Source organism: Mauremys mutica, chromosome 25 (genome assembly GCF_020497125.1).
Source record: "Mauremys mutica isolate MM-2020 ecotype Southern chromosome 25, ASM2049712v1, whole genome shotgun sequence".
NCBI classification, from domain to species: Eukaryota; Metazoa; Chordata; order Testudines; family Geoemydidae; genus Mauremys; species Mauremys mutica.
This window is the reverse complement of record NC_059096.1, coordinates 11,672,559-11,799,617: the sequence shown is the minus strand read 5'-3', so window position 1 is coordinate 11,799,617 and position 127,059 is coordinate 11,672,559. Positions and strand designations below refer to the sequence as shown.

General features: G+C 53.4%; 1 protein-coding gene across 3 annotated transcripts; it reads right to left on the bottom strand.

The window, feature by feature from the left end:
• Window positions 1–8,399: 8,399 nt before the first annotated feature.
• LOC123356521 (alpha-2-macroglobulin-like protein 1) lies at window positions 8,400–64,645 on the bottom strand. Of its 3 annotated transcripts, none has more exons than XM_044999851.1 (36): window positions 64,383–64,645; window positions 63,689–63,878; window positions 63,103–63,265; window positions 62,577–62,629; window positions 61,561–61,581; window positions 60,563–60,734; window positions 58,368–58,452; window positions 57,967–58,096; window positions 49,500–49,614; window positions 48,322–48,431; window positions 35,694–35,858; window positions 34,346–34,576; window positions 33,865–33,928; window positions 33,576–33,721; window positions 33,035–33,184; window positions 32,257–32,436; window positions 27,711–27,834; window positions 25,207–25,363; window positions 23,026–23,251; window positions 22,654–22,780; window positions 21,996–22,117; window positions 20,522–20,573; window positions 20,010–20,084; window positions 19,424–19,600; window positions 18,978–19,059; window positions 17,625–17,781; window positions 16,302–16,376; window positions 15,404–15,560; window positions 12,097–12,308; window positions 11,626–11,841; window positions 11,351–11,475; window positions 10,851–10,941; window positions 10,353–10,421; window positions 9,840–9,942; window positions 9,120–9,161; window positions 8,400–8,777 (listed from the first exon to the last, which is right to left on the bottom strand). In XM_044999851.1, exons 1-36 carry the CDS (start codon window positions 64,445–64,447, stop codon window positions 8,743–8,745), a joined length of 4,464 nt encoding a protein of 1,487 aa, XP_044855786.1. In that variant the 5' UTR covers window positions 64,448–64,645; the 3' UTR covers window positions 8,400–8,742. The 3 variants fall into 3 exon arrangements, with proteins under 3 accessions (XP_044855786.1, XP_044855787.1, XP_044855788.1); XM_044999852.1 differs by having other exon boundaries at window positions 60,581–60,734; XM_044999853.1 differs by lacking the exons at window positions 57,967–58,096; window positions 58,368–58,452; window positions 60,563–60,734; ... (3 more) ...; window positions 63,689–63,878; window positions 64,383–64,645 and adding an exon at window positions 49,776–49,929.
• Between the last annotated feature and the right edge of the window lie 62,414 nt (window positions 64,646–127,059).

Sequence of the window (127,059 nt, the reverse complement as noted above, 5' to 3'; positions counted from 1 at the left end):
GTGTCAGGTCTCTGGCAGGACTGGGGGACACAGCCAGGACAATATTTACCCACCACCCCCAGCTGCATGATTCGAGGCTCTGACAGGTTCTTGCAGCTTGAGTCAGAGGATGCTGCCTGGCAAAGGCTCAGAGGAGCCAGGGGGCCCCTTGCATTGGTCACACGGCAGGGGGTGGGACCCCTCTTGGGGTCAGTGGTGGTGCAGTAGCCGAGATGCTGGGAAAGCCCTGGCAGGAGCAGGGGGGAGGAGCTTGCTGAGAAATGAGTTCATTAAAGTGGGTTCTGGCAGCGACCCCACTACTGCAATGCAAATGAGAAGAACATTGAAGTTGCTGAACATGTCTCATGAAAACCCATTCACGATTGCTTCTTACATTCCTGCACTGGGACAGCTGGGGATGAAATTTCCATGTTCAGGCTCTGCCTTGGGTTGAATGTTTTTTGTAAACTTTCAGCAAAAACGAGTTGAGGCATTTCTGAGAACACAGTTGGCAGTAGCACAGGTAACTTTTTCCAGGGCAATCCATTTTCCTGAACATTTTGTTGAGGAGTTCTAACGCCTTCATGCTTTGGAGCCTGGAATTGAAATCTGGCAGGGGGATTGTGCTAGGGGAAGAGAAGGGTTTTTCCTCTTGCCATGAAAATCCACGTCAATCTAGGCTCTGGCTAGGTTTTAAAGTACAGAACATTGCCATTTGCACATGGTCAGCAGAGTGTCTCAGACTTGTTTCTGAGTCACTGACAACTTTGGAGAAAATGATCTTGAATGGTTATGGATCACTGTCCTAACCGATACAGCACAAGATGGGGCGTTAGCTGGTGTCTGGGGCAGATCACCAAATCACACGAAGGAACGGGATGAGTGGCTCCTTATGCAGCTATTTATAGAATGTACGAAAATAAGCTGTGTGATCCTGGGGGATTTCAATGTGAGTGACACATGCTGGCGGTCGGGTGCTGTCAGTACTAAAATGTCTTTGGAATTTCTTATATATTTTCCTAAGTCAAAAGGTGTTCCATCCGCCAGGGGAGTGTTCTGTATGAGCCCTCGCCTTGAGAGATAAAGAGGAGCTGATCACAGAACTAACCATGAACGGTAGCCTAGGTACAGGTGATCCTGACTCCATCACATTTACAATGTGCCAACACATTAAAGTCCAGACCAGTAATATTTCCAGTCGGTGGTTTGAAAGGGCCCGTTTCACAAAGCTGAAAACAATTATGAGCCGAATCAGTTGGGAAAAAGAATTTAATCAGAAAAATGCGAATGAAAAGCAACTGTAAAATATTTTTTAAATGATGTCTAGCAAAGGGAAGAAAGGAGAAGTTGGTGGAAATGAATATAAATCAGGACTGTAGAAACTTGGTAAGGGAAGCAAAATGACACATGACCAGCTGAGTTAAGGACAATAAGAAGGAGCTTTTAAAGTATATTAGGAACAAAATGAATCCTAACAATGGAACTGGTCCATTATCAAATCAAATGGCAGAATTATTAACAATAATGGAGATGGGATGCCAGAATGGGAAGGGGGGGGGGACGGGCAGGGGGCCATGGTTCCATTATGTTTAGAAGTCTAAGGGGAACAGGTGGCATGGGGGGCAGGTCCTTGGGGGTGGGGCCTCGGATGGAATGGTGGTGTGAGGGTGGGGGCTTGGGGAGACAGGGCAGTGTGGGGTGGGACCTCAGGGGGAAGGGCAGTGTGGGGGCAGGGATTCAGGGAGAAGGTGTGGTGTGTGTGTGAGAGGCAATGGTTCGGTGCCGGTGGCCCCCCTAATTTTAGGGAGCATCTGTCACTCCTGAATACTGAAAAGGCAGAAAGGTTCAATAAATATTTCTGTTCTGCATTTCGGAAAAGCCAGATGAAGTTGTCATGTCACATGAAGGGGAGAACACTCGCTCCATTCCACTAGTATCTGGGGAGAATGGTAAACAGCAGCTACCAAAGTGAGACATTTTAAAATCAGCAGCTTCAGATAACTTATATCCAAGAGTTTTAAAAGAGCTGGCTGAGGAGCTCACTGGACCTTTAATGTTGATTCCCAGTAAGTCTTGAACACTGGGGAAATTCCAGAAGACTGGGAGAAAGCTAATGTTGTGTCAATATTTTAAAAAGGTAAATGGGATGAACTGGGTAATTAGAGGCATGTCAGTCTGACGTGGATCTCTGCCACAATAATGGAGTGGCTGATACGGGACTTGGTTAATAAAGAATTAGAAGAGACTCTCATGATTAATGCCAATTCACAATGGTTTATGGAACTCACATCCTGTCAAACTAATCTGATATCTTTTTTGATGAGATTATAAATTTAGTAGATAAAGGTAATAGTGTCAATGTAATTTACTGAGATTTCTGTAAGGCGTATGACTTGATACCACGACATTTTGATTAAAAATCTAGAAGAATATAAAATAACATGGCACAGATTAAATGGATTAAAAACAGTCTAACTGATAGATCTCAAAATGTAACTGTAAATGGGGAACCATCATTGATCGAGGGGATTGCATAGGGATCAGTTCTTGGCTCTGTGCTGCTTAACATTGTTATCAATGACCTGGAAGAAAACATAAACTCATCAGTGATAAAGACTGCAGACAACACAAACATTGGAAGAGTGGTAAATAACGAAGCTGACCGGTCACTGATACAGAGTTCTATGGATCACTTCGTACACTGGGCACAGGCAAACGATATGTGTTTCAGTGTAGCACAGTGTAGATGTTCACATCTAGACACAAAGCACGTAGGCCATACTTACAGGATGGGGGACTCTATTCTGGGAAGCGATGACCAAAAAAGTTTCGTTTGTGTGTGTGAATCGGCTGAACATGGCCTCCCAATGTGATGCTGTGGCCCAAAGGGTTAATGTGATCCTTGGATGCATAAACAGGGGAATCTGGAGTAGGAGCAGAGAGGTGATTTTATCTCCATACAGTATTTGGCACTGGTGCGACCACTGCTGGAATCCTGTGCCCAGTGCCCAGTGCCCATCATTCAAGAAGGATGTAGATAAATTGGAAAGGGTTCAGAGAAGAGCCACGAGAATGACTAAACACTTCAATCTCCCTAGACACAGAATAGCAGCTTTAAAAGTAGCCATCCTGCAGCAAAAAAACTTCAGGACCAGACTTCAAAGAGAAACTGCTGAGCTTCAGTTCATCTGCAAATTTGACACCATCAGCTCAGGATTAAATGAAGACTGTGAATGGCTACCCAACTTTACAAAAGCAGTTTCTCCTCCCTTGGTTTTCACACATCAACTGCTAGAAGAAGGCCTCACCCTCCCTGATTGAACTAACCTCGTTATCTCTAGCCTGCTTCTTGCTTGCATATATATACCTACCCCTGGAAATTTCCACTACATGCATCCGACGAAGTGGGTATTCACCCACGAAAGCTCATGCTCTAAAACGTCTGTTAGTCTGTAAGGTGCCACAGGACTCTCTGTCGCTTTTACAGATCCAGATTAACATGGCTACGCCTCTGATAAAGGATTAGAAACATGTGTTATAGTGATATCCTCAAGAGCTGAATTTATTAGCTTACCACAGAGATGGCTAAGGGGTGATATGGTTACAGCCTATACGTACCTACAAGGGGAACAAATATCGGCTAACAGGCTCTTTAATTTAGCAGAGGAAGGTCTAACACGATCCGATGGCTGGAAGTTGAAGCTAGACAAACTGAGACTGGAAATACGGTGAACATTTTTAACAGTGAGCTTAATTTTTAAATCAAGATTAGATGTTTTTTCTACAAGATCTGCTCTAGGAATTATATTTGGGAAATTCCCTGGCCTGGGTTATACGGAAGGTCAGACTAGATGATCACAATGTTCTCTTCTGGCCTTGGAATCGATCAAGCTATGAATATTTGTCTCTGTACATTGCATCTGTGCTGCGCACGCTCCAGCCCTGGTCTCTTCCACCCACACTGAATATAGGATCATTGGGACTGGCTGGGTCCTGCAGGGAGACTCACAAGGGAGCTCTGGGTTTGGGAAGAGGGGGAGGGGAGAGGGCTGGTCTGTCACACACACCCACACACAGACACCAGCACTGCAGACACCTGCACAGGGAGGCTGCAGCCTGCTGGCCCTGGCTCGCTGCCAGCTCCAGGGATGCAGAGATCTGGCCCCAGCTCACTGCCCCTTCCTGGTTTACCCTCTGTGACGAATTGGGACTGTTCTTAATGTTTCCTCTGAATACTATGTGGGTGCCTCAGTTTCCCCTCTGCATTTCTTAAGTCTCCAGTGTGATAAATGTCCGACACTCTGTATCCTGGCAACAAATGGCTGGGGCCCTTCCCCCTGCACGGGAATAGCTAAAGCTGAACAAAGAGATCAGGTGACCTCCTGGCAGAAAGGAGGGGCTGGAGGTGGTTTCAGTTGGGAGCTGGCTGGGACGGGAAATGAGCGCAGATGTGGGTGTCTGGCTCGCTGGGCCCCAGAGTGGACCCGGCTGAAGGGTCCCGTTCTCTGGACCTACAAGCTCTGTTTTAGACCATGTTCCCGTCATCGAATAAACCTCTGTGTTACTGGCTGGCTGAAAGTCACGTCTGACTGGGAAGTTGGGGTGTGTGCATGACCCTGTGGCTTCCCCAGGACTCTGCCTGGGTGGACTCGCTGTGGGAAGCGCACGGAGGGGCAGAGGATGCTGAATGCTCCAAGGTCAGACCCAGGAGGTGAAGCCGTGTGAGCTTCTTGCCCTGCAGACAGTCTGCTCCGAGGGAGAGGAGGCTCCCCAAAGTCCTGCCTGGCTTTGTGGGGAGCAGTTCCAGAGCATCGCCCGGGGACTCCGTGCCACCCTCAAATATTTATCTCTCCCTTAGGATGGTTCAAAGGTAACAGGGATTTCAGTCCTACAAGGCAAACAGCCTTTAGGAGTGATGAACCTGGGGGTGGGGTGGGAGGCCCCTGCCCGGAGGAGAGCGATTAGGAAGGGGGTGAGTGTCAGGCATCAGGCCTGGGGCCCGTATCCCTTAGATCGGCGTCCATGGAACGGCTCAGGTCTCTGTCACGGCCAATCCTGGCATCACAGAGCCCAATTCTGCCCTTGGTCACAGCTGGGCATCCCGAGACAGCCCCAGCCAACGACCCAAACAGGCTCCGCAGCCCCAGTGGGGTCTGGGCACAGCTGCGGGAGCGTTTCCCAGAGCAGCATTCGCCCCCGGAAATCAGAGCTGGGACCGAGCGACTGGGGACAGCGCGTCCTGCCCCTCCCGACCCGGCCCTGTCCCCGGTCCGTGCCGGGCTTTCCCAGGCCTGGATTGAAATGAGTCAGGGGACGGGTCTGCAGCGCCCCCTGCTGACCAGGCGAATGGCTCTCATGGTGAGGAAACGCCTGGCAGTGCCCAGCGGGAGCCCATCGCTGCTGGGGAGATGGCGGGAGCCACGTTCTCTGATGGCCGGTGAGGGCCCAAGCGAGTGGCAGGGGGAGCGGGGCACTCGGTGACTGTGGTCCCAGCGACACAGCGCTGGCCTGAGAGACAGAGCACACCATGGACTCTCCAGAGCAGCCCCACTGCTGCTCCCTGAGGGTTGGCAGGTTTAGCTCCTTCTCCTTCCTGCTTCCCGGGGTCCCTCTCCCAGAGGCTGTTCGCTTCCCGCCTTTCTGGCCAGAGCAAAGAGAGAGAAGGTCCCCCAGGCGGAAGTGTGGGGCAGGAGGCTGCTAACGGAGCTGACCCAGAATCGCTGGGTCGCTGTTAGCTGGGGCGGTGGGAGGGGGCTCGTCTGCACCCCAGGCCCCATCGTATGGACCAGTCTCCTCAGGGCGTGTTAGTGAAACGCAGCAATGACGCCAGCTAGGGAGGAGCTCCAGAGAGCAGGGGGGACAAGAAATTACCCGACAGGAGCTGGCCCGAGCCGGGAGATGGGCAGGAAATAAGAGAAACACGATTCAGCTCAGAAACTGACGCTAAGACGCCAGGGCCAAGAGAACCCGACCCAGCCGGGTCCAGCCAGGTTTGAACGCTGCCCCCTCCCGAGACATCTCCTGTCCGTCAGGGCTTTCTCCCCACAGACCCCACGTGCCCAGCTGTATCTCAGGCTTCACCACCTCCACTGTGGGCCTCTCCCGCCTCGTCCCCCCGGCCCTGGGAGCCTCCTAGCTAATGAGGGACCCCATAGGGCCTAGAGAACACGGCTCCATCCCCACATGCCTCCCGCGCTACACACAGACTGAAGAGACTCCAGGAACCTGGGGGGATCCACAATCGGAGCGGAGGGTCCCCGCAAAGGGAAAACAGCTGGTGGGACATGACCCCCGGGGGCTGCGCAGGGACCCACTGCTCTCTTGCGCTGTCTCCGTTTGATCTGCTCTGCGGTTTTCAGCTGCGTCTCCAAGGCTCAGGTCGTGCTGAGCCAGCCCTGGGTCTGACACATTCCGTCTGAATTCCGTCTCCAGGCTTCACACCACAGCGTCCAGTATGTGCTGAGCGTGCAACGTCCCTCTGTGTGTTTGAACCTTCAGCACAGGCTGCTACTCCTTGAGCCACAGCCACAGCATTACGTTAAGTGGCAGTAGGAGCAGGTTGTTGTCTTGAGGGGGTGATGGGCTATTTGGCTCAGTGGGCCGGGTGGGACGGAGGTCCTGCTCCATGTGATCGCCCAGAGGTGCCATGGGCTGCTGGAGCCATGGTCTGTGCCCAGGAAGGGAAGCCCACACCTCTTGCTAGAGCAGCTCCCACTTGTTCCCAGGACAGGAGCTGGCGCTGCTGCTTTGGGGGTGGCAGCAGGAGGAGGCACTGTGGGTGGTTCGAGCTCAGTGTGATTCGGGCAGGAACACAAGTGCCGGAGGGGAAATGGGGATTGTTCTGAACAGTTTATGTCAGTGGTTCTCCCTCCACCTGTGGCCCGAGGACAAACAGGGGCTGGCAAACTAGGTCTAAGGAGTCTGCGAACGGCCGTCGTTCCCACCGAACAGTGGTTTTCACCCTGTGGTCTGCAGTCCCCTGGGAGTCCAAGATTTCCAAGGGGGTCCGCATCTCCATTCAAAATGTTATAGGGGTCCCCAAATGGAAAAAAGTAGAAGCCCCGGGGCTCCTATCTAAGCAATATGTGAATGGAATCTGATGGAACAAAGAAAAGCCAATTCTCCAGCCTGAGGGCTGAATATCAAAGACCCGCTGCAAACAATGGCGGGTGAGAGCATCTCAGAGAAAAGACTGAGAGAGAATTTTATCATGGAAAGGGTCAGGCAGCGGAAATAGAGGGGCTGCTATTGGTTCCGCCTATAAACATCACTGGGAACAGGAATTAAATGCCACCAGCTCTGTTAGTGTAACGTTATGGCTACAGAAGCCAGGCCCGGGCAAAGAGGAAGAGAAATGCCTTTTTGTGACTGCCCCGGCTGTACACAGAACAATACCGTCTTTCAATACGGGAGCACTTCCTATTCCCCAAATACTAAAGTCCAGTTCTCCTGCCCCCTTAGACAGGTGCAGCCCTCTGGGACGTATTTCTTCCATCCTTTCCCACTGAGACTGAGCTTGTGGTCGTGACTCTTTGGTGAATCTTTCACACACTGGCCCTGGGGAAAGCCCCTGCACCTACAAACTGCATCAGGTGCCTTTAACATCTGCACAAAGGAAAAGGAGCTTCCTGCTTGTAAAGGGGACCTGCAAAGAGTTCTTGCTTCTTTACGATGGATAGGGAGGGTCTGAACGGTCTATGGATTTATTTTTCTTGCTTCCTATTTACCCGGGAAGCATCACAACTGTCGAGTCTGGTCTACTCTGGGGTCTCTGGAGGACTTGCTGGGCATCTCCCAGCATGTACACTAGGCTCTCACACCTTGGTTGAGTGGGGATAGACCTGTCACAGAGATCGCCTTTCCCCACAATGGTCATTGGTCCGTGGAATTAAACAGATAGTAACAAAACATACCAAAAAACCCCAAACCAAGCAAGAGTTGTAAGGAGTCGGACAAGCCATTCCTCCCTCTCTCAGGCCTTCGCTTTTAAAATCAATTTAGTCCAACCTATGCGAGCCGGTAGAGGTGCTCCTGTCAGGCTGAGAGAAGAGTTGATTCTGGTTTAGCTTCAATTCCTAATTCATTGGACCTAAACTAAAACAACCTCCGCCACACCACAATAAGTGCATCCACACTGGGGTTTTCACTGGGGTAAGTAAACTGGTTTCAAAACTAACTTCACTTGAACTGGTTCATTTTCATGTAGACGTGTGTAATGAGGGCAGCTCTGCCAGCTGGGGCTGGAACCCAGGGGGCTGCCGCTGCCCGACCCAAGGTTAAAGCCAAACCCAACAGCAATGACCGAAGGGCTGGGAAAGGGGACAGAGCCACGGTCCCAGGATCTGGCTGCACTAAGGATGCACAGGAGCCATGTGAGGAGCAGCAGCAGGGCAGGAACACAGCGACAAAACAGCCACACAAAGAGGTGGGTTTTTGTATTTTGTTTTACACTGAGGCTCCAGGCAGAAGGGGCAGCAAACCCCAGGGGTCCCCACTGCAGCAACTGGTCCCCGCGTGTGACAGACAGCTGGGATCACGCGGCCGGTCTGGGGGCTGAGAGATGGGAGAGCAGGTGGGATGTTTGCAGAGCAAACAGGGAGGCGTTGGCTGAAGAAGGTGCTAAGAGGGATAGCACAGCTGGTTCGGAGAAGAGAAGCAGCTGAGACAAGGCCTGTCCATGTCCCCCCGATCCTGGGGTGTCGGCTGCCGGCGTGGGGCTCTCGGGATGGGAGGGGAGGGGGCTGCCCAGCAGGGGTGGGGGCTTCAGCGGGAATTTTCCATCGTGTCGGCCTCAGGGGCTTTAAACAAACACAAACATCCTCTGAGACAGGATCAAAAACACCCCACAACACCCGGCAGACAGCTGTGGACATGGCCCCCTAGACTCTCTAACCCCCCAATAAGACTCTCCCCTCAGAGTCACCCCCTGCCCTCAAGACAGATTCTCTTGTGCCCCACATAGACCCTTTCCCCCAGATGTCTCCCCCCGTCCCACACACACACATGGTCCTGGTGGGTTCCGTGCTTCCATCTCCCCCCTTCTTTGCCATTTACAACACACACAGACCTCTCCGGCCCATGGACTCCCCCACCCATAAAGCTGTAGGGACTGGAGTTGTGTGTGGGTGCATCACACCTACCTGAGCCGCAGGGGGCGCTGTACTCAGCCTCTGTGTGTTCACCTGCAACAGCAAGGGATGTAAGGAATGGAGGAGAGACCCAGTGGGGGGATGGGAACCCCTCCCCCATCCCACAGAGCCAGAGTCTGTTCCCCCAGCCCCAGGGGATCCCTGCAGTAGGTCTGAGCCCTAGAAGGGAGAGGGAGGTCACCCTCAGCTGTCTGAGTGGGGCTGTGCGCGCTCTCCCATCCCCCATCTCCGAGTAAGTCAGACGGGCGGAGAAATCACCACTGAGTCACCCCTGAAAACACCCAGGGAAACCATCCTGCCACCTCCTGGCCCAGCACCAAGGATTCTGCGGGCGTCTGAGGAGCTGGATGGCAGGGGAACTGTGGGGGGTCCTAAAGGGGCGGGACTCGCCTGTTCCTGCTGGGACGGCCCCAGTTACACCAGCCGCACCCTCCCCACTAGCCTGACGAGCACACGGCTCCCGTGTCCCTCGTGGTGAGCGACCCCACAGCTCGAACCCGGGAAGGCTCTGACCTGAGTGGGATTTATGGAAATGGGGCACTTGGATCCTGGGGAGATTTCGGTGACCCCACGCCCTGAGTGTGACACAGAGCCCACGAGAACAGCTGTAATGGGGGTGGAGCAAGCGTAGGAAACGCCCACCCAGCCACTGACTGTGGCACAGAGCCTAGCGAGTAGCTGTAATGGGGGCGGAGCCAGGGCGGGACTCACCCGTCTCGTAGTAATCGTACAGTCTCACTGGGGCTGCTCTGAGATTCTTCACAGGGAAATCCTGCTCCAGGGAGAAGGTGAAACTCGCCGCCTCCTTCGTCAGCTACCGAGAGAGCGACAGAACGAGCGCCTGGGCTGAACGGCTGCACTGGTAGCTCGAACCCCCTCCTCCCCGAGGCTCAGCCTGGCCCAGCTGCTTCCCCCTGGCCCTGCAGCCTGGAGCAGTGAGAAAATGATCCCCCCGAATCCCTGTTCCACCCCCCTGCAAAATGTGACCCCCTTTCATCACACTCAGGGCTCAGCTCCAGCCTCCCCAACCCTGAGCTCCCCGTCACTCCATTCATGGCCCTCCCTGGGGTTTGGCTGGTCTGGTCCCATCTCCCCGTCCTTTATGGAAACGAGTCACTTGGAACCAGGGGAGATTTCAGTGACCCCTCACCGTGCGTGTGACATAGAGGACACGCCCTCCCTGTTCACACCAGGCCCCCGGAGCCCCGAGCCGTCCGCACTCACCTGGTCCAGATAGAGCGTCACCTGGTCCTTCTGCACCTCCAGCCTCTTCACCAAAGGCTGCTTCTCCAGCTAGGAGCAGAGGGAGGAAACGGCTGAGCCAGGAACGGAGAGGCTGGGGCTGGAGTCACTGCTCTGCTGGGGACTGGGACATGGGGTACCAAACGCCCCCGTGGCTGAGGGACCTGGCTGCCACCCCCCATGCCAGTCACATCTGAGCACTGGGTGTCCGCTGGGGGAGGGGCAGGAGTCTAGACATGGGCGTTGTGTTGTGTTGTAGGGGAGCTAAGCAGGGTCAGGACCTGCTCAGTGACTGGATGGGAGACCCAGGGCTGCCCAGTGCCCCATGGCAGGGGGCAGGGCTCTGCAGAGGGAGCTCCCCCTGGGGGTCAGAGCTGCAATCTGTGCTCTCCTGGGGGTCTGGGCTCTCCCCCATGGATCAGCCCCCTGGTTTCATGCTGTGTGACGGGCCCGGCCTGTTCTCCTCCCTGGGAAGCTCACCTGCCGCAGGGAGCTCTGGACGGGGATGTAGCCGGACGGCAGTTTGGCCTCGATGATGGCCATGTTGGTGGCTGGGCGCTCCCCGCTGTACCTGCAACGGGAACCGTGCGCTGAGGTCGGGGTTTGCCCTGGATACAGACCCCAGGGGGGTGGAGGCCTCCCGTCCTCTCGGCCCTGCAGGCGTTTCTAATGCCTCTGCCTGCTCTGGGCTGTGAGCCCCGCTAGCCCCCGGCCAGCCCTGAGCTCCCCAGCAAGGGGCCCGGCCCCAGGAGCTGCTTGGGAGCCGACTGTCCATTAGATCAGTCCCAGGACCAGCCCTTTAGCCCCTGGCACATTCCAAGGGGCCCCGCCTCTGCCCCGAGCCCTGTGGGGGGATGGCTCCCCCGGCGATCGATTCCTGCATTGGGGCGGCTCTGCCTCGGCCATTTCCCCACTGCCTGGGGCCTGCCCCTGCCCCCGGGCGCTCGGACCCAGCGGGGGTTGGGGGCTGGGGCTCGTACCGGGCGTGCAGCACGAGGCTGAAGCGGGATGTGGCGTTCTCGGTGCACTCCTTCGGCTCCGTCTCCACCCGCAGGTCAAAGGTCGCTGCGCTCTTTGGGGGCGGCACGTTGTAGCGCAGGATCAGCTGGGAGACAAGCAAGAGGGTTGGGGCAGAGCCTGCTGCCTCCGCCACAGCAGATCAGAGCCTGGGCCCAGAGCCAGGCGCCGTGGGGCAGGGCAAGGGCACAGCCAGTCACCGCTGGGCCGGCTGGGCCCCAGGGGCTCCTGCACTCACCTGCACAAAGACACAGCCCTTGCCGCTGGCCCGCACCGTGTACTGCCCGGGGATCTCCTGCAGGGCCGCTTGCTGCAGCACGAGCCGGTTGGCGTTGTCCACGTGGAATTGCTGCCGGGCCCCGGCCTGGGAGCTCACCGTCACCGACACAGCCCCGCTTGCAATGTACGTCAGGGCTGCGTATTTGGCCAGGGCCTGCAGGGCCACCACCGTGTCCTGGGGAGGAGAGTCACCGAGCTGCTGTCACGCTCTGGGGAGAGGAGCCCAGCTCAGACTCACTGCAGCACGATCGGGACCCGCCGGGGCGCTGACACCGGGACGCCGGCTCCCAGCCCCTGAGGACAGGGGGCTCTGCACCCAGGACTCCCTCTCCCAGGAAGGGCCTCGGCTCAGCTGCGGAGATGCAGCTCTCAGGGGCCCCTTCCTGCACCAGGGCCGCAGCGCTGGTTTGCCCGAGGGCAGGGGTGTTACCTGCGTGGAGGCGAAGCCCCCGTAGGGGTTCTGCTGCTTGCTGAGCCAGCGGACGATCTGGGCGGCGGTCGCCATGTCGGCAGCAGACACGTTGGGCAGGGAGAGATAGGCCAGGAGCACGTAAGCCGTCATCTCCACCTCCGCCGACGGGGCCTGGTTCCCATAGGGGCTGGGCAGGGCCTTCACCTTCCTCTGCCAGTGGAGCTGTCCCCCTAGGAGAGGGGTCGAGGGAAGGGCAGCCCCACGGCTGCAGTTACAACACAGTGGGTCACCTGGTTGCTTTCCAAAGGGGCCCCAGGGGCTTCCCAGGCTAGAGGGACTCCTGCCCCCCACTGAATGCAGCCACCTCTGGGGCAGGACACGGCAGCTGATTCACAGCGCACAGGAGGGCTACACAAGTGTAACACGACACCCCTGGGTGGGTCATCAGCAGGGACTGAACCCTGGATCTCTGACTCAAAACCCCTGAGCCTCTTCTGCCCGAGCTACAAGCTGAGCCCAGGGGGTTCACCGGCTCCAGGCACCCACTAAAGCTCTCTGGGGTGCAGCCACTAGAGGGGGGCAGAGATCCCCTGTGTTAGTTTGGCCCCTGCCCAGAAGCTGGCCCAGGCAAAGGGCAGGGGGCAGAGCTGATGCCGGGTTAACACCCCCCTCCTGAGTGATCCCTGGGGCCTTGAAGACGGGACCATCACCCGAGGGCTGTTTCAGTCCAGTGTCCAACGGGCCCTCAGTGCACCCCTATGTAACCCCTTTGGGGTCTAGAGAGCATGGCCCCTTTAAATCTTTTTCCCAAGGGGGAGGGGGAGAGTAAGAAAAAGGAGGGAAACTCCAGGGGGCAGGGCTGGAGCTGGAGGGAGAGAGAGGAGAGCAGCATGGCTGGCCCTGGAGAAGGAAGCAGAGAGAACCTGCCGGAGGCCTGAGAAGGACAGGCCCGATCGGGGACAGCCCAGGACAGGAGCCAGGAGGAGCCCTGTGCCGGGGGGAATCACCCGAGAAGGACAGGCCGGAGCTGGACCCAGGATCACGGCTGCCCGGAGCTGCCTGGGGCTGTGAGTACTGGGGCTGGTGACTCTGCACTGGAAATAAGGAGGGAGGCTGTTAGATAGTTAAGTGGGGAGGTGGCTGCTCTGTGTGGCTTTGCAGAGAGCGGCAGAAGAGGCACCGGAGGGGTTTGCTGGGGAGAGTTCACTGGCGCCAAAGACGACCAGGAGCACCCAAGACTCACCACCGGACTGGAACTAAGCTCAGGCCTCCTGAACTTTGTGTGCAGACACATTGCTTAGTGTCTGCCCCTCCAGACTGTGCTACCACTGGGTCCATGGGGCCTTGTTTTGAATGCAGCCCTGTTTTACTGCTCCCCCTATATTTCTCCTTGTTGTTTTTCTCCTCCCAGCCCTCTGTAAATAAATATCTCCCTTTGTTATATCCATTGTACTTTTCCTGTGGGTGTGTGTGTTCACTCTGGGGGGTTTGGAACAGGTGCCCCTGGGGTGGAAGGGATTTCTCCTGCTGCATTCCTGCGCGCGCTGTCTCTTGGCCAGAGCTGCCTGCAGAGCAGACTCCATCTTGGCCATGAGGGCGCTATAGTTACACCTAGGAGAACAGCTCAGTCTGAGCTCGAATGGGGCCGAGGAGAAGCCCTGATGGGGTGCATGGTGCAGACAGTGGCGCACCCACAGGCCTCCTCCCCTGCCCAATCCCCGCTCCCAGAGCCGGCAGGGCTGTGAGCTGCTTGGGCCCGAAGCAATTGCTTAGTCTGCTTATACCTAGTGGGGCCAAAGCTGGGGGGTGGGGGGCAGAGAGCCCCTGAGGGAGTGTGGGGCCCATGGGGGCTGGAGCGGGAGCTGGACCCAGCTGAAGGGCAGCGGTGGAGCTGACACTGGGTTATCACCGGACCCCACGGGGTCTTATGGACCTCACAGATGGGTCTTGTAACGTCACAGATGGGTCCTGTAACCCGAGGGCTGTTTTACCGCAGTGCCTGGTGGCCCCTCGGTGCCCCAGGAGCAGAGCCCCCACCTCTCCCCTCCCTGGGGCAGGAGCCACGTGCTGCTTCCAGCACTTCTTACCCACCTCGGGGCGGGGCAGGAAGTGACACACTCAACTCGCAGGCACAGACCAGCTGCAGCCCCTGCGCCGGGGCTCGGAGAGAAGGGACTTTTCACCTGAGCTAAGACACGACCAAGCCGCCCAGACCATGCAGGTGGCTCCTCTCTGTGGGGGGATGTCTCCCCAGGGCCCGAGCGCACCAGGCCTCAGCTCCCAGCACAGCTCAGTCAGAGCTCGAATGGGGCCGAGGAGATGCACAGAGATCACTGGGGCGTGTTCATGAGGAGTGTGAGGGGCCCAACCTGGGAATCCCAGCGCCCCCTGGCCTCATGCCGAGGGCTCCTTAAGCTCAGCACCAATGCGGGGCAGCGCCACCTCCTGCGTCCCCAGCCGAAACCCCCAGTGGGCCTCAGGCCTCCCATGGGACCTCCCACCCTATGGGGAGCTGGCCTCAGGCTGCATCGCTCACACCGGGGCTGGGCTGGGAATGGCACAAACCCAAGGGCATCTGTGCAGGGACAGGCTGGGGGAACTGGAGCTGGGGGACGGGCAGCCTCCCAGGGATCCATGGGGGGCACATGGTGCAGACCAGGGGGCACCCAGAGACCTGCTTCCCTGTACAACCCCTTCTCCCAGAGCCAGCAGGGCCTAGCCGGCCGCCAGCCCAGTGCAGCCTGTTCCCCTCCCAGCATTAGCCAGGCCAAGCCGAGAAGCCTTGGGCAGGGACTCCCCAGCTGGGATGTCCCCAACACAGGATGGGGGCTGGGATCCTGCGGCATCTCCTCAGGGCTCGGTTACGGCCCGTTCCCCTGGGAGCTGCCTACGCAAGGCCCTGCCCCAGGGCTCGGAGCCCACTGGACCCGTCACGCTCCTGGCCCCGGGCGCTTTAGAGGGCTGGGTTGGGACATGGGGCTGTGCCCCTCTAGGCTCTCAGCTCCGATCCCCCCAGGCTGGCAGCGACCCAGCCTCGCCCCCCTTCGCTCCGTGCGCTGGGCCCTGGGAAATGGCGGGACGATCTCACTCCAGCTCTGAGGGGAGAAGTGTCCCCACGACAGAGCCCGGCACGTCGGCCCCTTGCTGGCAGCCTCAGCAGAGACCACGGACTGACTGGGCCACGGAGACCCAGCTCCCCCGCCAGGCTGAGGAGGCCCCGGGGCAGGGGGCACCTGGGTGGGCAGGGCCGTGGGGGGCAGCTGGCCCTGCCCTGGGCCCAGAGGCCGGCAGCGAGAGGAGCACTAGAGCGAGGTGCTGCCGGTACCAGCGCTGACGCTGTGCTGGGCCAGGCGCTGCAGGAGGGCGTCCCGCAGCTCAGTGCTCCCTGCCAGCCCGAAGGCGTAGGCCAGCAGCGCCTGCGTGTAGAGGTCGCTGGTGCTCGACTCCCGGAGGCACTGGAGGGCCCTGGTCACCGTCGGGTCCTGGGACGGGGGAGACACCGAACAGACTCCCCGTCAGGCTGAGCCGGCCAGAGGAGCCGCGCCGCGCCTGGGTGTGTCCCCCGGCACCCACCCCATGGGGCCCTAATCCCCCCTCCTGCCAGCCTATCACCTCTCTGATCCATCCCCCCACCACCACCCGCACCCTGCGCCCCACAAGCCTCGCCAGACCCCCTCCCCCGAGCACTAAACACCGAACAGACTCCTCGTCAGGCTGAGCTGGCCAGAAGAGACCCCCCGCGCCCGGGTGTGTCTTCCGGTATCCACCCTATGGGGCCTCAAGAATGCACCAGCAGGCAGGCAGCTGTCACCTCCCCCGACCCGTCCCTCCCCACCACCGCCCGTGCCCTGGACCCATCTATAAATAGCCCGTCCAAGCCTCGCCCAGATCCGCCCCAGAGCCAGACCAAGAAACTGGCCGAGCTGCTGATTCTTCCTGATGCCCTGACCCACTGTCCCCATCCCAACCTCTCCCGGACCCACCTCCCAGTACCAACCCCTCTCCCCACTGCCCTCAACAGCACCCCAAATCCCTCCCTGGTACCAACCCCCCACAGCTCCCCCACCTCACCCCAAATCCCTCCCTGATGCCAACCCCCCACAACTCCCCTGTCTCACCCCAAACCCTTCCCTGGCACTAACTCCCCCCTCACTGTCACCAACAATCTCCAATTGCCTCCCGACTGCCGGCCCCTCCCCTGGGACAGTGGGGCTTGGCCTCACCGTGAGCGGCTGCCCCAGTTCCAGCAGCGCCGCCGTGATGTAAGCTGAGAGAGAGAGCTCGTCCACCACGCCACCCTGCGGGGGATGGAGACACCGGGAGCCGGCTCAGACAGAGCTGCAGGATACATTGCCTGGAGCAGGTGAGACGCTGCCCAGGACAGGCCCATTGGGACAGAGAAGAACCGGCTCCAGCGCTCTGAGTGGCTGGGTTTGGGTCCTGCCTCCTGCTGGGACCTGCCAGGACCATCTGGGTCCGGAGCAGCTGCCCCAGTTGTAGCAGTCAAGGAGGCCACACTGTGGCAGTGAGTTCCACAGCTTTGTTCTAGGGAGAGGCGGTAGCTGCTCCATTGTCAAGGTTGTATAAAATTTCAGCATAAAACCCTATCTGAGCCCCCCTGGAACCAGAGGCTGGGAAGTTAGTTGGAACTGACATTTGCCGGTTTTCCTGTGAAGACCAGGGGCCATTTCTGCAGAGGCTGAGGGATTTGCCCCTCACTGGGCAAGTTCCTGATCATTAAATAGTCCCTCTCCGTGCGGGAATCTGGACTTTGCCTAAGATTTGTCTCCTTCTCGCTCCCAAACGGCCGGGTACAGCCCCGGCCCCTCCCGTAGTGTCCCGGCTCCCTGCAAACTCCGGGGCAGTGGCAGGAATTGGGCTGTGACTCGAGCTGGGTGGGAATTTCCTGTTGAAACGATTTCTCAACAGACGATGCAGTTTCCACAAAACCGAAACTTTGAGGGAAAATGTTACTTTTGCTGAAACGTTTTGATTTCCGTTGGGAAAATAGAAATGCAACATTCTGCGGTGGGTTGGTGGGGCCCAAATCGCAGCCTCTCGGGTTGGCGACCTGAACTGAAACCTTCCACTGCGAACAAGTTCAACATTCAGCTGGACTGGCCTCGTGCCCCCGCCTCCCCGTGGACTCGGCTCCTTCGGACTACGTCTCCCATGATGCACCGCGACAGCCCTTCTGACTGAGCCGCATGGGGAGTTGTGGGAGACACATGACTTCAGGGCTGGGCTGGGCCCTGCCCCTCAGGCTCTCCATGCCAGGCAATGAGTGCGGGGTCTGCTCAGTGCCGCGGGGAGACCGGGCTGTGCAGGAGCCGGGGGGGGGGGGGCTGGCCCAGGGCTGCTCCCTCGTTCGGTGCAATAATCCGCTGCCCAGGCTGTTCCAGCCTTTCAGCCATTGCTAAAAACCCAGGGGAATCCCCCAACCCGAAACGGGTCACAACAACCAGCTGCCATGAGGGGCCCCCACCCCCTTCCCCAGCTTGTCCCCTCCTCCCCCATCCCATCAGCCCATCCCCCCAGCCTCCCACCTGCAGGGTGTTGTGGAACAGCTTCCCCACACTGCGGAAGCAGCCGCTCTCCAGCTGGTGACGTTGCAGCCACCTTAGGGCGTCCTCTAGGTGCTTCTCGTCGATGGAGATGTAGGGCCTGGCCTGGCCGAAGGACTTGAGAACGAAGGCCGTCAGCCTGGGTGGGGAGAGGGACACGCTGCAGGAGATGCTGTGGGCCAGGAGGGAGGTGCGTGGGGGACGGGGCTGGGGGTCAGCATTGTGGGGGTGAGCAGAGCTGTCAGGGGAGCCCAAGACGGGAACGGGGTGGGGGTTTGGAGTGAGTAAGTGGGGCAGAGCTGTGTGGGGAGCAGGACTGGAATAGCAGTGGGGCTGGGGGTCAGGCTGCAGCCTGGTAGACCTGTTAGGATATAGATATTCAAGCCTGTCTGTAAAGGCCTATATTTTAAGAATTTAGGTGTATTCTTATCACTTAGCAAGTTATAGAGGTATAAAAGAAAGAATCAAAATCACTCTCTGTATGTGTAAGGGACAATCTGAGGCCTGGTTCTTAGGCTAAGGTCTTCGGCTAAGCAGCAGAGGCAGCCATAAACTGGCAAGTGTGTGGTCACATCCTCACATTCCAAACTAGTCACATTGAAATAAGGGGCTATTGGGCTGTTAGGAATTCAACCCTGTCCTGATATTCCTGTCACCTCCAGAGAAAGGGAAGAGCCTAGAAGATGTAAAAGGAAACTTAGTTTGATAGCATCCTGTCTGGCAAGAACTCACTTATCAGTAGCTGGGGTGTGAAATCCTCGCTTCTGTATTGTTTTGTATTTTTATTTGCATGGTCTCTGTCTGGTTCTGTGATTGTTTCTGTCTGGTGTATAATTAATTTTGTTGGGTGTAAACCAATTAAGGTGGTGGGATACAATTGGTTAAATAACCATGTTACAGGATGTTAGGATTGGTTAGGTAAATTTCAGCAAAATGATTGGTTAAGGTATAGCTAAGCGGAACTCAGGGTTTACTATATAGTCTGCAGTCAATCAGGAAGTAAGGGGGGAATGGGAATAAGAACAGGAGGTGGGGGAATTGGGATCATGTTTTGCTAAGGGGGGGAATGGGAACAGGGAATGGGAACAGGGACACAGGCAAGGTTCTGTGGTGTCAGAGCTGGGAAGGGGGACACTAAGGAAGGAAACGAGAATAATTTCTTGCTGGAAGTTCACCCCAATAAACATCAAATTGTTTGTGCCTTTGGACTTCGGTTATTGTTGCTCTCTGTTCATGTGAGAAGGACCAGGGAAGTGAGAGAGTGAAGGAATAAGCCCCCTAAGAAGGCCCTGCCCACTCAGAGCCCTGACTCGCCCGTGCCGTGCGGCCCCTCACCAGGTGTTGCCCGTGGCGTCTCTCTCCCCAAAGGCGCTGTAAGAGCCGTCGTTGTGCTTATAGAGCAGCTCGCGCTGGTAGCCTGCGGAGACGGGAGAGAGACAGCGAGTCCTGGATCCGCTCACCCCCAGGGGTTAGAATCCACCCCCAGCCTGCACCCCGTGGGGCCCGCTAGCCCTCCTCTCCCCCACGATGCTGAGACTCAGAGATTCCAGGGGTTGGTTTGAATAGGGGGCTGGATCCCAACCAGCGCCCCCTAGAGGGGAAAGCTCCTCTCCCATTGCCTGAACCCTGAGTCAAACAGTCCTTATGTCCTGGGCCTCGGGACTGGTGCCCCAGAGAGGAAAGGCCAAGGATCTCATTCCCTGACCCCCAGAGGTGGCATGGACAGGGCCCTCGCATGGCCCCGCCATGCCCTGGGGGCGCAGGGGCAGGAGGACACTCACCGCTCTGGAGGAATCCCTTGGCCTTGTCTCTGATCTCCGGGCTCAGCTGCCCGCTCTTCTCCAGGTACTGCTGGATGTAGATGTTGGGAGCGAACCGGACCATGTTCTGCTCTCCGCAGCCGTAGGGCATGGCCAGCAAGCGGTCTATGTTCTGCAGAGCCGTGCCCATTATGTCTCCTGGCACCAAGGGAGTCAGGGGGAGCAGAGAATTACCAGGCTGCGCAACAGCTGCCCTATCCCTAACACCACGTCAGTGGAGCCCTGGCATGTGGGGGCCCAGAACCCCCAGTTCGATTCAGGCCTGGTGGGGTTACGTGGATACGTGGTGATGAATGCTCAAGATGCCAATGCCCTGGCACAGCTTCATGGCACCACCGCGGGAGTCTATTGCCCCTCGCTGGGGTCGAGGCCCTGGAGCACAGACTGCAGGGACCAGTCCTGCCCCGGCCCCAGACACCCACTAGACCTCATTGGTCTTTTCCATCCGTGATGCCCCGGCCTCTCTGATCAGAGCGCTGGGCCACAGACGGGCCGGCTGGCGAAGGGCACCGTGCTCTGGCAGGGATGGGGCAGGGGAATTCCTTACCCAGGACAGTCACATGGGCCCGCTCGGACCCCGCCAGGACGTTCGCAGGCAGCTGCAAGGAGATTTCTTCGGACGCTGCGTAACACGAAGGCAAAGACACACCGTTAAAGGCCTGTTAGGAACCTGCACCTGCCTCCAGCCAATCAGATCCCTCCATTCCTCGCCGTACGGGGCTCTCGTACACACGGGGACCAGGCTGCAGGGGAGAGGAGCTGGCGTAAAAGGGGCCCAGTCAGACTCGGGAGCAGGAGCCGGACGTGCTCGAGCCTTCGGCCCGTGGCAGACGGTTCCATAACTGCCCACTAGGGGGTGCATCTTCCCCGGGCAGCTGGGTCTGGACCCTGTCCCAGGCAGGACATTGGCCTGGATGCCCCCTGGTCCGGTCCAGCCTGTCAGCTCCTGTGCCCCTAGCTGGGCCATCCAGCAGCTCAGCCATCACTGACGTGCCGCAGCCAAGAGACTCCCCGTGTTAGTGACACCCACTGAGCCCCGCACAGGCGCTGGGAACCTACCTTCCTGGCAGAGCAGGGAGCTGTGCGCCTTCTCCTCCAGGATCCCCCCCGGCTGTGGGGAAGGAGCATCAGACAGAAGGTCAGGAGAAGGGACCGCGCACGTCACAGCCTGACAGGGCCTGCTGGGTCAGCCAGTGCCGCTAGCCAGGGCAGGATCATCCCCTACAGCCCGTGCTGTGGGGCTCAGGGTGTCATAAACAGATAGTTAAGGGTTAAGGTCTCTTTTACCTGTAAAGGGTTAACAAGGTCAGTAACCTGACGGACACCTGACCAGAGGACCAATCAAGGGACAAGATAATTTCAAATCTCTGTGGAGGGAAGTCTTTGTCTGTGTTCTTTGTCTGGGTTTTTTTTCTCTCTTTGGATCTAAGAGGGGCCAGACGTATATCCAGGCTCTCCAAGTTTCTTGAAGTATTTTCTTCTATTCAGTATAGTGAGTATTAGAAAGGCGGATTAGTCTTATAATTAATTTCTGTATTTGCAAATGTGTGTTACTGGAGAAATCTCTTTATTTCTGTTTGCTGTTACTTTGATTATTCTGAGAAAGGAGTGTGGGGGGGGGAGTCTCTCCAGATTTATAAGTTAGACCCTGTATTTTTTCATCCTGGTGTTACAGAGATAGTGTTCTTTCTTTCTGTCTTTTAATAAAATCTTTTCTTTTTAGAACCTGATTGATTTCTTCCCTTGTTTGGAATCTCAGGGAAGAGGAGGAGGGAGGGGGGAAAAGGGAATCCCTCTTTGTTTGATTCAAGGATTTTGAATCAAGGTGATCTCTCCCAACGACTAGGGGAGGGGGAAGAAGGTGGGGGAATGGTTGATTTCCCTTTCTGTTAAGATCCAAGGAGTTTGGATCTGTGTTCCCAGGGAAAGTTTTTGGGGAACAGAGAGTGTGCCAGACACTGAAACCGGGCTGGTGGCAGCAAGAACCAGATCTAAACTAGGAGTTAAGTTTAGAGGAGTCCATGCAGGTCCCCAGCTTGTGGACGCTAAAGTTCAAAGTGGGGAACAAACCTATGACACAGGCATATCCAGCTCTCAGCGCCCCAGCGATGGGGCTCCCGTCCCTTCCCCAGGGAGACTGTTCCCAGCCCAGCAGATCTCGCAGCTTCTTCCTCTTCAGTGCGGAACTTCCCTCTGCTAGTTCCCTCTGCCCCCTCGAGCCCTCCCGTGTGTCACACTCAGCCCCCTCGAGCCCTCCCGTGTGTCACACTCAGCCACCCCCCTTGGGGTAACCCCCGTCTCTGTCTGCCCCAGGACTCTCCCGCCAGCTCCCTGATCTCGCTGGGATGGGGCTGTGTGACGGGGCAGTGCAGGTCGGGGTCCAGGATGTGGACGGTGCGGTGCTGGGGCGTTATTTTCTGTGTCAGGACAAAGAACAATCACAAGTGCAGACTCGGCCCACGGCCACCAGGGGGTGAGACCCAGGCCCCGGATCTCCCTCCGCCCTGCCCAGAGGCCCCGACCAGACACTGACCTGGACCAGCAGGGGCTTTATCACGGTGTCCACTCGCCCCTGGGCCGGCACCACGGCCAGCTCGTTGCCGCACAGCTCCTCGGTGCGCAGAGCCTCGGTGCTGACGGTGAAGTTCACCTCCCCTGCAGAGCAAGGCGGGAGACGCCCCCGTTAGACAGACCAGCGCCCCTGCCCGAGGCAGAGAGGAGCCCGGGTCCGAGGGTGGGAGGATACTTGAAGGGAAGGGTGGTGAAGAAGGGAGAGAATAGTAAAAAAAGAAAGAAAATGAAGAGAGAGAGAGAGAGGGAATGGGGAGAAAAGAGAGGGAAGGCCAGAGGGGAAGGGAAGGACGGAGGGAAGTGACTGTGGGAAATGGTGATTAGGACGTAAGAGGTTTCACTGCTGGGGCATCCTCTCAGCCCCCTCCTCCGCAGCTCTTCTCATCCCCTCTGCTTGGTACCAAGCCCTGAGTGACCCCATCCTACGCCCTCCTCCTCACTCCCAACACAGAGCCTCCAATGCCCCTTACCCGTCTGTCCCCCACGCAGAGCCTCCAAAGGCCCCTATCTGCCTCCCTAGCGTGAAGGCTCCAGCCCCCCTTCTCTGCCCCCCCCACTGTACAGAGCCCTCCCACTTCCCTGCCCCTCCCCTCCGGCACAGAGCCCCCAGCGCCCCTTACCCAGGCTGCTCGCCGTCACCTCCCACTGGAAGGTTTTCCCTTCGTCTGCACAGAGGCAGCTGGTGTAGGCGCCGTCCTCGCCCGCCTGCACCTGGAACTGCGCAGACTCTGCCAGTGTCACCCGCACCTGTGGGGCCCAACACAAGAACCCCCTTAGGGCTGTGGGGGACGTGCTCACACGCGCCAGCTCCAGCCGAGACGTGTCCCCTTTGGGGCTCAGGCCCCCTCACCGCGATGTGCTGACCCCAGTGGTCACAGGGTCACAGCCAGTGACTGCCGGTGACACTCGCCGGCCTGCGCCGCTGCCCAGCCCCCCAGCCCCAGGTCACTGGCCCCAGCAGCCCCCGCAGCCCAGCCCCAGGCGGCGCTCACCTTGATGCACTGCTGCAGGTAGTTGAAGACGGTGGCCTTTAGGGCGAAGGCCTCTCCCCGGATCACGGAGTACGGCAAGGCCAGCTCCACAAAGAAGGGTTTGAAGGCCGTGAAGGTGGCCGTGGGCGAGAGCCCAAAGCCCAGCTCCGCCGTGCAGAACATCCCAGCTTTCCACTCCGTGATGGTGTCGGGCACCGAGACTGGGACGTCCTTGGAGCCCCCCTCGCTGGGCCGGGATAGACACAAAGCAATATTAGACAAACATGCAACTCAGGTTTTCTCTGTCATCCCACCTCAACCTCTGGATAGCAGCTGTATGTTGGACAGTAGTATAGAATCCCAGGGAATGTCCCTTGTGGACAATGGTGGCTCCACATTAAAAGAATTTACGCACAGGCGTCCTCCAGATTCATGTCCCCGTCCCAGAGAATTGTGACCTGGATGTGGTGGAGCGGCATGAGTGTTTCCATGATCCTGAGAGCGATGCTGTCAGGAGTCTCATCCTCCTGGCAGTCACCCAAGGCAGCAAGGTTGAAGGTGAGGTTCCAGACAAACATCAGTCTAATCCCCGTCCCCCCAAGTCCTTAACCGCAGAGCAGGCGGATGAGGGAGAATAACTGAACCCTGGGAGGAGGGCTGGGGATCACTTATTGGACCAACTGAGCTGCTGGGACTCATAGGGAACTCCCCGCTAGCGGGGGATAGAGGTTGCAACCAAGCCGAAGAGAAAGCAGGGAGGTCGGAAGCAGCCCAAATGTAACTGAGAGAAGACTGGTTAGGTATACTAGGAAGAGACAAGTGAGGCACTCCGTGCCTCTTTCCCTTGGGCGCTGGGCCAGGACCTGGAGAAAAGGGAGGGCCCAGTCCCCCTACTTTCCCCTCTGCCTATTCATTTGGGGAACAATATATTGCTTGGCACCATCAGAGAAGCCCATCCCAGGACTTTCAGGGTAGGAAAAACTGTTGAGCCATGACCTGTCCACTAGGCCTGCTGGCCTCCGAGTGAAAGCCACTACCAATGTCTATTGACATTAAATAATTACTGTCTGGCCTGCCCTGTTGTCTGATCTCCCATCGTTTTCTCCAAATGTGCTTAAAAATAAACATCGATATTCTCTGTCAAAATTATAATTATAAAAAATTAAAATTGAATTCTGCCAAGCCTGGACACAGGACTCAATTCGGCCCTTGATAAGGCCCCTTCGGGCTACTACGGGAGCACACAGGGGGCTTAAAGCAGCCGTAAGCCAACATGAAGCGTGCTTGCTGGCTGGCACAAAGGTCTCTCTCCTCTCAGCTGGGGGCTGAATCTACCTTCAGCTGCTCTAGGAATGTGGAGGCCAGAAAGGTGATGCAGTGCCATCGCTGTTCCCCTTCCTGAGGCGTGCCAAGTTCAGTCCCACTGCTCCTTCTCTGTCCCTGTTGTCTGGAGCCTTTATCTGGGGTTAGCTCAGGATATTTGGATTCAGCACAGAAGCAACAAGGGAAGTCTTTAGAGCAGAGGTCCCAAAACTGTGGGGTCCACCCCCGTAAGGGGGCATGGAGAAATGTTCAGGGGTGGGGCACGGCTGGCTCAGGCCAGCTCTCATGCAGGGGAGGGAGCGCCACCAGCCCTGCCCTACACCCAGCTCTGTTCCAGCCCCACCCCCAGCCATGGCCCCATCCCCAGCCTGGGCACGGCTCTGCACCTGGCTGGGGGCCTCGCTGCCAGCCCCCAGTGCGGCACGGCTGCGGCTCCACTCCTGACCCCAGCCCCGCCGTCACCCTTGGCCCCTGGCCATGGCTCCGTTCCCAGCCCGGGACAAAGAGTGGATGCAGGGGTGAGGCCAGGGGCAGAGTCGCACCCGGCTGCAGGCCTGGCATCCAGCCCCCACTGCAGCCTGGATGCGGCTCTGCTCCTGCCCCCGCCCCGAACCTCAACCCCTGGCCACAACTCTGTCCCCGGCCCTGCTTCTGTCCCCAGCCCCACCCTCAGCTGCAGCCTCAGCTCCCTTATCCCTGTTTGCTGCCCCCACCCCTTGGAGCCATGGCCCCACTTCTGACCCCAGCTCCAGAGCAGGGGCAGGGGCAGGGGCAAGGGAAAGAGGGGGCACAACCTTCAAAAGTTTGGGGACCACTGCTTTAGAGGGCCAGGCATAGAGGCTGCTCCATAGGCAAGACCTGCAGTAGCTCCTCACTCACCCCACAGGGACCAGGTCCCATAGCCACGTCTCTGGGAAGTAGGCACGTGGCGCTGGCGCCTCCTCGGTGCGGGGCTCTGGCTCCGGCAGGGCGTTGCCTAATCCACCACGCTCCATGAGTACGTTCATCCTCAAAATCTCGGGTCTATTGGAAGAGTCTAGAAAAGTGCGAACGGGAGTAGCCAGGCTCATCACCTGCACACGGGCAGCTTCAGGCACAGAGGCCTTTCCCCCACACCGACCCTCCCACCTGCAACAACGCCCCTCCCCTCCGCAAAAACACCACTAGGCACACTACCCCTGTCCACATTCACCCACGCCAACACCCCTCCTCCACACAGCGTTAGACACAACGCCCTCCCCTCACACACCCCAACACCCCTCCTCCACACAGCGTTAGACACAACGCCCTCCCCTCACACACCCCAACACCCTTCTCTCCCAGCGTTAGACACAACGCCCTCCCCTCACACACCCCAACCTCCCTCCCCCACAGTGTTAGACACAACGCCCTCCCCTCACACACCCCAACACCCCCCCCACAGCGTTAGACACAGCAATGCCCTCTCCTCCCCCACCAACACCCCTCCTCCACAGTGTTAGACACAGCAACAATCTCCCCTCACACACTCCAACACTCCTCCCCCCAGCATTAGACACAGCAACGACCTCTCCTCCCCCACCAACACTCCTCCTCCACACAGCGTTAGACACAATGCCCTCCCCTCACACACCCCAACACCCTTACCCCCACAGCCTTAGACATGGCAACGCCCTCCCCTCACACACAGCAACCCCCGTCCCTCCCAGCGTTAGACACAGCAACAATCTCCCCTCACACACACCAACCCCCCTCCCCTCACAGTGTCAGACACAGCAACGCCCTCCCCTCACACACCCCAACCCCCCCAGCGTTAGACACAGCAACAATCTCCCCTCACACACACCAACCCCCCTCCCCACACAGTGTCAGACACAGCAACGCCCTCCCCTCACACACACCAACCCCCCCGCAGCGTTAGACATGGCAATGCCCTCCCCTCACACATGCCACCCCCCTCCCCCCACAGTGTTAGACACAGCAACGCCATCCCCTCACATACCCCTCCCCCCACCGTTAGACATGGCAGCGCCCTCCCCTCCCCCACCCCACCAACAGCTCTCCCTGGCAGAGTCTCTGACATTAGGTGGGTCTGATTATTGTGCAGTTTATAAAGTTTATGTCTGGTCCTGGATGTTGGTCAAAGCCGGCAACAGATCAAAATAAACAATCCAGTCATGAGCCCTTCCTGACCCCTGCAGTGATTAGCTGATGTCCTGAAGCAAGAGATTTGATAGCCTTGCACAGCTCCAGCTCTCCAAGTATATCTCTACACTGCTGTTAAATACCCATGGCTGGCTTGTGTCAGCTGACTCAGGCTCGCAGGGCTCGGGCTCCAGGCACCAGCGTAGGAAGCAGGTGCTTGGGGCGGCCAATTCAAAGGGGTGGCACTCCATCTGATATTGGGGTGGCACATCCGGGTCTTCGTCAGGAATTCAGCGGCGGGTCTCTCATTCCCTCTCTTCCTCTTTGCACTGCCGCTCAATTGCCGCCGAAGAGGAAGAGAGGGAGGACCCGCCGCTGAATTGCCACTGAAGAAGCAGCGCGATTGAGCTGCCGCTGAAGTGCTGCCGCTCGTCTTTTTTTTTTGCTGCTTGGGGTGGCAGAAAAGCTGGAGCTGCCCCTGGCTCCAGGGCTGTTTAACTGAGGTGTAGACAGTCAGGCACGGGCTGGAGCCCGGACTCTGAGACCCTGCATGGGGAGAGGGTCCTGGAGCCCAGACTCCAGCCTGAGCCCGAAAGTCTACACTGCAATTAAACAACCTCATAGTTCGAGCCCCGTGAGTCAGCTGACATAAGCCAGCCACAGGTGTTCACTAGCAGTGGAGACAGACCCTCTGTGGCCACAGTATCTGACTCCATAACTCCTGAAGCTTCAGTGAATCCTCCAGAATTTATTTCTATTTGTTCTAAATCTCCCAGCTGTCTGTTCATTCAAGCAAATGTCCCCTGGGTCTCATATTGTGCGGCAGGATCCAAAGCAGGGACTGAGCTCTTTCCTCTAAATCCATCAGAATCTGAAACATCTCAGCAAAGTCCCCTCCTTCTCTTCTTTTTTTCTAGACTAAACTACCTTCATTCTGCCACGAAATCCCTCATCGGCATTGCCTTTATCTAGGCCTTGCCCAGCTCAGGAGCAACAACCAAAACTGAGTGCAAGGCTCCACATGAAGGTGGTCAGTGCTCTCGCTAACACCATTGAGACACGTTCTCTGTAACCTACCACTAACGCGGGCTGGCTTTTCTGAGTGCTGCTTCACTCTGGGCAGATGGTTTCATAGCGACTCTGAGCGACTCTCCCTAGCGACTCTGAGGGCTTTCCCCACCCTGACCAATCCCATTTCTGGCCTTCAGGGAATGGAGAATCCATAGGGAATTTCAGAAACAAGAAGGATGGGAACTCACCCCCTGGACTTCCTGGAAGGCCGACCTTCAAGTGGGATTGACTGCTGTATCTGAAGATCGGAATATCAGGGCAGATGAAAGGTTTCTTGGTGTTGGCATTGGTGAGAATTTTCAAAGCTGCATCCTGGGAAAAAGGAAAGAGGGGAAAACAATACAACCAGCAAAACACTGTACAAGAGGCAGCAGCAAGAGGCTGTTTTTTGCTGCTCATTTAAAGGGAAAGTAACTATGAAGCAATAAAGCTGAAATACTAGCAGACCCAAGACTGTGGTACTATATCTGTGAGTTTGCTTGGATGAGAGGAGGCAAGTCTCCTAAACTCCAGATGCTCACATAACAGCAACTCATCACACAAACAACCCTCCCAGCCCCACTGCTCAACCTGGACAATGCAATGAACAACCAGTCTAGCAATTCAATTTGACAAAATACCCCACTCACTGCCATGCCACTCTGCCCTCCACAAACCCACCCTCAGATGCTGGAGAAACAGATGGGCCTTGTAGCATTAGTTGACCTCCAAGGTCAGCATGTTCTGGTGACTCAGGTTTCTGGTGCATTAGAAGGAGCATTTCCAGCAGATTGAGGGGAGTGATTATTCCCCTTTTGGCACTGGTGAGGACACATCTGGAGTATTGCGTCCAGTTTTGGTCCCCCCACTACAGAAAGGATGTGGACAAATTGGAGAGAGTCCAGCGGATGGCAATGAAAATGATTAGGGGGCCGGGGCACATGGCTTATGAGGAGACGCTGAGGGAACTGGGCTTATTTAATCTGCAGAAGAGAAGAGTGAGGGGGGATTTGATAACAGGCTTCAGCTACCTGAAGCGAAGTTCCAAAGAGGATGGAGCTCGGATGTTCCCACTGGTGGCAGATGACAGAACAAGGCACAATGGTCTCAAGTTGCAGTGGAGGAGGTCTAGGTTGGATATTAGGGAAAAAAAATTCACTAGGAGGGTGGTGAAGTACTGGAATGGGGTTACCTAGGGAGGTGGTGGAATTTCCATCCTTAGAGGTTTTTAAAGCCCAGCTTGACGAAGCCCTGACTGGGATGATTTAGTTGGGGTTGGTCCTGCTTTGAGCAGGGAGTTGGACTAGATATCTCCTGAGGTCTCATCCAACCCTGAGATTCCATGATTCTATGACTCCCCAACTAGACTGAGGGTCTCCTGTAGAGAACACCCCCCAGCCAGTTTCCCCCTCCTTTTTTAACAACTCCAGCAGCTCTGCTGATCACCACTGTGGCACTCTCCCTGTGTCCCTGCAGCCCAGGGAGGGAGGAAGCAGGAGAGTGTTTGGCTGCTGGCTGAGCTCCTCTCCCGCCACTTGGGGCTGCTGCACCTTCTTTGCTTCTGGAGTCACATGTGTTGCCTCTGCCGCCACTCTTTGACTCACCTGGGCGGATGGTTTGCAAAGCAGGCAGCAGCGCTGGGACTCCAGCAGCAGAGAAGGCGCAGCAGCCCCATGTGGTGGGGGAAGAGCTCAGTCAGCAGCCAGCCACCTGGCTGTTTCCTGCCTCCCCTTGGCTGGAGGGACACAGGGAGAGTGCCACTGCCAGGCGCAGTGCTGCCTCCTTGCTACTGAGCGTCCCCGCCAGAGGCGTAGGGTGACCAGGTGTCCAATTTTTGACTGGAACATCCGGTTGAAAAGGGATTTTGGTGGGTCCGGGGCCATTGAGTGTCCAGTTGGTGACGCTGCACAGCAGGGCTGGCAGGCTCCCTGCTAGCCTCCATGCTGCGCGGCTCCTGGGAAGCAGCTGGTATGTCCACCTCGGACTCCTACACGTAGGGGCAGCCAGGGGGCTCTGCTGCTGCCTCCACCCCAAATGCTGCCCCTGCAGCTCCCATTGGCTGGGAACCGTGGCCAATGGGAGCTGCGGGGGGCAGCACCTGCAGACGGGACAGCGTGCAGAGCCACCTGGCTGAGCCTCCACATAGGAGCCGGATAGGGGACATGCCACTGCTTCCAGGAGCTGCTTGAGGTGTGTGCTGCCCAGAGACTGCACCCCTGACCCTCTCCCAGGCCACAATCCCCTGCCCCAGCCCTGATCCCCCTCCCGTCCTCCAAACCCCTCAATACCAGCCCTGATCCCCCTCTTGCACTCCAAACCCCTCATCCCCAGCCCCACCCCAGAGCCTGCACCCCTGATCCCCCTCCTGTCCTCTGAACCCCTCAGTCCCAGCCCAGAGGTCCCTCCCACACCCTGAACCCCTAATTTCTGGCCCCACCCCAGAACCTGCACTCCCAGCCCAGAGCCTGTACCTCCTACCACCCCCTCACCCCTGCCTCAGCCCAGAGCCCCCTCCCATATTCTGAACTCCTCGGCTCTACCTTCCAGTCTGGAGCCCTCTTCTGCATCCCAACCCCCTCATCCCTGGCCCCACCCCAGAGCCTGCACTCCAAGCCAGAGTCCTCACCCCCTCTCGCATCCAAACCCCCTGCCTCAGCCTGGAGCCCCCTCCCGTACTCTGAACTCCTTCTGGCCCCACTCCGGAGCCCACACCCCCAGCCGGAGTCCTCACCCACTACTGCAACCCAGCCCCCCGAACCAGCCCAGTGAAAATGAGCAAGTGAGTGTGGGTGAGGAGAGCGAGCGGGGGGGTATGGAGTGAGCGGGGGCGGGGCCTCAGACAAGGGGTGGGGCATGGGCGGGGCCTCAGACAAGGGGTGGGGCAAGGGTGTTCGGTTTTGTGTGAGTAGAAAGTTGGCAACCTTACAGAGGCATCCTGAGAAATCGGGGGTGGAGGGATATGACCTTGCATGCCCCCCGCATGTGTCACCTCTGCTGGGGAGGCATATGCCCCCTGAGCTATATTAAAAGGAGCTCACTTCAACTGCAAGTTTCCTTGGTTTTGCTTCTCAGATATTGTAGAACACAGATTTTAACTTTTTAGGGGCAAGAGTAACATCTTTGCTATATGATACAGAACTAAGTAACACTCGGGAATAACACACAAGAATAACCTCAAAGCTTATTCCAACAAACGCAGAGAGTGATTCAGCAGGTCTGAATGAATTGCCTGTGGCTTCCTCACTCCACGCGCTGCATGGACACACCGAGACTAGAGTGCCGCTGTGTCCCCACCACAGGCATCCCGAGGAGTCTGGGGGGCATGTGACCCCCCCAGAATCTTTCATTTGTGCCCCCCCACTAGCCACAGCTCCAGAGTTCTGCACCAGCCCAAGACTCTAATGGTGCTTTGCCTGTGGAGCACAATGCAGTAACCCAAGACTTGAGGTGACAAAGGCCTGGATAATGGTAGCAAGGTCCACGCCAGACTGAAAAGGTTGCAACAGTTTGATCAGACTTATGTGGAGAAATGCTGCCCTGGCTACAGCTGCTGTCTGATCAACTCAAAGCAGCTATAGTCATTGTGAGCTGCACATTGCAAACTTGTGGGCGACAATCTCTGCCATCTCTTCTGGTTGTTTTCCCCAACCTAATCGCAGCCTCACCTGAACAGCCGGACAGCTCTGCTATGCCCCAGTCTCAACTGGACTCTGGGTAAAGCACTTGACTGAACCTTTGTGGCTTTGTGTTGAAATAAAATTATTCCATAATAAGGGGCAAGTTTGTCACGTACACATAGGAAAAAGGAGCAGGGAAAAATGCAGCGTCAGCTATGGATAGTCTTAACTCTGGAAGATCCTTCGAGAGGAAATGTAGCCAAACTCCAAGCTCGCCGACAATGGAACTTTCTGTGCCTGCATCCTATAGATAACTAACTACTTGGTTTGCAAACTAACACAAGGGGTCACAAGAGGGGCAGATTCATGTAGCTTGCTAATTATGTATGGTAATGATAGCAAATGTTGGCCAATCATAGAGCTATAGATTATCATAGTCAACTGTATATAATACTTTGGTGTAAGTGTGTTCTTTGTTCTTGCTGACTTATGAGCTCAAACCCAATTGAAATAAACGGATCGCCCCTCCTGGGGCTCCTTGCTTGACTAGCTGTGTCCGTCTCTCCTTATTCCTCAGCTGGAATGGACAGAAATTTCTACAACAGTGTGATGGACACAAAGAGCTGCACGTCGGCAGCAGACAGAAGGCATTGCAAGCTACGCCTCCTCACTCACGCTCCTGGCACTGCACAGACCCACTGAATAAAAGCAGGAGACAAGGCAGGACCTTGGAACACGCACTCAAGCACTCAGGAGCGAAGAGCGAGATCCCAGCACCAACCTCTGGGATCTCTGTTGAAGGGACAAGGCTACTTGAGGGCGAGTTTCTCAGCTCTCTCTAGGGTCCACAGGTGAGTCAACAGCCCCTCATGATCAGCGGTATCTCAGGCAAACCAGCACTACCATGTCCCTCCCACCATGGGCCTCAGCATAATCGGCGTCATTTCATTGACTCCAATGGTGCTGTGTCAATTTACACCAGCTGGGGATCCGGCCCTTTTGACTTCAATGGTGTTAGGACCATTTACACCAGCTGGGGATCTGGCCCCATTACCTATGTATATTTCTCTCCCTGATTTTGAGGCTCCAGGACAGCAACTGTGGCTTCATCACACTCTGGCCTCCACATTTACTTTACCTTAAATAAACGGTAGGAGTCACTGTCAGAAAACTGGACAGACTGGGGCCTTCTGTGACGCCACTGCCAGGGATCCACGTAGTCAGGGTATTCAGAGAAATATGGACAATCGCCTGACTCGGGCTCTCGAGCCGCAGCGGGATAGTCTCCTTGGGGAAAACGGGGGAGCAAGTTATAGACCTAAAAATAAACAGACAACATGAGGTGTGGAAGCTAAGTCAGAGCCCAATTCAAGCCCCTTCTCTGACAGATGCATCACCCCACAAACCTCCCCAATCGCCCTGGCCAATCTCCAGCACAGATGCCTCCCTCCACCCAACCCCATCTCCCGCATGGGCGTCTGTCGCTGCAGCTCCCCCACATCCATTCCTTTCTATCACCCTGGAAGGGACAACTCCCACAATGCACCTGGCCAGTTGTCCCCTGCTGTACATGGGGGGCAGGGTATTCTCCTGCCCCTGCCCCTGGGGACCAGTCTGCTCTGGAGAGTGAGCTCCGGTTACCCCGGCCATTATCTCAGCTCCGAGCTCCATGTTCCCAGCTGGAGCCAGGGGGAAGGGGTGCCAGGAGGAGGGCACTGCAAGGGCTGATGGGAGAACAGGCAAGGCAAGCGGGGACCCCCCAGAGTTAGGGGGTGACAAGTGCCATGGGAGCAGCCCTCAGACTGGGAGAGGTGGCCTCGAGGGGTGTCCCCCAGCGGCCGTGCATCGCCCTCCCTGCGAGGGGGGAGGACTCGTCGGGAGGGGTCGGGCGAGCAGCCGAGCTGCTCTGGACTCACCGTGTCGACGCTGAGCTCGGCCTTGGGCTTCATGAGCAGCACGCTCTGATCTACGGCGCGGACGGCGCACAGGGACCCGGGGGCAGCCTGCACCCGCAGCTGGAGCTCTGAGCCCGGCAGGGCCCGGTCCTGCGAGAAGGCCAGCTTCACCTGGCGAGGCACAGCGCGTCACAGGGGAGGGGAGAGACCCCCGGGGCAGGGGGAGACAGGCCCGGGCGGGGGGCAGGGGGGCAGGCACCGAGTGTCACTCCGGCCCCACTGGCTGAAGGGCTGGGGCTTTGGGGGTTGCTGCTGGGGGTGGGGGGTTGAAGCAGCCCAGGCTCATTCAGTGCCCCCGTGGGACGGCTGAGGGAGCTGCGGTTATTCATAGACACCCCAGAGCGATTGAGGTGGATGGGGGTGCAACGACCCTGGCGCTGCTGTGAGGCCAGGAAGGGAGGGGCTGGGGGCACCCAGCGATGCCCCTGCTCATGGCTGCTGTTATGGGGCAGGGAGCGATACCCCCACCCAGAGGCTCCTCCGCCCCGAGCCCCAGGCTCACCTTGTTCGGGAGGCACTTGGCCAGTTGCAGCCGGGCGCGGTCAGCAGCCATCTCGCCATCGGGCAGCACCGTGTAACCCAGCACCTTGGCAGCGGGTGCCAGGTCAGCGCCAACGGGCAGCTCCACCGAGAAGGAGCCCTTCAGCCCTAGGGATGGTGGGAAACACCCAGGGGAAGTCAGGCCCAACCAGCAGAGCCTCCTCCCTCAGCCCGGCCCCTGCTCAGGGGGCTCAATCCCCAGTCGCCCTTGAGCGCCCCTTATCTGCACAGACCCCTCCCCCGCCACTTACCAGCCCCCTCCCTGAGGTCCAGCCCCTTGTGGAGGATCCTGGCGATGGCTCCCTTGGCCACGACCTGCGGAGGAGGAGACGGGAGTCACTGAGCAGACGCTATATGGGGGGTTGACAAACGTCCCGACGTGGGGATGGCCACGCAGGCCGGAGTCGGGGCAGGGTGCGGCCTCTCCTCCCCATGGACTGAGCCAGCAGAGGTTGGATGCAAGGAAGAACATTCAGGCAGGTATCCCAATCCCCAGCCCCCCCAGGCCAGACAGCCCCTGCTCTGGGGCCAGATTGGAACCAGAGCCCTAGTGGGGAAAGTGGAAAAGCCCCGTCCTGATCTAGCCCCGCCCTTTTCATTGAAAGGAACTGTCCTACTGCCCACTGGTCTGTCGTGGGGTCACAGCGCTGATTCCGTACCTCATGCTCATACGCACACACACACACACACACACACACACACACACACTTCAGTCTCCCAGGACGGGCTCACCAGGAAGATGAACTCCAGGCTCCTGGACCCGTTCCCCAGGGCCTCCCTAGCAATGATGTAATCCACCTGGAGCTGCTGGGCCTGGTCGCAGGGCAGCACCCCTCCCAGCCAGCGGATTTTCAGGAAACTCTGGCTCTTGGAGTAGAAGGGCTCCAGGTTACGATGGGCATCCGGATAACTGGGAGAGACTCTTCCAAACACAGAGCTGCCATCCACCTGCTTGAAGTGCCCCTGGGGGATAGAGAGAGCGATGGGGATCATCAGGGATACAGAGTGCCTAGCACAGGACAGGAATGCCGCCAGGGCAAGGCAGGCTTTGCCAACTGATTTCTTCATTAAGACCCCTCACCCTGTGTCCATAAGAGTTGTAGTAGAGAAAGAGAATCTGGAGCACTGGGCCTGGTGTAAGACCTGAGGCCTGAACCACAGTCAACATAGCCAGGCCATGCTATGAGCAAAACTCAGACGCTTGCTTACAAGTCCACTGTCTGGTACATGAACTTGCTAAAGATATGACTAGTGTTGCTAAAACACAGGCTTTCCTAAGAAGTAGTAGGTGTTCATGTAAACGCATTCCAGAAGGCTAGTACAGGTACACCCTAACCTAGAGTTCTCACGTAACGACATAAACACAATCCTTGGAGATGGTACAGGAACACGCCGACCCAAAGTAAGATAAGAATGGAATGACAGAATAGTGAATGGGGATGTTTTGTTTGAACCAGCCCGTACAAGGTGTAGGGTTGGTAACTAACCATATCAGGAGTGTCATATGTAACTTGTTTGCATCAATGTATAAAAGGGGAAGTCATAAGAAGGGCACCTTTGTCCAGCTGAGGAAGCAGCAGACAGTCCCTCTGCTGACTGAGCTGGTCCACTGTCATGAGCATACATATGTTAGTGTACCTGCAACCACAGAACCAGGGCGCTAGGACCGTGCTTCGTGGACCATAAACCTAGCCAAGTGTCTTCATCACTGAACTGTGCCTGTGGTCTTTCTTTATGAGTAACATTGAGGTCTGCTGAATTAGCAAGCTGCACTCTCTGCTAGTGCTGATAACACTGGAGCTCCAAGAACAGAAGCACTGAGCAGCTGTAACAGGTTAGCAGCCTAGACAGCGTAACCGCAGCAGAAACAACATTTCTTAGCACTTAACAAAAGTGACATGGAAAACCCCAGTGGTTCGAATGGGGCAGCCTGACAGAGGCAATGCAGCAACCGCTGAGCTGCTGGGCCCAGTTCTGGGTGTCCTCATACGTCAAGTGCAGGTGTCCAGTCCAGCCGAAAGGAGATGATCAGAGGCTGGAGTGCAGGATCCCCACAGATGTTGGGATGCCCGTTACTTACCCTCAGAGTGACCCTCCCAGTCCAGCCGGAGGTGTCCAGCTCGAAGGAGGCTCTGCCAGACTCGTCCGTCAGGAAGGTCTGGTCCTGCTTCACATCTCCATAGCTAACAAAGAGCTGCAGCTTCTCATTCTTCAGCGCAGAGCCACCTGCCGCCTTCAGGAGCATCTGAGCCGGGAGAGACGCACAACTCAGGGGAGCAGACTCCTGGGAGAGTGTTGCCCACTAGGGGCTAAAGAGCTGGCTGGGGGCAGAAAGGGACAGTGTGATCCAGCCCTGAGATGCTCTGGGAAAGCCCAGGGCTGGGATGGGTGTTGGGGTGAGGACTGAGGGGCATTAGCAGATCTGGGAAGAAGTTTTGGCAGGACTGGAATAGCTGGGGGTGCTGGGGTGAGCACTGAGGGGTAACAGGTTGTCTGAACCCTTGAGCCCTCCCTTGGGATGTTGGACTCTACAGTCCAGCCACCCCCAGGCCCTGAATTAACCAGGGCCTCAGATCTCCCAGCCCCCTTGCTTTGCTTACACACATTCCCTCTGAGTCCCAGCTGGGTGGTGGCCAGGTTGGGCTTTAAGATTAACCCCTGAGGGACAATGCGGTAGGCAAGTAAGGAACCCGGGTGTAACAAAGGAATTTCTAAACCACAGTCACAGACGGCTCAAGAGTTACAGATCTTTGCCAAAGAACAAATGTGCTGATGAGCACCCTTCCCTAGTCTGACCTCACCCTGCCTCTGACTCTGGGGCTTGTCAACAGCTCAGGCTGGGCAGAATCCCTCCCGGCTTGTCTGTCTCCAGCCAGGCCTTCTGGCACGTGGTGATGGTCGGCACGGCTTGCACAGAGCAGTGACCCCTCTTAAGTAGAGCCTCTCTGGACCCTCCTGCCATGTGCTCAGCTGGAAAACTCCTTCTCCCTCCCCCAGACATGCTCACCCCACCTGCAGGCCCTTTGGTAGAAAAAACATTGTTCTGTGGGGGTGGGCCAGTAGTTGAGAAACAATCAAAACTGATGGCGCTAGATTGCCATCTTGAGATCTTCTCTAGGATCGTCCTTCAGCTAAGTGTCGCATACCTTTTCTAGGCTGGGCACCTGTCAAGAATGCAATTCGATAATCTACCTTGCGCAAATTTACGTGTGTGCACAGCACAAAATACAAAGGGACGGTACCTACCTGTTAGTAACTGGAGTTCTTTGAGATGTGGTGCCTATATGTGCTCCACTTCTGGTGCATATGTGCCCCATGCGATGCAGATCTGAATGATTTAGCCACCAGTGGCCATTGGTTGTGCCTGCGCCCTGCATACCTCCCTTGGGCACCCCCTTACCCAGGGCATAAAGGGGGAGGAGCTGCCAAACAACCCTTTGGCTCCATCCCAACTGTCAAGACCATAACAATAGACTTGTCAGTAAAGGGGAAATGGAGGTGGATTGTGCAGAACATTTAAACAACACATCTTAAAAACGGTATGTAACTTCCTTTTCTCCACCAAGTGCTTGTCTATATTCGCTCCATTTCTGGTGACTCACAATGTATCATAAAGCTGGAGAGGACTGAGTCTACTGAAACATTCTATCATACAGCTTTGTCGAACCAAGCATCAGGAGATGCTTCACAATTGAGTAGTGTCTGGTAAAAGTATGTACACTACACCATGTAGCAGCTACACACATCGGTTAAAGAAACACCCTACAAAGAAGCAGTGGAAGCTACCTGAGCCCTTATAGAATGTAATCTAACCTGCCCAGATTGTTCTAAATTCTCTCTCATAAACTATTGTAATGCAACTGGACACCCACTTGGAAACCCTCTGCATTGAAATTCCTTCACCCCAGGAACCTTTCAGTTTGGAAGAGACACCTCGTGGGTTTTTTTTATTTCTGCTCATACAGAAGCTGTTCCATACCCCTAATCATTTTAGTTGCCCTTCCTGTACCTTTTTCAATTCCAATATATCTTTTTTGAGATGGGGCAACCAGACCCGTACACAGTATTCAAGATGGGGATGTTCTATGGATTTACATAGAGGCATTTGGATAATTTCTGTCTTGTTATCTATCCTATCCCTTCAAGCTCTGTCTTCCAGATAGAAAGACAGGGCTTGAAGGACATCTAATGTGTAAAAGCCACTTCACCCCTCAAGGAATGGGGCTTAGGAAAGAATACAGGTAAAGGTATGAAATGGTTTAAATGATAGTCTGAAACCACTTCTGAGAGAAATTTAGGATGTGGTTTAAATGCCACATTATCTTTATGAAAGACAGGCTATGATGACCTTGTAATCTGTCAACCCTTTGAGCTGATGTAAATGTTATGAGGAATGAAGTCTTCATAGACCAGCGTAGACCAGCTCAAACAGATGGTCCATCAGTCAGATAAGCACCATATTAAGGTCCCATAATGGAGGAGGCTGTTGCTCTGGGAGAAAGACTCTGTTTACTTTAGGGTGAGAGAAAACTGTATAATGTTGGGCTGGTGGATGATGTGGCAAGTTTACCGCCAGATGAACCTGTACTGAGCTTACAGATGGTCCAGATGTTTTCAAGGACAGCAAATATTGAAATATATCAGGAATCGATGGCCCTGTTGGGAGCAGATTGTGTTGAGATGACCATGCAGAGAGGTGTGTCCATATCGCAGCCTAGGTACACCCTACTGGACTATTTCTGCTCTGAACTAGGATGTTTTGTTCATCTGCAAAACAAGTTTTTTCTAAGTCCAGTAACCAGGCAGTTTCCATGTCATCAGATGCAGTGATATCAGGTCTGGGTGAAGAACAGATCCATTGTTCTGGCTGACTAAGTCCGGACACAGAGGTAGTACAACTGGAGGGGACAGTGACAGAGATTTGAGTTCTGGATGCCAGTATTGTCTGGCCAAGCTGGGGCTGCCAGTATGACCAAGGCTTTCTCCTGTCTGATTTTCTGTAAGACACATGTATCAAAGGAACGAGAGTATAAGCATAATGTAGTCCCTGAGTCCAGAGCACTAGAAAAGCATCTGCTTGAGAAGCCAGACTCTGCCCCCCTGTGAAACACAAGGTGTTGCATTTTCTGTCATGCTTAGTCGCAAGCAGATCTGTGTGAAGAGCTCCCCATCAATGTAAAATGGATCTCATAACTGAGTCTTTTATGGACCATTCATGATTCTGCAACCGGTGTCTGCTCAGAGGATCCAACAGCATGTTCTGTAGACCTGGCAGATAAATTTCAGAAATCCTAACGTTGTGACATACATACCAGTTCCACAGAAGGATGGCCTCTCTACATACGGGATGGACCTGCTCCTTCCTTCTTTGTTTACATAGAACATCACAGTGGTATGGTCCATCATTATCTGGATGTTCTGGCCATTGATATGGGGTGGAAAAACCATGCAAGCAAGTCAGATGGCCCCGAGTTCCAGAATGTTGAACTGTTAGGGTCTCGAGATGAGCTGCTCATCCCAGTGCACAAGCCTGGGTCAGGATGGGCTTTGTGAGCATTAACGGTGAGAGAGGCGCACCCTTGCAAACTTGCTCCGGGTCATTCCACCAGCTGAAGGAGTTCAGGACGTCTTGTGGAATCTGCACTTTCACACCTTTGCTGTGTACACTGCAGACAACCTAAATGGTGAGTCTTGTGGATGGAGTCACCAATGTGCATGAAGCCATATGACTAGAGCCCTACCAAATTCACGGTCCATTTTGGTCAATTTCATGGTCACAGGATTTTTAAATCGTATATTTCATTATTTCAGCTATTTAAATCTGAAATTTCACGGTGTTGTAATTGTAGGGGTCCTAACCCCAAAAGGGGTTGGGGGGTCACAAGGTTATTGTAGGGTAGGTTGTGGTACTTCTACCCTTACTTCTGTGCTGCTGCTGGTGGCGGCGCTGCCTTCAGAGCTGGGCAGCTGGAGAGCAGTGGCTGCTGGCTGGGAGCCCAGTTCTGAAGGCAGAGCCATCGCCAGTAGCAGCACATAAATAAAGGTGGTATGGTATGGCATGGCCACCCTTACTTCTGCACAGCGGCTGGTGGAGCGCTGTCTTCAGAGCTGGGCGCCCAGCCAACAGCTGATGTTCTCCGGCCACCCAGCTCTGAAGGCAGCGCAGAAGTAAGGGAAGCAATACCGTGACCCGCCCTAAAATAATCCTGTGACCCCCACCCCCACAACTCCATTTTGGGTCAGGACCCCTAATTTGAAAAATGCTGGTCTCCTCTGTGAAATCTGTATAGTGTAGAGTAAAAGCACACAAAAGACCAGATTTCATGGGGGAAGACCGGATTTCACAGTCTGTGATGTGCTTTTCACGGCTGTGAATTTGGTAGGGCCCTACATATGACCCAGCAATTGGAGACTGTAGTGGGTTAGCTCTGGGTCCTCCCGCTCTGGGTCAGTAGGAGGTGTCACCCAGAGTCAGGGAATTAGCAGAGTAATAAGCAGTCTAAGGTCTGGCCCTCAGGCAGGGCAGGACAACGAGCAATCAGTGGGTTCTGGCCCTCAGGCAGGGCAGAGTAAACCAGCAGTCTGTGAGCTCTGGCCCTTAGGCAGAGGCAGAGCTGCAGTGAGTCTAGGAGCCCAGACCCTCGAGCAGGGCAGAGCATCAAGCAGTGTAGGGGCTCAGGCCTCAGGCCAGGCGGAGCACCAAAGGGTCTGTGGGCTCAAGAGGGGGGTTCTCTGACCTCTGAGGCGGGGTGGAGCAGTAGACAGTCTATGGCCTGACATCTTGGCTCAGGAAGACGGCAGACAAACACAGGCCTCGTGGCCTAAGATGGGGAGGCTGCCACCCCGAGGGGGGGAGGCAGAGGGTAGGGGGACCCAGGCCCTCCCGACTCCACTGGGTCCCAGACCAGGGCCCTAACAGTGGCGGAGTGTTCCGCCACTGGGTCAGAGAGGAATCCAGCTGCAATATGTTGACTGGGTGTCTGGCAGCAGTGCAGCCAGGTTGGGGTCGGCTGTCCCTGGGCCACTTCCAACCGTCCCTCCGCGATGTACCTGAATCTGCGGGGATCCTCCATTTCCTCTGGGTACAAAGCTAGCGGCAGTCCCATTGGCTCCTCTGTGCCTCGGACGGCTGATGGCTCCGGCAGGTCTGGCCGTTCTTCAGCTCGGTGGGGCGCCTCTTCAATCTCCAGCCTTGGGAGCAGACGGGAGATGTCTGCCTCCTCCAGTGGTGGCCCAACAGAGCTCCAGAACCCGCCCTTTATACTTCCTGTCCCACCCCTTAACTTCCAACGGGAGGGGAAATCCCGGCCTGACTGCATCCACCAGGGTCTACTGAGTGACTCCTCCCCCTCAGATTAAGTGGGAGGCCACTCCGTCTCACCACCGAGGCGTGTCCTCATTGTGGTTTGCGACTTGGTCTGCACTGGAGTGATCGGAGCCAATGTGTTGTTGAAGCTGGCTGTGGCAGGTAGGCCTTTGCTGCAGCAGAGTTTATGAAGGCTCTAATGAATCCCATTTTCAGAGTGGAAATTAGATGAGACGTGTCCTTGATTATCGTTAGTCCCAGAGTGGAGAACAGTGTCAAGATTTATCGAATGCTTTCTGTGACCGGTTGGGGAGACGAACCCTGCACCAACCAGTTGTTGAGGTACAGTACTCTAAGATGCTGTTCTTTCTAAGATGGGTTGCTTTCATAGCCAGGCATTTCATGAAAGTCCTTGGAGCTGTTGATAGCCAGAATGGCAGCACTCTGTACTGATAGTGTGTGTTGCCCACACAAAAAAACAGATATTTCCTGTGTGCTGAACGGATGGAAATATAGAAATATGCCTGGTGCAGACAGAGAGCTGCAGAATAGTCCAGAGGATCCAGGGAAGGAAGCATGGAGGAGATACTTACCATGTGAAGCTTGAATTGGCTGTGACAAAGAGGGAATTTTCTGTAATATTTTCAGGAAGCCTATCTGTATCTCAGTTTCCCTTTGTGCTCTGTATTGCTACCCAGTCAACCTAGAGGCGTGCAGGAGGCATGAGGTATGTGTGTCACCTAGTTGTCTGGGTGGAATGAATAGGGTCATTAAAGAACGGTCTGGAACCAACCCAAATCACCAGAAGGTCCAGCGAAACAAAGAGATGTCCCACAACTGAACAATGCGCACCTAACAGCAGGAAACTCCAGTGGGTGGGACATGTGAACTGAGCTGGAGAACAAAGGGAACAAGATGTCAGGTAATCAGGAGGAGGCAGCCCTTCCGAGGGACTCAGCTGCTTTCACTGGGGTGGACAAAAGACAGAGGGAGAGAGAGAGAGACCAAATCAGGGATGGAGTCCATCACAGCTTGGCTAGATCATCATGGCACATTGGCATACAAAAGTGTTCAGATCCCTGAGGTATAATACCGGACACCAACCTTCTGACTTCTTGGAGTCCAGAAAGTAGTGGGAATAAAACCACTGTCCCTGAAACAGCTGAGGAACCTTCTCTGTTGCTCCCAGAGATATGAGTGACTGAACCTCTTGCTGTAATAACCTTGCATGGGAGGAGTCCCTGGTGGGGTGGGGAAGATGGATCAGGGTTCAAGAGGACTTGGAATTGGATCAAGTATACTTGTTGAATTACCTCCAGTAGGTACTCACTGATCAGTGGTAATATGGGTCCAGACTTCCTGGAAATAATGTGAATGGTCTGCAAATGGGGTGGGAAAGGGTAAAGTCATCTGAGACTGGTTGGCAGCTCTTGATGGAAATGTCAAACTCACTGCTTCAGGGAAGAGAGGGGAGGGCTAAGAGCTGTAGTTATTGTAGAAGACAGGTTTCGTTTGTGAGGATGTTGCTTCTCTCTGGACTGCTCTGAAGACCTCTGCTAGGTGTGGTAGAATGGAGCAGTAACGGGATGTCTCTGAAATGGACGAGACTGCTTCCTTTCAATCTGTGGGGTATAAATACCCAGGGAGTGTGGCGGGAAATCTTTTTGCATGTGTAACACTGGACCCAAGGTCCCCTTTGTGGCAACCAGTAGAGAGCACAGGGGGAAGAAGGGTCTAGGGAGCCCCTGAGTCTGGGATGTCTCTGTGACAGTCTGTACCCTTATATTCATCCTGTTTACAAGACTATGATACATTTTGTACAAAGTATGTCTTGTGAGGTATCATTGGAAAACTCATACTTTGTTGGTCATTATTGTCTTGGTGAAATGTGTGGCTACATTGTATGTAAAGTTATAAGATTCTACTGTATGGTATTAATAAGACATGTTCCATGTCTGGAAGGCAGTCACAAACCGGTTCCCCAGAGACAAAAGTATAGCTGATGCCTAAGCCAGGTGTCAATGAAATCAAATGGATCGTCACTTGGTTAAGTGGCCACTCTTCGGCAGGAGAGAGGATGTGGGCAAAAAATCTACATCTCGAGAAAGAAACAGCTTGAGGTTCCCATCCAAACAGACTTTCTGTCTCCTGACCTTCAGCTGGAGATAATTCTCAAAGAAGAAGAAAGGAGAGCAGATGCCCCAAATGATGTCTCCCTTTCTCTCTACCCACAGTATCGACAACACCTGAAGAACAAAGGAAGCAGCATTGGACTGGGGATGGATCCACACTGAAAGAGATTCAGCCAGTAACATGTAGTGAGAGAGACCTTTGCTTTGAATATACTTAGCTTGTTAAGTTAGGTATTAGTTACTTTTTACTTTTATTTTCTTGTAACCAATTCTGAAGTTTAGGCCTCATTACCTGTAATCACTTCAAATCTATCTTTTGTAGTTAATAAATTTATTTTACTCTTTGATTTAAAACTGGGTGTTTGGATTGAAGTTTTTGGGAAACTCCATTTGGGATAACAGGATTTGTGCATATCATTTCCTGTTAATAAAATGAGGGACTTTATACGAGCTTGTATTGTCCAAGAGGGCACCGGGCAATACAAGACGCACATTTTTGCGGTAAAGTGTGGGACTGGGAATTTTCTGGGGTTGCTCTACAGTGTAATTCAAGAGTGGCTGGCCATAGCACTCATACAATATAACTGGGAGTAACTTACATGCTAGAGGCTGGGTGTGAGCAGACCAGGAGTGGTAGCTCTCACAGCGAAGCAGTGTAAAAGGTACCCTAGGTTGGAGAACTGAGGGAACAGAGCTGTTAATTTGTCTAGATTGTACCTTGGCTAATGTCACACTATGTACTAGTTTGCCAAAGAGTGTCATGTAAGGTCTTTAATGAAAGCCCGTGTCACACTGGTCATCCTAACAATTGTGAGAGGTTTGTATGGAAAACATATGAGGAGTTATGTATATGTATTAAAATATGTTCTCTAGGTCTGTGAGTTAATGCAGGTCACCAAAAGGTGATCCACATGCTCCTGTCAGGCAGAGGGGGAAGAGATGCTTCTCTTTCTCTGGCCACTCATGTGTAAACTGAGTTTTGAGTGGTTCACAGCGGGGTACCATTTACAGTCTGAGCAAAATGCTAATCAACAGATTGTGAGAGCTGCGGGAAAAAAGAAAAGCAGCAGGGGATATCCTGTTGAGGAGTAAACGCAATGAACATTTGGAACCATATCTGGGGTGCAGATGAACCCCCAGTTATCCTTGACCGGGGAGGCAAGCTGCCAGGGGCTTCACCGCATGAAAGTAGGGTCTCAGCCATCCTGATTGAAAGATGCCGTGAGAAGAGGACTTGGGGTAAGCAGAGCCTTATTAGACAAAAGGGCATCTTGTTAACTGAATTCAGGCTCTAGAATGTGTTTATGATTTTATTGTATATTTAACCCCTTGTTTCCAATACTTTGGTTTACTGGCATAGGGATCTCTGTTCTTTGTTAAATAAACACCCACTTGCTTGCTCTGTAATAAATCTAAGTTCTGTGTGTTAATTGGAGCTGGGATCGAAGGTATAACTAGTAAGCTGTGGTACACTGGTCTTCTGGGAGCAGTGGGCCTGGTAATTCTGTGAGTGCCCAGTGGAGAAGGGGCCGGACACTATAGGGGATGCTCAGAGGACTGGGGGCTGGAGCGTGCCCATTGCTAACCTGCGAAGAAAGAGTGAGGCGTGTGGAAGCCTGGAGAGCAACACATGTGTTGCCAGTCAGGGAACTGAGTCCGGGAAGGCTTGGTCTAGGCCTTCTCACGCTAAGAGCAGATGGTAGTGAGGTGCCTCACAAGCCCGGGGAACCTTGGGAAGCGTCACAAACACTTCAGCCGGTTTTGCACTTTCAAGTTCACTCCCCTCAAAGGGAAGATCGTCCAATGTATTTCCAACTTCCCTTGGCAGCCCAGAGCACTGTAGCAATGATGGGCGATGCTTGGTGACTGCTGTCACCATAGATCTTGAAGTGGGGTCCACCGCATCTCTTGGTGCTGAATGAGGCCTTAACTGACCCTGAAATTTGTCCTTGGCTTCAGAAGGATGTTTCTCCAGGACCTCAATGGCCTTGTTCCAGTTCAAATGGTCAGAACAGGAAAGGAAATTATCAAAATTTGCCACACAAACTTGTAACTCACAGATGAGTAGCTCTTCCCATGAGATCCAGTTTTTTCAGTTTCTTATCTTAAGGGGTGGTCTTAGAAGATTGTGGTTTAGTCATTGCCTCTGCTGCAGTCACCACTAAAGACCCAGGAGGAGGCTGAGAACAGAAATATTTAAATCCTACAGGAAGGACTTGACGTTGCTTTTATGTCTTCTTTGACAGTAGTGGTAAAGATGGTGGAGTCTGCCACAATAAATGGACTGGTACAAAAATGCCCTTTTATAGGAACTGCAAGTCTCTCAGGCAAAGGAGTGTGTAAAATGTCCAGCAATTTGTCCCTTTTCCTGGACACTCTGCATTGGGATCCCCAATGCCTCCACCATGCACTGCAGAAGCTCTTGGTACATTTTATCGTTTGCCAATAGAGATGTAGGAGGTGGTGCTATGACTTCATCTGATGATGAGGATGTTCCCGAATTGCCCCAGCAAGTAGCTGTTGGGGCATAACTTCCTGCATCATCTGGGGCTGTATGTCAGAAGCTTGAGAAGTCTATGGCACAACCAGTTGATCCTTCAAAGAATACCTCACCCTCAAGTGGATAGGGCTATGTGTTTAGAATGTCATGAGACCACGGGGGCTAGTAAGGCCAGGAACGTTGGCCATACCAGTAAAGGGAATGAAGCCATGTAGGTGGATACAAGCAGAGGGTCTAGTGCAATCATGCATATATCTGCCCTTATTCCTAAAGGGTTTCTCTAATACATAGGGGCCATAAAAGGGTACCCTAGTGGAACAGAATATTGAGCCCCCTTCACTACCTCCACAAGAAGAAGTGGAGGCTGAAAACTCTTCTAATAGATGGGCTGATCTTAAGGGTGCCCGAGGAACATCACAGAATCACAGAAATGTAGGGCTGGAAGGAACATTGAGAGGTCATCTAGTCCAGCCCCCTGCACTGAGGCAGGACCAAGTAAACCCAGACGAGACCATCCCTGACAGGTGTTTGCCCAACCTGTTCTTAAACACCTCCAGTGATGGGGTTTCCACAACCAGGACCGGCTCTACAGTTTTCACCGCTACAAGCAGCGCGTGGAATTGCCGCCGCAGGCGGGTGGGGGGTGGGAAGTCCGTGGGCCCTTAGGGCAGCAGGCGTGTTTCCGCGGCCGCGGCAAGTCGGCGGCAGCTGCTATGTTTAGCTGAAGCCACAGCAGACAGCTAAACATCGAAGCTGCCGCCGAATTGCCGCCACTGCGGAAACACGCCTGCCGCCCTAAGGGCACACGGACTGCCCACCCCACACCTGCCCACGACGGCAATTCGGCGTGCTGGCTGGGGGCAAAACGACAGGGACTGCCGCCTCTTGCAGTTTGCCACTCCAAGCACCAGCTTGGAATGCTGGTGCCTGGAGCCGGCCCTGTCCACAACCACGCTTGGAAGTGTGTTCCAGAGCTTAAATACACGTATAGTTAGGAAGTTTTTCCTCATACACCTCTACCCCAATATAACGTAACCCGATATAACACGAATTCAGATATAACGCGGTAAAGCAGCGCTCTGGGGGGGGCAGGGCTGCACACTCCGTGGATCAAAGCAAGTTTGGTATAACGCGGTAAGATTTTTTGGCTCCCAAGGACAGCGTTATATCGAGGTAGAGGTGTATTTAATCTAAATCTCCCTTGCAGCAGATTAAGCCCATTACTCCTTGTCTGACCTTCAGTGGAGATGGAAACAATTGATTTCCATCCTCTTTATAACAGCCCTTAACATATTTGAAGACTGTCCTCAGGTCCCCCTTCAGACTTCTTTTCTTCAGACTACATATGCCCAGTTTTTTGACCTTTCCTCATACGGCAGGTCATTTGCCTTTGATCATTTTGGTTGCTCTCCTCTGGACTGTCTCCAATTTATCCACATCTTTCTTAAAGTGTGGCACCCAGAACTGGACCCAGTATTGCAGCTGAGGTCTCACCAGTGCTGATTGGAATGGGACAATTACCTCCTGTGCTATACATTCAGCACTCCTATTAATACGCTTCAGAATGAAATTAGCCTTTTTTGTAACTGCATCACACTGTTGACTTGTATTCAATCTGTGATTGACTGTAACCCACACATCCTTTCCAGCAGTATTATCATCTAGCCAGGTATTCCACATTTTGTAATTGTTCATTTGATTTCGACTCCCTAAGTGTTGTACTTTGCACTTGTCTTTAATTAATTACGTCTTATTGATTTCAGACCCATTCTCTAATATGTCAAAGTTGTTAAGAATTTGAATTCTGTCCTCCAAAGTGCTAGCAACCCCTCCCAGCTTGGTGTCATCAGCAAATTTTATAAGCACATTCTCCATTCCATTATTCAAGTCATTAAATGACAATACTGAGTAGTACTGGACCCAGGACTGATGCTTGCGGGATCCTATTAGACACTAAATCCTCCCTGCAGTGCCAAGGGATCAGTCATCAGAGGAACCAAGGACTCAGGACTCCTTCTCTCTGGGCGCCAGAGGGACCAGGGATTGGCCTCGAGCCAACTTTTTAAGTGACAAAGAAAGAGGTGACGTAGCAGGCACCTGAGAAGGAGATCTATTCCTATGCTCCTTGGCAGGATGGCGTCCATCACACTCGAGGTCGCTGACCGGGGCAGGCACAGCCTTAGAGGTGGAAGAGATGGCTGCCAGGGTAACATAACCTGTCTACTCCTACTTGAGAGTCCCCCATTTATACATCCCAGGATCGCATTAGCGCTTTTGGCCACAGTGTCACACTGGGAGCTTGTCTTCAGCTGATTATCCATCACGATCCCCAAGTGTTTTTCAGAGTCCCTGCTTCCCAGGCTAGACTCCACCACCCTGTAAGTATGGCCGACACTCTTTGCTCCGAGGAGAGGGACCTAACTAACTAAACCATTATCTCCTGTAAAAATTGTTAACTATCAAATATTACTATTTACAAAATATAAAGAGAAAAACTTCAGCGGAGCAGGAGACCAGACACTGCTGCTGGCTCTGGCTCTCAGCCAGAGGCTGTGAGAAGGAACTGAGGGTTGGCTGGTTGCTCAACCCCCATCGTGCCCTCGGGAAGGGGGGCTTGAGGACATGGAGAGCACAGCTAACGCATCCGATCTCCAGTGCATGGGGCACATGAGCACCAGAAGTGCAGTACATCCGGCAAGCAGTCAACATCAATGGAGGTTACAGTGTGGTACAGACATATCCCACTCTGTCACACTGGTAATCCCGTTACCTTGCCAGTGTAGGGAATTCCAGCCTTGTAAGTCTCGTCAGCGTCCTCAAAGGTCACCGTAGCGATTTCAGACACGATGTCACAGCTCTTGGTTGCATTGAGCTCCACCCCTAGCAGGAGAGGGAAGGACAATAGGAGGAAGGTGCTGGTGCTAAGAGTGACACCAGAGTTCAGGCTATGTCCCAGATTTCTCTCCATAACAATCCGCCCAGCCATTTCTACCCCCTCTCGTTATGGAGTGGAGGGTGTGATTGGGGGAGAATCTGGGAGGTTCGGCCTGGGGTGGAGAAAGATTTTCCTGGATAATCTAGAAACTAGAAAATTTAGATCCACCTTCCATGGGGCTTAATCCCAAACCAGCCACGTGACATTTGCCAGCAGGGTCTCCTGGCTCTGCGGCCCTTTCCCCAGCAGAGAGCTCCTTACTGAGCGGCCCCAGAGCTGACCCCGCACACAGGCCTTTCGGCACAGGGCCTGCCCCCAGAAAGGGCCATTTTCAGAAGTGCCCAGTGATCTGTTGCTGTTCTGGACCCGCTCTCCTCCAGCCACTTTGCCATCGCTGATGTCAGCACCCGAGGGGAAGGTTGTAGCCACCCCACAGTTACAGTTTTCAGCCAAACGGGTGTCGGCTGCTCTGGAAATCAGGATTCTTCCGGGTTAAATGTGGAGTTATCTGGGTTCGTTACTAAGCGATTAGCACTTGCCGTTTTGAACGCTAAGCGCTAACGTCACTGAGGCCGTGACTCAGGGCCCAGCGACACAGGCTGGGCCGTCACTCCACTCTGCCAGCTCGGTCCACAGCCAGAGGCCACTCGCGGGAGGGTGTTTAGTCTTTGCATGAACGTGCCCAGGTCTGAACTCCTCATGAGGGATCGATCCCAGTGAATGGGCTGAACCAGAACCCCAGACCCAAAACCCCCAACGCTACCTGTGGGCCCATCGCTAAAGCAGCTGGGCTACGAATGACTATCACATGTACAAGTGAGCCCCTCTGCCCCTGGGGGTTCAGAGCTGGGGGCGTGCACGTGTGCTTGATTTCAGTCCCACCTGTCCCCAGGCTTGCCAATTTTGGTTGGAAGTATTCCTGGAGGTTTCTTCGCATGACATAATCTTTAATTAAAGATTAATATTTAATTCCTGGAGAGTCCAGGCCAATCCTGGAGGGTTGTCAACCTTACCTGTCCCCTCCTCCAAGAGAGACGCGTAGGCCTGAAAGCGCCGCTTGTAGCCAGAGTAGGTCAGGTTGAAGAGAGCCGTCCCCACCTCTCTGGAAAAGCAGCCATTGCTGTCAGTCTGCAGGGAGAGAATCAGAGCCCGTTAGCAGCAGCTCTGCACCAGGCCCCGCAGGTGTCAGCTCAGCGGGTCTCTCATCGGGCTTGGCCTGGTTAGTGCTGGGACGGGAGACACTCAAAGAGAACCTGGGTGCTGAAGTCAGCAGCAGGGGGCGCTCTCACCTTGGAGTCAGCCCTGACCCTGGTACCCCAGTGCAGCACTAGGGGGCGCTGTGCAGCTGGCGCTGTTGTGGGTGGCCACTTGTGCCCATCACAGACATAAAACAGGCCCTGGCCACTCGTGACCATCACAGATCCCCTGGTGCTGGTCCCCCATCGTCATGGTAACGCTGGCTGATTCCAATTGTCCCCACCCAGCCCCGCAGGGACTGAGAGCATTCAGGGAGATCTGCCCCCGCCTAACGAGAGCTGCTGATGAGGACGGGCGGCCCCGTAACCTGGGGCACTAGCCTAGGTCTGGAGAGTCCCTGCTCTGCCACAGGCTGCCTGCAAGTCCCTCTGAGTACGGCTCCAGCAGAAACCCCCTGCGGCCGCGAGTCTGAGCCCAGCCCTGCGGATCCCGCTTGTGCTGCGGGGTAGAACCAGCAGGTCAATGGTTGGGTCCAGGCACTAGACCCAGGGAGGCTCCAGCCGAGCGTCTACACTGTCCCTTTAGCACCACGGTGCAAGCCCCAGGCAGCAGAGCTGGGCTGGGAGACGCTTCCGCAGGGTTTTTGCTGTGCAGACGGACCCTGAGCATCTCCGTGCCTCAGTTCCCCATCTGTACAATGGGCACAGGAGCCTGCCCCGCCTCCCGGGGGCTAGGAGGGTAAGTGAGGCACTGAGATAGTGTGGTGAAGGTGGGGGCGGGGGGGGGGGCGTAGAGGTCTCTAAGCCCTGCGACACAGCTGCCAGTTGTCTGCAGTGTGTGTGTTTGTGGTGTGCTTGCTGCTTGATTGAAATACACCATACGGTCTGTTTGTGCTGAGCCTAGTGGCCTGCTAGGCAAGGCTGCGATCCCTAAGCCCTTTAGCCCCCATTAACCCTTAACCAGGGGGCAGGGATACTCAGGAAGACCAGGGCTTTAAAAAGCCTGCTCCTAAGCAACCAGAGGAGCTAGTGAACAGGAGCGGCTAACAGGGGAGTTTTGCGAGGGAGTTTAGAGCGGGGAGTGTGAGCTGGGGGGCTAGATACTCTTAACATTCTTTAAATTTAAAGCCCAAACCACCCCCTGATAAAACCAAAACAACAACAAAGGTCCAAGCTTCAGGAGTAAAAAGGGAATGCAGGGAAAAGTCCAGCAACAGAGTCGGGGCTACCCAGGTTATTGCATCCAAGGCAGCATGTATGATTACCTGCCCTACGGCAGGTGGCCTATGTGTGCATTCGATGCAAGGAGCTCCTGGCCCTCAGATACTGTGTATGGGCTTCGGAGACCAGAGTGGCTGAACTGGAGGAGCTGAGGGAGACATAGAGGTACATAGATGAGACTTTCCGGGACACAGTAGAACAGTCCCACCCCTGCCTCTGTGCTGTTGAGGAGGATGAAAGTCTCAGGGAAGAAGAACATCCAACTGGAGCAGAGGGAAATGAACCCATAGTTGGGACCCTCCTTCCAGATGATGTCGTGGTATCCTCTTGCCCTGAGGATACCTCTCTAGGGGAGGGAACTCCAGTTATTAGGAAGAGACAGGTAATAGTTATGGAGGATTCGATCATTAGAAACATAGATAGCTCGGTTTGCGATGACTGGGAGAACTGTATGGTGACTTGCCAGCCTGGTGTGAAGGTTGCAGATCTCTCGAGACATCTAGATAGACATCTGTGTAGTTTTGGGGAGGAGTTGGTGGTCGTGGTATATGTAGATACCAATGACATAGAGAAGGATATGAGAGAGGTCCTGGAGGCCAAATTTAGGCTAGGTAAGAGATTGAAGTCCAGGACCTCCATGGTGACATTATGCTTCCAGTTCCACACGCAGGGCCAGTTAGACAGGCAGAACTGCAGGGTCTCAATGCGTGGATGAGACGATGGTGTAGGGAGAAGGGGTTTAGGATTATTAGGAACTGGGGAAACTTTTGGGAAAGGGGGAGCCTATACAGGAAGGATGGGCTCCACCTAAACCAAAATGGAACCAGATTGCTGGCACTTAAAATTAAAAAGGTCATAGAGCAGTTTTTAAACTAAGGCCTGGGGGAAAGTCGGCAAGTACGGAGGAGCACGTGGTTCAGACAGCGACATCGCTTAGGGGAGCATCTATTAATGGAGATTTTCTATGTCCTAGTAAGGAGGAGAGGATGGAAGATGATAAAATACAGGTAGGATCTGATGAGAAACAGTCAAATGAAAAAAAAAGTTCCATTCAATTACATCATGTAATGGCAGACAGCTAAAAAGTGACAAGTTTTTACAGTGCTTCTATACAAATGCTAGAAGTCTAAATAATAAGATGAGTAAACTAGAGCACCTCATATTAAATGAGGATATTGATATAATAGGCATCACAGAAACTTGGTGGAATGAGGATAATCAATGGGACACAGTAATACCAGGGTACAAAATATATTGCAAGGACAGAACAGGTCGTGGTGGTAGGGGTGTGGCACTATATGTGAAAGAAAGAGTAGAATCAAATGAAGTAAAAATCTTAAATGAACCAAACACTACCACAGAATCTCTATGGATAGTAATTCCATGCTTTAATAAGAAGATTATAGCAGTAGGGATATATTACTGACCACCTGACCATGATGGTGACAGTGACTGTGAAATGCTCAGGGAGGTTAGAGAGGCTATAAAAATAAAAAACTCAATAATAATGGGGAATTTCAACTATCCCCATATTGACCGGGTTCATATCACCTCAGGAAGGGATGGAGAGAGAAAGTTTTTTGACACCTTAAATGACTGCTTCTTGGAGCAGCTAGTCCTGGAACCCACAAGAGGAGAGGCAATTCTTGATTTAGTTCTAAGTGGAGCACAGGATCTGGTCCAAGAGGTGAATATAGCTGGACCGTTTGGCAATAGTAATCACAATATAATTAAATTTAACATCCATGTGGTGGGGAAAACACCGCAGCAGCCCAGCATGGTAGCATTTAATTTCAGAAAGGGGAACTACACAAAAATGAGGAAGTGCGTTAAACAGAAATTAAAAGGTACAGCGCCATAAGTGAAAACCCTGCAAGCTGCACCGAAACTTTTTAAAGACACCATAATAGAGGCTCAATTTAAATGTATCCCCCAAATTAAAAAACATAGTAAGAGAACCAAAAAAGTGCCACTGTGGCTAAACAACAAAGTAAAAGAAGCAGTGAGAGGTAAAAAGGCATCCTTTACAAAATGGAAGTTAAATCCTAGGGAGGAAACTAGAAAGGAGCATAAACTCTAGCAAATTAAGTGTGAAAATATAATTAGAAAGGCCAAAAAAGAATTTGAAGAACAGCTAGCCATAGACTCAAAAAGTAATAGCAAAAATTTGTTTAAGTACATCAGAAGCAGGAAGCCGGCTAAACAACCAGTGGGGCCACTGGACAATCGAAATGATGAAGGAGCACTCAAGGATGATAAGGCCATTACGGAGAAACTAAATGAATTCTTTGCATCGGTCTTCACAGCTGAGGATGTGAGGGAGATTCCCAAACTTGAGCCGTCCTTTGTAGGTGACAAATCTGAGGAATTGTCACAGATTGAAGTGTCACTAGAGGAGGTTTTGGAATTAATTGATAAACTTAACAGTAACAAGTCACCGGGACCAGATGGCATTCACCCAAGAGTTCTGAAAGAACTCAAATGTGAAATTGCAGAATTATTAACTATGGTTTGTAACCTGACCTTTAAATCAGCTTCTGTACCAAATAACTGGAGGATAGCTAATGTCACGCCAATTTTTTAAAAGGCCTCCAGAGGTGATCTCGGCAATTACAGGCTGGTAAGCCTGACTTCAGTACTGGGCAAACTGGTTGAAATTATAGTACAGAACAAAATTGTCAGACACATAGATGAACATAATTGAATGGGGAAGAGTCAACATGGTTTTTCTAAAGGAAAATCACGCCTCACCAATCTACTAGAATTCCTTGAGGGGAACAACAAGCATGCGGACAAGGGGGATCCAGTGGATATAATGTATTTATATTTTCAGAAAGGCTTTGATAAGGTCCCTCACCAAAGGCTCTTAATCAAAGTAAGCTGTCATGGGATAAGAGGGAAGGTTATCTCATGGATTGGTAACTGGTTACAAGATGGGAAACAAAGGGTAGGAATAAATGGTCAGTTTTCAGAATGAAGAGAGGTAAATAGTGGTGTCCCCTAGGGGTCTGTACTGGGCCCAATCCTATTCAACATATTCATATATGATTTGGAAAAAGGGGTAAACGGTGAGGTGGCAAAATTTGCAGATGATACAAAACTACTCAAGTTAGTTAAGTCAAAAGCAGACTGCGAAGAGCTACAAAGGGACTTCACAAAACTGGGTTACTGGGCAACAAAATGGCAGATTAAATTCAATGTTGATAAATGCAAAGTAATGCACATTGGAAAACATAATCCCAACCAATGTTCCCTCTAATTTTTTCCATCTATGTGCGGAATAAATTTTGTTATGTTTACCGAGGTATGTGCCTATGTGCACCACCAGTAGAAACAAATAACCAAGATCTAATATATATTTTAAAAAGTTACCATAGGAATAATTACTCCAGCCAGGACAGGTTAGGCATTTTAGAACTCAATACTCACATAATTAAATTTAAGTGTAAGTGTCTGTGACACAGAGACAGTGTGTGTGCTGGCTGCTGGGGAAAGCTGTGCACTGTCTCTTTAAAACACAAAGTTCTCCTGCTCTGTCCTGAGCCCTGTTGTCTCCCCTCCCCAGCTCTGTGAAGATGGGGTACCTGGGCATGGGGAGAGAGACAGAGACTCTGTGAGCTGGCTGCTGGGGAAATCTGAGAAACAGTGCCCTCACTGTCTCTTTAAGAAAGGCACTCAGCCACTCATCATTCAGAGGACAGCAGCTAACCAACCTGATAGCCATCTATGATGTGATAACTGGCTCTGTGGATATGGGGAAAGTGGTGGACCTGATATATCTTGACTTTAGCAAAGCTTTTAATACGGTCTCCCACAGTATTCTTGCCAGAAAGTTAAAGAAGTATGGGCTGGACGAATGGACTATAGGGTGGATAGAAAGCTGGCTAGATTGTCGGGCTCAATGGCTCGATGTCTAGTTGGCAGACGGTATCAAGCGGTCGGTCCTGGGGCCAGTTTTGGTCAACATCTTTATTAATGATGTGGATGATGGGATGGATTGCACCCTCAGCAAGTTCGCAGATGACACTAAGCTGAGGGGAGAGGTAGATATGCTGGAGGGTAGGGATAGGGTCCAGAGTGACCTAGACAAATTAGAGGATTGGGCCAAAAGAAATCTGGTGAGGTTCAACAAGGACAAGTGCAGAGTCCTGCACTTAGGAAGGAAGAGTCCCATGCACCGCTACAGGCTGGGGACAGGAGCGTAGCTGGGGGGGTGCAGGGGAAGCAGCTGCTTCTCCTCAGCACTTTTTCCCAAAAGCGGCACCTTAGTTAGGGGTTACCATGGCACCAGCGGACAGGGCCCACGCTCTGCTCTGAAGCTTGGCCTGCCGGGCCGGCAGAGAGAGGGCAGTGGCAACAGCAAAGGTTACTGGGCATGCTCAGTTCGGGTGAGAATGCTCAGTACACCCAAAATAGGGAATTGGGAGCAGGAGCTGTTTATGTCGTTACACCGGCACTGGGCTCCTGCAGGCAAGGGGCATGCAGCACGGCTGGAGGAGCCATGAGGGGGGGTGTCGGTGTGGCTGGAGGAGCCATGGGGGGGCACAGCATGGCAGCCCGCAGCATGAGCGGAGGAGCCATGGGGGGGCAGCAAAGCCAGAGGAGCCATGGGGGAGGCCGTGGGGGCAGCACGGCATGGCCAGAGGAGCCATGGGGGGGCGGCGTGGCCAGAGGAGCCATGGGTGGGGGCGGCATGGCCGGAGGAGCCAACCAAGGGGGGGGGCGCAGAGCAGCCAGAGGAAGAGCCAAGGGGGGCACCTTTTTATGTTTGCTCCCCCTGCTCTTAGAACCTGGCTACGCCACTGGCTGGGGACTGACTGGCTGAGCAGAAGTTCTGCAGAAAAGGACCAGGGGTTACAGTGGACGAGAAGCTGGATATGAGTCAGCAGTGTGCCCTCCTTGCCAAGAAGACCAACAGCATATTGGGCTGTTTTAGTAGGAGCATTGCCAGCAGATCGAGGGATGTTATCATTCCCCTCTATTCGGCACTGGTGAGGCCACATCTGGAGTATTGCGTCCAGTTTTGGGCCCCACACTACAGAAGGGATGTGGACAAATTGGAGAGTCTCCAGCAGAGGCCAACGAAAATGATTAGGGGGCTGGGGGCACATGACTTACAAGGAGAGGCTGAGGGAACGGGGCTTGCTTAGTCTGCAGAAGAGATGAGTGAGGGGGAGATTTGAGAGCAGCCTTCAACTACCTGAAGGGGGGTTCCAAAGAGGATGGAGCTCGGCTGTTCTCAGTGGTGGCAGATGACAGAACAAGGAGCAATGGTCTAAAGTTGCAGCGGGGGAGGTCTAGGTTGGATATTAGGAAACACTATTTCACTAGGAGGGTGGTGAAGCACTGGAATGGGTTACCTAGGGAGGTGGTGGAATCTCCTTCCTTGGAGGTTTTTAAGGTCAGGCTTGACAAAGCCCTGGCTGGGATGATTTAGTTGGGATTGGTCCTGCTTTGAACAGGGGGTGGGACTAGAACCTCCTGAGGTCCCTCCCAACCCTGATATTCTATGTTTCTATGATCCTAGTCCTCCTGAGCCAGGCTGTCCCCTCTGCCCTGTTTTATAGAGATGGGGTGCAGGGGAAGGGGGACACCATGACATCAGCACCCACCTCCCTGCTCTGCACAGTGAGCAGGAGGGTCCCGGCTCCCGGGAGCAGCTGCAGGATGGAGCAAAATGGGGGGAGGGGCACCTGAATACATGCTGCTGGCTGCTCTGCTAATTAGCTGGGTGGCACTTAATTCTCATCTCTCGCAGTTTACAGGGAACACAGATCCCAACTATACATATAAAGTGATGGGGTCTAAATTAGCTGTTACAACTCAAGAGAGAGAGAGATTTTGGAGTCATTGTGGATAGTTCTCTGAAAACATCCACTCAATGTGCAGTGGCAGGTCAAAAAAGCAAACAGAACATTGGGAATCATTAAGACAGGGATAGATAATAAGACAGAAAATATCATATTGCCTCTATATAAATTCAAGGTATGGCCACATCTTGAATACTGCATGCAGATGTGGTCGCACCACCTAAAAAAAGATAGATTGGAATTGGAAAAGGTTCAGAAGAGGGAAACAACAATGATTAGGGGTATCGAACGGCTGCCATATGAGGAGAGATTAATAAGACTGGGACTTTTCATTTTGGAAAAGAGAAACCTAAGGGGGGATATGACAGAGGTCTATAAACCCATGACTGGTGTGGAGAAAGTAAATAAGGACGTGTTATTTACTCCTTCTCATAACACAAGAACCAGGGGCGGCTCCAGGCCCCAGCACGCCAAGCGCGTGCTTGGGGCGGCAAGCTGCAGGGGGCGCTCTGCCGGCGCCGCGGGGGCGGCAGGCAGGGTGCCTTCGGTGGCTTGCCTGCGGGAGGTCCGCTGGTCCCGTGGCTTCGGTGGACCTCCCGCAGGCAAGCCGCTGAACGCAGCCTGCCTGTGCCATGCTTGGGGCGGCGAAATGCCTAGAGCGGCCCCTGACAAGAACTAGGCGTCACCAAATGCAATTAATAGGTTGCAGGTTTAAAACAAACAAAAGGAAGTATTTCTTCACACAACACACAGTCAACCTGTGGAACTCTTTGCCAGAGGATGTTGTGAAGGCCAAGACTATAACAGGGTTCAAAAAAGAACTAGATAAGTTCATGGAGGATAGGTCCATCAAGGGCTGTTAGCCAGGATGGCCAGGGACGGTGTCCCTAGCCTCTGTTTGCCAGAAGCTGGGAATGGGAGACAGGGGATGGATCACTTGATGATTCCCTGTTCTGTTCATTCCCTCTGGGGCACGTGGCTCTGGCCACTGTTGATAGACAGGATACTGGGCTAGATGGACCTTTGGTCTGACCCAGTCTGGCCGTTCTTATGTCCCCACCCCCAGCCTGCCAGATGCGGGACCCTGAAGGATCCAGTGCCTGATTCGTCTGCACTTACACCAGCTTTACACCAATGTCACCAACATCATCACAGCAGATCACAGCCCCCCTCTGGCCAGTGTAAGAAAAACATGGAGAGGAGCCTCCTCCAGCAGCATGTCATGTACCTGCCCCCTCCCCAGTCACACTCACCTGGCCGATAAGCAGTGTGCACCGAGTCACGGTTTGCTTGGCATGAAGACGGTACGAGGGATATGCTGGTTGTTCCTCCTGACACAGGCTGGCCTGGACCCTCCCCAGGACGGGCTTCCCGTAGGTGTATCTGGTTAGCAGAGGGGAGGGAGAGGGTAAGTGGGAGGGGAGGGGGCCAACGCCCCTGCCCATGGGGGGTCCCTGCTGGGGTGGGGCTGGTCGTGTGGGTGGAGTGAGAGCCCCAGGGAGCCCTGCCTGGCCATGAGCATGGGGCAGAGGGGGGCGCAGGCAGGGAAGGGGCAGGTCAGATCCTGGCCTGGGGGGGGCGGGGGAGGGGAGTCAGGCCCAGGGCGGTACCAGCCCCCCCTTTATCGGCCCGGCAGGGCTGCTGTCACACTCACCGGCCGCACACCCGCAGAAGGAACGTCTCATCCAGCACCGTCACCACGGGGGGCAGCTCCAGGGTCACTTCGAACTTGGGCAGCACTGGGGGGCAGAGAGGGACGGGGTGAAACCGACCCGCAGCCCCGGCTCGGGGGTTTCATCGCGATCCTCAGCCTTGGAGCTTCTCCCTGGGTCGTGAAGCCCCCACTAACCTGCCGGCCGGGCTGGGAAGGGGAAGGGCCCGGAAATGGAGCAGGGCTGGGCAGAGGCTGCAGGCTGCAGCAGTAGGGTTGCGAGGTGTCGGGTTTTCGACTGGGACGCCTGGTGAAAAGGGACCCTGGCGGCTCCGGTTGGCACCACAGACCGGGCCGTTAAAAGTCCGGTCGGCAGCGCACTGGGGCTAAGGCAGGCTCCCTGTGTGCCGTGGCTACATGCTGCTCCCAGGAGCAGCGGCATGTCCTGCCTCCAGCTCCTACCCATAGGGGCAGCCAGGGGGCTCCGCACACTACCCCCGCCCCAAGCACTGCCCCTCACAGCTCCCATTGGCTGGGAACCGTGGCTGTGAGCTGGAGGGGGGACATGCTGATGCTTCCAGGAGCTGCTTGACATAAGCAACACCTGGAGCCTGCACCCCTGAGCCACCCTCTGCACCCCAACCCCCACCCCATCCCCAGCCCTGATCCCCCTCCAGCCCTCCGATCCCAGCCCAGAGCACCCTCCTGCACCCCAAACCCCTCATCCCTGGCCCCACCCCAGAGCTCACACCCCCTCCTGCACCCCAACCCCCTGAGCCAGCTCAGTGAAAATGAGCTAGCGAGTGAGGGTGGGGAGAGCGAATGACAGAGGGAGGTGGGATGGAGGGAGCAGGGGTGGGGTCTTGGGGGAGGGGCGGGGCAGGGGGCGGGGCAGGGGGTTCAGTTTTGTGCGAGTGGGAAGTTGGCAACCCCAGGCAGCAGGAGCCTTTTCAACCCCACTGACAGTAAAGCTGAAAAACAGCCTCTGCCCCCACTGCCTGGCCCCAGTGCTCAAGGGCGGGGCAGCACCAGGGACGACATGGGCTAGAGCCAGGCTGACCCTATTTCCCAAAGGGAAAACAGGACACCACATGGGGCTGGCCTGAGCCCCCCATTGCCCCGTGTGGGGCTGGCAGCAACGCACATAGCAGGTAGGGTGAGGATATTTCCCACAGGCTGGGGCTGGGGCTGGCGTCACTGATTGCTCACGTCCTGCCTGCCCCCCTGCTTGGGGCTGGCATCGCTGCTCGCCCCCCTCCCATGTGCCTCTGCCCCCCACAGATCAAGGTGGCAAGAGCAAATAGGACAAGTGCCCACTTTTGCCAAAAAGGTCGGGTCAGTGGGACAGGGCTTAAGAAAAAAGGACCGTCCTGGCTACAATGGGAGGTATGGTCACCCGAGCTGAGGTTTGGACCAGGGGCGACGTGGGCCTCAGAGCGAGGACGTGCCAGGCACCATGTGGGGTGCAGAGCAAGGACGTGCCAGGGACCACGGGGGCCCAGTGGACGTGGGCGTTTCTCCTGGCTGATGAGGTGCCGGCTGTTCCCCACCGGGAGCTGGTGTTCGGCTGGGACCTCGTCCCCAGCAGGGCCCCGCCAGGCAGCCTGGCCAGACAGGGCCAAATTCACCCCTGGGCTCAGCCCAGAGGAGCTGGGGGGGCTAGGGGGGCTGCTCCGGGGCAGTTTGTCCCTCAGGGTCTGGGCCGCCCTGGGGCACTGACAGGAGCTGGCTGGGCGGCTCCGAGGCCCAGAAGCCCCAGGAGGGGAGCGTGTGGTGGGGCCGGGTGAATGTGCAGCGCTGGGATGGGCCACCAGCTGGGGCAGGAAATTGTGGGGTGCCTCCTACTTGCAAAATGGGGGGGTTGGCCAGCAGGGGAAAGGTGGGAGCAGGTGGTGGGAGGGGGGCTCAGGGGCAGGGTATGTGGGGAAGTGGGGGGAGGGAGGCAGTTGGGGGGGTCAGGAGCAGGTGGCAGCTTTTCAAGGGAGACATCAGAGCTGTTCTCTCCCCTTCCCCTGAAGGAGACAGAGGAGGTTTTGGGGTGGGGGGAGGATGGAGAAGGGGTCGCTGACATTTCCCTCCCGCTCCCAGCAACACCAGCTCTGGGAAGGGTGTGTATGTGTGAAGAGCCCCTTGTGCTCCAGGAGGAGCAGAGATGGAGGTGGGGGACACATGCCGGAGCCGTGACCTCGGTCGCTGCCCTGGGCCCCGCTGCGCACCGTATTCCTCCACGCTGAACGAGTGCCTCGTCCCCTGCGCCTCGATGGCGTACGTCCCCAGGGCCGGCTCTGCAGACAGCGGGAGGGACAGATCCACGATGCCCTGCTGCCGAGTCACATCTCGCCACTGGGCGATGCGGTTCCCGTTGGGATCCTGGCACACGGACACACTCTGCTCAGCCGCTGCCCCCACACACAGCTCGTCCCCGGCAGCCCCCGAGTGCCTCGTGCTGCCGACGGGGGCTGGATCGATGCCCAGTGGCTCAAATCCTTCTCCTTAGCCTGGATCAGGCACCGCCGGGCAGCCGCTGGGTAAGGGGGCCCCTGCCAGCGCTCCTCAGCCCTGACCCAAGGGCATCGCCCCTGGGGGGAACAGGATCCCGAGGGACACCCCATCTCCAGCCTGGACAAAGCCCAGGGGACGAGCGGTAGGGACCGTTTCCATCCCAGTGCTAGGCCTCTGGGGGTACGTTCCCTGGCCTCCTTCCCCCTCCCCAAACCTCCACCCCTCCCTTCTGTCCCTGCTGCTCCCATAGACCCTCCCTCCTCCCCTGCCCTTTCCCCATCAGGCTCCCAAGGGAGCTCCCCGCTGAGTTCCCCACCGGCTGATCAAGTCACCGCCTGACCCAGTGTTTGGGGGCTGGGAACATTTGGGGTGAGCGACTCAGGCAGGGATCCCAGCCAGGCCCAAACCCACCTGCCTCCCGGGCAGACACCCCCAGACGCTGCAAACTCGGGGTGGGGAGGACGTACCCCGATAGCACAATGTCCCCTCCCTGCCCCCCATGGGGCCCAGCCCAGAAACGCCCTGTGCTCTGGGACCCTTTGCACCCCCACAGCAGGGCAGTGGCTCTAGGGCTGGATTGCTGGACACTGTGGTCACAGCCCAGACTCCTCTGGGATCCCCCCACTGAACACCCCTGGGTGCCCTCGGATGAGCCAGACAGGAAGAGGAGGAGGCTGGAGAGGCACAGACTGACCTGCACAGTCACCAGGGGCAGCTGCAAAGCAAACAGACAGGAGATGGCTGGTTAGAGGGACAGGAAACACCCCCCACTGCCCCCGGGTCTGCCTGTGACCTGCCCAGGGCCGGGGTGTCTCTGGGGCCATGGGGGATCATGGGGACAGCAGCGGGGGTGACCGAGGGAGCAGGGACAGGGAGGGGAGCCCATGAGGGCGGTGGCGGGTACAGGGCAGTGGGTGGCTGGTCTGTGCGTGGAGGAGCAGGGCAAGATGCTGGGGTCTCTGCCAAGGGGCAGTCTAAGGGCCGGGGGTCTGCGCTGCAGCCAGTGCCCGGGCGAGGTGGCTGGGAGGGGAGCTGTCAATCTGTATTTCCGCACTGGGCCCGATTCTGCCACCTCACTCAGCGCGCAGCACGGTTAGGCTGAAAGGTGCTAATGACTGTCATCGGGGGGGGGGCACCCACAGCCAATCACAGACTGCACTAAAGCCAGTGGGTGCCCAGCGCCCTCACTCCGGCTCCATGCAATGTGCAATCAACCCTCTCTGTGCAGTGAAGAGACTGCAACCAACAGAGGCCACTGCCCAAGGCACTGGGCTCTGAAGCCCAGGGGGCTGCTCCACACGGCTGTTTTCAGCAGGCCAGCACAAGCCCTGCTACTGCAAGGCTGTTACCTGCCCTGGGAGACTCGCCCCCTGCAGCAGTGTAGAGCAGGCTGGCGGCTGAGGCATTCCCAGATACTGGACATCCCGGTACTTCCAGGAATGGCGTGGGCCTGTCCCCGCTGGCATGACTTCGCACACTCGGTGTGTGTGAGTTCACGCCAGCAGGGGCGGAGCAGTGTGCTCTGCCAAATGGCACCCCCCATCCAATACCAGACACAAGCATGCACTGGACGGGGGCAAACCACCCATGAAGAGGACTGTCTGATTTCAAACCGGATGAACAGGCTGCCTGGTGTAGACAAACCTAATGTGTCCAGTGCACCAGGGCCCTGTTACCCTGCCCCCCCGCACCTCCCACCCCAGCTCTCACCTTCTGGGTACTGGGAACGAAGTCTTTGTCCAAACTGACGATTCGAAACTTCACTGCAAAGGAGCAGAGGCAGAGGCGGGAATCAGCCCCGGCTCGGTTTGTCTGAGTGAATTCCCAGCTGGGGAAGGTGCCAGCCGGACGCCCCGGGCACTGACGGCCTCTGTGAACCCGCAGAATGGGCCCAGCCAGGGCAGCGCAGCGCCAGCTTCCCCCCGCTGCCCTCTGCCAATGAGCCCCGGCCCTGCCCTGCGTGGCAGGAGGCTGCCCGGGGAGGCCGATCGGTGCCCCCTGCAGTGTCTGTGCCATCGCCAAGGACGGGCTGAGACCCCCACTTGGTTCCAGACCGGCCCCCAAACAGGCCTCAGGCTTTGGGCCTCTTCTCCCCTGGGGCCGGGTGCAGACAGGGGCCTAGAAGTGAGAGTCCCGAATCCCCCGCTAGGCCCCCAGCTCAGCCCCGGAGCCCGGGAGTCCACCCCAAGGGCCTGGGGCCCCAGGAAACTCCCTCCAGCAGCTCCTGCCCTCTCACCTGTCTGTCCCGGCTTGTAGACGGCCTTGTCCGTCTGCACAAAGGTCCCGGGCTGCAGCGCCCGCAGCAGCACCTTCTTCCGCTCAGAGAACTGCAGGGCATCTCCCCGGATCGAGACGTGCAGCTCTGCCACTTCCTGCTGCCCCCCGGACGGGGCTGGAACCTGCACACGGGGACCCCAGCAAGGCCACAGCGGCCGGTAACGGGCCGGTCGTGGCGCAGACCCGCTATCGCGTGGGGGGCAGTGGTGTTTGTGCGTCCCTGTTCCCATCCCCCCAAACACAGGAACCCCCGTCCCCAGCCTGGGGAGCATGAACCTGGGGCGCTCGGTGGAGTTGGAAGCCAGGGCGCTCTGTGCCCCCCACCCATCCCCGCTCCCCCCTGCCTGTCGCTGCTGAGGGATGGGCTCGAGTTCTGTGGCTACAGCTGCCCATTGAGTGACCAGCTCCGTGCCCATGGCCAGTCCCCTGAGCCCTGCTGTGCCCGGGGCCTGAGGCTGGGCTGGGGCTGCAGACCCGGGGCTGACGGGCTCCGTGCCCATGGCCAGTGCCCGGGGCCGTGCCCATGGCTGCGGGCGGGGGCTCACCTGGAAGCGCACGTTCTCGTGCAGACGGGGCTCCCGGACCTCTCTCTCCAGCAGGGTGATAGCGCTGCGCCCATCCCCCCTCTCCAGCCGGACGCTCACCCGGACGGTCTCGTTGAGGTCGCCGAGATGAACTGACACCGTCCCCGTGTGCGGGTGGTAGAGCTCGGCTGGGCTCACCACCACATAGTGCCTGGGGAGGGGAAAGCACCGGGCAGTGGGGGAGGGGACAGCCCAGAGCCTCCCCTAGGACCGGGGGGTGACTCCCGATTTCTGAGTGTCCCCCCTGCTGGGACAGGGCTGGGCCGAGACAGGCCGCGGCCCGAGGAGGTGACAGGCTGACGGGAGCAGGCGGCCGCAGAGGATCATCACCCCATGGTACAGGGGAGCTGAGGCTCAGAGGGTTGGTGTCTGGCTGGGGGTGCACAGGGTGTCTGTGGCAGAGCCGGGCACTGACCCCAGCTCTCCACACCCCAAGCCACTGCCTTAACCAGAGCCACCCTCCCCTGGCGCTGGGAGGGGTCGGACCAGAGGGGCACAGGAGGGACCCAGCATCAGGGACTGAGTTCCCAGGGGAGAACGGACCTGTCCCGTCAGTTTTGGATCCAGCAGCCCCCTCATCGGTGCCCTCGGCTGCTTCCAACCGCCCCGCACCGCCCACCACGCGGACAGACAGACAGACATGGACACGGCTTACGGCTCTGCAGACGTCCCAGCTGTGAGGTGCAGGAGGAGCAGCAGGCAGGTTAGTGGGGCCCCCATTCCTGGGGTGCAGGCAGACGGGCAGGCACAAGGGGACACACACACGTCACCCCCCTCTGGGTCCTTCTTCCTCCCTCTCCCCCACGCTCTGTGCTGGAGACCAGCCTGCTCTGCCCTGATACAGACTCTGGAGCTGGAGCTTCGCTTTGATCCAAGGTAAACAAGGGATGTCAGGTCTCTGTCTGGGGCTGGCAGACGCTGCCAGGACAATATTTACCCACCACCCCCAGCTGCTGGATTCGAGGCTATGACATGTTCTTGCAGTAGAGTCAGAGGATGCTGCCTGGCAAAGGCTCAGATGAGCCAGGAGGCCCCTTGCATTGGTCACAAGGCAGGGGGTGGGACCCCTCTGGGGGTCGGGTCAGTGGTGGTGCAGTAGCCGAGATGCTGGGAAAGCCCTGGCAGGAGCAGGGGGGAGGAGCTTGCTGAGAAATGACTTTGGTAAAGTGGGTTCTGGCAGCGCCCCCACTGTTGCAATGCAAATGAGAAGAACGTTGGGGTTGCTGAACATGTCTCATGAAAACCCCATTCACGATCTCTTCTAACCTTCCCAAACTGGGACGGCTGGGGATGAAATTTCCATGTTCAGGCTCTGCTTTGGGATGAATTTTTTTTGTAATGTGGAAAATTGCTAGCACTACTATGATGGGTCTCGCACTCTCTCTTCTTGGGGGGGGTAGGGTTCAGGACACCGTTTCTTGCCCCTGAACTAGGATATTAACTGCCCCACTAGTGTCCTAGAGGAGGGGAGTGGAGAGGGAGGGACCCAGGCCCACCCTCTACTCCAGGTCCCAGCCCAGGGGCCCTGAGGATAGTGGTGAACCACTTGAACTAGTGGTTCTTTCTCCTGGGCTACTTCCCTCTCCTGCCCTTCAGCTTGTGGGGGCTTCTTGCCCTCCCTGTGCACAAGCCAGGTGTCCCTTTACCTAAGGTCTTGGTCTTCTTAGCCCACTGCAGTACTTCTCCAAATTTTCCTCTGCTTCCCTCCAAACTGCTCTCTGCTCCAACTCCAATCCACTCTGGGCTGGTCTACACTGGGGGGGGGGGTAATCGATCTAAGATACGTAACTTCAGCTACGTGAATAGCGTAGCTGAAGTTGAAATATCTTAGATCGATTTACCTCGGGTCCTCACGGCACGGGATCGACGTCCGTGGCTCCCCGTGTCAACTCTGCTACCGCCGCTCGCTCTGGTGGAGTTCCGGAGTCGACGGGAGCACGTTCGGGGATCAATATATCGCATCTAGATGAGACGCGATATATCGATCCCTGAAAAATCGATCGCTACCCGCCGATACGGCGGGTAGTCTGGACGTACCATCTGTTTCTACTCCTTCAAACTGTTCTCTGCTCCAACACCAATCCTCTCTGCTCTAACACCTTCCCCTGTCTGATTGAAGCAGGGGGGTTTATATCCGGTGACTGACTTCAGGTGCTCTAATTGGTTTCAGGTGCTCTAATTAATCTATAGCAAACTTTCTTCTCTCTACAGGGAATAAGGCTCCCTTCTAACCCTCTCCTGCTGCCCTCTGGCCATGCTGTATCACAGTAAACTTTCAGCAAAAACAAGTCGAGCCATTTCTAAGAACATGGTTGGCATTAACACAGGTAGTTTTTTCGAGGGCAATCCATTTTTCTGAGCATTTCTTTGAGTTCTAGCGTCTCCATGCCTCGGAGCATGGAATTTAAATTTGGCAGGGGAATTGTGCTAGGAGAAGAGAAGGTTTTTACCTATTGCCATGAAAATCCATGTTGATGTGGCTAGATTATAAAGTACAGAACATTTGCACATGGTTAGTAGAGTATCTCAGACTTGTTTCCGAGTCACTGACAACTTGGGAGAAAATGATTTTGAATAGTTATGGATCCCTGTCCTAACCGATACAGCACAAGATGGGATGTTAGCAATTAGCTGGTATCTGGGGCAGATCACCAAATCCCACTAAGGAACAGGATGGGCGGCTCCTTATGCAGCTCTTTATAGAGTGTAGGAAAAAAACGCTGTGTGATCCTGGGGGATTTCAATGTGAGTGACACATGCTGGCGGTGTGATGCTACGAATACTAAAATGTCCTTGGAATTTCTTCATATTAAAGATGACAATTTCCTAACTCAGAAAGTGTTGCATCCAGCATGGGGGTATTTTACATTAGCCCTTGTCTTGAGAGGTAAAGAGGAACTGATCACAGCACTAAAAATGAACGGTAGCCTAGGTACAAGTGATCCTGACAATGACATTTATAATGTGCAAACAGAATAAAGTCCAGACCAGAAATATTTCTACTTGGTGCTGTGAAAGGCCCAATTTCACAAAGCTGAAAACAGTTATGAGCCAAAGCAGCTGGGAGGAAGAATTTAATCAGAAAAATATGACTGATAATTGGAAATTGTTTAAGAACACTTTATTAGATGCCCCAAAAGCCAAAATCAAAGAAAGGGACCATACTCGGTAAAAAAACTGACCTGGCTTAGAAGGCACATGAAAACAACTATAAAATATTTTTCTAAATGTGCGTATCAAAGGGAAAAAGAGAGAAGTTGACAGTAATAAATATAAATCAGAACCTAAGAACTGTAGCAAATTGATAAGGAAAGCAAAGGGATACAAGAAGAAATATATGGCCCTCAGAGTTAAAGACAATAATATACTTTAAAAATTGGTTCTTAAGAACAATCTGAATGCTAACAATGGTATTGGTCCATTACTAGATGAAATGGTAGAATTATCAATAATAATGCAAACAAGAGCACTGGAATGGGGGTGCCAGGGGGCCATGGCCCCATCACTTTTTACTATCTGTAAGGGCAAGCGATGGGTGCAAAGGGGCGGAGAGGAGGGAATGGGGGACGGGGTCTTGGGGGGAAGAGGTGACATGGTGATGGGGCCTCAGGTGGAATGGGTAGTGCAAAGGTGGGGCCATGGCTTGGACGCCAGTGGCCCCCCACTTTTAGGGAGCATCTACTGCTCCTGAATGCTGAGAAGGCAGAAGAGTTCAAGAAATATTTCCGTTCTGCATTTGGGAGAAACCAGATGAAGTTGTCATGTCATACGAAGGGGAGAACACTCGCTCCATTCCACTAGTATCTGGGGAGAATGTTAAACAGCAGCTACCAAAGTGAGACACCTTAAAATCAGCAGCTCCAGATAACTTATATCCAAGAGTTTTAAAAGGGCTTAGCAGCGGGGTGGTTACCCGCTCCTGCCCTTCAGGGCTTAAAAATAGCCCAGGAGAGGGCTGTGGCTGGGGCAAGAAGCCTGGGCTGATTGGGGAAAGCCGGCTCAGCTGGGGCCAGGCTCCAATCAGGCCCAGCTGGCCCCTGTAAGAGGCAGTGAGCCAGGAGCCCAGTCAATCTCTCTCTGCTTGTAGAGAGAGAAAGGCCTGGCTGCTAGGGAGCTGAGCAGGGTACTGGGAGTGGAGCAGGGCTGCGGGAAGGCTAGAGGAGCTGGGGAGCTCCAGCCTGGAAAACCTCCAGGCTGCGGCCTAGCTGAGGGCCTAAGACCAGTACCGGGCTGCAGAGGGCAGCCCAGCTATAGAGAGAGGCAGCGGGTCCAAACCCAACCTTGCCTGTGATGAGTGGCGTATACTGCAGTCTGCCCCAGGGAGTGGGGCTAGATAGTGACTGGCAGTAGCCTTACACTGAGGCGAGATGGGGTTAGTGGGTGGGGGTTCCCCTGGGAGGGGAGACCCAGAGTGTGGGGGTACTGCCAGGGGGGCAGCAACCCAGAGAAAGGGGCACCGGGGTCCTGGGAGCGATGCTGGAAGAGCTAATTCACATGGATGACAAGCAGGAGGCACGGGAGGGGTGAGTCCACACCCTTACAGGCTGGCTGAGGAACTCGCTGGACCATTAATGGTGATTCTCAGTAAGCCTTGAACACTGGGGAAGTTCCAGACAACTGGCAGAAAGCTAATGTTGTGCTAATACTTGAAATGGTAAATGCGATGGCCTGGGTAATTAGAGGCCTGTCAGTGTGACATAGATCCCTGGCACAATAATGGAGTGGCTGATATGGGACTTGGTTAATAAAGAATTAGAAAAGACTCATATGATTAATGCTATTTAGCATCAGCTTATGGAAAACAGATCCCGTCAAACTAATTTGATATCTTTTTTTGATGAGATTATACATTTCATAGATAAAGGTAATAGTATTGATGTACTATACTGAGATTTCTGTAAGGCGTTTGACTTGATACTACACAACATTTTGATTAAAAAACTGGAACATTATATAAAATTAACATAGTATGCATTAAATGGATTAAAAACTGGCTAACTGATAGGTCTCAAAATATAATTGTAAATTGTGCACTCAGCCTGCTCTTCTACCGTACGGAGCCAGCCCCACAGACCCCCGGATGAGACAGGGCACAGACAAAATAGATCCTCCTATAGGTTCCCATCGAAATACATCTCATCAACCTCAGCCTAGGGGAATGCGCATTGTGCTTGGAGTCAACTTTCATTTTTCCACCGGCTCTTATTTACGAGTTGGGATGGAGAGAACAACGAGGGACATCTTCAAATCCCCACTGTCTGCTTTGCGGGAGGACGGGCTTTGTTCAAACACAAGCAATGGGCTCAGCACAGGGAGATCTGGTGCAACTCTCTGGCCTGTGTTATGCAGGAGGTCTGTCGAGATTACTGGTTCTCAAACTGGGGGTCATGACCCCTCAGCAGGGCTGGATTACCCAATAGGCAGCCTAAGCACGTATTTAGGGCACCAGCAAAGCGGGGGGCACCAAAAAAGAGATTTAAAAAAAATTGATATTTCAAAAAGAGCATTGAAGGAGTCATCATGGGAAAAATCAGAACTTTGTTAGACTTCCTGACACTCCACTACGCACTCTTCCCCCATTTTTCTGTTCTCTTTTGATTACTTATCCCCACCTAAACCAGGGGGGCGTCCTACTAACGTAGATCAAAATAATGCAAGGAAATCAGAGACTGTAACTGATCGTCCTACTCCTGGTGGTAAAACAGACATTGTTCTAGAAGGTGTGGATGTATCAGAGACTGAACCTGCTCATGCTGTAAATAATAGGAGAAAAGATCCTGGTATGTGGGTTCATTTCAGTACCGATGACGTAGCTTACTGGGTAGATCATGGACCAAATGACTGTCAACACCACACTGGGTCATTTGAGAAATCACGTCGGACTTTTACCAATGGCAAACAAGGAAGATATTGTCCACAAAAAATATTTTTCGGCTTGAAAGCGAATGGTGAGAAATACACTCGAGAATGGCTACTGTATTCACCATCAACAGGGTCTGTGTACTGTTTTGTTTGCAAACTTTTTGCATATAAACCTTCAACATCCCAGTTTGCTGCAGATGGATTTAGTGACTGGCGGAATACTGTTTTCATTGAACAACATGAAAATAGCACTACTCACAGAGATTCAATGTTGACATATTTAAATCGAACAGGGCTTTGGATTGACACAAAAATTGGAAGAACAAATTAAAGGGGAGCGTGAATACAGCGTGTTATAGCTGTTATTCAAACATTAGCTGAACGTGGTCTGCCTTTCCGGGGATCAAATGACACATTTGGATCATTGCAGAATGGAAATTTCTTGGGATTGTTGGAGTTTGTGGCTCAGTTTCACCCATTTTTAGCAGGCCATATCTCAAAATATGGGAATGCTGGCAAAGGTAACCCATCATACTTATCCAAGACAATATGTGATGAACTCATTGGTCTAATGAGTGACAAAGTTCGTTCAGCGATTGTGGATGAAATAAGTACTGCTGGGTACTTCAGCTTATCTGTCGACTCTACACCGGATCTTTCACATATTGATCAATAGAGTATTGTACTAAGATATGTGTCTCCCACAGATGGAAAACCAGTTGAACTATTTATAACATTCCTCAATTGGAAAAGCCACACTGGTGAAGAAATGGCAAATCAAGTACTGCATTATCTGTGCCAAGTTTGCAAAATAGATTTCTCAAAGTGCAGAGGTCAATCTTATGACAACGCTGCCAACATGTCAGGGCGTTATCAAGGAATGCTGAAGGAGCTTTTAGAACAGAACAAATATGCCATATTCATACCATGTGCTGCACACACTCTCAATCTTGTTGGCCGCAGTGCTGTTGATTGTTGTCCGGTGGCAGTAAGGTTTTTCTCAATAGTCCAGTTACTTTCTCTGCCTCAACACACTGATGGACAGTTCTTAAAACATATTTGGGAAATGATCGTGCATTGAAATCTCTTTCTAATACTTGCTAGGAGGCACATGCAGTGGCAACAAGTGCAATTCTGGAGTCCTACTCAAAGATTGTGGATGCATTAGAAAGTATAGCTGAAGACCAATCACAAAAGGGAGAAACTATACGAGAGGCAGAAAACATTGCAAACAAGATGCAAGAACTAGAGTCTGTATTCATGTTGACCACATGGAATGAAATTTTACAACATTTTTACCTCACAAGTCAAGCTCTCCAAGAAAAAGAATTGGATTTGAAAACATGTGCAGACCTCTGTCAATCATTAGCAGAACCCTTACACGCTTTGAGGAACGATTTAGAAAGATTTGAAGACATATCAAAAGATATCTTGTCTGATACTAACTACAAAGAAGCCCAGTCCCGCAAGCAAATCAGGAAAAAACAAGCAAATGATAGCAGTGCAACAGAAACAGCATTGAATCCTAGAGACAAATTTTGCGTATCTACTTACTACTCTATAATTGATACACTTGAAGCTCATATGAAGAGGAGAGGTGAAGTGTACAAAGAAGTATCAAGTAGATTTTCTTTTCTAAATGATATGGACTTATCTGATGAACAATATTCACAAGGTTCCCAAAAGCTAGTTGACTCATACCCTGTTGACTTGAACACGAATCTCTGTGGAGAAGTACAGCAGTTCCACTGTTATATGCGCGCAAAGTTTAATGAAACAGGGAAAAATGAAATTCAGTCACATTGATCTTCATGACACAATATTGAAAGATGGAATACAATGTGCATTGCCAAATGTAGAGATCGCACTACGTATTTTTCCTAACATTGATGATTACTAACTGCTCCACAGAATGCTCTTTTTCTCAGCTGAAAAGATTAAAAAACCCTCAGAGAACAACAATGTGTCAGGACAGACTTGATTCACTTTATTGTGTATGGAAGCGGACATGTTTCGTCGAGTCAGCTTCGATGAACTTATCCAGAATTTTGCAATCAGAAAATCTAGAAAGAAGCTATTTTAATTTCAACAAACATGTAAGTTTTGTGTCATTTCAAAAAATAAAATTTGATTTTACGGTATAGTATGGTTTTTATTTTGAATTACATAGTGGGGGGCACCATAATCTTTTCAGTGCTTAGGGCCTCTAAAGGTCTTAATGTGGCCCTGCCTCTCAGGGGGTCACACGGTTATTATGTTGGGGTCGCAAACTGGCCACCTCCACCCTCAAACCCTGCTTCACCTCCAGCATTTCTAATAGTGTTAAATATAAGAAAAGGATTTAATATTGATAAGGAGGGTCGCACACAGAAGGTTGCTGAGTGAAAGGAGTCACCAATACAAAAGTTTGAGACCCACTGGTCTAGATGATATAATGGCCCCTCCTGGCCTTACAATCCATGGCCCTGGGCTGCAGTGGTGGGGTCTGTACAGGGGCACGCAAGAAAATCTTTGTTTTTCTTTAACCCCTCCCCCCAGCACTAGAAATTAAACACAAAAACGCCATCCCAGGAGCATGAAGGTTGCAAAGTCTAGAAGTGAAAAGTTCAGCAATGCCAGAAGGCAGATTGCCCGTGTCATCCCTCGTTCAGCCCCCTCGTGCGAGCGTGTTATGGTACAGTGTGTTCTTACACAAGTACGTCTTGTTCGTTCCGTGAGTCAGACATTTCCTAACGTGCCAGCGCTCAGCTTCGCCGCGTGAATCATGTTCTTTTATGGTAGGTTTATAGTATGAAATAATTACCTGGGGTGCAAAAATCTACCAGCTGGCTGAGCGCTCTCACTCACACATGGGCACATGCCCGCCAGCGGAGCCCCAGATGGGCTGGGAGGAGAATTCAGTTTCCATGTTTGCCCTCACTCGAGGGGGGGGGTGGGGAGGAGACCTGGGTTTCCTTGTGTAACAGGCAAATCGGTTGGGTAACAGAAATACCCACTGCCCCCAAGTCCCCTACACCCAGTCCATTCTGAATTCCTGCAGTGGGGGTGGGGGTGCATTGTGTCTCATTAATGTCCCGCCCCTCAGTGCAGGGAGCAGATGCGGGCAGGAGAGGGATGTATGATCCATTAGGACAGGCTGGGTCCTACAGAGAGAGACTCAGAAGAAAACTCAAAGGAGTGAGTTGGGATTGGGAAGAGGGGGAGGGGAGGGGAGAGGGCTGGTCTGTCACCTCCCCTCCCCCCGGACTGCAGACACCAGCACAGGGAGGCTGCAGCCTGCTTGCCCTGGCTCGCTGCCAGCTCCAGGGATGCAGAGATCTGGCCCCAGGTCACTGCCCCTTGCTGGTTTACCCTCAAATATTTACCTGCCCTGGGATGGTTCAAAGGTAACAGGGATTTCAGTCCCACCAGGCAGACAGGGCCCACTGCGGGTGGTGAAGCTTGGGGTGGGGTGGGAGGCCCCTGCCCAGGGGAGAGCGATTCAGGAAGGGGGTGAGCGTCAGGCATCAGGCCTGAGGCCCGTATCCCTTAGATCGGCGTCCATGGAACGGCTCAGGTCTCTGTCACGGCCAGTCCTGGCATCACAGAGCCCAATTCTGCCCTCGGTCACAGCTGGGCATCCCGAGACAGCCCCAGCCAACGACCCAAACAGGCTCCGCAGCCCCAGTGGGGTCTGGGCACAGCTGCGGGAGCGTCTCCCAGAGCAGCATTCGCCCCCGGAAATCAGAGCTGGGACCGAGCGACTGGGGACAGCGCGTCCTGCCCCTCCCGACCCGGCCCTGTCCCCAGTCAGTGGGAGGTTCAAGCTCAGTGAGATTCGGGCAGGAACACAAGTGCCGGAGGGGACTGTTCTGAACAGTTTATGTCAGTGGTTCTCCCTCCACCTGTGGCCTGAGGACAAACGGGGGTTGGCAAACGAGGTCTAAGGAGTCCGCGAAAGGCCGTTGTTCCCACCGAACAGTGCACAAGCGCCAACTTTGATAGTTCCCGGGGGCTGCTCAACACCCCCCTCCCAGGTCTGGCCCCCACTCCACCCCTTCCCCCAAGCCCCCACCCCGCCTCCCTTCTTCATGTCCCCACTCTGCCCCACCCCACCCTTCCCTCCAACTCTTCCTGTCCCCGCGCCTCCCCGCAGCACCTCCTGCACGCCTCTGAACAGCTGATCGTCCTCTGGCAGGAAGTGCAGGAAGGGAGGGGGAGGAGCGGCTGGGCAGGGCCCTCCGGCGGGTGAGAGGCACTGGGTGGGGGAGGGGAAAGAGCTGATCCACAGGGCTGATCCAGCCCCAGAGCACTAAGTGCCTATGGAACAGTGGTTTTCAACCTGTGCTCTGCAGCCCCCTGGGAGGCCGCAGACTATGTCTAAGATTTCCAAATGGGTCCGGCCCCTCCATTTGAAAATGTTTAGGGGTCTGCAAATGAAAAAAGGTTGGAAACCCCAGGGTTTCTATCTAAGCAATATCTGAACGGAATCTGATGGAACAAAGAGAAAACAATTCTCCTACCTCAGGGCTGAATATCAGAGACCTGTTGCAAACAATAGAGGTGTGAGAGCTTAAGAACATAAAAGCGGCCATACTGGGTTAGACCAGTGGTCCATTTACCCCAGTATCCTGTCTGCCGACAGTGGCCAGTGCCAGGTGCCCCAGAGGGAATGAACAGAACAGGGAATCATCAAGTGATCCATCCCCTGTCGCTCATTCCCAGCTTCTGGCAACCAGAGGCTACGGACACCATCCCTGCCCATCCTGGCTAATAGCCATTGATGGACCAATCCTCCATGAACTAATCTAGCTCTTTTTTGAACCCTGTTATGGTCTTGGCCTTCACAACATCCTCTGGCAAAGAGTTCCACAAGTTGACTGTGCGTTGTGTGAAGAAATACTTCATTTTGATTGTTTTAAGTCTGCTGCCTATTAATTTCATTTGGTGACCCCTAGTTCTTGTGTTATGTGATGGAATAAATAACAATTCCTTATTCACTTTTTCCACATCAGTCAAGATTTTATATACCTCTATTATATCCCACCTTAGGTTTCTCTTTTCCAAGCTGAAAAGTCCCAGTCTTATTAATCTCTCCTCATATGGAAGCTGTTCCAGTCCCATAATCATTTTTGTTGCCCTTTTCTGAACCTTTTCCAATTCCAATATATCTTTTTTGAAATGGGGCGACCACATCTGCATGCAGTATTCAAAATGTGGGCGTACCATAGATTTATATAGAGGCAATAAGATATTTTCTGTCTTATTATCTATCCTTTTCTTAATGATTCCCAACAGTCTCTTTGCTTTTCTCACCTGCTGCTTGTTAGGGGGCTTATTCCTTCACCCTCTCACTTCCCTGGTCATTCTCACATGAACAGAGAGCAACAATACCTGAAGTCCAAAGGTGCAAACAATTTGATGTTTCTTGGGGTGAACTTCCAGCAAGCATGATTCCAGTTTCCTTCCTTAGTGTCCCCCTTCCCAGCTCTGACACCACAGAGCCTTGCCTGTGTCCCTGTTCCTGTTCCCATTCCCTGTTCTCACCCCCCTGTTGGTGGCACCAGGCATGACCCAGTGTTGACAGAGGGGTGGAAAATGACAGTGCCAATGAAGGCTCCCTGTATTAGGCCTCTGCTTGTCCGAACCGCGTCCATGTTTAGACTTTAATTAACCCCACAGGCTAGATAGAAAGAATGGAATGTGTGGCAACTAGTTATCAGTACCAGGAGGCAATTATACAGCCTGCTTGCACCTGGCTAAAGGGAGTGAAACAGAATGACCGGTCAAGAAAAGTTACTAACGAGATAATATGTTTTTTGCCAAGTATGATCTAACCTGTTTAGAGTAATTGCTGCTTCATAATGTATTTGCTGTATGGGAACTAAAAAGGAGGGAGAAGAGGGGGGCGGAGGGGAAAGCTGGGCATTAGGGGTAATAGACATGCTTAGCTAAGATCATGTATAAAGACAGAGAGCTGCTTTTCTGGGGTGTGCTTGATCTGAGACCTGACTGTGTCTCCGAGCACGCGCTTTGAGATCTCAAATAAACTTTTTTTTGCTTCTCCACCCTGGTGTGTCTAATTGGAGCGAGGCACTCCGGGCAACGAATCACTGTTTGCTGCCTCAGGCCTTTTGGGCCGGCAACAGTTTTGGCGTCCCTGGGTGGGCTTGAGGCTAAATTTAGCCTTGCCCGGACCCCTCCTGGAGGTCGACGAATTGCGGCGACGACCGATGCCTAGCGCGCACCGGTGACTTCATCGGGGGCCTCGGCGGAGACGCGGTGTGGTCGACCCCGGAGGGCACTACGGTGCAACGCGCTCAGATAGTGGAGAAGCAGCTACGGGCGACGGTGGGGAACCGGTCTCGTGGACAAGGTAGGAACAGTCCAGTGCTGTTAACCTTTTGTTTGCCTGTTAAGACCTGGGGACGCCCAGTGTCTTCCCATAGGTATGGGGCAGGGACAGAGTACAGGCAGGGTACGGTGTACACCCTTAGAATGCATTCTGATGAATTGGAAAGTGTTTGAAAAAAAATCCATTGACTAAAAGTAAACTGAAAAGATTCTGTACAGTAAACTGGCCTCAGTACCAGCTAGAGGGCCAGGAAAGGTGGCCACCGGAGGGATCACTTAATTACAACACGATCCTTCAATTAGCTTTGTTTTGTCAGCGAATGAATAAGTGGAATGAATTTATGTATGCACAGTTGTTTATGTTGTTGAGAGATAGGTCAGATCTGTTGCAAGAGTGTAATCTGACTCCGACAGGCTCGGCAGTCACTGTTGTTAGTTCCCCGAACCCCTCCCCGGTTGTAATGGCAGAGTCGGTGTCCCCTTCGGCTCCTACACCCCCACCGTATAAAGACCAGGTGCCTCAGGTTTCAGAGATTGCTCCTTCAGTGGGATTTTATCCGTTGATTACTGAGACTGTGGTGGCTCGCCCGGGAGCGGAGGGGCGCCGGGCCACTACTATGCTAGTTTACTCACATGTGCCTTTTAACCCAGTGGACTTAGCAGCCTTTAAGGCACAGGCAGGGGAATTCTCCACGAATCCCAGCAAGTTTATTTCGGTTTTTGAGGGATGTTTTGCCAGTCACAAGCCTGACTGGGATGACTGTAATATCCTTATGAGGACCCTGTTGTCTGAAGTGGAGAGGAATCAGGTTATAGCTAAGGCAAGAGAAGGAAAAAAGGCAAGTGAAGATGATGGTTGCAGCAGTACAGGCCAGTGACAAGAGGAAGTTTCAGGAAGGTGGTGGAAGGGGCCGGGGGATGAGAGGTCGTGGACGTGGGCGCCCTGGCTCACAGGAAAGGCGTTTGGGTCGCAATCAGTGTGCCATATGCCGAAAGGAGGGACACTGGAAAAATGAGTGCCCCGAGAGGGAAGATACCCCTATGATGGCAGCAGAGAATCAAGACTAGGGGTGTCAGGGGAGACGGACTATCCTGCCCCCGGAACCCCGAGTAAAAATGCGGGTGGGAAATTCTGAAATAGACTTTTTAGTAGACTCTGGAGCAGCTCGAACCGCTGTAAATCAACCCCTCCAGCTGCCTGTGGCAGATTCCCTCACTGTGGTCAGCGCTACAGGAAAAGGAATCAAATGTCCAGTGTATGCCCCAGCAGAATGTGCTTTGGGAGACAGAACTCTCTCCCACAAGCTGGTTTACCTCCCCGACTGCCCAACGCCTCTACTGGGACGGGATCTGCTTTGTCGCTTAGGTGCCACCCTGCACTTCACCCAAGATGAAATCACCCTCACCTTGCCCCCAGAGAATGCCTGGATAATGACTCTTGCAGTTGAGCCCTCAGCCATGCAAGCCCCAGAGTGGAGCCAGTGGGAGGACCAGGTTTTTCCTCTAGTATGGGCATCGGGGGTCCCAGGAAAGGCAGTACATCACACCCCCATTAAAGTTCAGCTCCTGCCAGGAAAAAGTCCGGTGCGGATCAAGCAGTATCCGATAAAGAGGGAGGCCAGAGAAGGGCTGCAGGAAACTATAAATCAGTTTCTAAAGTACGGGGTACTGCGAGAATGTCAGTCAGCCTGGAACACCCCCATCCTGCCTGTTCGAAAGCCCAATGGCACCTATCGGCTGGTCCAGGACCTGAGGGCAGTTAATGAACGGGTTAAGACTCTGCACCCCCTTGTTCCAAACCCATATACACTGTTGGCATCTATAGGAGGGCAGTACACCCACTTTTCAGTCCTAGACCTGAAAGATGCTTTCTTCACAATTCCGGTCGACACACAATCTCAGGAGATTTTCTCCTTCGAGTGGGAAGACGACCGAAGGGTTAAAAGGCAGCTTTGCTGGACTGTGTTAGCCCAGGAATTTAAGAACTCCCCCACGCTGTTCGGCCAGGCTCTGGCCAAAGACCTGGAGGAGTGGAATATTCCGGACGGGATTCTCCTCTTGCAGTATGTGGACGACCTGTTAATAGGGGCGGTGGGATTAACCCCTTGCCTCCACGCCACTGTGAGCCTCCTGAACTTTGTTGGACTCAGAGGATACCGGGTAGCTCAGAGCAAGGCTCAAATTGCCCTCTCAGAAGTACAGTACTTAGGATTTCACATAAGACAGGGGGAGAGACAGCTTTCAAACGAGAGGAAGGAAGCCATCTGTCAAATTCCTATCCCAAGCAATCGTAAACAGCTCAGGGCTTTTCTGGGCATGGCAGGCTTTTGCAGAATATGGATCCCAGAGTTCGGACTGTGGGCTAAGCCCTTGTATAAATGTGTTAAGGGAATGGATCACGACCCCTTTCACTGGTCCTCAGAAGCTGACAAGGCATTTAAAGTGTTAAAGAGAAAGCTAATGGAAGCTCCAGCACTCGGTCTCCCAGACATCTTTAAGCCGTTTCAACTGTATGTGCATGAAAGGAAGGGAGTGGCTCTAGGGGTGCTTACTCAATTATTAGGCACTTGGAAACGTCCTGTGGCATATTTCTCTAAACAACTGGATCAAGTTGCCCAGGGGTGGCCAGCTTGCCTGCGAGCTGTCGCGGCAACTGCCCTAGTGCTTGGTGAAGCAGAGAAACTGACTTTGGGGGGGACTGTGCAGGTGTATACCCCTCATATGGTTCAAGCCCTGCTGGACACTAAGGGTGGTCTCTGGCTCACGCAGGCTCGGGTAGCTCGGTACCAGGCTAAACTCCTAGAAAATCCTGAAGTTACCCTGCAGACCTGCCCCTCCCTCAACCCAGCCACTATGTTACCAGAAACAGAGGAGCAGGAACATGACTGTTTAGAAATCATAGATGCCCAGTACTCCAGCCGTCCAGATTTAAAAGATCAACCGCTCTCAAATGCAGACTGTGAGTGGTATACTGATGGGAGCAGTGCTGTCATAGATGGGCAAAGGAGGGCTGGCTATGCTGTTGTGACCCTCTACGATACAGTGAAAGCAGAGAGTTTACCTGCTGGAACATCTGCCCAGCTTGCTGAACTAGTAGCATTAACCCGTGCACTTGAACTGGCAAAAGACAAACGGGTTAATATTTTTACTGACTCAAAATATGTTTTTGGGGTATTGCATGCTCACGCTGGTCTGTGGAAACAAAGGGGAATGCTTACAGCTCAGGGGTCCCCGGTCAAGCATGGGACACAGATTCTCCGGCTTCTGGAAGCGGTGCAGCTCCCCTCAGAGGTAGCAGTGGTGCACTGCAAGGCTCATCAAAGAGAAGACCAGGACGTAGCCAAGGGCAACGCCAGGGCCGACAGGGAAGCCAAGCGGGCTGCCACCCTGGAACCATTGGAAGCTGAGGAGGCCCATGTGCATGCCCTCATCCCATCAGTGGGTGAGCTCCCAGCCCCTCAGTACTCTTGTGAAGAAAGGAATCTGGCCGACTCCCTTGGGCTCCAGGAAAAGGAGGGATGGCTCCACTCCACAGAAGGAAAAATCCTCCTACCTAAAAGCCTAATACGGCCAGTACTACAGAAACTACATCAGACCACTCACGCTGGAAGGGAGGCTCTCACCCAGCTTATGAATAAGTATTTTCTAACCTCTGGATTAAGACCCCTGGCTTCCCAGGTACAGGCTGAGTGTTTAGTCTGTCAAAAGAACAACCCTCGACCAGGAGTGTCAGTGCCACCAGCCACTCTGGAACCTACCCCAGGGCCAGGATTGGTGTGGCAAGTAGACTTCACTGAATTCCCCCGGACCCAAGGGTTCAGGTACCTCCTTGTCATGGTGGATCGATTCAGCGGATGGCCTGAAGCCTTCCCATGCCGAAACAACACTGCCAGAACTGTGGCTCTCAAGTTTGTCAAGGAGATCATTCCTCGCTTTGGACTCCCCCAGTGGATGAAATCTGACAATGGAACACACTTCACATCGCAAGTCATTCAGGGGATTTCGGATGTTCTACAAATCACCTGGAAGCTCCACACTCCATGGCGACCACAGGCCAGTGGAGTAGTGGAACGTACTAATCAGACACTCAAGCGGCATCTCTCAAAGGTCTGCCAAGAGGCTTCTCTTCGGTGGCCTGATGCCTTACCCCTTGTTTTGCTCCGAGTTCGTGCTCTCCCAAAGGGCAGGTTAGGGCTTAGTCCCTTTGAAATTATGTTTGGGAGGGCATGGCCTATGAATGGTACACCGGTTCTGTTAGGGAAGTGGGAGGTAGGCTGCGGTTTCTTATCTCAGTACATGTGCTCTCTGTCTGCTGTTCTCTGTTCTCTCCACAGGTATACCAAAAATTTGCAGCCTCTCCCGCTGGATGCCCCTGTCCACTCCCTGCAGCCTGGTGACTCCGTTCTCGTTCGTACCTGGAAGGACGAGCCTCTCCAAGAGAAGTGGAAGGGACCTCACACCGTCCTGCTGATCACCCACACAGCAGCAAAGGTCGAGGGATACAAGAACTGGATCCACTACTCCCGTCTGAAAGCAGTGCCAGCTCCTGAACGGTAAACTGTCCAACCTGCGGAGAAGACTGCCAACGACGATCTGGGACTTAAGCTGTTATTCAGGCGACAGTAAGGCCTGCTGAAAATGCCCTGTAACCCCTTTGGACAGTTACAGCGCACTCCCCGTGAACACTCTGAGCGTTGGCTGTGTTTATTTTCACAGGGCCAGCCTAACCTGTGGGCCTGGTCCCTTTTGTTTTTAATCTGCTTGTTAGTAGTAGTAGTAATTTTGTGGGTATTTGGGAAATTGTAATTGTTAGGCCTTAGGATCACTTGCCCAGTATGGATCCAGGCCTAGGGCTTGCCACAATGTTACTCTTTGCTATGGAAACACATTCTGTCAGCCAAACAGGCTTTCAAGGAGTGGAAGGCCCAGGAAAGGGAACCCACAATTTTTAATTCCCTTTGGAGTTGGTTGCCCAACCTAGGAGAACTGGGAAGTGGCCTTGTGCGTCTCCTCCTCACAGGTGTGATACTGTGCCTGGTCACCCTCCTCCTGCTTGCTTGTTTTAAACTGCTCCTCCGTAAACTTTGTACCCCCCGTGTCCCGAAGGTCCCTATGTACCCTCTCATTGACAGCCCCAGCTCCATAGAACTCAATTACGTTTTGTCCACAGTATATGAGAACACTCAGCCAAAGGTTTGTTGAGTATTCTCAAAGGAGGGAATTGTTGGTGGCACCAGGCATGACCCAGTGTTGACAGAGGGGTGGAAAATGACAGTGCCAATGAAGGCTCCCTGTATTAGGCCTCTGCTTGTCCGAACCGCGTCCATGTTTAGACTTTAATTAACCCCACAGGCTAGATAGAAAGAATGGAATGTGTGGCAACTAGTTATCAGTACCAGGAGGCAATTATACAGCCTGCTTGCACCTGGCTAAAGGGAGTGAAACAGAATGACCGGTCAAGAAAAGTTACTAACGAGATAATATGTTTTTTGCCAAGTATGATCTAACCTGTTTAGAGTAATTGCTGCTTCATAATGTATTTGCTGTATGGGAACTAAAAAGGAGGGAGAAGAGGGGGGCGGAGGGGAAAGCTGGGCATTAGGGGTAATAGACATGCTTAGCTAAGATCATGTATAAAGACAGAGAGCTGCTTTTCTGGGGTGTGCTTGATCTGAGACCTGACTGTGTCTCCGAGCACGCGCTTTGAGATCTCAAATAAACTTTTTTTTGCTTCTCCACCCTGGTGTGTCTAATTGGAGCGAGGCACTCCGGGCAACGAATCACTGTTTGCTGCCTCAGGCCTTTTGGGCCAGCAACACCCCTACTTCCTGATTGACTGCAGACTATATAGTAAAACTTGAGTTCTGCTTAGCTATCTCTTAACCAATCATTTTACTGAAATTTAACTAACCAATCCTAAGATATTGTAATATGGTTATTTAACCAATTATATCCCACCACCTTAATTGGTTTACACCCAATAACATTAATTATACAGCAGACAGAAAATCACAGAACCAGACAGAGATTATACAGACAAACAATAGGGAAGTGGAGACTACAGTGACAGAACAATACAGAAATGAGGATTTCACATCCCAGCTATTGATAAGTGAGTTCTTGCAAGACAGGATGGCATCAAACTAAGTTTCCTTTTACATCTTCTAGGCTCTTCCCTTTCTCTGGAGGTGACAGGAATATCAGGACAGGGTTGTATTCCTAACAGCCCAATAGCCCCTTATTTCAATGTGACTAGTTTGGAATGTGAGGATGTGACCAGACACTTCCCAGTTTATGGCTGCCTCTGCTGCTTAGCTGAAGGCCTTAGCCAGGGGCGGCTCTAGACCCCATTTCGCCGCCCCAAGCACGGCGGCATGCCGTGGGGGGCACTCTGCTGGTCGCCGGTCCCACGGCTCCGGTGGACCTCCTGCAGGCATGCCTGCGGGCAGGGGCAGCTCTAGCGATTTCACCGCCCCAAGCACGGAGGCATGCCACGGGGGCGCTCTGCCGGTCGCCGGTCCCGTGGCTCCGGTGGACCTCCCGGAGACATGCCTGCAGATGCTCCACCCCAGCGCGGGACCAGCGGACCCGCCACAGGCACGCCTGCGGGAGGTCCACCGGAGCCACCTGCCGCCCTCTCGGCGACCGGCAGAGCGCCCCCGGCGGCATGCCGCCCCAAGCACACGCTTGGCGTGCTGGGGCCTGGAGCTGCTCCTGCCTGCAGGAGGTCCACCGGAGCCACAGGACCAGCAGACCCTTTGCAGGCACGCCGCCGAAGGCGGCCTGCCTGCCACCCTCGCGGCGACTGGCAGAGCACCCCCCGTGGCTTGCCGCCCTAAGCACACGCTTGGCGTGCTGGGGCCTGGAGCCACCCCTGGCCTTAGCCTAAGAACCAGTCCTCAGACTGTCACAGTGAGAGAAGGCCCTTACACCGGCAGAGAGTGATTTTGATTCTTTCTTTTATACCTCTATAACTAGCTAAGTGAGAAGAATACACCTAAATTCTTAAAGTATAGGCCTTTACAGACAGGCCTATATCCTGTGAATATCTATATCCTAACACTGCTGCACATTGAGTGGATGTTTTCAGAGAACTATCCACAATGACTCCGAGATCTCTTTCCTGAGTGGTAACAGCTAATTTAGACCCCATCATTTTATGTATAGTTGGGATTATGTTTTCCAATGTGCATTACTTTGCCTTTATCAACACTGAATTTCATCTATCATTGCCCAGTTACCCAGTTTTGAGATATTTTTTGTAGCTCTTTGCAGTTGGCCTGGGACATAACTATCTTGAGTAGTTTTGTATCATCCGCAATTTTTGCCACCTCACTGTTTACTCCTTTTCCAGGTCATTTATGAATATGTGGAATAGGACTGTGCCCAATACAGAGCCTTGGGGTCACCATTATTTAGCTCTCTCCATTCTGAAAACTGACCACTTATTCCTACCCTTTGTTTCTTATTTTTTAAGCAGTTACCAATCCATGAGAGGACCTTCCCTCTTATCCCATGACAGCTTATTTTGCTTAGAGCCTTTGCTGAGGGACCTTGTCAAAGGCTTTCTGAAAATCTAAGTGCAATATATCCACTGGATGCCCCTTGTCCACATGCTTGTTGACCCCCTCAAAGAATTCTAGTAGATTGGTGAGGCATGATTTCCCTTTACAAAAACCATGTTGACTCTTCCCCAACAAATTATGTTCATCTATGTGTCTGACAATTTTGTTCTTTACTATACTTTCAACCAGTTTGCCTGATACTGAAGAAAGGCTTACCAACCTGTAATTGCCAGGATCACCTCTGGAGCCCTTTTAAAAAGTTGGTGTCACAGTAGTTATTCTCCAGTCATTTGGTACAGAAGCTGGTTTAAATGATAGGTTACAGACAACAGTTAGTAGTTCTGCAATTTCATATTGGAGTTCCTTCAGAACTCTTGGGTAAATTCCATGTGGTCCGGGTGACTTATTACTGTTTAGTTTATTAATTTGTTCCCAAACCTCCTCTAATGACACCTCAATCTGGGACAGTTTCTCACATTGTCACCTAAAAAGAATGGCTCAGGTTTGGGAATCTCCCTCACAGCTGCAGCCATGAAGACCGATGCAAAGAATTCATTTAGTTTCTCCGCAATGGCCTTATCGTCCTTGAGTGCTACTTTAGCATCTCGATCGTCCAGTGATCACTGGCCTGAAAAAGAGAGAGGTTTATGGATTAGCCTGCATCAGGGAAACCCTACATGAAACCAAAAGCCACCATCAGCAACACGCAGCGGAATGGGGTTACAGACTTCTGCTATCTTGGTAGTATTTTGTCGAATGACATTACTATAGAGAAGGAGCTGACAAGTCATATCAACAAAGCCAGTTCATCATTTGGCAGATGATCAGGCAGAGTCCAGTACCAACATGATATTAAGCTTCAAATCAAGTTACAAGTCTATAAAGCAGTAGTGCTGTCCAACTTGTATGGGTGTGAGACCTGGACCTGCTACAGGCATCACATTAAGTTTCTAGACAAGTCATACTCTGCATCACGTGGCAGGATACAGTTACCAGTCATAAGGTTTTGGAATGGAGTCAGTCCACAGGGACTGAAACCACGCTGATTGCATCACAGTTCTGTTGAGCTGGTCGTGTGTTGAGGATGTACGGTACCAGAATGCCAAAGCAGGCGCTGTCTGGCAAACTGAAAGTCGGCCACCGCATACAAAGATGGACAGAAGAAATGCATCAAGGACACACTGATGCATACCTTGAAACGGGGCTCCATTGACGTAGACAGCTAGGAGCCACCAGCAACAGATCGATCACGCTGGTAAGCAGTAGCCAGCGATGGGGTTACCCAATTCGAGATTAGCTGCCATATGGAACTTGAGGCACAGAGGCTGAGTTGTAAACAGCAGCAAACTCAGCAAGCGCAGATTATAATCCCTTCCTCGGCACTGAGCTACTTCTGCACGTCACACGGAAAGGACTGTCACTCGTGCATCGCCCCTTTTAGTCACAGCCATACTCACAAGCTGTAGAACCCTCATCAGTGCCATCTTTGGTCGCGAAGGACCACTGCAACACGATTATTATTTACACCAGTATCGCTGAGAGCACGTTTGGTGTCTCGGTGGACTGTGTCGCCATTGAGGCAGAGGTCAAACGACTCACGCCCAATTTGTGAAGCCTGATCCGAAGCCCGTTGAAGCCAATGAAATGAAGAGAATGAGTCTGCTCATGGGTCAGAAAGGATAACAGTCAATACCGAACAGCTGTGAGCCACCATTGAGGGTGAAACCCACCCCTGGCAGAGGGCCAGCATGAGCGCTAGGCACAACGCTTCACTTGAAGTGCCATCTAAACCGGACTTGCAAGGTATAAGTGAGATTTATGCATTGGATGGGCTTTTTGCCCCTCCCGCACAGCAGGGAATTTCACCCTGAAGGAGGCAGCGGTCCTGTGCAAATACCAGCATGTGATCATGCAAAGAGTACTGCATCATAATAATACATGTGGTCTGGGGGCAGAGTTAAGGCTATGCAGGTAACTTTGCCGTTAGCATTTCCAGACTCGTGGGCCACTGTAATGACTGATGTTTGCTGTGCTGTAGCCGTAGTGGTCCCAGGATATTAGAGAGACACGGTGGGTGAAATGACCTTTAGTTAATTTGATGCATTCTAATTACACTATTAATTGTTATTATTATTTGTACAGCCGTAGCACTAGGACCTCCAGCCATGGACCAGGGCCCCATTGTGTTAGGTGCTGTACGTACATGGAACAGACAGACAGCCCCAAGAGTTTACAATCTCTCACTGTTGCTGTGGTCTTGGTGCTGTCCACTCCCCTAGTGCTGGGCTCTGATGCCTTCTCCTCAGTGTCCAAGCTGGAGAGGCTGGCAGGGGCTGAGGTTGCTCAGGAGCTCTGTGGAGGGCCCCGTAGCTGGAAGAGACCTGCCTTATACGCTAGCTGCTAAGGGGGCAAGGGGGAGCTGTAAGTTTCTGCCTTAACCCTAGACACAGAGGTGCTTTTCTCCTTCTGTTGCTGCCTCCCGAGTGACTCCCATGCCCTCCCTGGCAGCCGTCTGGCTGGCTTTAAAATGCCTGTGCTGCTCCGACTCCATCTGTCATCTCGTGGGGCGTGTCGGAGCTGAGCAGAGTACCAGGCAGCAGCCCCCGTTCGGCAGGAAACGACTCTGCAACCCAAATCCATGCAAAGCCAGGGTGGGACCTTTGAACATCACACCATGCGCGCCCCTCTTGGCCCAGGCATGCTCATCACTGTCTCAGACCAGGACAGGTGGGAGATGGATCTGCTCAACCACCACCACCACCACCACCACCCTCCCCTTTGGCTTGTCGGGAGCGAGATGAATAGTGAGCTCCACAAATCCCCCGGCTCCCAGCCATAGACATGGGGATAAATGAGCCATCAGAGACAGAGGCTTCAACTTAGGGAGCCTCTCCGGGGGGATGCTAATGGACAGGGGAACAGGCAAGGGGAGGCACTTAATAAAGGGAAGACAGATTGACTCTGCCTTGGAGGAATATCAACGACCCCAGACTGTGATAGGCTGGAAGAGAGGTTTCTGCTCCTTTAATTGCAGAACAACCTCAATTTTCTGAGCCGCCATCTTATGAACGACCAGCTCTGTGAACCACTGTGATCGCTCGATCAACAAGGCATGTGTGTGTGGGCTTGAGCAGTGAGCAGAGGTCCAGCGTGCTCAGAGCGTGGGTGCATTGTCCTTTCTGCGCTCTGGTGGAAGCCTCTGCCTTGGAAAGGTTGTATGAGAAAGCGCCGCTGGGCTGTCTTTCAAGATGGCTGAGAAATGTATGAGAATGATGCTCAATGTTCACAGGCGAGTAGAGGTCATTGGATCATTAATGATCTGGATGACGGGATGGATTGCACTTTCAGCAAGTTCACGGATTACACCAAGATGGGAGGAGTGGTAGACATACTGAGGGTAGGGATAGGGTCCAGAGTGACCTAGACAAATTGGAGGATTGGGCCAAAAGAAACCTGATGAAGTTCAACAAGGACAAGTGCAGAGTTCTACACTTAGGACAGAAGAATCCCATGCACTGCTACAGACTAGGGACCGAGTGGCTAAACAGAAGCTTTGCAGAAAAGAACCAGGGGATTACAGTGGACCAGAAGCTGGATATGAGTCAGCAGTGTGCCCTTGTTGCCAAGAAGGCCAACGGCATATTGGGCTGCATTAGTAGGAGCATTGCCAGCAGATTGGGGGATGTGATTATTCCCCTCTATTCGGCACTGATGAGGCCAAATCTGGAGGATTGCATCCAGTTTTGCCCCCACTCCCCGACTACAGAAGGGATGTGAACAAATTGGAGACAGTCCAGCAGAGGGCAATGAAAATGATCAGGGGACTGGGGCACATGACTTATGAGGAGAGGCTGAGGGAACTGGGAATGTTGAGTCTGCAGAAGAGAAGAATGGGGGGGATTTGATAGCAGCCTTCAACTACCTGAAGGGGGGTTCCAAAGAGGATGGATCTAGACTGTTCTGTGGTACCACATGACAGAACAAGGAGTAATGGTCTCAAGTTGCAGTGGGGGAGGTTTAGGTTGGATATTAGGAAAACCTTTTCACTAGGAGGGTGGGCTCGTGCCAAAATAAGGATGTGTGTGCTATTGCTCCACCACAGTTTGGGATCCCCATTGTTGCAAATCCATCCATGATGCCCCACAAATTGCCAGAGTCACAGTCCTGTGTCACAGATGATTAATGGCCCTGCAGATTTAACCATGCCCTGTAGTTTTTCCAGCTCCAAACTGATTTCCCTCTGACCAGGAACAATCCGGTGTTGCAAGCTTCCACCATGTGCTTGCCGCTTGCTTCTCCACTGCCAGTGCGGCTCTCATTCTGGTGTCCCTGCACTGGAGGGCTGGGATAAGCTCAGCCCACAGAGCCAGGAATGCGGCCTTGCACATCCGAAAGTTCTGCAGTCACTGTTCATTGTCCCAAACCTGCATTACACTGCGATCCCACCAGTCAGTGTTCATTTCTCAGGCCCAGACGTGATACTCTATTGTCCTCAGCTGCTCTGTGAACACCACCAACAACCTTGACTTGTTTTTGGCTCTGTTCCTTGGCAAACTGTCCTCCGAGAATTCATCCTGTCCCCCATTGTAGCAGTGGATCCTGTGATCTGCAACAGGATCATAGATTAGGGTTGGAAGAGACCTCAGGAGGCCATCTAGTCCAACCCCAACTAAATCCTTGCATGCTGTGTTTGCAACATTTATTAGAATAGTGCAGAGCTTGTCACAGACGGTGAATGGCCCTGTGTGGGTTTGTGGGATTTTCAAAAAGAGGCGTGAAAGATATAGGATAGAGGTGGCGTTATGGGATAGATAAAGTTGCATGACGGGAACTTATCCCCTTGCTCCCAGTCCACCTGGCATGGCTCCTTTCTGCACCATGATATATTGTGACGTTTCCCCAAACGGCATAGTGCCAGAGGGTGGTGTGTGGCACACTGGGATACTTACCCACAGCGTACTGCACTTTGCATCGACACATGCACTCTTGGTAAGTACGTGCAGGGCCTACGCAAGCAGCCAAGTACACATGAGCCTGAGAGACATACTGCCCGTAGCGATGTAACAACAAAGTCTGTAGCATAGACTTGGCCCTAGAGGTTTCTTCAGCTCCCCTGGATCTTCTCCACTCACCCTCCCCAGTCACTTACCCCTTTGCACAAAGTGCTTCTGCTGTCTTCATCTTTAGATCAGCCCCCCGATGTCTGAATGCTGAGTTGGCACCTCCCAACCTGGGGAAGAAGCTGTATTGCTTTCCTGGCTGAAATGGCCTCGCAGCTCACCTCTGGGTCTCCTCTTGGGCCAGGCCCACGCGACATAGCCGTGCCAACCCTGGGTGTGGAGAGGTGGGATGTGTGCCCCACAGGGCTGTGAGACGAAAGCCCCTAGTGGAGAGGCAGTTCGACTGGTGTTACCACGGGCTCTGACCATTAGAGCTCGTTCCATTTGGGGATGGGGGTGAAATGGCATAAACACGCAGCTTTGGCTGTATAAGCTGTGTCCATGCTAGGAGTGCTTTGCTGGTGTGGAACAGCAGCATAGCTACACCGCTAATGTACTCCTAGTGTAGACATGGCCTGTTGCACGCTCACCTCTGTTGGCTGGGTGCAATCCTGCACTCTTTCCTTTCTCTGCCCTCAGTGCCCCCTGTTGGCTGTTACCCTCGTCAGGTGGGTTTCAGTGGCTCAGCCCTCCAGCCAAGTCCAACTGAGCCTGTCCCTGTGCCCTTGCTAATGTTGGGAGCCCTGTCTCTGGGCTCAGGTCTCAGCCCCGTCTGAGCTAGCTTTAAGTCTGTGCCTGCCCTGGTATAGAGCAGGGCCCCCAGGGCTTTTTCCCCAGAGACTCTTTATAGGTTCTTATTGCCCCAGCTCCCCAGGCAGGTCATGCATTCAAGTTCAGCCCCCTTCCGGAGTAACAAAATCCAATGAATGGCTGGCCCTCAGCAAGCTCTTCAGCCCCATCCCTAGGCCTGTTTAAACTCCCAGCCCCTTTCTTGGGCTTTTAATACCGAGTCTTAGCCCCTCCTTGGGGCTTAGGCCACTTCTCCAGTGGGGAGGACCCAGGCCTACTCATTATGCCGGGTCACAACCCAGGAATCCTATAGACAGCAGCCACGTGCTGCTTTTCTTTCCTGGGTTGCTGCTGCTATTCCCTGGGCTGCTTCCCATTTGGTCCCATCACCTTCACCTGTTACCTTAGGTTACACTCCTTGGGTTCTACTTGTCTTGTTCCCTGTATGCACAGGGTCTCCCCCAGGCCTCTTTGCCTGGAGAGCTTCTCCATCTTCCAGGACCTCCTTTCCCTCCTGGTCCTGGCCATGAACTGACCTGCTTGCCCCCTGCAGCTCCTTTTAACTGAGCCTGCTGCGCTCTGATTGGCTGCTTCCCTGCAGCCTCTCTAGGCACGCCTGGAGGACCCACCGTCACTGCTCCTTTTCTGGGGTGGGATGTGGTAGGACCACAAGGCCTCCAGCAGGGGGCCTCAAAGGGCCCAGTACACTCCATCACATTTCCCTTTTGGACTTTTTGTTTTCAAACAAACCAACCCCACAACTGTGACCATGAGCCAATGGCTGATAATCAAAGCCAGACGCACGAGAGATGTGGGAGGAGCTGCTGCAGTTTTGGAAATGTTCTGCTAGGACTTTGAAACTGCAGAAAAACCTGAGTGTCTCTGGATTAAATTTAGAAGTATGAACAACAAGGGTAATGTCGTGGTGGGAGTCTGCTACAGACCACCGGACCAGGGGGATGAGGTGGACGAGGCTTTCTTCCAGCAACTAACAGAAGTTGCTAGATCGCAGGCCCTGGTTCTCATGGGTGACTTTAATCACCCCAATATCTGCTGGGAGAGCAATACAGCAGTGCACAGACAATCTAGGAAGTTTCTGGAAAGTGTAGGGGACAATTTCCTGGTGCAAGTGCTGGAGGAACCAACTAGGGGAAAAGCTCTTCTTGACCTGCTGCTCACTAACAGGGAAGAAATAGTAGAGGAAGCAATAGTGGATGGGAACCTGGGAGGCAGTGACCATGAGATGGTCGAGTTCAGGATCCTGACACAAGGAAAAAGGGAAAGCAGTAGAACAGAGACCCTGGACTTCAGAAAAGCAGACTTCGACTCCCTCAGGGAACTGATGGGCAAGGTCCCCTGGGAGAATAACATGACGGGGAAAGGAGTCGAGGAAAGCTGGCTGTATTTCAAAGAAACCTTATTGAGGTTGCAGGAACAAACCATCCCGATGTGTAGGAAGAAAAGTAAATATGGCAGGCGACCAGCTTGGCTTAACAGTGAAATCCTTGCTCGTCTTAAACAGAAAAGAACAGCTTACAAGAAGTGGAAGACTGGACAAATAACCAGGGAGGAGTATAAAAGTATTGCTCAGGCATGCAGGAGCGAAATCAGGAAGGCCAAATCACACTTGGAGTTGCAGCTAGCCGGAGATGTTAGGAGTAACAAGAAGGGTTTCTTTAGGTATGTTAGCAACAAGAAGAAAGTCAAGGAAAGTGTGGGCCCCTTGCTGAATGAGGGAGGGAACCTAGTGACGGAGGATGTGGAGAAAGCTAGTGTACTCAATGCTTTTTTTGCCTCTGCCTTCACAGACAAGGTCAGCTCCCAGACAGCTGCACTCTGCAGCACGGTATGGGGAGGAGGTGACCAGCTCTCTGTGGAGAAAGAAGTAGTTCGGGGCTATTTAGGAAAGCTAGACGAGCACAAGTCCATGGGGCCGGATGCGCTGCATCCGAGGGTGCTAAAGGAGTTGGCCGATGAGATTGCAGAGCCGTTGGCCATTATCTTTGAAAAATCATGGCGATCGGGGGAGGTCCCGGATGACTGGAAAAAAGCTAATGTAGTGCCCATCTTTAAAAAAGGGAAGAAGGAAGATCCAGGGAACTACAGGCCAGTCAGTCTCACCTCAGTCCCTGGAAAAATCAAGGAACAGGTCCTCAAGGAATCAATCCTGAACCACTTAAAGGAGGGGAAAGTGATCAGGAACAGTCAGCATGGATTCACCAAGGGCAAGTCATGCCTGACTAACCTAATTGCCTTCTATGACGAGATAACCGGCTCTGTGGATGAGGGGAAACCAGTGGATGTGCTATTTCTGGACTTTAGCAAAGCTTTTGATACAGTCTCCCACAGTATTCTTGCCAGCAAGTTAAAGAAGTATGGGCTGGATGAATGGACGGTAAGGTGGATAGAAAGCTGGCTAGATGGTCGGGCTCAACGGGTAGTGATCAATGGTTCCATGTCTAGTTGGCAGCCGGTATCAAGTGGAGTGCCCCAAGGGTCGGTGCTGGGGCCGGTTTTATTCAATATCTTCATTAACGATCTGGAGGATGGTGTGGACTGCACCCTTAGCAAGTTTGCAGATGACACTAAACTGGGAGGAGTGGTTGATACGCTGGAGGGTAGGGCTAGGATACAGAGGGACCTAGACAAATTAGAGGATTGGGCCAAAAGAAATATGATGAGGTTCAACAAGGACAAGTGCAGAGTCCTGCACTTAGGACAGAAGAATCCCATGCACTGCTACAGACTAGGGACCGAATGGCTGGGCAGCAGTTCTGCAGAAAAGGACCTAGGGGTTACGGTGGACGAAAAGCTGAATATGAGTCAACAGTGTGCCCTTGTTGCCAAGAAGGCTAACGGCATTTTGGGTTGTATAAGTAGGGGCATTTCCAGCAGATCAAGAGATGTGATCATTCCCCTCTACTCAGCACTGGTGAGGCCTCATTTGGAGTACTGTGTCCAGTTTTGGGCCCCACACTACAAGAAGGATGTGGATAAATTGGAGAGAGTCCAGCGGAGGGCAACAAAAATGATTAGGGGGCTGGAGCACATGACTTATGAGGAGAGGCTGAGGGAACTGGGATTGTTTAGTCTGCAGAAGAGAAGAATGAGGGGGGATTTGATAGCTGCTTTCAACTACCTGAAAGGGGGTTCCAAAGAGGATGGATCTAGACTGTTCTCAGTGGTAGAAGATGACAGAACAAGGAGTAATGGTCTCAAGTTGCAGAGGGGGAGGTTTAGGCTGGATATTAGGAAAAACTTTTTCACTAGTAGGGTGGTGAAGAACTGGAATGGGTTACCTAGGGAGGTAGTGGAATCTCCTTCCTTAGAGGTTTTTAAGGTCAGGCTTGACAAAGCCCTGGCTGGGATGATTTAGTTGGGTTTGGTCCCCCTTTGAGCAGGGGGTTGGACTAGATACCTCCTGAGGTCCCTTCCAACCCTGAGATTCTATGATTCTATGACTAAACCTAGGAAAAAAAATCCAAAGACTAAAACGTTGTTCAGAATACACCGACACTAATGAGCGAGGAGCATGCAGGGCCCAGGCACTCTGAAGAATAAAAACAAGTTTAAGACCAAGACTGGAGGTTTTTCTAAAAGCTCTGTTCCAGTTCAGCCGGGAATCAGCTCCGGGAAGCTCTCTGAACAACACTGCATCACACAGGAGGTGAGACTAATAAGCACATTGCTCCCTGCTGGCCTTAGAATCTACAGATCCCAACCCCACAATCCCTGGACCAGCCACCCTGCCTGAGTCTGCCAGATGGCTGCCAGCTAGTACTTTGTACTTGTGTCTAGGGAGGTTTGGGGTGATCAGCAGGGAGTTGCCAAAGACAGGAGCGGAGGCCAGGTGATGTGGGGTGCCGAGTCATTGCCCATGTGGACTGCAGCAGCTCGGCTTCTGCTTCACAAATGAAATCCGTCCCTTGTCCTGCTTCCGAGCAGCACCAATGCACTGCGGCTCCGCTGCCCCCGCCATGACTCCAGCCAAGCAGCAGCTGCCGCCGCCGAGGTGCAATAGCGCACTTGGCTCTATAAACAAAGGCACAGAGTCCATTTAGTGTTGGCAGGTCTGAGCCACCCATCACTTCCCCAGCTCAGCCTCCCCACTGAGAACAGCCGGCTCAAGCCCAGCATGTGGCAGGCATTTAAAATAATCAGGGGCTCTCTGCCCACGCCGTGGAGAGATGATTGGGTTGTGTAGGGACAGGAAGGCAGGCCAGTAAAACAGCACACTGCTATCTTTTAATTAGGGATTAAATTGGCCTATTTTATTGCATTAACAAAATAGCCACAATTATTCCATCAGCGCCAGGCAGGGTTCTGAAAACCTGCTGAGAGCAGTTCCTGAATCGCTCCCGGGTGATGGGAGAAGGGAATCAGGTCTTAGCAGCCAGCATTGCTTCACAATTCTCTCGCCTGGCGGGTACGGGCAAATGGAAAGCGAGGGATCTGCGTTTTCATAAATATACAGACATTTATGCCCACATTGCCCGACTGTCCTGCTTGCGCCCCCTCCATGCATTCATTCCAGCCAGCCCAGGGCACCCTGCTCATGCTGCATGGTCCCCATACCCGCCCCACACGGCCACGCATTTTCCACCCAGCCATTCCACACACATCTCCCCCCTCATTATGCACCTTCCCTTCCTACTCACCCATTCTGCACAAACATCCCATCCCCCAGATGCAGATCAGCAGTCACCCCCTCCAACCCACCTCAACCCACCCCAAGAGGCTGCACACAGGCGAGGCCCAGCAGATGGATGGGGGGTTTCCATGTGTTTGGTGGAAGTCCCATCCCTCCCACTGAGCATCCCAGGCTCAGGCCTTCCCACTCCTCCCTCTGCCTCCTCAAGAAACTGCCACAGCTGTCGTCCCCCTGCAGCCAGCTCAGCCCAATATCTGATCTCCCAGGTTTAATGCTTGTCTCCCCTTTCACTGGCTAGAAATCTCCCCTCACCCAGAGCCCCAACTCGCCACTTCCAATCCAGGGATCAGTTGAGCCTGGCTCCCTCCAAAACTCCAGCACTCACACCCTGACTCCACCCCAACTCTTCAGGCAGCAGCTCCCTGCTCCACCCCCACTGGACAGCCCTGGACATTGCCAGTGTGGCAGCGTTGATGCCCCTGCACCAGTTTTCCCTAGCGCCACGTGGGATGGCTGGTTCAGCAATGACTCCCCAACCCCACTGTCTGCAGCCCCCTAACTTTCCTCAGTGGGCTCCCCTCCGGGTCCTGAGCAGCCTCAGCCTTGCTTTTGTTGTGAAATCTCATGAGCCCTGTAACCGGGTCCTTTCCTGGGCCGCCCCCCTTGCTGAGCTCCGTGCTCCCTCAATAAAGCACTGGGAGGCTTTTCTTGCTGCAGCACCCGTGGCGTTTATTTACATACAGTTCCCACCACCAGCGATACTATTTACAAGCAGACAGGTCTTCCTATCTCCTCTTTTACAGGGAGTCTCCCTTCAGCCTGGAGACTGCCCCTTCCCTGGCCATTCCCCCCTTGCACTGGCTGCCAGCCAGCCTTTGTAGCTCTTCTACCAGCAGGCCCACAGGTGCAGCCAGTTCCAGAGGCCAGGCACCAGCCTTTCTCCCCAGGCCCAATCTATTTCTCCTGATTGGGGCTGGCTGAGCAGGGGCTAATTAGGTGCCTTTGCACCAGCACCCTGCTACACACCTCCCCCCTTAAGCTGGTGCCGGGCCTGGTCTTCCTCGGCCTCGCCTTCCACGGCCAGGGATTTTATTCTGAGGTTGGGCCCCCTGCCCAGCCGAGGGGTCCCCTGAAACAACCCCAGGGGGCTTTGGCACCCCCCACCCACAAAATTTGCATTGGGTAGGAGGTGAGGCACCCCACAGGTCCACACTTACCCAGAGGTCCTCACACCATTCACACGGCTGGGCCGGCCGCCCCAGAGGCTCCTCTTTCCTTTCCAGTGGGGGTGATGGCTCAGAGCTCACTGCCCTGAGTCGGCCCCCTGTCTCTGGTCCAGGTCCTCTGTCCCTTTGCTGTTGGGCCTCACTCTGCTGAATGCCTTCTACCTCCCCGAGGGCTCCCTCCCCCAGGGGGTCCTGCCCTGGGAGCTCCCTGGGCTCCTCAGTCATTCCCTCTTGTTTACTATCTTGGCTCTGTTGTCTAGGCTGGTCTAATTCTCCAGCCGGAGGTTGTGGGGCCTCCTCTTGCTCCCGATCCGCCTCCCCCAGGGCCTTGCTCTCCCCTTTCAGGGTTCTTTTTCCCCTCGTTCTCGGTTGCTTCCCCCCGGCCGCCTTTCCGCTCAAGGGAAAGCGCCAGTCTTGCCCTAGGACCACGGGGTAAGCTAACCCTTCAATTACCCCCACCCGCTTCCAGGTAAACCGCCCGTCTACTTCAAGAGGTACCTGGGCCACGGGACAACATTTCCTATCCCCGTGGATGCAGTCCACCCACATCCGTCCCCCGGGGATAAGCCAGTGCGGCTTCACCAAGCGCCGCTGTACAAAGGAGCGGGCGGAGGCCGTGTCCACCAGACCCCTATGGGGCCTTTTCCCTACCCGCACTGGGATGGTGGTCAACCCACGCCTCCTTTCCCCTGCTCCACTCCTAGTCCATCCACAAAAGTCCGCCGCCCCACACTCCATCACCGGGCAGTCCCGACTTTTGTGTCCCAGCTGGCCACACCGCCAACACACGAACTGCCCCGGGCGGCTAGGGGTCCCCTTGGGCTCCTCCCGTCGCTTGTCCGGCGGCTTCACCCCGCCGTGCTCACGGGGTTTCCTGCCCCCCTTTGGGTCTCGCAGGACTCGATGCTCCCTCGCTGGGAAGTCAACCTCCGCATATTCCTCGGTCCTTTGCACGGCCGCTTCCAGAGTGGCCGGCTGATGTCACCACACCCAAACCTGCACGCTGTCAGGGAGGCCCTGTAGAAACTGTTCAAGGACCACTTGGTCCATTATCTGGCCCACCGTGTGGGCATCGGGCCTCAACCGCCCAGTCTGTTAACTTTTGTGCAAAGGCCCGGGACCGCACACGCCCTGTTCATCGGGCTGCCCGAAGCTTCTGGCGGTATTTCTCGGCCGACAACCCGAGGCGATCTAAGATGGCCGCCTTCACCGCATCGTAATCCCTGGCTCGGGTCTCCGTCAGGGCCATATACGCGGCCTGCGCCTCCCCGGTGAGATAAGGGCCCAGCCGTAGGGCCCAGGTGGTACGATCCCAACCGGCACCCAGGGCCACCCGCTCGAAGGTCCCCAAAAAAGCATCGGGGTCATCGGCGGGGGCCATTTTACAAAGGCTGAGGCCTGGCGTTCGGGTCCCATCCCCCACAGCAGGACTCACCAATCTCTGCAGGAGCTGTTGCTGTACAGTTGACTGCTCTTTGATAAAGTCCTGGAGGGCTTTCTGCTGCTCGGTCTGCCAGACGAGGAGAGCCTGCCGCTCCACCTGGTGGGACTCCTGGAAAGACTGTAGCGTCTTTTGCATTTCGGTGTGCTGCTCGGCGAGCCATTGCAGGGTGCTCTCCATGCCCAGGCTGCCACACTGTGTCTATGGCACGGTTCCCGGACAAGCCCCCACGTGTAACCGGGTCCTTTCCTGGGCCGCCCCCCTTGCTGAGCTCCGTGCTCCCTCAATAAAGCACTGTGAGGCTTTTCTTGCTGCAGCACCCGTGGCTTTTATTTACATACAGTTCCCACCACCAGCGATACTATTTACAAGCAGACAGGTCTTCCTATCTCCTCTTTTACAGGGAGTCTCCCTTCAGCCTGGAGACTGCCCCTTCCCTGGCCATTTCCCCCTTACACTGGCTGCCAGCCAGCCTTTATAGCTCTTCTACTAGCAGGCCCACAGGTGCAGCCAGTTCCAGAGGCCAGGCACCAGCCTTTCTCCCCAGGCCCAATCTATTTCTCCTGATTGGGGCTGGCTGAGCAGGGGCTAATTAGGTGCCTTTGCACCAGCACCCTGCTACAAGCCCGTTGCCCCAGGGGGCACAGTGACAGGCCCCAGGGTGGATGGCATCTGAGCCCAGAGGACATCACCAGGCACTAGACACAAAGAAAGCACCGGTGCAGAGACACACTCTCATGATTTCTCTGTTTGGAAGAAGAGTCCATGGGCTTGTCTTCTGTGCTTCTCCCATTGGCATGGTTATTCCACCTCCCCGAGAGAAGCTCTCCCGCCAACACAGTGCTGTCTACACAGGTCAGTGTAATTGCATAGCTCCGGGAGGTGGATTTTTCACAGCGACATAGTGATACCGACGTATGTCTGTAATGCAGACATGGCCCGTGTGCTATTGAGATTTATCTCATGCCCCAGCATGGTGCAAAGCCAACCTCTCAGGCGCGTGGTGAGCACAATCCCTCTCCAGTCGCACAGCCACCACCGCTACTCCATTTCCAAGGCAGCTCGAGCTACTGATGCCGTTCCGCCTGGCAATTTAGGGTACGTCTTCACTACCTGCCGAATTGGCGGGCAGCGATCGATCCTGCAGGGATCGATTTATCGCGTCTAGTCTTGACACGATAAATTGACCCCCGAGCGCTCTTAGCGCCACGAGAGGCGCAGGCGGAGTTGACGGGGGAGCAGCAGCAGTCAGCTCACCGTGGTGAAGACACCGTGGTAAGTCGATCTAAGTACGTCGACTTCAGCTACATTATTCACATAGCTGAAGTTGCATAACTTAGATCGATCCCCCCTGGCCCAGCGTAGACCAGGGCTTACATAATGCACCACTAGAGTTAGAGTTACTGCCAGCCTGAAAACCTGGTTCTAAATTATTCACCTGTGCAGGGGAAGCTGCCCTGTCAGGAGAAGTTAAACTTACACTCGGAAGATGGTTCATGTTTGACCTTCTTCTTCAGGCTGTAAAGAGATTGAGTTTGGCGTTTCCCCGTTCAGTCGTCCTTGGCCGGACGAGAGCTTTGAGGCTGTGTCTGGAGCCTGTCAAATCCCATCCAACCACCCAAGCTTATTGCTGTGGGGCTGGGTTGTGCTGTCTGGGGAAAAGTCACTCAGTCCCCTCTGTGTAAGCTCGGTGAGCTGCAAATCGGTGGCAGATGATTTTTTCTGCTGAATCTTGCACACCGTGGCTGGGCATTTGGCAATGAGTGGCTGGGATCACCGGGTGCATGGGTGATGGCTGCCATCTTGGCTGGCACAATGCATGCTGGGTAATAACAGGAGAGGACTCCATGTTTCTAAATCTAAACTGGCTCTTTATTAATAGAACTATTTACAGAGATGCTGCAACTGCGGCTGACATTCCTGCCATGCGCACGCAGACTGACTTCCTGGTGCTTCCTCCAAACTCTTCCCTCCTGCAGCCTGTGCTCTTCCCTTCAAGTCCCATGCTGGCTGCTATAGATTTTAATACCAGAAGAACTTTTACTCAGTCACCGTCAGTGCTTTAACAGCAGAAAATGCCTTCAATGGGCCAGGCCCTACATTCAGTCAGGTATACGTTACTCCTGACGGGAACTGGAGTCACTTTGCTAGCACCACTGGGGGCGGACCGGTACCTTCCTAGCACCAAGAGCCCATGGGGCTGTCATCCTCACTTCCCCTTACCATAGTGCCCCTTCAAGCCAGTGTTCTCCACCCTGCGGCTGTGTCTCCCCTAAGCTCCCAACCCCCTTGAGCGGGGGGAGGGGAGGGAGGAAGAGCTGGAGCTGCTGCTGGGCAAGAAGCCAGGGGGTCAGTCTCTCCTCTGGAGCCTACCCAGCCCCATGCCTGCCATGCTGGCCCCCTGCTCTGTACTCTGAGCCTGGCGTGGGGGATCAGGCAGGGGGCAGCGAAGGCTCCAGAGTGCAGCACCACACTTAACCAGCAGGGGGACAGAGTGGACCCTAGTGGCAATAGGCTGAAACTGCAGTTGCCTTTTCCTTGGCCTGCAGGCCAGTCCAACAGCTGATCGCTGGCTGGGAGGTGGAGTGGGGTGCTGAGCAGCAGCAGACTGTCCTGCCTCTGTGGGTGGGGGCTGAAAGTTATCCTGGGGGCAGAGAAATGCACTGATGTTCCCTTCAAACTGAGATTATGGCTACAGTGGGGTGCAGACTCATCGGCTTGACCGTGTCATGCTCCCACCTGTTTGCCATGCCTATGCCGAGTGGCAACGTCTGCCATGCTGGACACAGGTATCATGCACCGTACCCAGCTCCACCCTGCCTCTGTCATTCATAGATTCATAGATTCATAGACTCTAGGACTGGAAGGGACCTTGAGAGGTCATCGAGTCCAGTCCCCTGCCCTCATGGCAGGACCAAATACTGTCTAGACCATCCCTGATAGACATTTATCTAACCTACTCTTAAATATCTCCAGAGATGGAGATTCCACAACCTCCCTAGGCAATTTATTCCAGTGTTTAACTACCCTGACAGTTAGAAACTTTTTCCTAATGTCCAACGTAAATCTCCCTTGCTGCAGTTTAAGCCCATTGCTTCTTGTTCTATCATTAGAGGTTAAGGTGAACAAGTTTTCTCTCTCCTCCTGATGACACCCTTTTAGATACCTGAAAACTGCTATCATGTCCCCTCTCAGTCTCCTCTTTTCCAAACTAACAAACCCAATTCTTTCAGCCTTCCTTTGTAGGTCACGTTCTCAAGACCTTTAATCATTCTTGTTACTCTTCTCTGGACCCTCTCCAATTTCTCCACATCTTTCTTGAAATGCGGTGCCCAGAACAGGACACAATACTCCAGTTGCGGCCTAACCAGCGCAGAGTAGAGCGGAAGAATGACTTCTCGTGTCTTGCTCACAACACACCTGTTAATGCATCCCAGTATCACGTTTGTTTTTTTTGCAACAGCATCACACTGTGGACTCATATTTAGCTTGTGGACCATTATAACCCCTAGATCCCTTTCTGCCATACTCCTTCCTAGTCAGTCTCTTCCCATTCTGTATGTGTGAAACTGATTGTTCCTTCCTAAGTGGAGCACTTTGCATTTGTCTTTATTAAACTTCATCCGGTTTACCTCAGACCGTGTCTCCAATTTGTCCAGATTATTTTGAATTATGACCCTGTCCTCCAAAGCAGTTGCAATCCCTCCCAGTTTGGTATCATCTGCAAACTTAATAAGCGTACTTTCTATGCCAACATCTAAGTCGTTGATAAAGATATTGAACAGAGCACCCAACGTTAGCACCATCCTCAGCTGGGACCTTTCTAAACTCGCCTGCATGTGGCACCAGGAGCAATGGCTGGCTGTGTGCTGGTCGAAACGCACAGACACAGGGGCACAACGATGGTTCGTTAATAATCTGTTGCACGGCTTCTGCCAAATGCATAACTGCGGCTGATTGGAAATCAATAAACTTATTGATTTATAGCTGTGTCATGCTCGGGGTGGAGCAGAGAGCAGTCTGGGCTTCAAATCAGGAATGTAGCACCAGAGCAAGAGGGATATTGGTGGGCAGGATAGGGGTCCATTGTAACTTGCCGGCCTTGGGTTCTGGTTCCTGCCACGGCTCGGGGTCCTTGTCGGTTTTGTCAAGTTGTGGGGGAGTCTTCAACTGGCTCCTCCTGGTAGAGGTGCTGAATCACACGCTTCTCACCTCCTGGGACTTCCGGGGTATCCATGGTCCCTGCTGCCTCCTCACCCGGGCCTCATTGGCATCCTGTCAGACAACAAGGAGGGGTCGTGAGCCACTCCAGGCTCTGTACTGGGAGCCCTTGACACCGGCGGCTGCAGCTTGTTGTAAAAGAAGCCTGTAAGACCTGCCCTCCTGGAGTGACTGTTTGAGCTGCAGGTGCTCGATGTGTTCCCAGCACTAGGCCGGAGTCTGGTCAATGCCTCCCGGCTCCAGCCTCTGACAGGTGAATGTTCAGTCAGGCAAGGTGAGGCCGTGGAGGAGGGATCATTCCACCCACCCCCAATGATCAGCACCTGGGTGTGGTCGGCCAGCCGGCTGCTCTCAGAGCAGGATCCACGTTCACCAGGACTGATCGGAAAAGAGGGCAGTGAAGGCTGTTCTGATGTGATCAGCACAGCTCGTAACTACCAGTGACAACACGGGGACAGGGACCGTAAGAGATTGAATAAGAGTCAGGCAGAAAAAGGTTCGGCACATGGTGGGAGACTATTGAAACCCGGGACCTGGTATCTGCCCCTTAGCCCCATCCACACTGCACTCATGTACTTAACCGCACCTCTCAGGCACCCTAAGCAATGTCCAATGAGGGGCACTGGCTTTGGGGAGTTGCAGGAGTGAGGTGCTGTCTAGTAGCTGGGGCCCACAATGAGGACAAACCCACTGCCAGCCAAGTGAAATCCCCGTTAGCTCCAATAGTAAAGCCCCTGTTCTTACTGCTGGAGTGTGTCTCTAGTCCCAGCTCTCGTGAACGTGTGCTGTGTGTAACAACGGTGCCGCCGCTTTGCCGTCACTTTTAACAGCCCTCTGGGAGAGAGACCTGACCTGGCTCTGCCAGGCAGCCAACCCTTGTACTGTTGTTAGATGGCCTCTGGATTCCTGCACAAAGTCTTTCCGAGTGCAGCCAGCAGGGGGCAGGGGATACCTGTGACAGGTGAACGCTTGGGCCGGAGCACCAGTCACACAGGTGGGTGCTGCTCCCCCTCGCTCTCCCCATGGGTGGCGCTGCACAGCACTTTCCCTGGCTGCGCCCACCGGCGGTGGGATGCACAGGGGTGGGGAGTTGGGACGGTGCCAGCCTGGGGCAGTGCTGGGGAGCTGGCCCCCAGGAAGCCCTCGGAGGGGCGGGTTTGATCACAGTGGAAAATCTCGGGCCCTCCCCAAGACGTTCTGTGCCCTCGCATTCCCGCCTTAGTGACACTAGTGTGAGTGGAAAAGATTCTGGGAAGGAGTGGAGGAGGTTTGGCTGGCTCTGTGTGGCCCAGTTTCACAAGCAGAACCTTTGTCCTGATGGACTGCGAGGGGAGGGAGCCTTTCACGCAGTCCCATGAGATCGAGGGACCCGTTGCCTTTCTCAGAGCGATGTCCTGGCCGCGCTGGACTGGAATGTGACTAACACCTTGGCTGGCCTCTCTCTGCGTTAGGGGCGTGGAGTTTGCGGATGTGCACAGACATCCAGCACTCTTAGGCCTTGTCTGCACTACAAGACTATTTCGAATCAACTTAGTTCGAATTTGTGGATTCGACCTTATGAAGTCGAATTTGTGTATCCATACTAAATACACTAATTCGAATTTCTGAGTCCACATTCACGGGGCCAGCGTCAACTTTGGAAGCGGTGCACTGTGGGAAGCTATCCCACAGTTCCCGCAGTCCCCGCTGCCCATTGGAATGCTGGGTAGAGCCCCCAATGCCTGCTGGGGGGAGAAATGTGTCGAGGGTGGTTTTGGGTAAGTGTCGTCATTGAACCGTCAATCACAACCTCCCTCACTCCCTCCTTGAAAGCGCCTGCGGGCAATCTGTTCGTGCACTTTTCTGGTCAGTGACAGCGCGGACGCCACAGCACTGCAAGCATGGAGCCCGCTGCGATCATCGCTGTTTTCTCCTCCTCGCACTTTATCGTCCACCTCTTCCACAGTCAGCTGATGAGAAATTGGGCTACTTTTCAATGGTGCTGCAAGCACTGGGGGACCATAGGGGACGTTTTGCAAACATCAACGTCGGGTGGCCGGGCAAGGTTCATGATGCGTGTGTTTTCAGGAACTGTGGGCTGCTCAGACGCCTGCAGGAAGGTAGTTTCTTCCCGGACCACGAAATAACTGTTGTGGATGAGCAGATTCCTAAAGTCATCCTCGGGGACCCAGCCTGCCCGCTAATGCACTTGCTCATGAAGCCCTATACAGGCGCCTGGGACAGCGACAAGGAACTCTTCAAATACCAGCAAGCAGCGTGACCTGTGACTGTTCATTTTCTTTACAGAGAAGCTGAACCTGCCCCTGTTTCTTTACCCACTGACTGTTGACTCTCCTCTTCAGTTACATACCCCGTTCACCCCGTTTCCCCCACTTCCAACACATGTGTAAAAATAAAATACATGTCCCATTGTTACTGAAGAAAGGTTTCTTTATTCATGACTTTGCATTAAAGGGTTGAAACTGGGAGGCAGACTGTGCTGGGTAGGGTGTGCGGTGATGTAAAGACCGCCTCTAAACTCAACGAATGACAGGCTCTTGCTCCTAGAGCGGTCCGCAGTGCCGGAATGCTTCTTTCAACGGAGCCTGCCATCCCTCTTTTTCGAATTCTGTGTGCGGGGGGATATGTGACCTTGTGGCGGAGGAGTACGGATACAGATTCCTCTGCTGCGTGACTCAGCGGTCCAGGACAAGGACCGCTGTATAAGATCTGTAACCGCCCTCCCCCGCTACAAAGTCACATCTCCCCCGCCCACACAGAACCTGGAAACCACCTCCCATACCGACCATGGTGCCTACTGACTGCACTGTGTGTGTGACCCGCTGCTGATCCTGCCCCCGTGTCTGTACCCTGGGAAAGGTGACTGTCCTATGCAATTAACAACCCCCTTCCCCACGCCCCCCATTCAAACACAAACACAGTCTTCTTTGAAAAAACATGACGGAAACAGTAATTAACAGCAAAGTATTTTTATTACTTAAGTAGACACTTAGGGGATGGAACTGGGATTGGGACTTGTGTGAGTCCGGAAGGGAACGACTTCTGCAAATGTAGGGTATGAGAGCTTTTGGGTACTTGAGCACTCTGCTGGGGTGCAGTGACAGTTTACACGGCCTCTGGCGCCCCTCCTTCTGGTTATTTTGGGTGAGGGGGGTATGGGACTTTGTGGCGGGGGAGGGCGGTTGCAGATACACTGCAGGGGGGCTCTGTCCTCCTGCGGTCCTGCAGAACATCCACAAGGCGCCTGAGCGTGTCCGTTTGCTCTCTCACTAGTCCAAACATTGTTTGAGTCGCCTGCTTGTCTTCCTCACGCCACCTCTCCTCCCGTTCGCTGTGTGAGCGCTGGTACAGAGAGACGGTCTCCCTCCACTGGCTCTGCTGGTCCGCCTCGGCTAGGTAGCAGCCCATACGTTCATCGAACATCTTGTCCCTTGTCTTTTTCTTTCTCCGCCTAATCTTTGCCAGCCTCTGCGAGGGGGATGCTGTGGCAGGTCTGGAGACAGTGGAAGCTGTGAGATGGGAAACAGGGAGTGAATTCCTTGCAAAGATACATTTTTGCGAACAATTAACTGAGTCTAGGCTGTCTCTGTGAATTCTGGGTTGAGACCCCTGTGCCTGCTGGGGCAGAAATCATTTTCGCGGTGGATTCTGGGTAAATGTCACCAGTCATTCCTTCCTCCGGGAAAGCAACGGCAGACAATCATTTCAAGCCCGTTTTCCCAGAATTGCCCTGGCATACGCCATAGCGTGGCAACCATGGACACTGTTTTGCCTTTTGTGTATGTCACCGTATGTGTACTAGATGCCACTGACAGAGGCGGTCCAGCAGCGCTACACAGCAGCATGCTTTTGCTTTTGCATGACAGCAGAGATGGTTACCAGCCATATTGTACCATCTACCATACCATAAATTGGTAATAAGATGGTAATAAGATGGGCATGGTTACCTGTCCTTTTGCACTGCACCATTTGGTGCTGTCATAAGTGCCCCTGGCCGAGCAGCCAGGGGCGCAAAAGCAAAAATTGGGAATGACTCCCTGAGTCAATCCCTCCTTTTTGGTATCTAAAAATAGAATCAGTCCTGCCTAGATTATGGGTAAGTGTACTAGAGAACCACTGTATCATAGAACCAGATAGCACAGCTGCTCTGTGTCCGATCCTGCATAAATTTGGAGCTGTATGCTATTCACAGGGGGTGCTCCTGCAACAACACCACCTGTTCATTCCAGCCTTCCCACAGCCTTCCTGGGCTACCATACCATTGTCCCACCACTTGTGTGATGAAGTAATAAAGAATGCAGGAATAAGACACAGTGACTTGTTTGTGAGAAATGAGTGGAAGGAAGCCTCCAGCTGCAATGATAGTCCAGGCAGGACATTAATTACTGTGGATGAAGGAGCCCATCATCCCTCTGCTAGTCCAGGGGCAATTCAATCTTTTCTTTACACAGGAAGGGTGGGGGCTGATGGAGCTCAGCCCCCTGTTGCAATGATGAGGACGGTTACCAGCCATACTGCACCATCTACCATGAAAAATTAGGGCCAGGCGCCCTTGATCGACCTCACAGATGCTAGTACGCATGGTTATCAGTCCTTTTGCACTGCCCCATGTGCCAATAGGCTGATGATGAGGACGGACACCAGCCATATTGCACCATCAGCCATCCATAGCGTGGGGGGAGCAAGGATGTTGGTGTTGAGTGCTGCACCATCGCGTCTATCTGCAGCATTCAGTAAAGATAGGGTGACATGTAAAAGAGTCAAGAGAGGATTGTTTTCCCTTTCACTTCTGGTGGTGGGTGGGGTGTGTGCGCAAATTGCCGAACTATGCCCTGACCCACCGCAGACACTGTGTTTGACCCTAGAAGCATTTGGAGCTCATCCAAGAATGCAAATACTTTTCGGAGACAGCAGGAACTGTGGGATACCTTGCGTCCTCATTCCCCCCTCCCTCCATGAGCGTCCATTATATTCTTTGGCTTTCCGTTACACTCATCACGCAGCTGCGTGCTGAGTCTGTGCTATGCCGTCTGTCCGTGGATTTATTAAAAATACTTTGGACCAGGCGCACCATAACAGTAATTCCACTACTTAGATGCATGAGTCTCCTAGCGAGATCACCGTGAGGACGGGCACTGAAGGAGATAGAGAGCGCATGCTGCGTGAAATCTATCATGAACCACGGACCGATGCAGCCGTGCTCGGGGAGGCAATGCTCCCTGAATACCGCATGAAAGCCTCGCGCGGAAAAGGGTGCTATCACGGAGCACCCAATAAGGCAGCTCTCCCCAGGAACCTCCTGCTGATGCTTATCGATTAACGGAAGGAGAGCTTCGTGGAGATCTCCCAGGAGGATTTCTGTTCTATCACCATATATAGAGAGACCTCCTTCTCACACACTTCAGATTCCTGTTATATTAAGAATAAAAGTTAACATGGTTAAAGCACTTACCGACTGCTCCTTCCCCTGATTCAGGATCCGGGTTCATGGCCGGGGAGGGTTGGTAGGGGATCTCCGTGACGGTGATGAATAGATCCTGGCTGTCGGGGAAACCAGCGTTGTAAGCGCTCTCGCCTGCCTCGTCCTCCACAAACACTTCCTCATCTTCCCCGTCCGTGAACATCATCGAGGAACTGTCCGTCGACACTGTCCCATCATCAGAGTCCATGGTCACTGGTGGGGCAGTGGTGGCAGGCTCCGTAGCGTCCATTTGCCGCTTTGATTTTTTGGTAGCCTTGTCTGGGGTCCTTGATTTTCACGCGGTGATGCATTGCATGACGGCTGTATCCTCTGTCTGGATCATGGCTTTGGAGACCTTCTCGTAGGTCTTTGCATTCCGTTTGTTGCAGCGCAGCTCCGAAAGCACAGACTCCTCGCCCCACACATCGATCAGATCCAAGAGTTCACGGTCAGTCTATGCCGGGTCCCTCTTTCTATTCAGAGATTACATGAACTCCTCTGCTGGAGAGCTCTGCATTGCTGCCGGTGCTGCTGAGCTCGCCCCGATGTCCAACCACGAAATGAGATTCTAACTGTCCAGAAAGGAAAAGGAATTCAAATTTTCCCGGGTCGTTTCCTGTGTGGCTGCTCAGAGCATCGAAGCTCGGACTGCTGTCCAGAGCGTCAACAGAGTGGTGCACTGTGGGATAGCTCCCGGAGCTACTAAGTTCGATTTGCATCCACACCTAGCCTAATTCGAGCTAGCCATGTCGAATTTAGCGTTACTCCACCTGTCGGGGTGGAGTACCAAATTCGAACTAAAGAGCCCTCTAGTTCGAATTAAATGGCTTCCTGGTGTGGACGGTTGAGCGGTTAGTTCGAATTAACGCTGCTAAATTCGATTTAAAGTCCTAGTGTAGACCAGGCCTTAGTTGCAGTTCTCTGCCAGGCAGGATTTTGTCGGTAATTCTAAGGACCGAAGTTGCTTGGCTTGTGCCAGGCTGAATACAAATAGGAATATAAAACAACTCTTCAGCACAAGGGGGCAGTGAGACACCACCACGATTAGCTGCTGTAGAAATGCGCCCAGAGAGAACCAGCTGAGAGAGATGCTGCTTTAGCAGGAGCAGGCTGTGGCCATATGACCTGGACAGCAGTTCCTTCCTGTTCTGCTATTGCCACACCACCGCGGCTGCCAGCTGACCCCTAGGGCGACACATTCTCAAAAAGAAGCCTCTGGGGAGCTGTCCCAATCACACAGCTGTGCGTGAGCACGTGCAAGCCCGAGCAAGCGTGTGCATGAGTACGTGCGTCTGAGCAAGCGTGCAGAGTGCAATGAGTGTGTGCATGAGTGAAAGGGAGTGTGCAGGCGTTTGTGTGCACAGGAACGACTCTGCGTGTGCATGGAGGAGTGCACTCGGCACCCTTTGGGGAATGACTCGCGAGCAAAGCCCGAGCAGCAGAGACCCAATGGAAGCAGCTGGGCCTGGTGCCTCTGGTTAAGTGCGATGGTGCCTTGCCCACACAACTGGTGCACTCCGTTTGCATGGTGCACAGTGCGTGACTGGATCCAAGAGCACATCACCCATGGCTGGCATATGAACCCCCCCTTCGGAGAGACAAGACTCTCCCCAGCCCTGCCCCTTCCGCCCGAGGCCACACCCTATTCTGCCCCTTCTGCCCCAACTTGTCCGCCAGAGCCCAGAGCCCTCCCTGCACCCGACCACGGCCGGAGGAGCTCCAGCCAAACCACCTTGACCCCTGGCTACCTTCCAACCCGAGCGCCAGGCTGCCGCCCCGGCCCCCAGGCTGCTGCCACGGCCCCCAGGCAGATTTCCATGCTCCAGCTCCAGGCTGCCAGCCTGAGCTAAGCCTCCACCAGCTTCGGGGGAAAAGGGGAGCCAGGGCGAGGCCTTGGGCCGGGCCATGACGTGGGTTAGGGGAGGCTTAGCCTCCCTTGGCCTATGACACCCGCCACCCATGATGTCACTGAGCACTGCGCGGCCCTTCGCTTACCGGGACGCCTGGCAACACTGAGACGTTACACCCCTGGCCAGGCCCGTCCCTGACTGGGGCCGATGTCATCCGTGACGGTCACAGTGAGCAGAGCGGGGATTGCTTTTCTCTCTCCGCTCCTGGGGTAATCGCGGTCCTCAGGGCAGCTTTGCAAGCCCCATCTGTGAGCAGGAGAAACATTCCATCCATTAAACCCACCGCAGGCCTGCAAAGCGACACACACAATGATTCTGACACTGCCAAGTACCCAGCATTGGCCTGGCAGCAGCAGGGTCATTTCGGGCACTTCTCATTCCAGCGGGGACAGCACAACCCCAGGCCCAGGGCAACACAGGGGCTGGGTTTTAGCGAGAAGGGCGGATCAAGGGGCTGGAGGAAGGTCTGTCTTTTGGGATCTCTGGGTCACTTCATTTGTTACCTGTGTGATACAGGAGGGCCAGGGAGCAGTGGGAGATTGGTAGAGGGGAAGTATATAAGCCCTAGGCTAATTAAGGTGTGGTTCCCTGAAGACTAGGGAGGGTTGCTACAGGTTAATTGGAGCACCTGTAGTCAATTAATGTCCTGTTAGCACCTAATAAACCCCCCTGCTTCAGGCAGTCAGGGGAAAGGGAGGAAGGAGAGAGGACTGGAGCTTAGAGGTGTGCTGTGAGACTTGGAAGATCAGAAAACTGGAGTAAAGGAGACCCTGCCCCAGCAGGTGAGGGAGACTCCCTCCCCCATCATCTAAGGACTGAAGGTTCCCCACCCAAGGGGGAAGAGGGTAAGGACCCACAGGGGTTGAGAGGGGCTGGGACTCAGAGTGAGGAGCAAACCCAGACCCCTCCCCTGCTTCCCCCCTTTACCACCTTCCCGGGCCACCAGTAGGGCCCTCGGTGCCCCAAGAGCAGGGGCAAGGGGTGGCATCTTAGCCCCCCATCAAGAAAAGCACAGGACCCACCATACTACATCAGCCATCTTGTCACACGTGATAGAATCAATGATCACCCCTCACCCATCCAGAGCACTGCCTATCAGAGGGTCCTCCTGGTGTTTTACAAATAGCAATTGATCCGCCTCACACATAGGGGAAGATCAGGGAGGTGTAGGTGTCCTTTCAACCAGGGCTGAAAGGCAGCCACCTCTGGGGTAGAAAGCAGCTGCTGTTTAAGGAGCAGACCCTGCCCACTGGTTCCTGTGGACACCGAGACGAGCCCTGAGAACACACACACGGAGGCTACGCAGCACTCGAGGGCTGGAAGTGCGGAAGTTGGCGGTTGTGGAGGCGTGCTGCTGTGCCTTCCTGCGGGGATTCAGAAACGGAATTACAGCTCCGCTGCACATTCAGGAGATACGGTATTGATTAGGGATGGTGTTTCTGTTCCACGTTTGCACAGCCCCTCGCACCATGCGGGCCTGATCCATAACTAGTGTTCCGAGGCAATACCATAATACACCTAGTAGACAACATACAGCCCCTAGCACAGTGGGGGGCTGGTCCCTAGCTGGGGTGCCTAGGTGTTACCATAATACACCTAGTATACAATGTACAGTGTCTAGCCTGACTGGGGCTCCTAGGCATGAGCACAACCTGAATCACTGTAATTCCTTCCCCCTCCATACTGGGAACACACTAGCCTTTGCCAAGCCACCCCAGAGCCTGATTTATCATTAGAGTTGATGACACAGTCCAGCCGTTTCCTTTCCCAGGCGGACAGGGACTCCATTTCAGTGGCTCAGCAAAAGAGAGCCCTTGGGCGGTGCAGCGCCCCGGGGCGACCTCCTGGGGCTTTGGGTCAGGACAGCAGCTCGCCTAGGTGGTGAGCAGTGGGCGTGGGGTGGGGAGGGAGTTCACTGGCATCCCCACCCCACATGGCCTTTTCCTTGTGTCCAAATGCCCCCTATCCGCCAAGCCAGGAAAACCTCTGCACTGCCAGCTAGGAGGCCCCTTCAGAAATCTCTGGGGTGTTTGTGTGGGTGGTGCGGCTCCTGCCCAAGGGCCATTGCTGCGGGATCTGATGAGATGGTGCCACCTCGGCCGCCACCTTGAGCTCCCTTCCCTGCCCTGTCCACCCCTGGAAAGGCACCTCAGACAGATCAGCATCCACCACCCTGTCTCCTGCTTCAGCATCCCCTTGCCTGGGGTTTGGTGCCCAGGGCAGCCCCAGCAAATGATGTGGCAGCTTTGTATTATCCCAGCTAGGAGCTTCATTCTCTTCATTCCTTGTCTTTGACACCTGGCCTCTGACTGCGAATACAAGCAGCACAACCGCTCAGGTTAGGGATGTTAGAACCGCCCTCCCCCAGAAGAGTCTGCATCACAAATGTCACCTCACTTAATTGCTATTAATCTAATCAATCCAAACCACATTAGCTGTCCTGGAAACATCACTCCTTGATCAACAGGAGTGCCGAGTATTCTATATAAATCCAATTTACCACCCTAGAAACATCAGTACATTGCACAGACATCACAGTCACCCTCATAAAAGCATCAACTGCTGACTGGCTTCATTAGTGGAAATAAATTACAGAACTTTATCTCTCTGCCATGATTATGGATAAAACCACATAAAAACCAACACTTGAAAGATGTTTTGCTTTAGACTGGTATAAAAACAGCAAAGGATGTTCGGCTTTCTTCAAGCCATTATGTCTTTCACATCATAATTCCCGTGTTTGAAAATCCTTCAGCTATTAAATGACAGAAATGTCCCTTCTGAAAGAACAAAAGCCCCACTCCTGCAAACACTTTGGTGAGTAACCTTATGCATATCAGTAGCATAAAGTAGCCCCACGGAATGTGACAAATTGGCAAGGGGGCAGAAAGAGCCACCCCAGTGACTGGAGAACATCCTCACAGGGAGAACCGTACAGAGCTCAGGCTTTCACTGTGTATAAATACCTTCCTGGGAAGAAAACCCTGGGTCCTAAAGGGCTCTTTCATCAAGCGGAAAAGAGCAGAGTAGAACGAATGGCTGGAAACCGAAGCCAGACAAATTGAAATTGGGTGCAATGTTTTAGCAGCGAAGGGGATTAGCCAGTGGTGGAACAAACCCCCAGAGGAAGGGGTGGGGGTGATTCTCCATCTCTTGAAGTCCTCAAACCAGGCCACAAGGCCTTTCTGGAAGATGCTGGAGCCAAGCATGAGTTACAGGGCTCAATACGGGGGTACTAGGGTGAATTTAATGGCCTGTGTTACACAGGAGGCCAACCTAGGTGATCTAAGAGTCCCTTCGAGCCTCAGACTCTGATAGCAACATCCTTGCTCGCAGGATGGGGCTTTCCGAACTCACGCGTGTGATGTTAGTAACTTTATCCAGGGATTAGGGCACTAGCCTAGTGCTTGAGGGATCTGGGTAAATTCCCTGCTCCGCCACAGGCTTCCAGAGTGCCCTTGGGCAAGTCGCTTAGGCTCTCGGTGCCTCAGTTCCCACCTGTACCATAGGGACGATAGCATAGGTGTGCTGGAAGGAGAACGACACTAAAGAGCTACTGATGAAACGAACTAGCTAAGAGCTGGGTAGGATGATGATGATGCAGGTGGGTAGCAGAGTCACCCCATTAAGCTTGACACATGGGGAGGTCCTGGCACACTTCTTCACAGGGACTGGCCACAGTCTTAGGTTGCAATGAGTCATTCCCCATCTCCCCAAGCATAGGTGCCGACTCCAGGGGTGCTTAAGCATCCATGGAAAAAAATAGTGGGTGCACAGGACCCACCAGCCACATCTGTTGGGCGCTGTCGGTGGGGGAGGCACTTGTGGGAGAGTGGAGAGCAGCGAGCGGCAGACGGGGCCTCGGGGACGGACCGGGGCAGGAAGAGGTGGACTTCAGAGGGACGGTTTGGGCCTCAGGGGCAGAGCAGGGGTGTGAAAAGGCGGAGCAAGGACTGGAGTGGGGGTGGGAAGAGGTGGGGTGAGGGCGGGGTGAGGGCGGGCCCTGGCGGGAGGAGGCAGAGCGAGGGTGGGGCCTTGGGGGAGAGCGAGGGTGGAGCACTCCCGTGGAAAAATAAAACTTCGCCCTTATGTCCCCAGGTACTGGTTAATGACCGGGCTGAATGCACTGCCATGCCCAGCCCAACCTGATCCTCTGGGATTTATTCCCTCGCAGCAAGTTAGCAGCTTCCTTCCCCTCCTTACCACATTCTCCATAAATTATCCTCAGCTTTCCATCAGGACAGGAATTCACCAACTCCCTCCGCTGGTTGGGAAGCGACGCCTTTTGCAGGTGGAGCGTTGCCAAGTTTTCATTTTACTCGAAAATTGTCTCACTCTATTCACATAGATACTGTGGGTGAAATCCACCGCTGGTACAAAACGGCATAAATCAGTGGGTTTAAGGGAGCTGCACTACTTTATGAGAGCAATGAATCAGAACCAGCATCTCAATAGCCTAGACTTCTTGCTCCTTTCCGTGTATCTACGTGGTAGACTTTGATTTTTCATCTGTTTCCAGAATACACCCGTACTTCACCTAAAATGTTATTCAATAAAAGTGTATGAGGGATTGCAGGGCACACAGGCAAGGAAGAGGGTTATATATGTGGAAAGCTGGGCATCTTGGCTTTTTATGATTAATTATTATTATTATTATTATTTAAAGGTAATCTATGCAGGAGAGAGTTTTCTGACTCCTCTGCCTTTGTCTGTCCACAATTGCTAGAGTTGCACTTATTGAACTGTGACACATAATTGTTGATAGACGGTAGAGTTTTTCATAATACCAATTCTGAGTGCCCGTCTCAAAGCGCTTTAGCCTTGCATCGCTCCTGGGCAAGAGGGAAAAGCCAGCCCCCCTGAGCTACACCCAGATGTGGCCTCCCAGGTCCTTCCACTGACCTTCTCTGACTCGTTCCGTCCCTCTCTATCCCTTCCCTAGCTAGACAGGACAGAGAGCTGCCCCCAGACTCTCCTGTCTCCCATCTGCCCCATATTGCCCTCCCTTTCCCCTCACAACCTCCTCCCATCGGAGAGTCTCACTGGCCCACAGTCCTCCGTCTCCAGTTTGCCTGGGCTCGGCCTTGCTGCCCAAAATCGGTTTGGTGGGAGGCTGAAACTGACTCCCTGGTCTTGTAACAATCCCCCACTCCAAGTGTTTGCTGGGGAGGGGGAGTCTTCTCTCCAGTCATTGTTTTGCCTTCCTGTTTGTTTCCCAAGAGTCCTGTTGATTTTACCCAGCACAGCCATCCCTTACAAGGCTCAGAGCACAGCCCCACGTTACCCCTTGGGGAGCAGGACCTCAGCTGGACCCGACTGCTTCTCCCTTCCGTCCAAGCTTCTGCATTTGGTGTCCCGCACTTCTAGCTAGTCACTCTATTGCATTGAACAGAGCCCACGCCCATCTGGCAAGAGCTGGAATGAGACATCCTCATCTTCCTGCTCAACTCTGCTCATTTTATTATTCCCACCCTATTGGTCTGGCTCAGGTACCTATCTAGCTCCTGTTACCATAGCAATCTATCACTGTTTCATAATCTTTCCTGTACTTGCGCTCATCATACCCCTATGAAGTAGGGAAGGGCTATACTCCTCACATCGCAGATAGAGAAACAAGACAGAGAGAGACCAAAGTCCAGCTCCTTAAAGACAAGTACATTAGAACAGCTGTACTGGGTCAGACCAATGGTCCACCCAGCCCAGTATCCTGTCTCCTGACAGTGGCCAATGCCAGATGCTTCAGAGGGAATGAACAGAACAGGGCACTTATCCAGTGATCCATCCCCTGTTGTTCAGTCCAGCTGAAGGCTTAGAGACACCCAAGAGCATGGGGTTGTATCCCTGACCATCTTGGAGAATAGCCATTCATCCTTCATGAACTTAGCTAGCTCGTTTTTTGAACCCAGTTATGCTTTTGGCCTTCCCAGTATCCCCCGGCAATGAGTTCCACAGGCGGGCTGTGCGTTGTGTGAGTGGTACTGCCTCATGTTTGTTTGAATCCGGCTGCTATTAATTCCAGTGGGTGACCGCTCATGCTTGTGTTGCATGAAGGAGTCAATAACGCTTCCCTCTTTGTATTCTCCAGACCTTCCATGTTTTTATAGACCTCTGGAGTCAGGGTCTGCGGGGCCCTGGGCCAGAGCAAATGCCCCCTGCGGTCCCCCCCCCCACTTCTGCCAAGGAGCAGGGTTGGGGGCTTGCCAGGCAGGCGCGCCAGGTCTGGGCCTCCTCTTTTTCCATGCCCCCCCCCCCCGGCCCAGTTGGCCCAGTGACTTATCTGCCACTCTCATATCCCACCTTATTCCAAGCTGAACAGTCCCAGCCTTTTTAAGTCTCTCCTCCCGTCCTGCTCATCATTTTTGTTGCCCTTCTCTGTACTTTTTCCAAGTCAAGACCCAGGTTGCTACTGAATTTTGGCCGACTCCAATGGCAGTTCAGCATCTAAGTTCACTTTTCAGGATCTGGCTGTGAGCAACTTGACCAAGGTCACAGAAGGAGTCTGATAGAGCAGGACTTGAATCTGGGTCTCCAGCATACTAACCCATCACCCTAACCCCAGCCCATCCTTCTCCCAGCTTTCTGGGCCAGGCCTCCTCCTTGTTGTTCTTCATCCGGTGCCTCATACAACGGGCCCCGATCCTTGATTTCTATGGGCTCCCATAACACTAATAATGGATTAGAAGACACTTATGACTTTGCCCTCTCTTGTATCCCTTTGCTGCTGGCATACAGGATGATAAATAGATCTCAGCTCCCTCGTCGCTCCTACCAGTGCATATTGTGCTCGGCAATGAAAAATTTAAGAGCCCCCTATTAATCCAAGTTCATTCTTTGCTTCAATCCAAGGCTGCTTAGAGAACACTAAAATGGCTCTCGCGTGTGAGATTATTGCCTAGTATGGCTCCCTGGGGACACTTCCCTTGGCAGAGAATCCTTCTGCCTGTTAATAACGGCCTTGGGACCCAACTGAGTGCCAGCTCCCAGGGAGGCGGCTCCTTCCAGGAGTCTCCCAGGATCAGGCCTTTCCAGGGGACAGGAACACTTCCTCCGACTGCAGCAGGCTTTCTCTGAATCAAGGCTAAAAGTGCAGCGGAGTTCGATCGATATCCTTCGAGAAGGACTTTCCTGTGGGGCTGAGGGGGAGGTTCTCAAGCAGAGGAGAGGTCTGGCAGAAAGCCATCTCTTCTTATTGGGCTTGAGCTGTTCTTGCCACATAGATTACTTATTGACGGTATTAGTATGTGTGTGTTACAGGCTCCTTCCCGGCCCCAGGTGGTCTGGCTGGGGCTTGCAGTAAAGTCTGAATTGGCCATTTGGCAAGAGAAGCACAGGGACTCAGCCTGAAGCACTGGGGCCAGGCGAGGCATTTACTCAGAGACACGTATCTGGAAGGACAGCAAAGGGTATCAGGCCTGGATTGAGGAGCAGCAGGCCCACAGCTCCTGAAGTCATGTGAGGAGGGCGGAATCTCAGCTTCCATTCAGAATAAAGTATCATTGCAAAGAGAAGCTCGAAAATGAGACACACATGTGACTTATATAGTGACGGCTGCCTGAGTTTGCCGAGATCCTGAGTCATTAGCTCTTAAACAGGGGAAGTGCCCCATGAGTCTCAATGGGATGTTAGCCTCCAACTCTACAGCTCTTGGGGATCTTGCCAACCCTACCCCAGCAGAGGATACAGTGTGTGGCAGGAGGGGGAGCTTGCAGAAGGACCAGCCTCCCTGCCCGTGCAGATGCAACCCACTTGGCAGGGTGAGTAACTGGGGGAAGTGGGTCTGCTCATTCCCTATCAATAAGATTGAATGTCGATTACACAATGGGAGTAAAGGAAGCACAGTTGGGCCCTGACCTATTTAGATACTGGCCAACACTGTAACTGGGCACTTTACAAAATACAGAAAGCAATACTTATGTTTCACAGCAAACACACAGAAGAATTAAATAAAAACAAAATCCTCTTGAAGAAATGTTGCATCATAATACGACTATTTCTTAAAATCCAGAATAACACCACACAAGAATTAAAAAAACCAACCAACCAACCCACCCACCCCAGACACACAAAGCAGGTGTGACAAAGTTCCTCCTCTACCTTGGTGGGTCCTGCGCTTATTGGCGGATTTGCTCACCTCAGTGATCTTCCCCACAGTCTGGGTCAACTCCTCCTGTGTCTGATCAGGAGTTGGGAGGTTTGGGGGGAACCCGGGCCCACCCTCTACTCCGGGTTCCAGCCCAGGGCCCTGTGGATTGCAGCTGTCTATAGTGCCTCCTGTAACAGCTGCATGACAGCTACAACTCCCTGGGCTACTTCCCCACGGCCTCCTCCCAACACCTTCTGTATCCTCACCACAGGACCTTCCTCCTGGTGTCTGATAACGCTTGTACTCCTCAGTCCTCCAGCAGTACAGCCTCTCGCTCCCAGCTCCTTGTGCCTCTTGCTCCCAGCTCCTCACACGCCCACCACAAACTGAAGTGAGCTCCTTTTTAAACCCAGGTGCTCTGATTAGCCTGCCTTGATTGTTTCCAGAAAGTTCCTGATTGTTCTGAAACCTTCCCTGTTACCTTACCCAGGGAAAGGGGACCTACTTAACCTGGGGCTAATATATCTGCCTTCGATCACTCTCCTGTAGCCATGTGGCCTGACCCTGTTGTTGCCAGCACAGAGTGCCCGAGGCAGCAACAGCAGTTTGTTGCCCGGTGTGCTTTGCTTTAATAAACACACCAAGGTGGAGAAGCAGACAAAGTTTATTTGAGATTTTAAAGCGGTGCCAGGAGACAGACTTGTTTTAGATTAAGCACACACCTACAAGCAGCTTTTTTTTGTTATATACATAACTTTAACTAAGCCTTTTTTATTTTTTCCCCACTTTTTTTTTCTTTCACCTTTTATTTTTATGCAGCAAATTACACTTTGCAGTAGCAATTACATTAAGCAATTAAGTCATACTTGGCAACAACCACTTTAGCTTGTTAGTAACTTTTTTGTAAACTGTTATTTTGTTTTGCTTTTTTAAATTTGTTATTTTGCCCCTTAGCCAAAAGCAAGCAGGCCTTATTATTACCTTTTGGTACAGGTGTTGCAACTAATAACCATTTTTTGTTGCTGGCCTGTTAGGTTAATTAAAGTTTAAACATAAAAGCGCTTTGGTCAAACATAAAGTAACTTTAGTTTATTTAGCCCTACTACAAAAAGGCTTTATTAACACTGTGATTTTTTACCCTTCTAAGTTACCTAAAGTTATGCCTAATAACACCAACACTGTCACACAGGTCACTCCCTACAACAGAGAGGAACACTCAACTGCCCTGGCTCTACGTTGGCTGGCTGCAATTTGACCCCCGCTTGCGTGTTCCCTCAGAACCGGCAAGCAGGACCAGGACATCAGTGGGTTACCCAGAAGTGAGCGAGGATTTAATGTGGTGTTGCAACCAGCTCAGATCAGACTCTAGTTCCTTGTCCATTAGCTGGCCTGGCTCTGCCGGGCTAGTGGGAATGAAGAACCGTGCAACAGATTTTAGTTGCTAAAGATAGCAGCTCTGACTCTGATGCAGGCAGGGAGCAGGAGCCATATTTACATGGTCCCTTTCAGAGCAGAGACCCACTTTAAGGGCATCATCTACCGTCAGCAAGATCTGAGGTGATTTGTTGGCTCACCAGGGCAGCTGATTATTTATTATTTCTATTACTGTAGCACCAAGGAGCCACAGCCATGAACCAGGACCTCATGGCGCTAGGTGCTGTAGAAACAGAACAAAAAGAGCTCATAATGTAAGAGCTTGTCTATGCTGAAAAGTTACATCCACCGAGCTATGTCTCTCGGGGTGTGACGTAGTTATGCCGACCTAACTTGCAGTGTGGACAGTGCCTGGAAGAATTCTTCCCTCGACCTAGCTACCACCTCTTGGGGAGGCAGATGACCTACATCAATGGGACAACCCCTCCTGTTGCTGTAGTGAGCGTCTGCACTGAAGCACCACAGTGGTAGCGTTTCAAGTGTAGCCAGAGCCGGAGTCCCTGGTCCCTGCACCAAGGAGCTGTACCCTACAGGGCTGGCCTCAGGGATGCCACAGTCAGGGGGTGCTGTGGTGCAGAGGCAAAAGGCTCGGGCTCCCCTTTGCTGCCTGTGGGGTGCAGCCCAGTGAGGCAGGAGGCCCCCCACTCACCACTGCATGTGGTTTACCAGCCCGGTTCCTAGTCTCGCCGCCGCACCCTGCGAGCAAGCAGGCTCTCCCCCCCGCCCACACCCACAATCCTTTGGGACGATCCCAAGTCTGGGCTATTCCTCCTTCCATGGGTGGCCTGAATAAAAGCGATGCCACCCAATGGAAGGTGAGCGAGCCATCTCGGCCAGCCAGTGGGAGATGGAAGTTGCCAACCTCTTCCAGGGAGGGGAAGGGAGCTGAAACTGCAGGGGAAATAGATGAGTAACTCGGGGGGGGGGGTCCTGACCCCATACCCAAGCTCCCAGGGGACCCTCGCTGTGCCCGCAGTGTCCCAGGTCTTAGCTCCCCCCCATTCATCCCAGGTTTTCAAGGTTCCCCTCCCTCATGCCACACATTAACCCCCCCAGTTCCCCATGCTTCCCAGCTCTCAGGGGTTCCCCCTTTTCCTTGCTCATCCCAAAGGGAGGTGTTAGTGCAGGGGGCTGTGGATATTTCAGGTGCAAATCTTTCACCATCACCACCCACCCTAGCTACCTCCAGTGCACTGGAGCATTTGCATTTTAACCTCCCTACCCCCCAGTAATGCACCTTCCCTGGGAAGGGGCACTTGAATATTGGGAATGCTCACTATTGGGGTGTGGGGCGAGATCTGCCCTTCTGGAGCCACCATGTCACTGCCCCCCCCACCGCTCCCGCATCCCCAAGCCAGTGGGGCTCTCTTTGTATGCCCCTGGTTCGCTTCCCCCTTTCTGGTGCTCTCAGGTCGGCAGCTAGGACCAAGGGGCAGAGCTGGGTCACCCCCGAGGCTGGGACTAGCAGAGGAGTTTGTGGTCAGGTTCCAGGCTGGGGTCGATACCAAGGTCTAGAGTCTAAGTCAGATTTCAGGGTCTGGATCAGGAGGCAAAGTCCAAATCAAGCCAAGGCTGAAGCCAGAAGTTCAGGGACAGAAACGGTCCCAGCTGCGGCAGAAGAGCCACACGGTTCCCTGGACGCTTCCTGGGCCATTCCTTGGGTTTATATAGAGTGGGGAACCAATCAGGCGCCAGGAGGCTGCTGCCTGTCAGACCCCTTGAGGTGGGACTTCCGCCCATGGTCTGTGTCCATAGTGGGCAGCGGAGGGCAAGCTCTACGTAGCTTCTGCTGGGTGGTGTCAGCTACTTAGGACCTTTGTATGCTGGGGTCTGAGACCTGCTAGGTCCAGTCAAGCCAGGCTCCTCCAGGAGACTTTCCTCCCCACTCCAAGGCACAGTGCTCTCAGTAAGAGTCTGCAGCGACCCCAGGCAGCCTGTTCAGAACGAGCTAACGATCTGTTAGCCACCCGGCATACCAGATCTGACAGTCTTTGGGTTAGCATGAGCCAGGCAGGCATGGCCTGCAGTTCCCATTAGTGGGAGTTACTCCCCATAGGACTGTCCCTGCTCTCTCTGTCCCGGGAGCGCTCCCCTGTGCTCACGCTGCTCTTTTTATCACGGACACCTGACATCTCGTGGGCTCTGTTCTCCGCCCTTCGGCTGCCTCTGCAGCGAGGTGTTCATCTTCAGTCCTTGAGGTTCCTATCGCTCCTCCAGGGTTTTCCATTCCTCTGGGTTGATTCCAGCTCTGCTCTCGGGGGTGTGCTAATGCCAGATGGCTGCGTGACCCAGACACCTCATGTCTCCTGCTCTGATACAGAGGAAACATCTTAACCCCACAGAATCCCAGGGGTGACAATTCAAAGCCCAACGGGGAGAGTCCTGGTGTTCATAACAATATTACAGAACGCTCCCCCATTCGTCACAGCATAGTCCAGACACCGGAGACTCAGGAAACCTGTGTTCTAGTCCCAGCTCCGCCACTGTCCTGCTGGGTGATCTTGGGCGAGTCCTTTCCCATCTTTGTGCCTCAGTTTCTTCTCGCACTGTTTGTCTGCCTTGTCTAGACTGTGAGCTCTACTGGCAGGGACTGTCTCTTCATATGTGTATGCGCAGTGCCTAGCATAGTGGGGCCTTGATCTCTGTGACGGCCAGGGTGCTGGTATAATATTACTATTGCCAAGAATCACGCAACAATCACACAGGTGGGGTGCTGGGCTGTCAAACCCAAGCCTGATGAGCAAATGCTGGGGCTATTCCTAGGAGGCAGGGGGCCGGGGCTGGTCTGTACCATAGCTTGACCCTCCTGCAACTGTCGCTCTGCTGGGGGCTATTTTTAGACTCATGTCAGCTCTAATTGACTAATGGCAGGTCTCTGCAAATTACCCTCTTAATGATAGTTACAACTACAGCTTGCAGAAATTACCCTGCTAATGACACTCAGGAATGCACTAAATGGCTTTGCTTTTTCATACGGCCATGCTGGAAATAATTGGAAGCTGAAAGGTCGAGAGCGGGCCGGAGGGGTGAGGACTCCATCTCCTTGGCAGCTCTATGGCAACCAGGACTCATCGGGATGCTTCTCGGGGATGCTGGCCCTTGGGCTCTGACCCTTGTTGCAGAAGGTCCTGCTGTTTCAATGGGGCTTTGCCATCTCTGGCTCCTGGTGCCACTGCCTCTCTGTTGCATTCACTTGCTGTACGGCTCCTGCATGCCAGCGGCTCTGTGGATGATGATACAACACTCCCACCTCCTGCATTCAGGTGGCGATTGTAATGTGGACTCTCAGCCATCCTGCACTGGTGCTGAGACAAATTCAGACTGAAAATAACGTGCACATCTTTAACAATGAGGGTAATTAACCATCGGAACAACTGGACTGTGGTGAAATCTCCAGCATGGGCAACACGCACTGAGGAGCTGCCGAGGGGGTGCTGGTGAGATTCCACTGAGTAGATTTGAGTCCATTGAGTTAGAAGCATTTCACTGTTTTGTGAGGCTTCTTTAGGGCTCTGTAAGCCTGTGAGGCCGTCCCACTTGGTCTGTCTCTGAGGGAGGCCAGGCCTCCTTGCTTCAAGCCCTTAGGACTGCAATCAATTAGTGGGGAATTAGCAGTCTTTAGAGCCCAATCCGCTTGATCAGGGCTGGGCAATAGGGAGTCTATGACCACTGGCCCTCAGGCAGGGCAGGGCACAGATAGGGGCTCTGACCTGCAGTCAGGGCAGAGAAACGCAGTCTATAAGCTCAGGCCCTTAGTCAGGGTAGGGAACAAACAGTTAGGGGCTCTGGCCTGCACTCAGGGCAGAGAAGGAAGGCATTCTCGGGGCTCAAGCAAGGGTGAGCACTGAACACAAGCCTCCTGGCATAATGTGAGGAGGCTGCCGCCCCAGGGGTAGAGTGGCAGGGGGTAGGGGGACCCGGGCCCACCCTACTCCACCGGGTCCCAGCTCAGGGGTCTGCCACAGGGTCAGCGGGGATCCGCCCATAACAAGCCGACCTAGTATCAGACCAAGGCCCAGCCAGACTGTTGTCTAGTTTCCCTGGGCTACTTCCTACCACCCTGGGGTTTGGTACCTCCGTGCTGTAGATATCCTCCATCTCCCTGGGGTCAGTGGTAGCCCCAGCTTTGGTTGGCTGGCAGCCCTGGGAGCTCTGGCGAGTCCTCAGGCAGCAGCCTCAGTAGCTCCTTCTCAACATCCTGCTCCGGTAGCGGGAGAGAAGCGTCTTTCTCCCTTGGCAGCTCCAGCCCAACTGAGCTGCAGGGCCACCTTCTGTACTTCCACTTCCTGCCGCACCCCTCAGCTTCCGGCGGGTCAGGTGTGGCTTTCCTGCCTCTGCAGCCAAAGGGGTGGGGTTGTGGCTCCTCCTGGTCTTTCTCGGAGGGAGGCCATGCCTCCTCACTACAGGCCCTCTGATTTAATGCTGAAAAAAATCATAAACCTCAAATGTTCTGCAGGGATGAACTTTAAGGATGCCACCAGTACAGAGTATGTGACAAATTTAATTGTAACACTATAACGTATTTTCTATCTTGGTTGTGATATTCACAGATTATTTTTGTTGTAATTGCTAGAGTCCACCAGTCCACACTTCCTGCTGGTCCCAATGAGCTGCTGGGTGGTGGCTGTGTCTGAGGGTTGCCTGGAGACCCGTGGACTAGTTGAGTGCTGTGTAATGAAGAATTTCCCTTTATCAGTTTTAATCAGCTCTCTCCATAGCTTGCATTAGGGATGGCTCTTAGGAAGAAGACCATGGGCTTTCTTACCCATGTCTAAAGAAAGGAACGGTGAGAAAAACATTGGCAGGTGTCAGGAAGTCATCTTCAGGGTGGTGCTGAGCTGTCTCTTCGTTCATCGACACACAATAAGTTAAGCCTCGGCTATATACTGATGCATAATTTTAATGTGTTTGTTAAAGACAAACAATGTTCAGTGAGATTTATCATTTCTTAGCTGGTAATTACCTGTCAGCACTAAAATGATGGCCTTTTAGATTAACAGCGCTTTTCTCCTAATTAATTAGGTGTGCAGTGTGCCATGCAAAATCAAGGGCATCAGAAGAGGCGAGAATGGAGTGACACTTTTTGGGGTTACATGAGGTGTAAAGGATGAATCACTGCTACCTGCTTACCACAAGAAGGAGCCTTGTCTGTGCCCAGGAGGAGAGACCCTTCCCAACTTCCGGCTGCTGGCAACCCAAGATCTCTGCTCCATACTCAACAAGCCCATTGTCTCCCAGTGCAGATTAGCAATTTACACCTCACACAGTGTTACCTTGAGTGCCCAGTCCCCGTCTTCTGGACATCCACAATGTACACTAATCCGCTGCCTCTGTAGAAGCAGGGTCCCCCGGTTCACGGGTTCCATTTCAGTTCTACACTCTCCTTAGCACAAGGCACTTAGATGTGTCTAGAGGAAAACCAAATGAAAGTTTATTTGATAGAGCTTGAGCTGGAGATTCAAATAAAAGTAAATAGAAGGGTTTGAAAACATAAGGTTACAGGTAAAAGAAAAATATAACATGCAAACTATAGCCTGTAGTATTAACAAGTGACATTTCTGTCTAAGAAGGTATTTCTCAGCCAATGGTCAGTCTTGACAATGCTTGTCCAGGTCAGAAAGCTGAGATCCACCTTTCACGAGACACTGCCATGGGCAGAGTCTCTCATCTGTAGCATCTTGTGTCCTTTCTTCTTCTCATGTACTATTACAGACCATTGTCGTTTACACCAGGGGTTCCCTATTCAGAACCTGTTCTTGGGGTTCATTTGTCTCTATACATGCTCTTTAGAGCTTCCCCACCTGCATGTCTTGCTCCGTCTCTGTGTCCTGCCTACACCTGAGGTGAGCTGCACCCAGCTTGTGCTTGTAGATTCTGGAGTCTCTAGCAATTTTAGGGATGCCAGGTTCACTAAGGCTAACCAGCTTGCAGTACAAAGAAAGCTCACCCCAGACCTAGTAGAATCAATTGATGGTAGTTTGCTGTCCTCGGGTCCTGTCACCCATGAAACTGTACCCCTTTGGGTTGAAATCCAAGGCCATCAAGAAACCCTGCAATTCAACTTGATTAGCTCAATCAGACGTTGCGTCTTCTGGCTCTCAGTCCATGAGCCAAATATTTTCTGGAAGATGCAACAGGTAGGATTTGGTTCAAGCTACAGCCAGAAATGGTTTCTAATCAAGTCAGTCACCAAGGAAACAGCATGGAGAAGGCTGCCACCTCCTGTGCCCAGCACACTCAAGGAACTGTCGGTTTGCCAATCCCTGCAAAATATTGAGATTTTGCTGAAGTGTTTGATAAAAGAAATGCTGATGTCTTACTCATGTATAGGTCCTGAGACTGCCCCATCTATCTCCAGTCAGGGGCCAAAATTTGGATGCATCTATCCCCTGTCAGAACCAGAACTCAGGGCCCTACAGGACTATCTCAATGAGAATATGGCAAAGAACTTTATCTGTCCATCTACATCCCCCACTGGGACCCTGATTCTCTTTGCCAAAAAGAAGGATGGCTCTTTGTGTCATTGTGTAGACTATCCAGCCCTAAACAACATTACCATCAAGAATAAATACACCTTACCTTTTATCAACTAACAATTGGAGTGGCTTGGCTCTGCTAAAATATTCACCAAGCTTGAGCTCAATGGTGTTTACAGTCTAGTCCATATTCAAGAGGGTGACGAGTGGAAGACAGAGTTTTGCACCTGTTGTGGTCATTTTGAATACCTCGTCATGCCCTTTGGTCTTTCCAGTACCCCAGTCACATCACAGAACTTTGTCAATGACATCTTTAAGGATGTTCTGGACCAGTTCACAGTGATCTACTTAGATGACATCATCTTCTCGAAAACCCAGGCCCTCCATGATCAGCATGTCCACTTGTACTCAAGTGTCTTCAAACAAATGGCCTGTATGGGAAACCCGACCCTATGGGATATGTATGGATCCCCAAACAATATCTGCAGTTGTGGACAGGGCAGCTCCAAGATACATCTGTGATGTTCAGTGCTTCCTAGGGTTTTACAAACTTCTACCAGCGGTTCATCAAGGGTTTTTCAAAGGTGGTGAATCCAATTACCCAGATGCTCTGCAAGGACACAGCCTTTGTTTGGATGCAGGAGGCCAAATCTGCCTTTGATAAACTGAAAGACGCATTTACATCAGCATCTGTCTGAGTTCACCCGGACCAGAAGAAACCCTTCATTGTCAAAGCAGACACCTCTAATTATGCAATCAGAGCACTGCTATCACAGCAACATAAGTTCCCAAGTGTTCTTCACCCCTGTGCATTCAGTCCTGAAAACTGATGCCTGTGGAACAAAATTACGAAGTCTGCGACAAGAAGCTGCTGGCCACCACAACCGCCCTTGAGGAATGGCATCATCCCTTGAAAGGCATGTGTTTTCCAGTTCAGGTATTCAAGGATCATAAAAACTTGGAGTACCTACGAACTGCAAAGGCTCCCAATCAGTGCCAGATCTGTCCTTTTTTTCTCCTAATTTTGATTTCACCATCAAAATGAATGGGTGCCACTTCTTCCCCTTGCCAAGTTCGCATACAACAATCCCAATCACAAGTCAATCCACTGGAGTCCTTTTTATGACAACTACCGTTTCCACCCTCATTTCACTTGTCTGTACTGCCAGTGTCCCAGGTTCCTGCTGTGTCCAACATGGTAAAGCACCTGCATCACATCCACAAAGATCGAAATTTCACCTTGAATCAGCCTAGGATTACAAATGATACTCCAACCTTCATTGGAAGAACATCCCTCACCTGGTGGTCAGGGATAAGGTATGGCTTTCGATGCAACACCTGCACACTGCCTGGCTTTCAAGAAAGCTGGGCTTCCACTATGTCAGCCTGTTCTGGGTTGTCCAACATATTAACTGGGTGGCCTTGAAATGCCAGCTACCCGATATGATGAAGGTGCACCCGATTTTTCATGTTTCACTGCGTAAAAAAGTACATCAACAACTTCTTTCCTGGATGGATACAGCCACCTCCTCCCCCCGTCATGGTCCAGGGGCAGGAAGAATACTGGTGAGACAGATCTTGGATCCCCAAAGTTCTCCAAGGAAAGCTCATATACCTTGTTGATTGTAAAAGTAGCAAAGAATCCTGTGGCACCTTATAGACTAACAGACATTTTGGAGCATGAGCTTTCATGGGTGAATACCCACTTCATCGGATGCAAGTAGTGGTTTTCCACTGTAACCCTTCTGCCGGGCCGAAACGATAGCGTGTGACCCCTGCATTCGGGGTGGCTGGGCGTGAGCGACAGAAGCTCCCTAGGACGAGGCAGGGCAGCTATGCCCAGATTGTGGCCCCGTCTCCTGCTCTGCCCTGAGGCCTGCCCCTGCTCGGCCTCCCCCCCCCGAGGCCCCACCTATGCTCCACCCCAGACTCTGCTCCCACTTGGCCCCCTCCCACAAAGCCCCTTCACCCACCGTTCACACCTCTCTGCTCCCTCCCTGGAGGCTTCCCCCACCTGCTGCTCACTCCTCTGCTCCCCTGAGGTCCCCCCACCCATGACTTGTACCTCTCCATCCCCAGTGGGCGGGGGAGCCTTCAGGGAAGGGGGCAGAGAGGCGTGGGGGGGCATCTGGGGAAGAGTGGAACAAGGGTAGGACCTCGGGGATGGGGGGAAGAGGCAGAGCGGGGACAGGAAGGGGAGCAGTGTGGGCAGGGCCCTGGGGGAAGGAGATGAGTGGGAGCAGAGCCATGGGGCAGAGTGCACACCTTGAGAGTCTCTTTTCACACACACCCCACAAAGGGCGGCCTATGTTCCCATCGCCCACATGCCGGAGGCCTCTCTCCCATCACCCGGGGGCTTGGTCATTGACACTGGAAAGTGCCACAATCTGCAATTGACATTCTGCCCAGCAGTGGCATGTCCCCTTGGAGCCCGCAGTGCATGCTGGGAAGTGGCGGCTACTTAGGAGCGGGACAGAAGAGACCATTAGGGAGGGACATGCCCATGACAGCCCCAGATCCCTAAGTGGCCCCCTCAAGGATTGAACTCACAACACTGGGTTTAGCAGGCCAATGCTCAAACCACTGAGCTATCCCTCCCCCCAAGGAGGGATAGCTCAGTTGTCTTGGCAGGGCTGTGAGAAGTCAGGGCATTGCTTGGCTGGTCTCAGCTGTACCCAGTTCCTTCCCTCTCCTTCCAGCAGGCTAAAGAGCAGTGGAGACATGAATCTTGGTTCTGCTAGAATAGGCTGCGATAAACAGGCTGGGCACCATGCACTGTCCCTCAATAACTCTTCAATACAATTTAAAATTGCAAGAAACGCAACACCTGGAATTCTCCCAGCCTCTGAAAAGTCACAATGACACCAAAGGTCCAGTGTT

Excerpts from the sequence above, each read along its gene's own strand:
- LOC123356521 (XM_044999851.1), bottom strand. The coding sequence starts at position 64,447 with ATGGGGGCCCCACTAACCTGCCTGCTGCTCCTCCTGCACCTCACAGCT. Across the intron at positions 25,364-27,710 it reads CCTTCCAGGAAGTCCAGGGG|ACTCTTCCAATAGACCCGAG; the intron begins GTGAGTTCCCAT and ends GCACTTTTCTAG. Across the intron at positions 12,309-15,403 it reads CCAGCACAGCGTCAGCGCTG|GGGGACAGCTCCACTGGCAG; the intron begins GTACCGGCAGCA and ends CCCCTCTCCTAG.